The 144,179-nt window shown below is 39.3% G+C and overlaps 1 protein-coding gene across 1 annotated transcript; it reads left to right on the forward strand.

The window, feature by feature from the left end:
• The first annotated feature begins 20,511 nt into the window (after positions 1-20,511).
• Positions 20,512-117,924, forward strand: RAB2A (RAB2A, member RAS oncogene family). Its single transcript, XM_034966125.3, has 8 exons — positions 20,512-20,919; positions 54,645-54,716; positions 67,820-67,887; positions 80,001-80,083; positions 80,516-80,608; positions 87,693-87,804; positions 114,501-114,569; positions 116,598-117,924. The coding sequence occupies exons 1-8, from the start codon at positions 20,874-20,876 to the stop codon at positions 116,691-116,693; spliced, it is 639 nt and encodes a 212-aa protein (XP_034822016.1). The 5' UTR covers positions 20,512-20,873; the 3' UTR covers positions 116,694-117,924.
• Positions 117,925-144,179: the final 26,255 nt, after the last annotated feature.

Genomic DNA, 144,179 nt, shown 5'->3' on the forward strand with positions numbered 1-144,179 from the left:
ACTGCGCCCAGCCAAGGTGATTCTGATCTTAACGGTAAATGCTCTTTATCCAAAGAAGCATTAGAAGAACTTCAATTAATTGAAGAAAAAATTCAACAGGCACAAGTGACTCGAATTGACTCTATGCAGCCATTACAGTTTTTTTAGTTTTTCCTACTAAACATTCACCTACAGGAGTTACTGTTCAATAGAATGATCTTGATCTGGTTGAGTGGCTTTTTCTACCTCACAATACTACTAAAACGCTCACTCTGTACTTAGATCAAATTGCTGTACTAGTAGGACAAGCAAGGCTGCACACAACAAAGTTAATGGGATATGATCCAAATCAAACTATAGTTCCATTAAACAAACAACAAATTCAACAAGCTGATATTAATTATCAGGAATGGCAAGTTAATTTGGCAGGTTTTATTGGCATTCTTGATAATCATTATCCTAAATCCCAAATATTCCAATTTCTTAAATTAACATCATGAATATTGCCTTCCATTACTCAAAAAATCCCTATTGAACGGGCCATTACTGTTTTTACTGATGGATCTAGTAATGGAAGGCCTCATTTGTGGGACCTCAACAACAAATTTTTCAAACTGACTTTGCTTCTGCTCAAAGGGCTGAATTTATGGCTGTGATAACAGTGTTAAAATCTTTTAAACAGCCAGTAAACATTGTTTCTGATTCAGCCTATTTAGTGCAAGCCAGACAAAATATTGAATGTGTCTTAATTCAAAATGTGACTAATGACCAACTTAATCTTTTATTTCATTCTTTATAGCAAGCAGTACAACAAAGGCATTCCCCTTTCTATATCACTCATATGAGAGCACATACTAACCTCCCTGGCCCTTTAACTAAACTTAATCAAAGGATGGATAATTATATGGGGAAGAGGATTTGCTTGGGTCTCTCCAGGTAACAATCAGGTGCCTGTATGGGTGCCCACCAAATATCTGAAGATCTATCATGAGCTACAGCAGGAAGAGAAGACTCTGGGAAGAGCCAAAACTCCTGATACGAGTGATGCCACAAACAAACATCTCAGAGACAAAGGAGAAAACCGAGAATAGTCGTCAGGCAAATTCTCCAACATGGGGACAAATCAAGAAGTTGGTGCAGATGGCAAAGGACAACTTGAAAGCACAGAACAAACTAAAAACAACTAGTAACCTGATGGTGGCCATGCTGGCAGTACTCACCATGGCGGCAAGCCTCCTTACTATAGGAGCAACTCAGAATTTCACTTATTGGGCATATGTCTCATTTCCTCCTTTAATTAGGTCTGTGAGTTGGATGGACCCTGTTATTAAGGTGTACACCAACGTCAGTACCTGGATGCCAGCACCCATAGATAACTGAGGGCCAATGCATCCTAATTAGGAAGGGACAAAAATAAATATATCCATAAAATATAAATATCCCCCAATATGCCTGGGACCTGCTGTTGGATGTTTACAGATTGACTCACAGGCCTGGTTGGCAGTAGTCCCCAAAAAAATAAATCATGGGCTGCTTTGCATATGATTTCGGGGCATAGTTTAAACTATAATCATTCCCATCCTAAAACCCTGCAGTTCCATCTGAATAAGTTCAAATATAAACAAAATAGAGTTTAAAGGTGTGGATTCTTGAACTTGGGAAGATTGTACAGCAAGTAAGGCTGAGGTGCTACAAAATAATTCCTATGGAATCATCATTAATTAGCCTCCTAATGGGATCTTTTAAAAAAAATTGCACCAGAAGGCCTTCTTGTGGAACAAATATAATAAACCGATGGAACCACTGGCAATTAAGTCATACACAATATATTCGGACAAAAGCTGAGGTACCTATCATATGGAGTCCTACTGCCATTGTCACCCCTAGTCCAAAAATAATATCTCCTGCCATAGAACAGGAACATTCTGAATTACGGAAATTAGCTATGGCTCAAAGTTCAATCAAAATTTGATAGGGTAAATATAACAACTATAAAGAGGAAGGAGGTAAAAATAAATATGCTCTTTCTTTTCTTTTCAACAGGACTTTTTGGATTCAAAGTTGTGTCCAGCCACCTTTTGTGCTAGCAATAGGAAATATTACTCTTGATATAAATACACACTTTATTTCATGCCTCAAATGTCATTTTTTACCTGCATTAATTCAACTTTTAATAAAAATCAGACTATCCTAATAATTAAAGCCAGGGAAGGAGTCTGAATCCCTATGTCTTTAAATAGACTGTAGGAGGCATCTCCATCCATTCATATAGTAACAAATTCTTAAAAAACTTTTATCCTGTTCAAAAAGATTTATAGTTGCTCTCATAGTTGCTACAATTGGCCTCATTGCTGTTACTACTACTACTGCAGTAGCTGGTGTGGCTCTACATTCATCTGTACAAACTGTTAAATTTGTCAATAAGTGACAAAAGAATTCCACAAAATCATGGAACTCTCAAACTCAAGTAAACCAAAAAATAGTTAACCAAATAATGATCTCCGTCAGACAGTGATTTGAATGGGAGATCATATCATAAGTTTAAAAAGTAAAATTCAAATGCAATGTGATTGAAATACCTCTGAGTTTTACATTACTCCTCATCTGTATAATAAAAGAGAGGATGAGTGTGAAAAAGTTAAAAGACATTTAAAAGGTCATACTGGAAATTTATCTTTGGATATTGCAAAACTGAAGGAACAAGTATTTCAAGCCTCTCAGGCACATCTGACACTAATGCCAGGAACTGAAGTATTTGAAGGAGCTGCAGACAGATTAGCAGCTATTAACCCGCTAAAATGGATCAAGACACTTGGAGGCTCTGTGATTTCAATAATGATTGTGCTTTTAATCTGTGTTGTCTTTATATAGTCTGCAGATGCGGAAGCCGCCTCTGGAGAGAAAGCCACCTCCAAGAATAAGCAAAGATAGCTGTGGTGGTTTTGCAAAAAAGAAAAGGAAGACATGTTGTTAGAAGAGCTGAGGCAGGACTGGCTTGTCTGTCATAATATAAAAGAGTCTTGGAAGATGTCCGGGGTCCAGGGTCTAATACCCCTCGTGGCCTTTGGAACACCAAGCTCTGTGATAAAGGGTGGAAGGCTGCCCTGTTGCACCACAAATCTAAGCCCAGGGCATAAAACCCCTCGTGGCTTGGATGGAATCCAGGGCTCAGGGCATAAAACCCCCCATGGCCTCTGGAATGTGCACAGACTTGTTGGTTGCTCTCCCAGGCTCGTAAACATGTTCTCTATTATCTCAAGCAGCAGAGCATATTCTGTGTGCATCAAAGAAAATGCTAAACTGTCACAGCTATGCTTGATGCACTGCTACCTTTCTACCCCAAAGCCTTCACGCCCTCACCTGTTTACCCCCACATCCACACATCCTCACCACCTGCTTCTTTGTTTGATCATCAATAAATAGTTTGGGCTCCCAGAGCTCAGGGCCTTTGCAGCCTCCATACCACCGTTGGCCCCCTGGACCCACCTTATGTACTCTTAATCTGTCTTTTCTCATTCCTTTGATTCCGCTGGACTTCGTAGCCCTGACGTCCTGGTATTGGGCCATACAATTAACTTTCACCATACAATTAACTTTCACCATTGGGACATTACAAACATAGTGTAAGCAGAAGTTTGATGAACTTGCACATAGGATTAGGCCTCTTTGAGTGCACTTTCTTAAAATCCAGTTGCCAGTCTGTGAGGAAGCCAAGCAGCCACATAAAGATGTCCATGTAAGAGTTAACCAAGGAGCCTGGCCAAAAGCCCCCCACTGAGCTCCCAGTAGGTGGCCAGCACGATATACCAGCCTTGTGACCTTGCAACTATCTCAGCACTCCAGCTGACACAACACCCCATGAAGCAGAATCACCTAATCAAATGATATGGTTTGATGCTGTGTCCCCACCCAAATCTCTCAATCTGAGATCCCCAATGTTGGGGAAGAGACCTGGTGGGGTATGACTGGATCATGGGGGCGAATTTCCCCCTTGCTGTTCTCGTGAGAGTGAGTGAGTTCTCACAAGATCTGGTTGTTTAATGGTGTGGAGCACCTCCCCCTTCACTTTGTCTATCCTGCTTCACAATGTGAAGATTGTTCCTGCTTCCCCTTCACCTCTGTCATGATTATAAGTTTCCTGAGGCCTCCCCAGCCATGCTTCCTGTACAGCTTGTGGAACTATGAGCCAATTAAACCTCTTTTCTTTATGAATTACCCAGTATCAGGTAGTTTTTCATAGCAGTGTGAGAACAGACTAATATATCAACCAAAAGAATTATGAGAAATGATATCCTATTAGTATTTAAACCACAGGATTTTGGAGTGATTTGTAAAGTAGCAATAAACAACAGAAACGCAAGACTATAAGAACAAAAACAAAAGACCTATCTAATGTGGAAAATCAAGGAGGCTTTTCCAGAGGAATCAATAATTTACATAGAATATGGAAGAAAAAAAGTATGAGTTAACTTCCAAACAGAGAACAGAGTCCATAATGGCCTGTGTTTGAAGGGAAGCAGATGCACTAAAAAACAGAATGGAGATTATTAATTTTCTTTTCTTTTCTTTTTTTTTTTTTTTTTTTTTTTGAGACAGAGTCTTGCTCTTTCATCCAGGCTGGAGTGCAGTGGTATGATCTTGACTCACTGCAACCTCCGCCTCCCAGGTTCAAGCGATTCTCCTGCCTCAGCCTCCTGAGTAGCTGGGATTACAGGCACCTACCACCACGCCCAGCTAATTTTTGTACTTTTAGTAGAGACAAGGTTTCACCATGTTGGTCAGGCTGGTCTTGAACTCCTGACCTCAAGCAATCCACCCACCTCAGCCTCCCAAAGTGCTGGGATTACAGATGTGAGCCACCACACCCAGCCTAAAAAACAGAATGGAGATCATTTTCTTATGCATTTTTGCCTAATTATAAAACAGGCCAGACATGGTAGCTTATACCTGTAAGCACTTTAGGAAGGAGGCCAAGGCGGGAGGATCATCTGAGCCCAGGAGTTTGAGACCAGCCTAGGCAACATAATGAGTCTCCGTCTATATAAGGAAAACAAATATATATATATATATATATAAACAAACATATATATATATATGGGGAGGCTATATATATGTGTGTGTGTATATATATGTGTGTGTGTGTGTGTATATATAGAGAGAGAAGCAAACATGTGCATACATTGACTTTATACAATAGTATATTTAAGAAGGAAACAAAAACCCAGACCTAAAACTGATATGTCTAGTCTTGCTTATTAATACAGACTAGCTATTATGAGCCATCTGTGACACATACACATTGTGCTGGGACCATCTGCAATGTTCCTAATCTAATGGTTTAAATGATGGCTCACACCCTCATTAGACGATATTAGCACCTCAAAACACATTTGTTGGAAATAGCAAGGTACTGATCCCTTCAGATGCTATCAAGTGGCTACACTGTAAACTAATGCACATCCTAGCAGGAACAAAGGGAACACAGACATTGAGTCCCTTCTGTGGACCAGGACATTTGACAGACTCATACATTCTTTCATTAATCTTAGCAATCTCAAGAGCAGGTATTATTTTTCATTTTTTACTTATTAAAGAAAGGTTTTTAAAGTTTCATTAGCTTGATCACATGGCTCGAAAGTAGTAGAGCAAAGTTTTAAATCCCAGGCTGTCTGCCTCCAAAATCTGCATCTATAATAGCTGTTGTTGGTTACCTTCTCTGCTCCCTTTTCCCTCTTTCTTCCAGATGTTTTTCAACACCCACATCCTCCCATGCAGCCAGTGAGCTTCAAGGGTGAGTCTCTTGCCTACAGCAGTCTTTTTTATTTTTTTTGAGACAGTCTCTCTCTGTTGCCCAGGCTGGAGTGCAGTGGCACGATCTCAGCCTCCCAGGCTCAAGCAATTCTCGTGCTTCAGCCTCCCAAATAGCTGAGACTAGAGGCGTGTGCCACCATGCCCGGCTAACTTTTGAAATTTTTTGTAGAGACGAGGTTTCACCATGTTGCCCAGGCTGGTCTCAAACTCCTGAGCTTGAGCAATCTGCCCGCCTTGGCCTCCCAAAGTGCCAGGATTACAGGCATGAGCCACGACACCTGGCCCTCCAGTAGTACTTCTTAGCAGCAGGTGCAACTGGCACTTGGGGCTGACCAGTTCTTTGCTCTGCAGGGCTCTCAGGTGCATCTTAGGATGTTTAGCATCCCTGACCTCCACTTGCCATCATTCTAACAACTCAAAATGCCCAGCATACACTTGCATGGAAGTGCTCAGCCTGAGAATGGCCAGTTCACACAGAATACCATGCCTCCTGCCAATGATGGGTTCAGGAACTTACCCAGCAATTGGTGAGCTGCCCCTTGAAGGGGATTTCCCTGCCACATGGAATGATCCATGTGCTTCCCACAACCTCGGCACTGCACAGTAATCCTATCACTTTGATATTCTTTTTCCCATTTTACAGATTAAGAAACTGAAATACAGATGGAATCAATGGCATGGCCAGGTCATATGGTCAGTAACTAATGAAGCTGGAGGCTTAATATACTGCCAAATAAAATTATGGGAGTGACCTGAAGATCCAGATTGGATCCCAGGGCCAGAACTGGATGGTAATTTGATTGAATTTGTTAAAGTATCTAAAATGACTGTCATCACAAGTGGGGTTAGTCAGCCTTAAACCCTCAAAAAAGGAAGGTCTCAGAGATAAAAAGCAGTATTCTCTATTAAAACATGATTCATGGTTTAGATCTCAAGAACTTCAACCACAAAAAAAAAACTTGTTTTAAACATGATTCATGGGAGTTTTTCATTCATCAAAATATTTGATACTTGGGCAAAGCCATTAGGCCAGGGTTATAAATGCTGCAGAGGCCAAAGAGATAAATGGCGCTGTTCAGAGGGAGATAACAGGGTGTGGTTAGGGCTGATGAAGTAAGCGAGCGAATGAGCTGATTAAAGGTATTGGGATTAATGTTTTTCTCATCCCAAAAGTGAGATGGGTGACTCATGTTCTCTTAGCTTAAGGTCATTAAATATTCCATAGACACTATTCTTTGTCCAGGATAACAAAAAGCTAGTTGCACAAATTTAAAATATCCCTGTCTCTGGGACAATGATTTCTCATTCCAATTTGACCTTCTGCTTTTAAAAATCAGACTCATAAACTAGGTTAATGTAAGTCCATTCCTGAAAGATGAATTCACTCTTGATATACGGAGAAATCAGGTTTCTAAGCCTGATTTACTATACATACCAGCCTGTGAGCCCCCTTGGGAGACACAATATATCCTTGCTTTGTGAACATAAAGCATACATCATTTCCTTGTGGACGACAAATATGTTTTTCTTATTTGTTATATGCTGATGATTTTTAAATTTGTCTGTGGAGGTCACAACTCTCATTAGTCAAAAATGTAAAAAGCTGTACCAGGCTTGCTGTAAAAATTAGATGATTTAAGGTAGTTTGTTAAACATTTTTTATTGCATTAAACTTTTAGGAAATTTTAAGAATAACTGTGAGAGATTCAATAGATACATAGGTAAAGGACACAAGCATGTTATCCACAATAGAGGAACTACAAATGTCTAGCAGATAGTTGAAAAAAACATTTGGCCCCCACAATTATGCCAGCTATGTAGTATTTCTATCTCAAGCTCAGGCCACTCCCCCAAGCTCCAGATTCAAATGTCCAATTGCTCATGTGAGATCACTTAGAAGTCTACTGGCATCTCAATTCAACATGTCCAAAACAGAATCTTTGATTCACTCTCCTTTTTCCCACATACCTGGTCTCCTACCTCAATTAATTGCATTACTTTGTTCATCAGGCAAAATAAACAGGAATCATGCTTACTTTTTTCTCCTTCCCAGTTCTTCCATACAAAGTCTGTCATTGAGCTGGACCTGGTGAGGTCCTGGACTCTTGGGTGCTGCCTGGACCCACCCAAATGCCAGAATGGGAGTGACTTGATTAAGTTCCTCAGGGAGCTAGGTTAAGCAGATAACCTTTCTCTTGTTTCACACACACACAAAAATCTTGCCCTCCTAGAAATTCACCTCTCAAAACAATACCAGCCAAGTAGAAGAGGAAAAGAAGAGCAAGTGTCTAGAGGCCCTGATTTGCCTGGACACCCACCTGGGTGATTTGGGGTGGCCAACTTGAAAGAGTTTTTTTTTTCCCCCAAGCCATTCTCTCCTGTTCTCAGCCAGCTTCCTGCAACCATGAGGTCAAAAACAAAAACAAGTATGTTTGTGCTTTTACATTTGTGATGAGCAAGGTACTCTAAAATGCAGGGTTCAGAGCAGGGGCCCCTTTCTTCTGAGTTCAAGAAAGCCACTGAGTCTTTTTTTTTTTTTAGACAAGGTCTTGCTCTGTCACCCAGGCTTAAGTGAAGTGGCAGGAACATGGCTCACTGCAGCCAGTCTCATTCTCCTGGGCCCAAGCAATCCTTTCACCGCAGCTCCCCAAGTTGCTGGGACTACAAGCACATGCCATAGTGGCCTGCTAACTTTTTTATTATTATTATTGTAGAGACAAGGTCTCACTTTGTTGCCCATGCTGATTTCAAACTCCTGGGCTCAAGCAATCCTCCCATCTCAGCTTCCCTAAGTGCTGGGATTACAGGCAAGATACACCACTGTACCTAGCTTTTATTCATTTTATTATTCATCTTTATTGCTTTCATTGCACATGCTGTTAACTTCTTATGAACTCTTTGTTCTAATAAATAAGCATATCTAGGTTTTTCATAAATAAATGAGGAGTCTATAAATTCTTACTAGTTTTAATAGAAACATTGCCACTAAAATGGTGTATTCTAGCTGTGTGAGCTTTTGGAAAATGTTTTCATTTCCTTTATGTTTGAATGTTCCTTCCAGGTCTTTGAAAATATACATTCTGAGTTGAAAAGCTTTATAATAGGTAAAACTCATTAACCCATATACTTTCCATGCTGGGCACAGCAGGTGTGGTAGGTAGAAATATAAGATGACTCCCAAGATTTTTGCACCCTGGCATACACATATGCTTTTCCAGTTGTTGAAACACTAATTTAGGTGCTGCTGTGAAGGGATTTTGTAGATGTGAATAATGTTCCAAATCAGTTGGCCTTAAGATAGAAAGATGATCCTGGATGGGCCAGATCTTATCAGTTGAGTCCTTAAAGGGAACAGCACCCTTCCTGACAAAGAGATTCAAAGCATGAAGGATTAAAAATGAGAGAGATTCTCTATTGCCAGCTCTGGAAATAGAGTAGGTCACGTGGTAAGTCGTTCAAGTGGCCTCTAGTGGCTGAGAGCAGCTCCCAGGTAAGAGCCAACAAGGAAATAATGACTACAAGGAGATGAATCTGGCCACACTATGTAAGCTTGGAAAGGAACTCTGAATGCCAGATGAGGATGCAACCAAGCCAACACCTTGAGTTTAGCCTTATGAGATCCTGAGTAGAGAATCCAGTGAGACGATGCCCAGATTTACCACAACCCTAGAGGCTAAAGACAATACCCCCTAATTATCTCACAATGCTGTATTCTTTAGTCTCTAAGGTTATTTAGTAATTTAGTAATAAAAAGCAAATCCAGTAGGACCATGCTAAATTAAGATACAACCTCTATATCATATGATGCAGTGTGAATCAGCACAGTAGAGATTGCAGTGTCTCTGGAAGCCATTTCTATACTGGACAATTCTTTGCAATAATTCAACTACACGTGTAAGTGATCAAATTAATATATCTTACAAAACTAAGTGTATCTTCAACAATACTCTTCCTTAACAAGTACCAAAAAAAAAGATCTGTGAATATTCTCTAACACCTCTCAACACAAGGGCAAGTGTCACAGATGGAAGTGAAGACTAAAGAGAGACAATAGAATTCACTGATTAAGGTTTAAATATCTTACTTTTGCAACTTTTTATTTGCAAAAATAGAAAACTGATCATGTGAACACATTTGCATTAAAAGATGTTCCTGCAAATTAGGGGCCCTGAAATTAAGCTTCATTAGGTTCATGGTAAGTCTACCTCTCTCTTTATCTATAGCACTTGGCAAAGGGCCTGGCATCTGAATGACAGGTCTCAAATGTTCTTTTTCATATGATTACATTAAATAAATCATTAAATTGTTATTTACTTAAATAACTTTAAAATTTTCTTGAGTGAATTAACACTACTTGAAGGATCCCTGTAAACTGAGTCCACTTTCAATTTCCTATCTACTGGGTCACTTATAATAAACCATGTTACACGTATACTTCCTCATCTCTGCTTGTTTCCAAGAAAGAAAAGGTAAGTAATTTAGTTTTTGTATTTCAATTAGTAATTCAATAACCTGTCTGTTTTTTGTTTTTTTTAAAGCAAAATAGCTTATCTCAGAGTTCAGATCAGACAATCTCACCACTGGTGTTTGGATTCAGTGTCTTTTGAGGTAAAGTGAAAGAAGAACCTTTCAGAAATGCATGCAGTTAATTCAAGGAGAGGAAGAAGGATCTAGTTCTAAAGAGGTTTTTGTCTATAATTGATTTTTCTAAAGGAAAAATCAACAAAAAGTATAGTGTGTCAATGCTGAATACTTTGCTCTTTCAAACGGACACTTTTGTATTATAATTTGTATCAGATACAGTATCAAGAAAATTAAAATACCCATATACTAAGAGCAAAAAACGTTCTTCAGTAAGTCTGGTAATGAAAACTTCAAGATAAGATTTCAAAATTACATAAGCCTGCAGTTCTTCTAATAAAGATTACTAAACTGTAGTATCAGAAAAGGTACTTTTGGGGAATCAAATGATAGTGAAGCTTCCCTCCTGGTTTGTACCTTAAACTTGCTTAGCTAATGGCAGTGCTTTCACCACCCCCATTTAGTGTAACTTTTGTTAAACTTAACTTAAAATGCAAAATGATGCATAATATACAATGTTATTCATAATGATAATAGCTGCTGTAGTATTTGGATATAAGAGTTTTCACAGGCAGGAAAACATTCAGTTTCTAAAAAATGATTCAAAGTTCATGAAAAAGTATAAATAAACGGTTTACTCTGTTGTTCACGTAAATCCCTAAGGACGTGAAATGGAAACAAACAGCAATTATTCTTAAAAAAAAAAAATCCTTTTTAGGATCTACTTTGTCATTGTATTCTAGCCTTAAAACAATTGCTTTGCATATAACTTTTTTTAAAACTGAAAAAATATGCTTGATCTTCCTTTTCTGACTACACAATTATTTTTTTCTTTTTTTAATCAAAAACTCACTGCTTGCTAATGACCATACAATTATTGTTGTTGTTGTTGTTGTTGTTTAGAGACAGGGTCTCACTCTGTCACCCCAGCTACAATGCAGTGACACAATCATAGCTCACTGTAGCCTCAAACCCCTGGGCTCAAGTGATCCTTCCAAGTAGCTAAGGCTGCATGCCAACATGCCTGGCTAATTTATTTTTATTTTTTTATAGATGGGGTCTTGCTATGTTGCTCAGGCTGGTCTGGGATTCCTGGCCTCCAGCAGTCCTCCTGTGTAGCTGGGATTACAGACTTGAGCCACAGCACTGGCCTAAAATAATTATTTGTCAGTTCCTTATTTAAAATATTCTTAGCAGGCCGGGCACAGTGGCTCACACCTGTAATCCCAGCACTTTGGGAGTCTGAGGCAGGCAGACCACTTGAGGTCAGGAGTTTGAGACCAGCCTGGCCAACATGGTGACAACCCACCTCTACTAAAAAGACAAAAAGATTAGCCAGGCGTAGTGGCACTTGCCTGTAATTCCAGCTACTCGGGAGGCTGAGGCAGAATCGCTTGAACCTGGGAGGCAGAGGTTGCAGTGAGCCAAGATTGCACCACTGCACTCCAGACTGAGTGACAGAGTGAGACTCCATCTCAAAAAATAAAATAAAATAAAATAAAATAAAATATTTCTAGCAGTATATAAAACCAAAACCACAACAAACTTCTTTATAGGCTAATCCATTTATAATAAAATTGTATGTAGATAGATCACATGAACGTGATTTGACTCAAAATGGATCTGACTTCAGATGATATTTATTAGATGTCTGTTTTTATTTCTTTATCTATTCAGGTTTGTGGCAGCCAGCTACCAAGGTGGCTCCCAATGACCTTTGCCTCTGGCATAAATGCCCATGTGTAGTCCCTTCCTACATTTTATCATGGCTGATCTGTGGGACTAACAGAATACACCAGAAGTGATGATATGCAACTTCTGAGGCTAGGTCATACAAAGACATTGAGGTTTTTGCCTTGTTCTATGTCAGATCACCCTCTCTGGAAGAAATCAACTGCCTTGTCATGAGGATACTCACACAGTCTTACGGAGAAGTCAAAGAACCGAGGTCTCCTGCCAACAGCTGGGTGAGTGAGCCATCTTGGATGAAAATCCTCCAGCCCCAGTCAAGCCTTCAAATGACTGCAGCCCTGGCTGAAAAATTAAATGCAACATATGAGAGACCCTAAGGCAGAATCACCCAGGTAAGCTGCTCCTAGATTTCTGATGCACAAAAATTGTGTGAGAGATCAAATGTTTATTGTTGTTTCAAGGCTGTGCAGTATTTTCTCATAATCTGAACATTTGTAGAGGTTTCTGAGAATTGATCTCCAGATTCCATACATTGGGAAATTTAAAACAGCAGTGGAAGTACAGCAATTTTTCTTGCCACAAACCTGAATTAACCTTACAGATTTTTTAATAGGAGCCCTGAGATATAATTTTACTTTTTGGAGAATATACTTACCCTTTTAATAGCTTAACTTTTCTTTTTTAGAATAAAAATGTTTGGAAAACTAGACTCCTGTTTCTCCAGATTAGAAATGAAATTTGATCCTGTGGTGGCAGTTTTTCTCTCTCTCATCATTACATATGTTAGAAATTCTGATAAGGAGACTGTTAGAAGCAGAGATAAAGATTATATAAAAGAGAGAGGAGACAGAAAAGGAGGTGAAGTGTAATCTCACAATTCCCTGCACCACTTATTTATTTCCTAAAATCTTGTCTCACACAAAAGACATCAGAGACAGAAAGTTTTCTCTATCCACATCTCCCATAGGGACAAAGATACCTTACCATTTCTTGGAAAATAAAGAAAAAATGAATTTTTCTTTACCAAAATTTAAACACCATTAGGGATAGAGGTTAAAATTAATTGAGACATCTGTAAGAGTAACAAGTACCGCTACTCTGGGTACTTGCCCATGGGGTAGCCCTGCTCCACAAGAAGCAGTAAAGCTAAAACAAACAAACAAACAAAAAATAAAAAAAGAGTAACAAGTAGTTCTCTCTTTAGCACCATGTGAAGTATATTTTCATGATCCCATTCCCATTCCAATCCCAAATTTTCCAAAGCAAGGAACACCTACTATTTAACATAAAACATAGGACATATTAAAGACAAATGAAGAGTAGGGTTTGAAACTGTTGCAAGATCTGGTCTCCATTGACAAAAAAAAAAAAAAAATTCAACAATGTAGATGATAAACTACTACTGACTTTACCTGGTTGTGTAGGAATTGTTCCCTTAAAATACTTGGATACATTTGTAGAAAATAAGCCACCTGCAACTTGGTATATATATACTCTCCTAGCAATAATGTACTTTTCAGAGTGTCTTCACATCTATCGCTAGAAATGCTATTATGTAAGTAACCAGAATTATTATCTCTTTTGAACAGATGATGAAAGTTTGAAGTGGACTTTCTCAAGGACAGCTAGTTAGTGGCAAGGAAGAGACTGTAATTCAGACTTTCTGGAATCCAAAATGGAGCCTTTCTCCTGACCATTGTCTCTGTTGAATGCACTAAGCAAATCTCTAGGACTTAGAAAAAATAATTAATTTAAGAGTATTATTCTTGTTTTTAATTCACTTTTAAGTTCTATATTAATTATTAATTCAATATATATTATATAGTGGTTTTTTTTTAAGATAGGGTCTCACTCTGTTGCCCAGGCTGGAGTGCAGCAGGAATGCAGTGGCACAATCATTGCTTACTGCAGCCTCAAACTCCTGGGCTCAAGGGATCCTCCCACCTTAGCCTCCCTAGTAGCTGGGAATGCAGGTATGAGCCACTGTGCCCAGCTTATATAGTAATTTTTTAAAATAGTTAAAAACAATTTTTAAGGCCAGGCAGAGTGGCTTACATCTGTAATCCCAGCACTTTGGGAGGCCAAGGTCGGAGGATCACTTGAGTTCAGGAGTTTGAGACTAGCCTGAGCAACATAGCAAAACCCCATCTCTACAAATAATTATTATTTTTGAGACAGAGCCTTGCCCTGTCACCGAGGCTGGAGTGCAGTGGTGCCATCTCGACTCACTGCAACCTCCATCTCCCAATTCAAGCGATTCTCCTGCCTCAGCCTCCCAAGTAGCTGGGATTACAGGCACATGCCATCACACCCAGCTAATTTTTGCATTTTTAGTAGAGATGGGGTTTCAACATGTTGGCTAGGCTGGTCTTGAACTCCTGATCTCAAGTGATCCACCCGCCTTGGCCTCCCAAAGTGCTGCTATAACAGGCGTGAGCCACTGTGCCCGGCTATACAAATAATATTTTTAAAGTTAGCCAGGTGTGGTGGTGTGTGCCTATTGTCCCACGTACTTAGGAGGCTGAGGTGGGAGGATCACTTGAGCCCAGGAGGCTGAGGTTGCAGTGAGCATGATTGCACCACTGCACTTCAGCCTGAGCAACAGAAACCTCATCCTCCCCAAAAATAAACTTTTTTTATGCAGACAAGGTCTCACTATTTTGCCCAGGCTGGTCTTGAATTCCTGGACTTAAGTGATTCTCTCACCTCAGCCTCCCAAAGTGCTGGGTTTACAGGTGTGAGACAGCATGCCTGACCAAATAGTTATATTTTTAATGCAGTATTTTATAAAATTAGCTTATTGTTATCCCAATATTCATTGTTTCTGTTCCATACACTTATATCAGTACTTTCTATTACTAATGACCAGTCCATTGGTATAAAGAATAGCCTACGTATAAAAGAAACTTTTTTCTCCCACCTACACACACTTTGACTGAGGATGTGAATTTGCTGTCACTAATTTTTGACTCTTCAAGTAGCTTTCTGAAGGATGAGCAGAACGGAATGGAAAAGAGAAAACAGTCACTTCTGGCTTCAACATGGAACCAGATTATTGAACCAGAAACAATGAATATTTGGATAATAATAAGCTAACCAGAAATAGGTCATGAGTGGAAAAGCAAAACAAGAAATATTACTAAGAATGTTATCCAACTAGACTAGAAATGGCATATCAAGTAGATGAGAAAAACAAAGTACAATAAGGAGGGTTGTTGAAGCACCTGGAATGACTAGGCTAAGACAATAGCTATAAAAGATAATGCCCTTGAAGACCCAGCTTAAAAGACTCTCCCTCTGCAAAACCTACCCTCATTTCACCCCCAAAAAATTGTACTCTCTAAAATAATAGAGCTCCTCTCCTGTAGCCTTCATCAGGCCAAAGCTATTTATGACTTAGCACAAGACAACTCTAATCTCCTTTAAGGCAGGGTCCTTGTTGGGCTCATTTAACTCCTATGGTTTTTTTGTTTGTTTGTTTTTAGAGACTGAGTCTCATTCTGTCGCCCAGGCTGGAGTGCAGTGGCACAATCTCAGCTCACTGCAACTACCCCCGAGTTCAGGTGATTCTTCTGCCTCAGCCTCCCGAGTAGCTGGGACTACAGGTGCGTGCCACCATGCCCAGCTAATTCTTGTATTTTTAGTAGAGACGGGATTTTGACATGTTGGCTAGGCTGGTCTCAAACTCCTGACCTCAGGTGATCCACCTGCCTCGACCTCCCAAGGTGCTGGGATTACAGGCATGAGCCACTGCGCCCAGCCTCCTGTGGTTTTTTGTTTTTTGTTATTGCCAGTTGTGAGAGTTGGGGCAGAGGGAGAGATATATTTCCTTTGCAGCTACAGTTCTTATTAACAGGTTGAAGGTGGAGGAGGACAAGGAGGAAAGGAAAGGAAGGGGGAAACAACCTCAATGTTTAAGAAGTGTCCTCTGTGTGCTTGACATAGTGCTAGACATTTTATATATGTCATCTCAGAGGGGAAACTAAGGCTTAGAGCATTTAGTAATCTATCAAAGATCACTCAACTGATGTTGAGTGGTAAAGTCAGGATTTGAATCTAATTATTTCTTCTTCCAAAACTGGTACTGAGTTCCGGTGTGGTGGTTCACACCTGTAATCCCAGCACTTTGGGAGGCCAAGGCAGGTGGATCACTTGAGGCCAGGAGTTTGAGATGAGCCTGGTCAACATGGCAAAACCCCATCTCTACTAAAAATACAAAAATTAGTCGGGTATGGTAGTGTGCACCTACAGTCCCAGCTACTTGGGAGGCTGAGGCACGAGAATCGCTTGAACTCAGGAGGTGGAGCTTGCAGTGAGCTGAAATCGCACCACTGCACTCTAGCCTGGGTGACAGAGAGAGACTTTTTCTAAAAAACAAACAAACAAACAAACTGGTACTGAGTTTAAGTATTTGCTGGAAAATTAGTTCTGTTATGGTACTTGGAGATGGCTGAAGGAAGGCATTTCACAATTGTTCTTAATTATTTCTGGGTCATGGAAGAATCTCTCCCATAAAAGTGTACATGTGCAAATATATACATCATTACCAGTTTTGCATACCATTTCAGAAGGAGTGGCTAAGGAACCATGGAAACCAAGGCAAAAACCTCAAGATTACAGTATTCCCAACCACCTTCTCCCATTCCACTCCACCCTATCCCTCTTCCCAAAGCCTGAGAGTAATTAAAACCAAAGAAAATATAAACATGAAAGTTTGGTTGGGAGAAGCAAATGCAAACTTCTAATATAGTATTGTACTCAAAAATGTCATGGAGAACTTGATTAGGAGACACTGAAGAATGCAGTGCTACAATCTTGAAATTTCACAGTTATGACCTTCAGACCATATATGACGTAAGGCTGAGAGACAGAGTTACCACAACACATCCTAAGAGACTGAAAATAGCCGAAAATCAAACTGAATGGAAAATTCCAGGAAGTATACTATATTTAATGGAAGAGAGGTTTATTTCTGTTATTTTGTCTGGGGAACTTTTCTTGAAAAATATGTTTGGATTTTTATGGGCTAAAGAAAATGTTTTAAATGAGGTTTATGTGATTTTTATTTATACCCTGTATTTTTTCGAAGATTTAAAAGAGATTATAGGTTTATAGAAAATATAACAAAATATTATGAATCATACATAGGAAAAAAGGTAGAGACATAAAATAGAGCCAGGAACAAACTTAATTTTAAACCATGAATTTATATAGTGATTAGGCCTTTACTTCCTCAAGTTAATTTCTTTTTAATTTTCTGTAGAGACAGGATCTCACCATGTAACCCATGCTGATCTTCTTGAACTCCAAGGCTCAAGGGATCCTCCAGACTTTGCCTCCCAAAGTGTTGGAATTACATGCGTGAGCCACCGCACTCAGCCCCTCAAGGTAATTTCCAAAAATTATGCAGCTCAAAGAGTTTTATGTATTAGGTATACATTTTTCATAATTTACACGGTATTTTCACATACATTATCTCATTTGATCCTAAATGGACTTTGTTAAGCAGTTATTATCCACATATTCCAAATAAGGAAACTGAAGCCCAGAGAAGAACTTGAAAATCCTGTCCTTCAAGGTGGGAGAATTGCTTGAGGCCAGTAGTTCAAGACCAGCCTGAGTAACACAGGGAGTCTCCATCTCTCCAAATAATAATAATAATAATAAATGATATAGGCGTGGTGGCATGTGCCTGTGATCCCAGCTACTCAGGAGGCTGAGGCAGGACAATCACCTGAGCCCAGGAAGTCAAGACAGCAGTAAGCCATGACTGGGTCACTGTACTCCAGCCTAGATGACAGAGCAAGACCTCCTCCCAATCAATCAATCAATCAGAACAATATGCATTTGACATCTATGGCCCCTGCATTTTCACGAGAGGATTACTACCTTCTTTACAGATGGCTTTAGATTTGGAGGCTGGCTAAGCATAAAATTAAAAGACGTCATGCTTGGAATAGCCCTTTTAAGAAACACTCAACTCCTTTACTTAATAGACAAGTGCACTGAACCACTCAAAAATTTTTAAATTATTTTTATTTTAATAATTATTTTATTTATTAAGACACAAGGTCTCAATCTATAGCCCAAGCTGGAGTGCAGTCGCACCATCCTAGCTCACTGCTGCCTCAAACTGCTTGGCTCAAGCTATCCTCCCTCTTCAGCCTCCCAAGTAGCTGGGACCGCAGGCACAAGCCATCGCAACCTGTGATCTGAAGCTTTAAGAAGCCAAACGATTCCTCACATTCATCCGATCATTTACAGGTAGAGCCAAGACCAGAAGCCAGGTATCCTATTTTCCTTATAACACATTGCCTCTATAGCTTTATATCCATTTCTATGATTTTTGTTACATACCCAGTTCTGACCGTTTCCTGTCACAATTTCCTTTGTCTACTAAGTAAAGTTCTAAATGCATGGTGACATAACATACAAGGCCCTACATAACCTGGCACAAGAGACCTCTCCAGGTACTCTCCTCCTCTAACAGTGTAGGAATACTCCTGACTCCTAGGATGCCAGGCATTTGTATAACATCCTAATAGAGTTGTCCTGTTGAGGCTGTGCTGGTGAAGGAAGGCCACATCCCTCTATCTTGTGAGAGTGAAGACTTGAGTTTCTCCATCACCCAGGAAGACTTGGGTGAAGGCACTCAAGTGGGAGGGACAAAATGACATCTGAAAACTGGAGGCCTTGGGCAGGGACCTCCCCTTCCTCAAACTAAAGGTGAATGAACCAAATTTTGCGATTCCAGGTAGCTTTTCATGTCAAATTTTCATGTCAAATTCTTCCGTGCCATCTCTGACCCTTTAGTAAAATCCCCTCCAAATATTCCAGAAAAACCTTGTGAGTTCATATTTGGCAAGGCCATCCAAAGCATGTTAGCAACCCAGCATGATGGTGACAGTACTAATTATATAATGAGAGGCCCCAAAGAGAAGAGTATTAGGCAACAGGAACGAGGGCCACTAAATCCCAATCGCTTTTCCCCAGCAATGATTCTCCTTCCACATGAGGTTATGGGTTATGAGGATATGAGTTAGTCAATTAGCTTCCTTATGCAACTTCAAATTCCCTGAACAGATCCAGGAATTTTGCACATTCTGTTCCTTGTCCATAAACTTTGGTTCCCCTCCCCAAACTGTTGTTCTTTCGACAAACTCTATACATAATTCATATTCCTGGCTCAGAAATCATAATCTCTAAGTAACCTTTCCTGACACTCTATTCTCCACCTCCTCTTCCATAACCTGTGGTCTTTTTGAACAGAGTGGTGACATTTTGGGCTGGATGACTGAAAAAGAAAAGTAGAAAAACAGAACATAGAACATACAGGGCCTCCAGTTGCTGTGCCTGGCAGTACATGAAACATAGTATTCAATAACTATTCTTTGAATACACACTCATTTTGTTTTTTCCTTTAACAGTATTTCCTAATAGGTAACTCATGAACACTGCAAAAAATGTCAAACTGCACAAAAAAATTCAGGGAAAAGTACATTTTCCCCCCAATCCCATTCCCTCCTTTCTCTTAATACCAGTTACCTTTCCTTTCAGATTGATTATGCATATATGGGTATGTAAATGTTTTCCCACTATTCGTTACACATAAAAATTATATACAATTCATATATTACATATGGTGCATGTTATATACACACACATAAACAGATCATCTCGGTTTTGCTTAACCTAAGTCAGGCTTTTTTTTTTTTTTTTTTTTTTTTTAGAGCAGCCCTCAGAACCAGGACAGGTTCAGAGACTTTATTTATTTTTTATTTACTATTATTATTTTGAGACGGAGTCCCGTTCTGTCGCCCAGTCTGGAGTGCCATGGTTCAATCTCGGCTCACTACAACCTCCACCTCCCGGGTTCAAGTGATTCTCCTGCCTTAGACTCCGAGTAGCTGGGATTACAGGCGAGCATCACCACGCCCGGCTAATGTATTTTTAGTAGAGACGCGGTTTCGCCATGTTGGCCAGGCTGGTCTCGAACTCCTGACCTCAGGTGAGAGCAACGTAGTACTCCACTGTGCGTGCATACCATGATTTACTTTGCAGTCCCAGATTTACGGTTTCCAATTTATAAATACTGCCATTTTCACCTTCAAGCCCCGATGCCAAACACAGAAATACCAGGCCACCCCCACCCCCTCGCCGTGTGCCTCCCACATTTTCACACACATTTTCAGGAGCCCAGGGCGCAGCCTCACACCGAACGCCGCCTCTGCCGTCCCCTCACTTGCCCCGTGCCCCCACCGCAGGGCTGAAGGCGACGGAACCGAGCCTTTGCACCCCCACCAGCCCCGCTCCCTGGCGTCTCCCGGCCGCCGGGCTCGCCCGCTCAAACGTGGCGGAACAACCGGAGCCGGGCCCCGCCCTGCTGGAAGACAGGGCGGGCCAGGCAAGGCAGGCGCGGGGCGGGGCAGGCGCGGGGCGGGGCGGGGCGGGGCTCCGGCTGGCGGGGCGCGGCCAGCGTGCAGGGCTGGGCCAGCGTGCGGGGCTCCTCCCCTTTCCTCCGGCGGCGCCGGCGGCCGCAGAACTTCCGGGTCGGCGCGGAGGCGGGGCGGAGGCGCCGCGGCGGCTGTTATTGTTCGGCTGGGCTCGGTCGGGCGCTGTCTACCTCGGCTCTGCGGGTGTCAGTTCGTCCGGCTTCCTCACAGCCGCTCACTCCCGACGGCTGACAGCAGCAGCGGCGGCGGCGGGCGGCGCCTGGCGTTTCGAGGCTGAGCGGCACCGGGGTTGGGGCGCGGAGGAGGAGCAGCAGCGGGAGGAGGAGCCGTGTGCCCTGGCACTGAGCGGCCGCGGCCATGGCGTACGCCTATCTCTTCAAGTACATCATAATCGGCGACACAGGTGAGGGCCCCGGGCGCGGCCGGGCGGGTGTCGGCGGCCTCCGGACCCGGGCTGAGGGGCAAACGGCGTCTGGCGGTGGCGGGGACGCGGACTCCACCCGGCGCCTCCCTCCTGGCCGCGCCGCTCCATTTCCGCAGTGCTGGAGCTGGTGACGTGGGCACTGCGAGCGGCCGCGGCCTGGCCAGGCCCGGTCTGCGGCCCCCGACCCGGCCAGTCTTGCAGCTGAGGGCCGCGGCAGCCGTTTGCGACGCCCGATTCAAGAAGTGTGTGACAGGAGGGGAGGCCTAGCGCAGGGCCGCCGGGGCCCGACTCACATGACTGCACCCCACCCCCAGGGCCCCTTGCGTTAAGTCTCTTCGCGGCCCCAGGAAAAAGAAGGAGGGAAACCTAGGGGAGCAGAAGGTGTTGGGGCCCGGGTCTTAGTTCCTGACCAGTCCAACCTTCCTCCACCAGCACGCATCTATCAAGGTCTGGGCAAGGCGCTTTTTGGCGTGGGACAGGCAGCCGAGAAAGAGAAAAGGAAACCTTTAAAATACGTATTTTATATATATACATATATATAAAATATGCTTTTTTAACACCTTCAACTCTCACGTCAGAATAAGTCACATCTCATTACTTGACGGCTGGAGAATCCCTTTCGGGGTTAGGAAAGCATGAACGAGTTCTGTGGACTTTTGCCACGTGTGAACTGGGGTTATTTAATAGTAATGTAAAGTCGTTCAGTGCTCTGGGTGTGTACTTAGGTATGTGTATGTTGAGGACGCTGATGTTTTAGATATGTCAAGTCCGGTGTCACAACTGCTAATTTTCAGGTGAGCTCATGTCCATGAGCTGAAAGAAATTCAGTTATTCTCACTTAAAATGACGTCCTAGTATATTTCACAGAAAAGTAAACAGACTCTTCATAGATATTTTTAATACCTGTGATTTGGCATTACTTTGAATCTAATAATAAACATAAAGATTGTTTAGATGTTGCAACTATTAATATACCAGAGTCTGATTTCAGTGGTTACTCTTGCACAACTTTGGACCCTTTGCACAACTTTGGTCATGTAAGCAGCAGTTTGTAGTTGAACTAATGATGTGGCAGGTTCTATAAGTAACTAAAGAAGCATGTTGGCCGGACGCGGTGGCTCACGCCTGTAATCCCAGCACTTTCGGAGGCCGAGGTGGGGGATCACCTGAGATCAGGAGTTCGAGACCTGCTTGGCCAACGTGGTGAAACCCCGTCTCTACTAAAAGTACAAAAGTTAGCCGGGCGTCGTGGCAGGCGCCTGTAATCCCAGCCACTTGGGAGGCTGAGGCGGGAGGATCACTTGAGCCCGGAAGGTGGAGTTTGCAAAAAAAAAAAAAAAAAGCATATTTATTGCTGCCTGAAAGAAAAAATTTCTGCTAGATACATGAGTTTTCAGCAAAGTTTTCTGATGCGTGCGTGCGTGTGTGTGTGGAAATTGGATTTGTAAACTTTAAAAGAAAAATGCTGTGGTGTATTTGGAAGAAGGAGAATTCTAAAGTCTTCTGGCAAAATTTCATTTAGGCTGTAAAAACAAGATTGGAGAGGAATGCCACATTAACTGTAATATGAGTGGGTTTGAGAAATAGAAGCTTGTGACTGTGGCATTTGGCTATCTCATTAGTGGTGAAGATTCAAATCAGACTTTGCTGGTTGCCTTTTTTCAGTTTTTTATTTGAGGCTGTACTGTGGATAAATAAAGTATTGTGCATGGAGTAGTGGGGCTACAAATCCTAACAAGTTAATGCTCTGTTCTCTTGGAATTTGCTCTTCTCCAAAAGCAGTCCCCACGCAGTTCAAAGGGAAGACACTTCTTTCTTGTCATTGCTGCTGATACGACCTAGTTCAGGAACAGAATTCTTGACGCTGTATAGTCTGCAGCAGTACTTCTCCCCACTCCAGTTCAGCCAGTGTAGTTTACTGTCAGTTTAATCATCCTGAAGCGTGAATGTCAAAAGGCTACTCCTGTTTGCTCACAATTTTTAGTTTGACCTTCAATGAACTCTATATTTTAGCCCCTATCTACATTTCTCGCCTTCTTTCCCGCTATTCCCCACCTTGCTTCTGCCATTGAGTGCCAGTGACTGATTTTGGTGTTTTTTTCCTGGGCACTGCTAGTCTCTATTCTTAGAGTGCTTTCTGGCACAATCTCTCCCTGTGGAAAATCCATCAGTCCTTCAAAGTCTTATCTGAGTTTTCCATAATGCCTTCACAGTCAACATATATTAAGCTCGTATTGTGTGAAGATTTTCACAGTATCCTGGCTGAAAGTGACTACTCCGTTTCTGAATTTATGTTTCTCACTTTGTGTCATTCTTCTGATATTGATCCCAGACTTTTCTGTTGTATAGATACTTGTATAGGCACCTCTATTATGTAGGCACCTATTATTTACTTCTTGAAGGCAGAAAAGATGTTTTGTATGGCTCTGTATTTCTTTCAGGAAGAGTGTAGTAGAAGGTAGGCCCTGTACATTTAATTAATAAGAGAGGAGCCAAACAGGCTACTATATTCCTGTTTGTATATATTAATAACTTAACAGAAGTGGTGTCGTTGTTGTTGTTGTTGTTGCCCAGTTCTGCCATCTTCTTGCTTACTAATTTGGGCAAAATCCTTTACCATATTTCTTTAATGCAGAGTGTACCCATAGTTGTAAGATACACTCAGTGTGGCCCTCCCCTAGAAAAGATGACTTTAAAATCAGTAATGTGAGATCCACTTTGATTTTTTAAAAAGTCAGGGTCAAAAACATGCATCTTAGAATGAAGGAAATCACCTGATTTTTCTGTTTCCCTGTTTCCGTAACCTATAACCTTCTCTCAGTATGTGGGATAAAATGAGGATAAATGTGAAAGTACTTTGATTTCTCAAAGGAAAGGAACAATGCACATTTTTCCTTTTCAGAATTCCCTCTTTAATAGAAGAGGTTTTAAAAACTTTTACATGATCATGATGATACTATTGAGCTGTTTTCTTACTGTAAGACTAAATGCAGTTAAAATGTAGCTTTAAATTTTTTCCTTGTTCCTGTCTTGTTTCTGAATCATTTAGTAAAATGTGTCATTTAAATCTAGATGTAAAGTGGAAAGTGGTTTTTAATAAGCAGTTATTTATTTAATAAGCAGTTAATTATCAAGCATGGAGAGAAAAAATACAAATCTATAGTAATTTTTCTTCTGAAATTCTAGCATCTGCCAACCATTTTAACCTTATCACTAACCCTCCCTGCTGCTCAACGCTCAGCAAGGTAAACAAAGGCACAGGTTTGGTTGTGTTCTTATTTCTGCTAATATCTGAAGCACTCCTTCTTGTTCTTCCCTATCAAAAAAAGTTATGTCAAAAATTTTTGTCACCTGGCCAACTCCTTTTTATCCATTCTTTTGAGAGTTTAACAAATCCTACCACTCCCTGTTGCATTTTATGCTGGTCCCCTCCTCTCTTCCCTCATTCTGTTTCCCTTCTCTTCAGTCCCAGTCCCACTTACATTTTATTTTTTATTTTTCACTCTTATGTATATACCCACCACTTCCATTTTATTTTATTTTACTTATATTATTTATCTATCTATTGAGACATGATCTCTGTTGCCCAGGCAGGAGTGCAGTGGCACTATCACGGCTCACTCACTACAGCTTCAGTCTCCTGGGCCTAAGCAATCCTCCCACCTAAGTCTTCCAAGTAGCTGGGAACACAGGCACATGCCACCATGCCTGGCTAATTTTTAAATTTTTGTAGAGATGGGCTCTCACTGTGTTGCTCAGGCTGGTCTCAAACTCCTGGGCTTAAGCCATCCTCCCACTTCAGCCTCCCAAAGTGCCAGATTACAAGCACAAGCCACAGCTCTCAGCCCCACTTGCATTTTAAATTATCTTTTTAGTTAGGAAGGTCTTTGCCTTTGTCTTAGATGCCAGGGTACACCATTGAGTGTCAGATTTATTTAATAGTTAAGTGGATGGATCCTTGAGGGGAGGCACTAGGTGATGTTTCAGCTGAAATTAGAATGATGAGTAGGCACCGCCAGAGTGGGCATGGGGGAATGTCTGGTATGTAGTTGAAAGTTTATTTCTGGCTCAGGAGAGAGTGATCTGGGATAGAGACTTGGGAGCTAATAACATAAAATGGAGTCCCTATTACCTGAGAGTTCATTTTCTGAGCTTTTGAAATTACAAGGTTATGTAGGGAAGAAAAATTCTCATGATATGAAAATAATTATTAATAAGTTATCACCTTAAAAAATTAACTACTCAAGTTTACTTCTAATTCCCATCCTCCTGATTGGCGTAGGGGCTTGCTGATCATAATATAGTTCAAATTAGTTGCAAAGTGAAATTATGTATCATGCTAAAATTGCAAGCATTTGTTTCTTTTTTTTGAGACGGAGTTTTGCTCTTGTCACCCAGGCTGGAGTGCAGTGGCGCCATCTGGGTTCACTGCAACCTCCACCTCTTAGGTTCAAGCGATTCTCCTGCCTCAGCCTCCCCAGTAGCTGGGATTACAGGCATCTGCCCCCACGCCCAGCTGATTTTTGTATTTTTAGTAGAGATGGAGTTTTGCCATGTTGGTCTGACTGGGTCTCAAACTCCTGACCTCAGGTGGTCCACTCACCTCGGCCTCCTTAAGTGCTGGGATTACAGGTGTGAGCCACCGCGGCAAGGCAGCATTTGTTTCTTTGATACAAGTGATTTGGAGCATTGGTTCACATGCAAAACCATTGACAAATGGGGATCTAACAAAGTTGTCCTCCTGGAATGAAGTAGGTGGTGATTGTTCATTGAATGAATTGACAGATGAAAGCTTGGATGTAATGGTGGGAAATACTAGTGTTCATGGGGCACATGGGGAAAGTTATCAGCATAGTAGGCTAACAAGGAATAATCAAAAGAGCAAGAGAGACCTGGGCAGTACAGTGTCATGGAATCTGCAGAGAAGGCAGATCCCAGAGGAGGGAGTGGTTACCAGTGTCATGTGCAGTAGAGGTCAGGGACTATTGGTTGAAATGGTAGGAAGACATTAGTGCTTTGCCACAGTGTTTGATTCAGATGTCAGTGAGGGGGAGAACTAAGGTGTATTTTCATTTATGTTGTTAAAAAACTGTGGATTTTTATATATGTGTAAATAGAAAAAGTCCCAAGACTACACACTTAACTGTTACTTCTGGGGAGGAGAGTAGAATTATATGCTTATATTGATTACACTGAAAGAGTTGGTGTTGGTGAAATGGGGCTTTTTATATTGTAGGGTCCTCCTACTTTCTTTTTTAAAAAAAAATTTAAACAATATTACACATAGTATTGGTGGTTTTACAAAAAGAGTTATTGGGAAGTTACAAGTAGAACCATGCATGGGTTATTTTATTGAAGAATAAATGTGAGTGTGTGTTTGTATTTTAAGATAGGAGAGACTTGAGGTTGAAAGGTTAAATACAAGAGAAGGGGAGGTAAGGAGCAAAGTTGTAGAGGATTTGGGGAAGGATTGGGGAAGGAAGGGGATTAGATTCTCAGTAGCTCTAGAGAAAAACAGAAGGAAGACCTCTTCCTGTGGGAGACTCAAATTTGAGTTTCTTTAGATTCTTGTGAATCACTGGAGTGTTTGTTTAAAAAAAAAATATTCAGCAGCCCAACCCCTAGAGATTTTGATTGACTAGATTTGAGGTGGAGCTGAATGTTGCAAAACCTGCGGCCAGAAATACTAGTCATTTTATTTTATTATATAAGCAGATTTGTTAGAATTACCTTCAAAAAACAACCTGGGAAGTTCAGAGGTAGAAAAATTCTATTAAAGCTTTTTTATTGAGATGTAGCATGCATATAAAAGAATATATAAAATACATATACACAGTTTAATAGTTTTAAAGAATAATGATAAACACCCATGCAAAGGGACTCCACATTCTTTTTCTTTTTTTTTTTTCTTGAGACAATCTCGCTGTCACCCAGGCTGGAGTGCAGTGGCGCAATCTCAGCTCACTGCAACTTCTGCCTCCTGGATTCACGCCATTCTCCTGCCTCAGCCTCCCGAATAGCTGGGACTACAGGCGCCCGCCACCACGCCCAGCTAATTTTTTGTATTTTTAGTGAAGACGGGCTTTCACTGTGTTAGCCAGGATGGTCTTGATCTCCTGACCTCGTGATCCGCCCGCCTCTGCCTCCCAAAATGCTGGGATTACAGGCATGAGCCACCACGCCCGGCCGAGGACTCCACATGCTTACATATGTCTCTTTCTCAACCAGTTTTCCACTGGCCTGAATTTTATATTAATCCTCCCCTGCTTTTCTTCATAGTTGTATCACTTATGGATTCCTAAACTGTATTATTTAGTTTTGCCCATTTTTAGATGTGCTTAGCTGTTTCATTGATCAAATGAGAGCTGAAACATATCTTTTAACATCATTTACAATTTAGATGATATACTTTTGTTAACCTTCATTTTTTTTTTTTTTTTTTTTTGAGACAAGTCTTGCTTTGTCGCCCAGGCTAGAGTGCAGTGGCGCGATCTCGGCTCACTGCAAGCTCCGTTTCCTGGGTTCACACCATTCTCCTGCCTCAGCCTCCCAAGTAGCTGGGACTACAGGCACCCATGACCATGCCCGGCTAATTTTTTGTGTTTTTAGTAGAGACGGGGTTTCACCATGTTAGCCAGGATAGTCTCGATCTCCTGACCTCATGATCCGCCTGCCTCGGCCTCCAAATTTTTGCTTTATGTATGTTATTGGTAGTCTTTCAGGATTTTTGACTAGCTCTTTTCTGTCTGTTTTCTAACCCAGTTTATTTACTACTTCCTCCCCGTAATATTTATACCGTGCCTGAGACTTTATAGTGAATCATAGAGGCTATTGTCCCTGTTGTTCTCATTCCTTTTTACCTTTCTTAAACTCCTCTGGTGACTCTCCCTACTCATCTTCTCAATTGGTGTTCTGTCCTTTCTGTCCCATGCCATTCCTGTCCAGCATGAAAGTTTCTCTTTTATCTCCCCAACTGCTTCCCTCCTTCATTTTAATTCTTCAGCTCTCCTCCTCTTGCAGTAGCCAGTCAGTTTGATGTTTTATTTGAGCAGACCCTAATTTTGCCATCTCAGCTGTTTTTCCCTCTCCTTCTGGCCCAGCTATGCTTACTTCATTTGTTATTCTCTGCTCATCTTTAGTCTATGAGGCTGTGTCCTTTGCTACAAAAGATGCAGCCATATGCAGACCTCTCTTGTCCCTCTCCTAACCTTACATTTTCTACAAGAAACTGTCCCATTTGATTTCATTAGCCTTGATTATTTGCAAGTTTTAAAATACTCTAGTTTTAGCTGTTACTTTTCACTTGTAAGTAAGAGATCCCTGGCAAAAAGGTTCTAGATTCTCTCTCCTGTAATGCACACATAGTAGCCCCCTTTTAATTTCTGCAGTGTTTCTTAACTCAAACTATTAATATTTGGTTCTCATCCATGGAAATGCTGTTTTAGTCACTCTCCGGGGAGTCCCAGACATCAGTATTTTTTAAAAGTATTGTTTGTATTGATGGTAGTACTGTAACATTCCACTGCTGGTAAGCCATGGGCCTTTTTTGCTTATTTTTCTAAAATTGATTCTTCTTTTTCTGCTGCCAAATTTTCTGCTTTGGGGGATTTTATTTAATCCCTAAGGTGTAGCCAGACTGAATTTGTATGGAATTCTCCATCACATTAGCTTTTGGCATTGTGGTCTGTATAGCAGATTCTCATGAGTAATCCTCCACACTTTTTATAGTTCCTACACCATATCAAAAGCTTATTATCTGTTAATTCTTCAACAGATACATGAGATTACTGTTTTACAGATGGAGAAACTGAGTTGTGTCATTTGGGGCAAATTATCTTAGTAGATGGTTGATCTGGTTTGGCTCTGTGTCCCACTCGAATCTCATCTCAAATTTTAATTTCTGTAGTCCCCACGTGTTAAGGGAGGGATCCCGTGGGAGGTGATTGGATCATGGGGTCAGTTTCCCCCATGCTGATCTACTGATAGTGAGTGCTCATGAGATCTGATGGTTTTATAAGTGTTTGACAGTTCCTCATTCATACTCTGTTTTTCTCCTGCCGCCACGTAATATGTGCCTGCTTCCCCTTCTGCCATGATTATAAGTTTTCTGAGGCCTCCCCAGCCATGCAGAACTGTGAGTCAATTAAGCCTCTTTATAAATTACCCAGTCTCGGGTAGTATCTTTATAGCAGTGTGAAAACGAACGAATACAGTGGTAGAACAAAGATCTAGGGGTGTCTGACTCCACGGGCCATTCTCTTGATTACAGGGTGGTCTGGCTCCATTCCCCTTTGCTCTTTCCTTCCCCATATCTTCTGAGTTTTTACTTTTCATAGCCATAATGAAGCTTTAGGTTTCTCCCAGTTCTCACTTTAAAATATTCTCATTTTCAGGTATAGCTGAGAGTCACTGTGTTTTTAGCCAAATCTAAGGGAGAAAATGAATATTGATAGCAGCATGCTGTAGCCAGCTCCTTAAAGGAAGGATGGTGCCTGGTACAGAGTTAGAGTTAGTGCTTCAGTAAATAATGAATGTGTGCTAGGTAGGTTCTGCTGGGTAGGCTGCATGCATTGACCAATTTATTCCTCCTTGTTTCAAAACAGGATTTAAGGGCACTTATATATTTTTTTTTTTAGTTTTTTTAATGTAAGTGAGAGAATAAAGATACATGTATATATGTATATATATGTCTATATGTATATATGTGTCTATATGTATATATGTGTGTGTGTACATATATATATATATGTTTTCTATTGCTAGCATAACAAATACCAGAAACTTAGCAACTGAAACAACATGAATTTATCTTACGGTTCTATAGTTCAGAAGTCTAACGTGTCACTGGGCTGAAATCCAGGTTTCAACAGGACTGGGTTCCCTTCTAGAGAGTCTTGGCTCATTCAGGTTGTTGGCAGAATATACTTCCATGAAACTGTAGGGCTGAGACCCCGTTTCCTTCCTGGCTATCATCTGAGAGCTTTTCCCGACTTCTAGAGTCCACCCACCTACCCACGTCCCTTGGCCCATGGCCCCCTTCCTCCATCTTCACAACCAACAACAGTGGGTCATGTCCTTCTTGTGTCTCATCTTTCTTGTTGGGCCATCCCAAGTCTCTCTGTTTTAGGAAAGGTTTTCTACTTTTAAGGACTCATGTGATTAGATTGGGCTTACCTGGATAATACATGCTAATCTCCCCATCTCAAGGTCTAATCTTAATCAAATCTACAAAATCCCCTTTGCCATGCTAGGGTAAAATATTCACAGGTTCTGGGGATTAGGATGTTAATATCTTTTGGAGGGCATTTTTCCGCTTACCATAAAGGCCTGCATTAGTCCATTCTCACACTGCTATAAAGAACTACCTGAGGCCAGGCATGATGGTTCACGCCTGTAATCCTAGCACTTTGGAGGCTGAGGCGGGTGCATTGCCTGCGCTGAGGAGTTCGAGACCAGCCTGGGCAACACGGTGAAACCCCATCTCTACTAAAATACAAAAAAATTAGCCAGGTGTGGCGGCATGCGCCTGTAATCCCAGCTACTTGGGAGGCTGAGACAAGAGCATCATTTGAACCCGGGAGGGAGAGGTTGCAGTGAGCTGAGATGGCACCATTGCACTCCAGCCTGGGCGACAGTGCGAGACTCCATCTCAAAAAAAAAAAAAAAAGAAGTACTTGGGACTGGGGAATTTATGAAGAAAAAGAGGTTTAATTAACTCACAATTCCACAGGCTGTAAAGGAAGCATGGCTGGGAGGCCTTAGGAAACTTATAATCATGGCAGAAGGTGAAGGGGAAGCAAGCACATCTAGCCATGTCAGACCAGGAAAGAGAGAGTGAAGGGGGAAGTGCTACACACTTTTAAGCAACCAGATCTCGTGAGAACTCACTGTCACTGAGAACAGCAAGGGGGGGAATCCACCTCTGTGACCCAATCAGCTCCCACCAGGCCCCTCCCCCAACATTGGAAATTACAATTTGATGTGAGATTTGGGTGGAGACACAGAGCCAGACAATTTCAAGGGCTAAGGAGCAAATGGTAGAAACAGTAAAATAAGATCAGAAGAGGTTTAATTGACTCACAGTTCTGGATAGCTGGAGAGGCCACAGGAAAATTACAATCATGGCAGAAGGCAAAGGGGAAGCAGGCACCTTCTTCACAAGGCGGCAGGAGAGGAACGATGGAGGAAGGGCCATGCCTTATTAAACAACCAGATTGGCCACTCCCCTAGCATGTGGGGATTACAATTCCAGATGAGATTTTCATGGGGACACAGAGCCAAACCATATCAGGACATTAATACTCAAAGTCTATGATATGAGGTGGTGTAGACTTCTTTGAAGTGGTCACTGAATTTAACACTAACCAGTGCAAAAAGACAACCCTGCTCATTTACCCTAATCATAGTATCCATTATTTTTTTTTTTGAAGTATGTTCATGTATATACTTAGTAACTGCTGACATTGAGAATCTTGAAAGAAGCTTTGCTTCTGATTCCTCTTAAAAATAATACAGTATAGCGAGTGTAAATATACAACTGCTTTTATAGGGCATTTTCTCTAGAGGCATAACTCATTGAATCTATGAGGAAGACACCATTTTATAGGTGAGGAAAGGGACACTGGTTATCACATAGTCTTTTTGTATACAGCTAGTAACTGACCAATATGGAACTTGAACCCAGGTTTTTCGGACTCCAAAGTTCATGCTCTCTTCCCCATATTACAGTTCCTGATTCCCATAAATTTCACATCAGACCTCTTCTGTTGGCTTACTGTTTGGTCTGTTAAGTTTCTGTGAGAGTACATAGCCTTCAATTCCCTTAAATAGGTAGGACCTCCATTCATGCATAATAGTGCAGAACTATCCTATATAAAAGTAGGATAAAGTACTTTCTCTGCTATTTACCAGCCATGTGACTATGGGCAACCCATTTGATCTTTCTGAGTCTTTGCGTCGTTATCTATAAAATGGGAATGAATAAATGATATCATATGTGTAACAGTGACTTGAATAACAAATGATTATATCTTTTTTATCCTGCTTCTTTGAATGTTACTAGAATTTCCCCATATGCATTTGAAAAATTCACCCAAATCTGACCAGTGCTGTATAGTGTCTAATGCTAATAATAGCAAAAACATAATTTTTTTTGCCCTCTGTGTGTTCTAATACGTTGATCGTCCCACTGTCCCCCACTTAGCTTGCTTGTTTTTGACCAGCTGCTACAAGGATAACAAGCATGTTATCCTTGATTCTAATTGTTTTTTTTCTACCCTGTGTTGGCGTTTTTATTTGTTTGCATCAAGTTGTTTTATGGCAAGTTTGTTATCAAGATTCCTTTTATTTCAGATATCTATATTTTTGGCAGCTTTGCTTAATTTAGAGTGAATGGCCATCCAAGTCCACTTATGATTTATCTTGTTTAAGAGATGAGGTCTCACTATGTTGCCTAGGCTGGTCTGTCAAACTCCTGGCCTCAAGTGATCCTCCCGCCTCAGCCCCCTGAAAGTGCTGGGATTACAGGTGTGAGTTACTGTGCTTGGCTCCTGGTAATGATTTAAAAGACTCGGTAGGATTTTGTTCTGTGAAGGAACAGAAACGCACTCCAGCTAGCTCAAGAAAAGAGATTTATGATAAGAATTTAAAGAGGGCTTATAGGAATCCAAGTAAAACAGTGTAACAGATCTTGGGCAATTGGCTACTCTGAAGTTTTTGTTTTCTTCTCATGGCTTCTCTCTTGACCCATTAAGCATGTTTCTTTTTTTTTTTCTTTGTCTTTTTCTTCTTTTTTAAAAAATCTTTTCATTATTGATTTCTGACTTTATTACACTTAGAGACTGTAGGCTATATGTACTGATTCTTCAGTGTGTGAGACTAATTTTGTAGCCAAGTACTTGATTGGTTTTTGTACATGTTCCATATGTGCTTGAAAAGTATATTCTTGTGTGTGTAGTAAGTTCAGGTTTCCGTACATGTCTGTTAGATCAGACTTGATATTAGCGTGGATTATATCTTCTATATAGTCTTTTGTCTACTTCTTTTTTGACCTTTGGGGAGAGATGTTAAAATCTCATATTGTGACAATGGATTTTTCTTGTTCTTCTGTCAGATTATTTCTCCCCTCCCCGCGTGAATTTGGGGGCTAATTTGTAAGGTATTTATGACCCATACATCTTACGGAGGAGTTACTCCGTTGTCATTAGGTTTCCCTTCATTTGTTTCTTAGTACGGTTTTTTGAATTCAGGTATTTGATATTAATTTTGCATATTTGGTTCATATTTGCTTTGTTTAGGAAGTAAACATTACACTTGACTCTGAAACATTTTTGCTCATTACTTTGGGGGTTTATCTATATTAATACATTTCATTCTATTTTATTGATATTAATTGCTTGATTATGTTCTGTTGTTTGACTATACTGCAGTTTTCTCCATTCTTTCACTTATGGACATCTTAAAGTTGTTTATTTTGTTGTAAAAGATGATACTCCATAGATTATTCTTGTGCCTGCCTCCTTGAGCTGGGTGCTAGAGTTTTAGAAATAAATCTTGCAGCGGATTTGTGGGTGGAAGCTGTATACATCTTTGGCTTTACCAGCATATCTAAATCTCTCTCCAAAGTAATCAGTTGACTCATTCTGGTTCTATGTCACCTTTTTTTTGAGACAGGGTCTTGCTCTGTCACCCAGGCTGGAGTGCAATAGCATTATCATGACTTGCAGCCTCTGCCTCCTGGGCTCAAGGGATCCTCCCAGCATAGCCTCCCAAGTAGCTGAGGTCACAGGCACATGCCACCACACCTGGCTAATTTTTTTTTCTTTTTTTTTTTTTGAGAGAGAGAGAGTCTCGCTCTGTCACCCAGGCTGGAGTGCAGTGACACAGTCTTGGCTCACTGCAACCTCTGCCTCCTGGTTTCAAGCCGTTCTGCCTCAGCCTCTCAAGTAGCTGGGATTACAGGCACACACCAACACACCTGGCTACTTTTTGTGTTTTTAGTAGAGACAGGGTTTCAACGCGTTGGCCAGGCTAGTTTCAAACTCCTGACCTCACGTGATCTGCCCACCTCAACCTCTCAAAGTGCTGGGATTACTAATGTGAGCCACCATGCCTGGCTGCTCCTGGCTGATTTTTAAATTTTCTGCAGAAATGAGTCTTGCCATGTTTCCCAGGCTGGTCTCCAACTCCTGGGCTCAGGTGATCCTCCCACCTTGGCCTTCCAAAGTGTTGGATTACAATATGAACCACCATGCCCAGCCCTTTATCACCGTTTTTTTAAAAAAAGGCCTATGTTTTAATGTAGCCCATTTCTATATTTTTAAAAATTTCAATCTAGGCGTCTGTATTTTAACAGGAGAATTTAATGTTTTTATATATATTGTAATCACTGATGGATTTGGGTTTATTTCTACTATCAAGTACCACCCTGGTTCAGTCATATAGACAAAGATCAAGGTGTAGATCACAGGCATGCCCACTTGTCATGGGCTTTTGGGTTTAGAAGGGCACATGTCTTGGCACAGGAAACAATGTGGTAGATTTTCCAAGCATGTATAGGTCACCTATTCCTTGCAGGCCAGTAGAAAGATTACTGAAGAGAAGATACCTGCCACTAACTTACTAGTGCACATGAACAATTAATTTAAATTCTGAAATTTTCTGTTTCTAAAACAGGTATAGTACCTGCCTAGTGCACCCTATAGGGTTATTCACCAAGACTCAGGGTTTTGTTTTGTTTTGTTCCCCTAGCTTTACAGCTGTCTTTAAAATTTAAGTGTCAGTCATTTGTTTCCTTCATTTATTTACAGTTGATATATCAGTGTCAGTGGTGTATTCATGCTTGTTCTGCTGCCCCAGCATTATTAAAATTGATGGATGGCCCTTTTGCATTTGTCCTTCTTTAGAAATAACTACTATGTAGTCCTCGCTGGTTATTTTAGCTTAGACACCACTCTTGAAAATTTTCCGAGAGCCTGGTATTTGTAATTAGCATATCTCGATTAATGTGGTGTCTGTACTGTTTACTTGTGACCTCAGTAAAGTTCATACCTCTTCAGTTTTAGTTTTCTCATCTGGAAAAACCAATAGCAATGCCTGGATTATCTATACCTCACAGGATTTTTGTGAGCTTAAAGTAAATAATATGTGAAGGTAAGGTGCCTTGTAAGCTGCAAAGTGCTTTATTAATAGTAATACCTTAGAGATAATGTTTCCTATCTGTTGAGCATCCTAAAATTTAGTGGGGTTGGTCTTGCCTATAGAAAAAAGCTGTTCACTGTGCTGATCATGTGTTAACCACAAAATGGCTCTCCTTGATTCTGTTGTCCTCCTTGACTCAATAAAAGAAAGTTCTTTTCCATCTCAGATGTCTTCATGGTCCACTTGAGATTGAGAAGAATATCAAGGAGGTACTGTTTGTCACTACTCTTCAGGGAAGAGATGGGAAGGCCAGTAGTCATCTTCTACCTTGATTTTTTTTTTTTTTTTAACACGGATTTTCGCTCTTGTTGCCCAGGCTATCGCGATCTTGGCTCACTGCAACCTCTGCCTCCTGGGTTCAAGTGATTCTCCTGCCACACCCTCCCGAGTAGCTGGGATTACAGGCGCGCATTGCCATGCCCAACTAATTTTTTTGTATTTTTAGTAGGGACAGGGTTTCACCATGTTGGTCAAGCTGGCCTCGAACTCCTGACCTCAGGTGATCCACTCGCCTTGGCCTCCCAAAGTGCTGGGATTACAGGCATGAGCCACCGTGCCCAGCCTACCTTGATTTCTTCTACACTCACTCTTAGTATCTTGTGGTACCACTTGAATGATTTCAGTCAATTTTGAACCCCTTTGGAAAGAGGTGGTTTTGTAGTTTGTGGTTTTGTAGACAGGGTTTTTCACCATGTTGGTCAGGCTGGTGTCAAACTTGTGACCTCAGGTAATCCACCCGCCTCGACCTCCCAAAGTGCAGGGATTACAGGCGTGAGCCACCACACCTGGCCCATCTAATTCTTTTGTAATGCTAGTTCCAATCCACTAAATTGGTTTCATGACCTAACTAGTTATGGCTTACTGTCTAAAAAACATCACACCAGAGGACCTCTCTAGTTCCAACAAAACCGACATCCCACAATTCTAAGAGGTATTTATAACTTTTCTTTTTTATTTTATTTTATTTTATTTTATTTATTTTCAGGTAGAGTCTCACTCTGTTGCCCAGTGGGAGTGCAGTGGCTCACTGCAGCCTTGACCTCCCTGGCTCAAGCAATCCTCCTGCCTCAGCCTTCTGAGTAGTTGGGACTGCAGGTGCACACAACCATGGCTGGCTAATTTTTGATTTTTTGTAGAGACAGGATCTCACTAGGTTGCCCCAACTGGTGTCAAACTCCTGGCCTCAAGCAGTCCTCCCACCTCAGCCTCCCAGTGCTGGGATTACAAGCATGAGCTACCATGCCTGGCCGTATAGCCCAGTTTTATTCTTCCTGATTTTTCTTAAACATTCTAGCCGTTTTCCACTATTAAGATAAACTAGTGAGGAAAGTTCCATGAGTTGGGAGGAAGAAAGGAATAGGGATGCCATTTTTGCCACATTCTTACTTGCTATTAGATTTAATACCTTTGTAACTTATTCCCTAATAAAATTATCGAATGCTGTATTTTCTAACTTTTTAAGATTTAAATCATATCTAGCTTTGTATTTGCAAAAATACTGCACTTGAAGACAAACTATGTCTTTCCTAAGAAAATTTAAATTCTACCTATATTCAAATACCCTCAACTTTACCAAATTAAATTTGGCTTATCTAATGAAGGATACATTATTCATGCTAGTTGTATCATTGGGAGTTCAATTAGGAAACAGAAACTACACAGGAATTTGAACAGAGAAAGTCTAATGTAAACAGTCCTTAACTGTAACGTAGAATTAGAGTAATGGGAGAATTGGCTAAGAGGTAGAGAGAACTCTGAAGACTGTGGTAACAGCAGATAGGGTAGTAGTCACTACCTCTAAGGCTATGCAGAGCATGGAAGGAAGGACAGATCTGACATTCAAACCTCATTGGAGGGGCATGGCTGAGGCCTACTGGATGTCAGAGACATTAACTAAGGGGCTGAAATGGGCTGGACAGCTGCCCTCTTTGTGCTCAGCTTCTATGGTGTGTGTGTGCCCTGAGAACTCCATGAAAAGCAACCTGAAGGAGTGCTGGGGGCAGATGGCCATAGAGGGGTGCTGAGTGCTGATGAAGCTGTCATGCCCTGTGCCCTACCAAGGTAGAAAGGTTTCAGTCTCACTTGAAGGACAGTGAAGGGTGGATTTGGAGCAAGAAGGCAGTCAATTGAAAACTGGCACATGAGAGTACTCACTACCTTTTGAAAGGAAAATAACACTTAAGTTTGGGGCAGATAATGATACAGATACAATTCTAATTTAATGCAGTCATATTTTCATTCTCTAGCGTCATTTCCCCATCTGAAAAATCCACTGTTGAATAAAATTTTGTTTTAGAAATTGATAGTTTTTTTTTCTTGAGATGTAGGCTAGAGTTGTTTGATAGAATAGTCTATTACTTTGTGATCTTTCCAGTGAGCATGAGATGCATTAATTCATTCCCTGAGCATCTGCTTTTAAGCCAGTCCACTGTGCAAGGTCGTTTTCAAAATACAGAAAGGCAAATGTTACTGCTCCTGAGGAGTAAAGCTAGATATATAAACTGATAATAAAAGTACCATGTGATAAGTGCTTAATCAAGTATGTACGTATAGAGTAATTTGGCCTTAGCAGATAAAGTGAGCTTGTCTTTAGGTACTGGGAAAGGAAAAAGAAGTGATTTTTCCTAGATGCATTATCTCTTTTATTACATATTATCTCTTTTATTTCTCACAATAGCCAATGAATAAGGTGGTATGATTACCATTACACAAATAAGCAAACAAGGCCTAGAAACCTGAAGCAACTTTTTCAATCAGCGTCATACACAGGATTCAAATCTAGCCCAGTAAATATTTGTTATCTCTTAAACTGGTCATGTACTTTGAAATGAAGAACGCATAAGTTCACCAAATATAAAACGTAGGACTAAATGCAATTGTGAAGGATTTAAAAAGTATATTTGATGCATCCTTGCCCTTATGAGGTTTATAGTCTAGCTGTGCTTGTAGAATATAATAAGGGCTCTGACTGAGGAACTGGAAGAAAGTATGGCATTTTGTAAGAGGGGGAATGCCTTTTTCCTCCTTCTTGGAAAATCATAGGGTACAATAACATTTGAACTGGTTCTGACAAGTAGAAATGGTAAAAAATCAAAATATAAAAATAGGAGTAAACAGGAAGGTAGTTGACTGCTAAGTTCCACACCTTGTACTGTCCTTGATATGAACGGTCCAGTTTAACTTTAGTATGGACCCTGTGTCAGGCTGTTATGAGAAATAAGGCTGGAAAGATAAATCCATTAAACATGGTGGACCTAGGGAGGTACATGTGACAGGTTAAGGTAGAGTTTGAACTCTATTTTGTAGACAGTGGAATGCATTGAAGTTTTTGAAAGAAAGAGTATACAACTAGAATTATAATTAACTTTAAAACCAAATACGGTATATATTCATATTTTAATATAGTAGCGTAGACATACTAGATGTTAAATGTAATCCTTCTGTCTCATCCATTCTCTTTTTGTCTTTTTCTCATCCATTCCTGGTGCAGTCATATGTAGAATAGATTAGAAGGGTATGGGTATATAGTTAGATGGTAATTAAAATGTTCCAGAGAAGAGGTTCCTAGAGGCCTTGTCTAAGGCAGTGGTAATGAAAATAAAAGGAGGTTACAGATGAGAGCTGGAATTATCAGGGTTTAGTGAAGGATAGCATAGGGAGTGAAAAGTGTTAAAAATGAAGATCATTTTCAGACACTTTTCCATTTCTGAAAAGTGTATACTTCAAATACTGCCTGCCTGCCTCCCTCCCTCCCTTCCTTCTTTTTGCGACAGTCTCTCTCCGTCGCTCAGGCTGAAGTGCAATGGCGCAATCTTGGCTCACTGCAACTTCTGCCTCACAGGTTCAAGCGATTCCCGTTCCTCAGCCTCTCAAGTAGCTGGGATTACAGGCGTGTGCCACCACGCCTGGCTAATTTTGTTACATTTTTAGTAGAGATGGGCTTTCCCCATGTTGGCCAGGCTGGCCTGGAACTTCTGACCTCAAGTGATCTGCCCACCTTGGCCTTCCAAAGTGCTGGGATTACAAGTGTGAGCCACCGTGCCCAGCCCATTTTTTTTATATAAGAGTAATGCCTACACATGGTAATGTTAAAACAATATGGAAGGGCAGAAGATTGGATATGGTGATGAGAGATGACATTATATAAGACACAATGGGGAAAAACCTTTTCCTTATGTGAAAACTCTGGGGCAGAAGTCAACTCTTCTAGTGTGGGCTGTGCATAGTAATTTCCTTCCCAAGAATACAGTATGGAAAAGAGGGGGAAAGTTCCTTTCCATTGGAGAAGCCTGACAGACTACCTTAGCCAGGTTATGAAGGTTAAAGTCAACAGTGATCAGTCACATTGATAGTATGTACCCTTGATATGATGTGATGAAAATGGTATTCTTTCTCTGTCATCTTCCTTCCAAACACTTATAATCCCAGTCTAATCATGAAAAAATTAGACAAATTTCAACACAGGGCATGTTACAAAATACCTAATCAGTACTCAAAACTGTCAAGAACATCAAAAAAGGAAAGCATGAGAAACTGTTACAACCAAGAGGAACCTTAAGAAGGCCTGACAATTAAATGTAATATGGTTTCTTAGATGTGATCCTGAGACAACAAAAGGACATTAGGTAAAAACTAAGGGAAAAAATTAGAACTTTAAGGGAGTTAAAGGTAAAGAGATTTTATAAAGAGTGCAGGATAAAGAATAATCCCAGCACTTTGGGAGGCAGTCAGATCACCTGAAGTCAGGAGTTCCAGATCAGCCTGGCCAACATGATGAAACCCCATCTCTACTAAAAATACAAAAATTAGCCAGACGTGGTGGCAGGCACCTGTAATCCCAGCTACTCAGCAGGCTGAGGCAGGAGAAGTGCTTGAACCCAGGAGGCAGAGGTTGCAGTGAGCTAAGATCACACCATTGCACTCCAGACTGGGCGACGAGCACAACTCCATTAACCATTGTGTAACCAGTTAAGGTGCTTAGTAAGTAGTTGCTGAATATATCATATGATTACAGTTCTTCATAAGTCTATTTTTAAGGTCTAGGCCTTCAGTGAGGCCTACTTCATCTAGTGGCTGAAACACAGGTCTAGATTTGGTTTCCTGGAGTCCACGTCACACCCAGGCTGAGCGAGATAATCACAGAAACTTGTCAGTGTTCTTTCTCTTCTAGCATTGACAACAGAGGCTATTGTGTTTTTCCCCTGAAACCAGACAGTTAAATAAATTATTTTTTACATTCACAGGCAGAAAATGTTCATCTTTGAAAAAATCAGATGCGGCCTGGAGCAGCACCCTCCCCTACCTCACCAAAAATAAATAAAAACCAGAAGGAAAAAATTTTTAATAAAAATCAGGAGAATACAAAGGAAGATACTTCTACCTTTGTAAAGAGAGGTGTGTCTTATGGAAAGCTTCCTAGAGGATATGACACTTGAGTTAAGTCTTAAAGATGAGTAGCTGAGTAGACAAAAGAAGTCGCTGGTTATTAGAGAAAGAACACTGAATAGGCTGGGTGCAGTGGCTCATGCCTGTAATCCCAGCACTTTGGGAGACCAAGTCAGGCAGATCACGAGGTCAGGAGATCGAGACCATTGTGGCTAACACGGTGAAACCCCATCTCTACTAAAAATACAAAAAATTAGCCAGGCGTGGTGGCATGTGCCTGTAGTCCCAGCTACTTGGGAACTGAGGCAGGAGAATCGCTTGAACCTGGGAGGCAGAGGTTGCAGTGAGTGTCGAGATCACGCCACTGTACTCCTGCCTGACGACAGAGTGAGAATCCGTCAAAAAAAAAGAAAGAACACTGAATAAATGTATGCAGAGGCCCAATGTGTAAGAGATATTGACATATAGGAACATAGGCTTTCAGCTGAGTTTATATCTCATTTACTCATTTTTGTGATTTTGGTCTCATCCCAGAAGTGTTTTAATATTGGGGGTACTTTAATATTGTAAAAGAAAGAAACAGAAATAGTAGTAGATGATTGCATCAAGGGAAAGAGGGTAGAGGGTTAGTTCTTCATATTGTCCATTTCTTTTTTTAATTGATTCTTTAGCAACTCTCAGCTTTGTTAGTGTACTTTTTTCTGCACTTTGCAGTTTCCAGGAGAAAGATCTTTTACATTCTGAAAGCCACATCCTCTTGGGAACTTTATTTTTATTACCAAACTTGATGCCTGGAATATAGTAGGCATGCATTCAATTAATATTCTTTGAATAACTATCTCTTCTCTTCCCTCCTAGCTTTCACTGGACAGCCTTCTCAAATAAATGCTCTGTATTCCCAATTTTCTTTTCCCACACCACTCAATATTTCTTGTGTTTGAGTAACTTACTGATTGCACTAGGAATTATTATAGACAGAATCAACAAGACTGGGAAACTAACAACGTAAGAGTCCTAAGAGGAATGAAAGATGACTCTTGATTAGTGTATGAGGATTTTAGGGCCACTGTGACAGCTTACGAGCTTGGTGGCTTAAAATCACAGAAAGTTGTTCTGTCACATTTCTGGAGGCCAGAAGCCTGATATTAGGTGTGTTCTCTCAGAAGGCTCCAGGGAGAATCCTGCCTTGCCTCTTCCAGCTTGTGGTGGCTCCAAGCATTCATTGGCTTCTGGCAGCAGAACTGTACTCTCTATCCCTGTCTTCATTCACTTAACTGTACTCTCTATCCCTGTCTTCATTCACTTTGCTTTCTCCCCTGTGTCTTTGTCTCCTTCTGCCTTTCTCCTAGGACACTTGTCATTGGATTTAGGCCCCACCCTAAATCCAGGATCCTTAATTACATCTGCAAAGATCCTTTTTCCAAATAAAGTCACATTCATGGTTCTAGGGTCAGGATTTGGACATATCTTTTGGGGGGCCATTATCTATTCAATTTACTACAGTAAACCGCCAGAGAGTATGTAGCTGATGAAATGGAGGTTATTCTCTTGGATGCAAGGGGATAATGTACGGCGAACCAACAGCATGAAAACAATTCCGAAATCGTTCTATTTAAAAAGAGAGTGATAGCTGGGCACAGTGGCTCATGCCTGTAATCCCAGCACTTTGGGAGGCTAAGGCAGGTGGATCACCTGAGGTCAGGAGTTCGGTTCAAGACCAGCTTGGCCAGTATGGTGAAACCCCGTCTCTACTAAAAATACGAAAATTAGCCAGTCATGTTGGCGGGTGCCTGTAATCCCAGCTACTCAGGAGGCTGAGGCAGGAGAATCACTTGAACTCAGGGGGTGGAGGTTGCAGTGAGCCGAGATTGCGCCACTGCACTCCAGCCTGGGTGACAGAGTGAGACTCCGTCTCAAAAAAAAAAAAAAAAAAAGTGATAAATTGCAGATATTTTCTTCAATTCTTTTTTTTTTTTTTCTCACTGTTGCCCAGGCTGAAGTGTAGTGGCGTGATCTCGGCTTACTGCAGCCTCCGCCTCCTGGATTCAAGCTATTTCGGCTAATTTTTATATTTTTAGTAGAGACAGGGTTTCACCATATTGGCCAGGCTGGTCTCGAACTCCTGACCTCAAGTGATCTGCCCACCTCAGCCTCCCAAAGTGCTAGGATTACAGGCGTGAGCCACCACGCCCAGCCCAATTCATTTTTTAAAATATATATTTAAGTTTTTTAACTTGGTCAGGTGAGTTTAGTTGGAGATAATGCTCTCTTAGCTGTATTCATCTTGAAGAATCCTCAGTTTAACATTTGTATTAAAACTTTAAATTTGCAAAATGCTACCACATTTTATCATTTGAGCCTCATGACATTCCTCTGAAGTAGGAATGCTATTTTTTTTTTCCCTAGTGCCTTTTTTTTTTTTTTTTTTTAAATAGAGATGGGGTCTCAGTATGTTGCCCAGGCTGGTCTTTAAACTCCTTGCCTCAAGTGATTCTCCCACCTCCACCTCCCAAAGTGCTGGAATTATAGGTGTGAGCCCCTGGCCTGTATTTTCATTTTGCAATTTTATACATGTGGAAATGGAGCTCAGTCTCCATAACTAACTTGCTTGAGGTCACACGTTATGAAATTATCCAGATGGATTTGAACACTGGTGTTAAAACTGTAAAGCCTGTTGTTTATTAATTTTCTGTTTGAAAAGGGCAGACTTTATTTTTTCATGTTTCACGGTTTTTCAGTTTGTAATGTAATTACAAAATGGCTAGTTTTTTTGTATTTTTGGTAGAGACGGGGTTTCACCATGGCCCAGGCTGGTTTTGAACTCCTGAGCTCAAGCAGTCCGCCTGCCACGGCCTCCCAAGGTACTGGGATTACAGGCGTGAGCCACCATGCCTGACTTGCGTTTTCACATATTTTAAATTAAAGCTGTTTGGCTTGTGGTTGTAAAAATAGAATCATCACTAATATTGACAAATCCTGCAATTAGTGGGAAGTTGGTTTAGGACAAGGAAAATGAACTCCAGAAGAATACCCAGCACCTACTCGTATTTCTTGTGAAGGACTCTTTGCCTTAAAATGACCAGAGGACTTAATTAGATTCTTGGGCCCCACGAAAGACGTGCTAAGTCTCTGGGATGGGGCTTCAGGAATCTGCCTTTTTTTTAATTTTTATTTTTGGAGATAAGGTTTCACACTGTCACCCAGGCTATAGTGCAGTGGGACGATAACATCTCAGCCTCCTGAACTCAGGTGATCCTCCCTCCTCATCCTCCAAGTAGCGGAGACTACTACCATGCACCACCATACCCAGCTTATTTTTTGTAGAGGTGCCATGTTGCCCAGGCTGGTCACGAACTCCTGGGCTCAAGCAGTCACTCCTCCTGCCTTGGCTTCCCGAAGCACTGGGTTATAGGTGTAAGCCATCACACCCGGCAAGGAATCTGCATTTTTAATGGGTACTACTTATAATTGTTACCTCATTGACTTGGTATTTAAATATTCAGCTCTCACAATGGTGTCCTACTGAGGGACAGTGACTCCGACCCTGAGTAAAGGAAGAAGGTAAGGTATGGTAGCAACTCTAATAGCAGCATTAATAAGTGTAGTGATTTGTATTAATTACGGAGTGGTAGTGATCTGTGTATATCCAAGATATCCACACCAGGCCTTAAAAAACAATGTTTTGCACATCATTAAACAAATTCATTATTCATTAAACAAATATTCATTATTCATTAAATTATTAAATTATTCATTTTTCATTAAATATTTCATGAATACTAGCTCAACAGATCATTCTAGGTGCTTTGGAGGATGAAAAGATGAATAGGAATACAGATCTTGCCCTGAAGGAACTTTGTTTATAAATGTTGTAAAAACAGGCATTTAAATAACTGTAGTGTAAGATAAAAGTTAGTACATAATAATTGTCATTTCAGAGATAACATATTCTGAAGTCCATTAAGGGAAAGATCACATCCAGAGAAATACTAGAAGAGGTGGAGGGTGTGCATGGCTTTCTGTTTGTTTAGGAAAACAAGTAAATAACTCTCCAAAGTCTCAGGGTAATTTGTGTTGGACTTTTTCTTTTTTCTTAAGCCTTCTCAAACCTATCAGGTTTAAGATTCTAGTTAGTGATATTTCCTACTTGCGATAGCTGAGAAAATTTGAGGTGCAAGACTTGACCAACCTTCTCTTGAGTGTGTTCGAGGATGGGAGACTTGAATGCATGTGTCAAAAGATGTCCATGGAGAAGCAGGTAATAAAGATGCAAGAAAAACGAGTTGCTAGATCTCCAAACAGGGAGAGAGGGCTGAGATCTAGTTTTGGTTGGTAAAGGAATATAGTACTTCTCTAGGATTAAAGAAAGGATAAACTACATGGACATCTAGAGGAAACTTCAAGTGAAGAAGTGATCCATGTTGGATTTTTGTCTTTGTTTGTTTAATTAAATAATAATACTGTTAAGTTTTTACATAGTGCTTCCTACATGTTTTCAGTGCTTTATATAGGTTAACTGGTTTAATTCTCACAACTCTTGTTGTGAAGTATGTATTGTTCTTATCCTCATTTTGAAAATGATTGCGTGCAAAGACCAAGTAGTTTTTCCAAAATCACCCAGGTAGTGCTTTTAACCACTACACAATGCTGACGGTTCAATCAGCATCTCTGGAGGTGTGAGGCCTGAGCATCAGTTTGGGTTGCTTTTTGTTTTTGTTTTTGGGGTCTTTTTTTTTTTTTTTTTTTTTGGTGTGGATTGAAAACTACTAATGGATAGAAAATGACTGGGGATTGGAGCTACTTCACATGGAATGGCAAAGGACGGCATCTGAAATGTGGAGTGTCTGTCTACGTGGAGAGAAAGGGGGAGGATGTGCACAGGCCTTGTTCTTGGTGAGAATGAAAGCCATTGGCAGGAGATAGTTTTTTTCCCCCCATTTCAAATTGGGTTTTTATCAGAGATCCCAGCATAAATTTTTTTAAAAGACTAGATAGTTGCTTTTTCTTTAATTTTCCATTTCTGTTGGAAAAGTAGCAACAATAACAAAAATAACTGTTTATAGGGGATTCCTTTCTAGAAGTTTTTTTTTGGTAAAGATTTAAATCCAGGCTTTCTATTCGTCCTCCTTTTGAAAAAAAAAAAAAAGTTTTGGAATTTGCCAGCCTTTACTCAAAATCCATTTTTGTTTGTTCTCATTCTGTTTAATTCTGTGATTAAATAACAAACATGGGCTATGTCTCAGTCTTTTTTTTGCTGATTCCTCTTTACATGTGGCTTATCTTCATCCTGAATGTCTTTCTTTGAAATCTGTACTCACATATTCACTTGTCTACTCAGCTTTGTCTCTTGGATGACTAATAGACATCTCAACTCAAAATAACCAAACTGGAACTGATGATCTGTCCACTCTCAATCTGCTCTACCTGCATCTCCCATCTCACTGAACTTTCTGTTTGATCAGGCAAAACATTGGATCATTCTTAAACACACTTCTCTTTCTCAAAAAATTCACGCTGTGAACACATTCTCTTGGCTCTGCCTCACAAATTCAGTCAATTTGAACTACCCCCAATGCAACCACCCTAGTCCAAGTCACCATTTCTAGCCTTATTGAGAAAGCTCCTTACTGGTTCACGGTTTTTTTTGTCTTTTTTTTTGAGGCAGGGTCTCACTCCATCATCCAGGCTGAAGTGCAGTGGTGTGATCTCGGCTCGCTGCAACCTCCACCTCCCAGGTTCAAGCGATCCTCCCACCTCAGCCCCCCATGTAACTGGGACTATGGTGTGCACCACCATGCCTGGCTAAGTTTTTTGTATTTTTTTTGTAGAGACAGGGTTTCACCATGTAGTCCAGGCTGGTCTTGAACCCCTGGGCTCAAGTAGTCCACCTACCTTGGCCTCCCAAAGTGCTAGGGAAGGCATGAGCCACCACACCTGCCTTCTTTGCTTCTACTCTCATCTGCTTCTACTTGTAAGTTCTCATTGTAGCAGCCAGTAGGCCTTTTAGAATTTAAGTAAAATTATATTACTTCTCTGCTGAAAACTCTCCAGTGAATCCCCTATTTTATCTCAATAAACTTACAGAGTTCTTTAGGTTCTGTGTGATTAGGCCCCTGTCATTCCTATATCCTAGTTCCTAGGGGCATGACTCTCCCTGCCTCCTGTGCTTTAGCCACATTGGCCTCATTGCAGTTTCTCTAAAATGTGCCACCTTAGAACTTTTCTTCTTAACTGTTTCCTTGGTGTGGAATAATACTCTTCTCTCAGTGATCCACTGGCCTATTTCCTCACCTCCTTTAAACCTTCATTTAAATCTCACCTTCTCCATGAGGGACTACCTGGTTTAATAACACATCTTCCTCCTTCCCTCCACCCCAGCATTTCAGGTCCTACATCCTTGCCCTGCTCTGCTTTTTCTTTTTACCATAGCATTTAACACCCTGCAACTGATTCTATTTCTCTCCCTCTTCTGTATACACGTACACATTTGTGCACACATGTTGGGAAAAAAACAAGTTTATAGTCTTTCATCCCATTCCACAAGTTTGTGAGCCTTTGTCTTTGCACTGGAGATACATGTGGCTAATGCTGAAAATGAATAGATCATGGTTCATGCTTTTAGGGAGCTTAAAGTGTAAACAGACATAGTAATAGTGTTTTACTATTGATGGTAGCAACAAACATTTGTTGAATTCTTTTTTGAAACTTTACTATGTGCCAGACACTGTTTTAAGACTTACAGTGGATTAACTTATTTAATGTTCTCAAGTATCCTATTAGATAGGTGTTATTAACCTACTTCTTACAGGTTAGGAAACTGAGGCACTAAAAAGATAACTACAGGTGGTCTCTGTCTTTTGATGGTTTGACTTAGCAATTTTTCAACTTTACAGTGGTGCAAAAGTGACATTCAGTAGAAACTGTACTTCAGATTTTGATCTTTTATTTTTACTATTTTTATTTTATTTTAGAGACAGGGTCTTGCTTGTCACTCAGGCTGGAATACAATGGCTCAGTCATAGCTCACTGCAACCTCAAACTCCTAGGCTCAAGCAATCCTCTGTCCTTTGCCTCTTGAGTAGCTAGGACTACAAGATGTGCTACCACGCCTTGCTTTTTTTTTTTTTTTTTTTTTTTTGAGACAGAGCCTTGCTGTGTTGCCCAGACTGGAGTGCAGTGGCACGATCTCGGCTCACTGCAGCTTCCACTTCTCGGGTTTAAGCAATTCTCATGCCTCAGCCTCTTGAGTAGCTGGGATTTTTTTTTTTTTTTTTTTTTTAAGATGGAGTTTCGCTTTTGTTGCCCAGGCTGGCACGCAGTGGCGCAATTTCGGCTCACTGCAACCTCCGCCTACCGGGTTCAAGCGATTCTCCTGCCTCAGCCTCCCTAGTAACTGGGATTACAGGTGCCTGCCACCACACCCAGCTACTTTTTGTATTTTTAGTAGAGATGGGGTTTCACCATGTTGGCCAGGCTGGTCTTGAACTCCTGACCTCGTGATCCACCCGCCTCGGCCTCTCAAAGTGCTGGGATTACAGGCATGAGCCACCACGCCCGGCCTAATTTTTAAATTTTTTTATACCTATGGAGTCTCGCTATGTTACCCAGGCTGGTCTAGAACTCCTGGCCTCAAGTGATCCTCCTGCCTCAGCCTCCTAAAGTGCTGGGATTACAGGTGTGAGCCACCATGCTCAGTGACCTATCACTTTTATAAGTTATAGGGAAAAAAATTCTCTATATTTTCTTCGTATTACTATACTTTGTGATATGATGGATTCATTGTTTTCCATTTCTAAACAGATACTCAGATGTTAAATTTATCCATGAAAAGAAAATGTTATTAAAATTTTAAAGCACTAAATAATAAATCATCAAGGCCAATTAGTAGAGTTAGAAAGAAGCTTAATGATTGTCTGGCTCAATTCTCTGATTCTCTGTACATATAGTAAAATTATGTCCAAAAAGATGAAATAATATATGGAAAGTTACAGTTGGTTAAACCCCTCCGATCTTCTAAAGGTAGTGAGGAAAATTCAGAATTAGCTGTATATGCAAATTTTCTCTCTCTTATCAGTCAACAATTTAGACAGGTTTTCTAGTAAGAAAGGTATGAGGACAGACAGAGGCTTGCTTTGTACCTGCTGTGTGCTAGGGACACACTCTTGCAAGTGATTTCTGTCCTAATAGAGCTGGGGGTCACGTTCTGTTATGGGAGAGCCTATAAAGCATGATACAATTAATAAAAATAATAGCTTTATTTGAGGGCCTTCCTGTTCTACACACTGTACTTTTTGAGAGGTGATGGTGGTTTGTGAGATTCAGTATCTGGGATAATAAGATAGGCGTTGAAAAAAGAAAAAGGGAAAAAGGTCAGCATCCAACTGGAGAAGCAGAACCAGCAGGATATATGTGTGCATGTGATTAGATAGATAGAGATGGGAGTTGAAATTGAAATTGATTGTTTATTTGGTTTATGTGATTTTGGGGGCTGGACAAGCAAGTCTGAAATCCTCAGGACAGGCTGTAACCCACAGGTATGGCTAAAGTTGCTGTCCACAGGTGGAATTATTTCTTCTCTCTAGGAAGCCCCTGTCGCACTTAAAGTCAGCTGATTATGGATTTTTATTACATGTATGATGCCTTCACAGCAACGCCTAGATTAGTGTTTGATTGCATAACTAGGGTAGGGCCTAGCCAAACTGATGCTTCAAAAAGACTGTCATTTTGTTGTTTTCATTTTTATTGAAGTATATTATGCACACAGAAAAATGCATATATCCTAAGTGTATAGCTCAAATAATTGTTATAAACTGGACACACTCAGGTAACCAGTACTGTACAGGGTCCCTTTTGTATCTATATATTTAATTTGCTTCTTATAACAGTTCATTGAGGTGTAGAGATTTCCTCCATTTTATAGATAAGGATTCTAAGGCTCAGAAAGGTCAAGTACCCTGTGTTACAGCTAATAAGTGACAGAGCTGGGATTCTAATCAGGGTTTTGAGGCATATATAAAGTATTATGGGAGCCCAAGGCTGAAATTGATTCATTCATTGGCGTATATGATTGTGGGGGCTAAACCATTAGTTTTGCTTGGGGATTGGTAGAATCTTTGGAACAGGAATGTTCTACCAAAGAGGGTATATGAAGCTTTGAGTTGTCTTAAAGCATGAATTTAAATTTGCCAGGGAGTGAAAAGTTCCTTTATAAAAGGTACCAGCAAAAAGATATGATATCATTTCAGGGGACAATGGTTTGTTGTTGCTAACTATAGAGTCTTTACACTGTATTGTCATAGTATTAATCTCTTAGAGTAATAATTTTCAGCTCAAAAAGGACCTCGTGTACTATTTTGAAGAGCTTGAATTTTTATATTTTAGTCAGTGTGACATGAGAGTGAGTTAATTGTATCTGCATTTTAGCAAACATTTTCACAGTGGTTTACAAAATAGGTTAGAAAGGCTGAAGGCAGAAAGATCTGGTTCTTAGTGAGAACCAGAACTAGAGCACTGATGATTCAGAGGAGGGTAGAGCATGGAATTTATGAAGACTTGCAGAGAGAATTGATGAGATTGGTGAACCATTAGAGCTGGATGATGAAAGAAGTGGAGTAATTAAGGATGATTCCAAGTTTCTTTTAAGTATGATCTATTGGGAAACAATTCCAGAGATTAGGAAATACTGAAGGAGAAGCTGTGTTTTGGTCTTTTCTATCATGGGTAGGGTGAATCACAGGTTGATTGGGAGGATGATGAACAAGAGAATGAAAAAGAATGAATTCGGTTCCGTAAGTTTGAGTTTTGGAGCTGAAGGTATTGAAGTGTAAATGTTTAGTAGGCAGTTGGAAATAATTGGAGTGAAGTTAAGGTGGTGGATTTGATAATCACTGACTAATTTATAGAAGTAGGTTGAGGACCAGCCTGGCAACATGGTGAAACCCCATTTCTACTAAAATACAAAAAATTAGCTGGGCTTGGTGGTATACGCTGGTAGTCCCAGCTACTCAGGAGGCTGAGGCAGGAGAATTGCTTGAACCCGGAAGGCGGAGGTTGCAGTGAGCCGAGATTGCGCCACTGCACTCCAGCCTGGGCGACAGAGCGAGACTCCGTCTCAAAAAAAAAGAAAGAAAGAAAAAAGAAATAGGTTGAGGCCATGGGACTGGATTCGTCCTCTCAAATGAAAAGTAATGAAAGGCAGAGTGGAGAGTGTTGAGGAAGACCTCCAGTATTTTCAGGGTTATATGGAAGAAGAGGAGTTGGTTGTCATAGAATTAAGACATCAAGGAGATAGTTGTAGCCTGACAAAGCCAGAAGAGATTATTTTCAAGGAGGTTGTAGGCAGATACATTATATAGATATAGTTTATGGACACAAATATATTTGTCTTCAATAAATTGTGCTGGGAAAACTGGATAGCCATGTGCAGGAATAAATTAGACCTCTGTCTCTCACCATATAGAAAAATCAGCTCAAAGTTGATGAAAGACTTTGGTCTTTCAAAACTAGACCCAAAACTGTAAAACTACTAGAAGAAAATATTGGGAAAATGCTTCAGGACATTGGTCTAGGCAAAGATATTATGGATAAGTCTTCAAAAGCACAAAAAGCAAACAAAAAGGCAACAAAAGCAAAAATAGACAAATGGGATTATATCAAACTAAAATCCTTCACAGCAAAGGAAACAATCAATAGAGTGAAAACACAACTTTTAGAATGGGATAAAATATTTGCAAACTATTTATCTTACAAGGGATTCATATACAAGGAACTCAACAATAAAAAAAATTAATCTGATTTAAAAATGAGGGAAGGATCTGAATGGACATTTCTCTAAAGAAGACACACAAATGGCCATCAAGTATATGAAAAAATGCTCAGCATCAGTAATCATCAGGGAAATGCAAGCCAGTACCGCAGTGAGATAACATCTCATCTTAGTTAGAATGGCTATTATCAAAAAGACAAAAAAGAACATGCTGGTGAGGATTCAGAGAAAAGAGAATTCTTATACACTGTTGATGGGAATTTAAATTATAGTCACTAAGAGAAACAATATCAAGATTCCTCCAAGAACTAAAAACAAAACTACCGTATGATCCAGCAGTCCCACTACTGGGTATTTATCCAAAGGAAAATAAATCATTATATCAAAGTAGTGTTAATATCTGCACTCCCATGTTTGTTGCAGCACTATTCACAGTAGCCAAGATATAGAATCAACCTAAGTGTCCAGCAGTAGATGAATAGATAATGAAAATGTGGTAAATATACACAATGGAATACTATTCAGCCATAAAAAAGGATGAAATCCTGTCATTTGTGGCAACATGGGTGAGACTGCAGGACGTTATGTAAAGTGAAATAAGTCAGGTACAGAAAAGTAAATACTGCATGTTCTCGTATCCACAATAAGTAATAGCTTAAAAAGTTGAGCTCATAAAGGCAGAAAGTAGAATTGTGGCTATTAGAGGCCGGGAAGGGTAGGGGAAAGGTGAGGATAGGGAGTGGTTGGGTAATAGGTACAAAATTGCAGCAGGAATAAGTTCTCCTGTTCTATAGTACTATAGGGTGACTATGATTAATAATTTCTTGTATATTTTCAAATAGCTACAAGAGAGGATTTTTGAATGTTACCAACATAACAAAAAATGATAAATGTTTGAGGTGAACAGATATGCTGATTACCCTGATTGATTTACACATTGTATACCTGTATATCACTCTTATAAATAAGTACAATTATATGTCAATTAAAATTAAAAAAAAATTTTAAGAACACGGAAACTAGGTGTAGTGGCACATGCCTGTAGTCCCAGCTACCTGAGAGGCTAAGGTGGTAGGATCTCTTGAGCTCAAGAGTTTGTGGCCAGCCTGGGCAACATAGTGAGACCCTACCTCTTTTTAATAAAAAAAAAAAAAAAAAAAGAGGAAGAAGAAGAATATGGAATCCTGAAAATGAGGAACCAAAGAAATAAGCATTTTCTGTATTTAACCAACACTTAGTCAGAATGAGATTAGTATTACTAGAGTGATATATATTCTCTCTTGTGAAGTGGGAAAGGGTTTTCTGGTTCTTCTATCACTTAAATGATTACCAAACTCTTAGATGATTCTTGAAGTCTCTCAAGAAAACGTGTGATTTCTAACTATATATATTTTTTCTATACCATATGAAAAAATTGGGGATGTTAAATAATTGCTCACCTATTTTGAACTTTCACACCTTTTAAAAGATCATTTTTCTTTCATGCTAGGTTTTGGACATAGAGCAAATTCCTTTGGTATGCTTGATAACTAACTCTTTTAACTTAGAAAAACTGTTCTTTTGTCTTCTGTCCTACACCTGAAAGTCTGTTCAAAAGAATTAAAAATTGGGTAAAATGAGTTTGACTTTGGGCCTTTTGTAATAGAACAAAGAAGAAAACTGTAAGATCACATGTTTTGAAATTCCAGTTTCTTTTCACTGTCATTTCTTCAGAAAGATTTTCTCCATCCCAGCCGGGCATGGTAGCTCATGCCTATAATCCCAGCATTTTGGGACGCCGAGGGGGATGGATCACCTGAGGTCAGGAGTTTGAGACCAGCCTGGCCAACATAGCTACACCCTGTCTCTACTAAAGATACAAAAATTAATCGGGCATGGTGATGTGCACCTGTAATGCCAACTACTTGGGAGGCTGAGGCAGGAGAATTGCTTGAACCTGGGAGACGGAGTTTGCAGTGAGCTGAGATCATGCCACTGCACTCCAGCCTGGGTGACAGAGCAAAACTCCATCTCAAAAAACAAACAAACAAACAAACAAAGATTTTCTTCATTCCTTTTGTCTAAATTAAGTATCATTTGTTTGTTTTTTGAGAGAGTCTCATTCTGTTACCTACCCTGGAGGTCAGTGGTGTGATCATAGCAGCCTTGAACTCCTGGGTTCAGACTATCTTCCCACCTCAGTCTCTCAAGTAACTGGAACTACAGATGCGCACAACCACACCCATCTTTTTTTTTTTTTTTTTTGTCTTTTTTTGTTTTAAAAGACTGTCTCCCTATGTTGCCCAGGCTGGTCTTGAACTCCTGGGCTCAAGGCCTACCTTGGCCTCCCAAAGTGCTCGGATTACAGGCTTGAGCCACAGCACCAAGTTTGTTACCCTTTCTCATAGCACTCTATTTTCTTTCAAATCAGTCATTATAATTATTTCAAATTATTCATATACAGTGTATTATTTCAGTATTCAGTTTGTTTAATTTCTCTACCTGAACTAGACTGTAAGCTCTGTACACAGGAACCATGTTGGTTTTCCACACTACTGTATTTTCAAGTCCTAGTGCAGTGATACTTAGCATTCAATAAAGACTTTGAGTAAGTGAGTGAATGAATGAATGAATGGTGACTGCTTTTAGTATTTTTAGAAGTGCAGGATGCTATCAATTAAGCAGCCTTTGTCTAGTGTGAGGATGAGGAAATGTTTCTTAGAGGACTTGAAAATGAGTAAGAAGGGGGTATGGTATTCAGTATCCAATTTTCCTTAGAGGGCAAGTAGGATGAATATAGAAAATTTTCCTTTGAATTTAGAAATGTGGGAGTCATTCATGACCGTAATGGGGTCAATTTTAATAGAGTGAAGGAATGCAATTCAGATTCCATTTGCTTGTGAAATGAATTAACGAGAAAACAGAGCAAGGAGCTTTTCCCAGAAAAGTAGATCTCAGACACTTATTGCTGGCTTATTTGTTTGTTCATAGGGGAGTATGATAAAGTGAACTATTACTATGCTTTAAATATTTTCACCGTAACACAAAAAACAAAAGTGCACAAAAACAGTACTGTAGTAGAGGCTACCAGAAGGACCTGGTTAGTTGTCGTCTGTGAGTTTAGCTGCCATATTTATCTTTCACATTGAAATATTAAATGTGTAAGAAAGGGTGAAAATGTACTTTAGATTGGTTTACAGCTTCCACCTAAATCATCAGTCCTCTTATTTTGCAAGAAATTAAGAGTACTGAGGAAATCATGGTAGATTATTCACAGTGCACCAGAAACCCTGGCTGCCTCTTTTCCATGTCCTTTTTGTAAAGCGTCTTAATTTATGTGAATTTTGTCTCTTATTTATTTTTTTTTAACTTTCAGGTGTTGGTAAATCATGCTTATTGCTACAGTTTACAGACAAGAGGTTTCAGCCAGTGCATGACCTTACTATTGGTAAGTTTTATAAAAGGGATGAGAAGCACTAAAAGTTTTGGATAGTTTAAATGGAAAATGCTAGAAGGTCCATTCTACTAGTGATGATGCTAAAATCAGTGAAACTGGATTTGTTGTTATGCTGTTTAATCTCTGTCACTTTTTTAAAAATATGTGTAGTAAAAATAAATATTACCTAACTTTGTAGAAGTGGTTAAAGAAGCTACTGCTGAAAGACAGTATTTAAGATTTCAATTGTAATTAGCGATGAAACAATTAAGAGACAGTATCCAAGCATGGTAAGAGCAGAAACTTTGACTCAGCTTGCTGGAAGTTAAATCAAGTCTCTGCTACTAACTTGCTGTGCAAGCCACTTCCCCATTTCATGTCTCAGTTTCTCTTTCTGTTCAATGAGAGTAGTAGTACCAATCACATGAAGTTACTGTGAGCAGTGAGTTAGTAAATGTAAACCATTCAAGTGCCTGGCAATGTGGAAAGTGCTCTAGACTTTCTCATAATTATTAACTGAGAAAAAATACCACTGGGCATTTTGTATTTTCCTCAGTTGTAAAGAGTAAATGAAATAGTTACTGGTAAGAAATAGTCAACAAATATTAGCTGTTATTATTTAAAATAGTGATTTTCCATTGTATTAATATGCAAAGGAAAAAATTAAGATGAGTGAAAAGCTAAAAACTTTAGGTAATCTTACTGTTTCGGGTTTTTATTTGTTTAAAAATTATATTCTGAAAGCTGAAGAATCTAACTGGATTATTCTTCTGTGGCTGTAGCCCATTAACAACTAGAAATTAGTCAAATATGAAGACGAGATAATTGGAAATCTAGTCATTCTTTACAACAAATTGCTTAATGAATCTTTTTAGCCACTGACTGCTCATTTTCTGCTGACATTATTAATTTACTATTTATAGCATGTTGATCCTTATGTTCTGTGTGTTTTTAAAATACCAAATCAGAGATAGAGCTCATGAATCACATTATTAATTAATAGTTTTCAACCAAGCTACAGGTATAATACTTTGTGGATATATTGAAATCTTTTGTTAGCAACTACTGTCATTAAGACTATCCGTATTCTATTTTACTTTTGATAGTTTTAAGTGTATACAATAATGATGGGTAAAACAGGTAACTCATGCTGGTCCTGATAACTTTGTTTTAACATTTTGTTTTGTTTTTTGAGAAAGAGTCTCGTTTTGTAGACTAGAGTGAGGTGCGGTGGTGCAATCACAGCTCACTGCAGCCCCCAAATCCCTGGCTCATGATCTTCCCATCTCAGCCTCCCAGGTAGCTAGGACTACAGGCGTGCACTACCATGCCTGGCTAATTTTTCGTGTTTTTGGTAGAGACAGTGTTTTGCCTTGTTGCCCAAGCTGGTTTCGCACTCCTGGGCTCAGGCGATCTGCCGTCCTTGGCCTCCCAAAGTGCTGGAGCCACTGCACTGGCCTCCCAAGGTGTGAGCCACTGCACTGGCCTGTTTAATGAGCTCTCTTCGCTGCCCTCTCTATAGGATTTGCTCTTTGCTTAATAGGTTTGAAACTAGCCAACTTTAGGCATGACTCAGTTCTAAGACAACTGGCAAAACAGTTGTATTTAGTATAGGATACTAAACAACAGTGTTCTTCCTTTTCTTAGAATCTTATGTATAAATTTCTAAGTTAGTATGGCACACCGAGTGGAGAGGATAGACCTGAGCCTGCTGTCAGAAGTTGACTTAAGCCCAGCGTGTCCAACCCACAACCTGCATGCAGCCCAGGACAGTTTTGAATGAGGCCCAACACAAATTCATATATTTTCTTGAAACACTATGAGATTTTTTTTGTTTTTTGTTTTTTGTTTTTTTTTTAGCTCATCACCTGTCAGTGTTAGTGTATTTTATGTGTGGCCCAAGACAGTTATTCTTCCAGTGTTGCCCAGAGAAGCCAAAAGATCAGACACCTCTGCCATAGGCTATACTTGTGGGGAAAGAGAAAGGAGTAGACCCAAGAATTGTTTGGAAAACTGTAACTCATATAAACTGCCAGCTGGCTTCACACTATGTTTGCTAATGGCAGGCACTGGGAAATAAGAGTCTGAAAGAAAAGAAAAACCAAGGATCTTTTTCTCCTTGGGTTGACTGTGTGTTCTCCATTCCTCTGGCTCCAGCCCCTGCCTGGCAGGCCCAAGTGGTCTGGTTCTTGAGCTCTGATAATCTTTTTCCGTCTCATCTTTCCAGCCTAGGGGTGGTAGCAGCTTCCTGCTGTTTGTAATCTCTGGGTTTATACCCCATCTCTTCTTTGGGTTTTTGGGGGCTTGCTCTTTACTGTAACCAAGTCCCTACATTAAATTCCCTATGCCCTATGTACTTAAGTGTAGTTTCTGTTTTTCTGGTTGCACTGACTGGCATACCGTTTTTTTTCTTTCTAACTTTTACAGTTGGTTGTAAATGACAAAAATTTACCTAGATGGGTTTAAACAAAAGGACAATTTATTATTTTAATATTCAGGTGTGTCTCAACGTGAGGGCAGGGAGCTAGCTGGGTCAGCCTGGAACCAGAGCTCAGAGCTCTTAAGGAGGGAACCCGGGAAATCCTGTTTCTCATTCTCCCATCCTTCCCTCATTGTCTCCCATTCTCTTCTCATGCCTGTTTCATTTTTCTCTCTCCCTGTTGACCATTGTTTTTGATTTCCCTGTCTCCATGTTGGGAAATGGCCATTGTCAATAACTCCAAAGTTCATATACCATTCAGGAGAGCAGAGATTCTCTTTAACTCAATTTGAAGTTTCCTAGGGACGAGAGTTCATTGGCTCAATTTGGTTCAGGCTCACTTATCTCTTGTTCTGTCCACTCTTTTCATGGGCCCAGAATCACTTTTGTACAACATGGTTTCCAAATTGGTAGTCGTAGGAGCAATCTGGGTGAGTAGTCATACATAGCCACTACCAGAATTCCCTCACACCTAGCTATTCTAGCTAGTCATCATGTCCTTATCTTTTGTCCCCTGTAATGATCAGTTCTCTACTCTGTTTATAAACCATTGACTCCTGAGCTCATGATTCTTCTCAGTCTGCCTCTCTTGCTTTCTCTCTTACTTTTCCCTAACACGTATAGACACTGTGTGCCGTCAAGTCTTTGCTGCTTGCTACTCCCTGAATACTTAGTACTTTTTCATACCCTCAATCTTTCTCTTCTCAGAGGATGCCATTGCTTGACATCTCTGCTTATTACAGTTCTTTTCTGAACAACTGTCCATATCCCAAACCATAGCTCCCATTTAAAGGAGGTAAGATTTGTATACCCACGCCTGTGGAGAAATATTGTTAACAGGAAAGGAACAAGTACTGTATAGGCACACAGTTTCAATATAATGCTCCACACCAGTAGGGATTCTTAGTAGCTCATGCATTAGAAATCCATTGTTCATAATCAGGATCAGTCGTCCTAAAAAGGCAAAGCAAATTTTATGGAAGATGAATGTAGGAAGTCCCATCTTTTTACCTGCTGTGTGTTAAGGGAAACTACACCCAGTACACATTCATAAAATGGATTGTTTTTTGTTGGGGTCATAGTCCAGCCATGGCTTTAGCAACAGTCTGTTATTACAGAACGAAGATGGTAGCTATCATGAACTATTTTTTTAAATTGAAATTTTATTTTAGATCCTATAAAGTGAATGTAAATGTGCTCTATACATTCACTATGCCGAGTCTCAATATTTAAGATGTTTCAGGATATTTGAGGTAATGATACTTAAAAAAATTATCTGAAGCAAACAGAATATTTAGGATCATAAAACTGTTCTGAGCATACTGATAGGTGCTTAATGTTCATTGTCGATAATGATAATTACATTGTTTTTACTGAAAACCATTTTTTAAAGTAAAAGCCGACCCAGTTGCTCTTCCTCTGGAAGAGGAAGAGTAAAGGGGTGCTTCTTGCCACTACCACTTATGTAGAGTTGCATATATACATTGAAAGGGTATTCAGTACCACCATTCATTCAGTCAAGCTAAATACAGGCCAGTAGAAGCAGTATTGTTAATGCATGTTTTTGCCTTCATTGGCCCAAGGCCTACTTAACATTTTTGACACCCATCACAGCAATTTATCTTTCAGACATAAAAAAAAATTAGCAGATTATTATCACATATTTTTAAAAAGAACATTAGAATTTTTGGTAAAATAAGTAGTAAGACAGTATCTTGACTCTGCTGCATACTTGCTTTTGCTGGATGACTAAATGAGGGTGAAAAATTTAAGGTTGGTTTATGACTAAGAAGGTATTAAATGATAGAAAAGAGAAAATAAAAGACCATAAAAGTTTTAAAAAGGCTCTATACAAATATTCTTTAACCTTTGACTATCTTTGAGTCATAGAAACAGTTTATAAATAGCTTCATGGACACAATTCAGAAGGTACAGACTAGAGCCTCGCTCCTCAAAAGATGGTTCATGTGCTGTTGTGCTGGACCAGCAGCAGCATCAGTATCACGTGGGAGCTTGTTAAAGAACCTACTGAATCATAATTTGCATTTTAACAGGATCGCCAAGTGATTCATATGGGCACTGAAGGTTAAAAAGCACTGGAGTAATGGCTTTTAAATATTGATTACCCAGCTGGAAATACACTTTATGTGCTTTGCCTTGTGCACACATCCTGGCCTCTCAGTGGCTTTACTTCTCCCCGCCGTGTGATCTTGGTTCCACCCTGCTTCAGCTACTCCCTCCCATAGTTTCTCTCAGAACTCATCATTACCAATATCTGGAACCATTTCAGAATTTAGTTTCATGCATTTGACTATTTGACTTTGTATCCCATCCTTCCTGCTCACTTTCTTTAGTCCCTAATTACTAACAATTTTTTTTACCTCATCAGAATTATGCCATTGATTCTAGTATCTTTTCACTCTGATCTCTCTTGTGTTGCTACTTTCCTCCTTACCCAGATTCAACTTTAATTGCTGTGCCCTTATAATCATTCCTGCATGCACCCACAGTTTTCTTGTCCCTCTCATGCTGTATCATAGTCTTGTGGCTAAACCATAGGTTAAATCCAGCCATCTATTCCTGACATTTACAGCTAGACATGTCTGGAGAAAAGCACAGAGCCATGCTAACTAGTCTCATTTTAATTTCTTGGACACTCACATCAAGTAAATCCTTAGTACTACCTGACAATTGTACTTTTATTTCCATTATATTCACCCTTTAGTTTCCTGTAGAACGATATCATACTTTCTTGCTCTTTAAGCAGATATCTTTGCTATCTTTACTCTCAGCTGATAACCTTGGTTTTGGTTTCACTCAGAAAATAGAGGCAAGTAGAAGAGGATTTTCACAGGTTTCCACCACTGCATTGACCCACCTACCTGCATTGTGCCGTATAAACTAAGCCTTTCCCTTGGTGCTGTGGGTAAACTTAAGTTCTTAGCCAGGGCCTACTGAAGGACACTGCTTTAGTAGTTCTTTTTGCTTTCAGGCATCATTACTTTTTCCTTTTTTGATGGTTATTTTTCATGTCTCTATTTTCTTTTCCAGCTTTTAATCCTTTTCTCTCATATTAGCAAAATTCCACAGAATGAATTGTTCATATTTTCTGTCTACAGTTTCCACCTATTTTATGAACCCATTCCACTTATACCTCCTCCCCCATGTACAGATCTAGCTACTTACTCAACATCTCCTTCTCTTAGATGTCTAATAGACATCTTAAACTGAACATGTCCCAAATAGTTTCTGATTTTTCCTTCTCAAGTCTTAAGATGAGTGTATATGTACATACCCATATTCATACCCATACCGCATTCATACCCATCCTCCCACCTAGATTTACTGTTCTCCTTAACGTTTTAAACAAGTAAATATAAGTAAATAGATTTTCCCCCACCAATAAAAAGTAAGGTCCATGACAGCAGATGGTTCTCTGTTTTGTTTATTGCTGTATCTGCACCTGGTACATACTAGGGACTTTAAAAATATTTGCTAAATATACTACCTACTTAGTGGAGGAAAACTTCATAAAGCTGTACTTGCCATTGCAGGGCTTAATGCTTGCATTCCTATATGTTATACTATTCAGTTATGTTGTTTACAAATAAGGCACAGCCCACTAATTCCCACTACATTTATTTCACTACCTACAAATGGACAGTTTGACAAATGTTAGTCTAGCGGCTAGGCCATCTATATGTTGATTTCACCTTCTTACCTATCTCTCCCACTTCCTTAAACCAGTCAGCCTATAAGAAATGATTGCTGGGCTCATGCCTATAATCCCAACACTTTGGGAGGCAGAGGCAAGAGGATCGCTTGATGCCACATGTTTGAGACCAGCCAGGGCAACAAAGCAAGATCCCATCTCTACAAAAAGTTTAAAAACTAGTCAGGCATGGTGGCACACACCTGTAGCCCCAGGTACTTGGTAGACTGAGGCGGGAGGATTGCTTGAGCTCAAGAGTTTAAGGCTGCAGTGAGCCATGATAGCACCACTGCACTCCAGCCTGGGCAACAGAGCAAGACCTGCCTCAAAAAAAAAAAAAAGAAAAAAGTAAATGATTGGTGGAAATGAAAGTATACTTTTAGGACAAAGTAATAGAATTGAAGCATCATTTCTTCCATCAGGCTCACCACAGGAAATCAGTTTTAAAATATACCTCATTTATTTGGGATTCAGTTTTCTAGTAACTTGAGTTGCCTAGAACAACATTGCCAAGAAGTTAGAATAATAGTTTAAAAGACCTCTCGAACTTCTCATTAAGCTCTCAAAAAGTCTCTGTAGCTGATTTTTTTTTTTTTTTTTTTTTTTTTTGAGACCAAGTCTCGCTCTGTCACCCAGGTTGGAGTACAGTGGTGCCATCTTGGCTCACTGCAACCTCCACATCCCAGGTTCAAGCGATTCTCCTGCCTCAGCCTCCTGAGTAGCTGAGACTACAGGCACGTGCCACCACACCCGGATAATTTTTTGTGTTTCTTTCAGTAGAGACAGGGTTTCACTATGTTAGCCAGGATGGTCTTGATCTCCTGACCTCGTGATCCACCCGCCTTGGCCTCCCAAAGTGCTGGGATTACAGGCGTGAGCCACCATGCCTGGCCCTCTGTAGCTGATTTTTAAAATGTGAAAGTATTTTCCTCTCAGAATATGATCATTGTGAAAATGTTGTAAAAATCTGGAGAAACTTAAATTCCCTATATAACTTTGGCCCTCCAGCAACCACTGAGTGGTGTATGTTTGGTGTGTGTTAGTGCCTTCTAAAGCTTTTAAATGTATTCCTAAACACACACACAAAGCTGTTCTAATTTGCACTTTCCCCACTGATGTATCAAAGTGCCCATTCCTCCTCATCCTTGCTTCTACTGCAGCTCATTCAGTTTTTAATGTTTGTAAATTAGAGTCAAAAAATTTTTTATTTTACTTTTTCGTTCTTTTTTAGTGAGGCTGAGCATTTTTCATATGTTTAAGAACTATTTATCTTCTCTTTGATTTTACTTGTTATATATCTTTGTCTTTTTTTTTTGTTTGCTACTTTGAATTATTAAGGGATAACTAGTTTTTTTGTTTTTTTGTTTTTTAATTCAAATCTACTGTGGCTTCCTAGCCTTGCTGTATGCAAAAATTACATACAATGTCCTAAATATTCTTCTGTAACTATAAATTTGCATTCTATTTGGAATGTGGTCATGTATATCATTTTCTTTTTTTAAATTTTATTTTAGATATGGGGGTACATGTGCATGTTTGTTACATGAGTATATTGTGTACTGGTGGACATTGGGCTTCTAGCATACCCGTTAACCCAAATAGTGAACGTGGTACTCAATAGGTAACTTTTCATCCCTTACCCCCTTCCCAAACTCCACTTTTTTGGAGTTCCCAGTGTCTGTTATTTCCATCTTTATGTCTGTCTGTACCCATTGTTTAGCTCCTACTTTATAAGCAAGAACACGCAGTATTTGATTTTTTGAGTTAGTTCACTGAGGATAATGGCCTTCAGCTCCATCCCTGCTGCTGCAAAAGACACGATTTCATTCTTTTTTATGGCTATGTCTTTCTTTAATCCCTATATAGCTTGTGGCCTCACACCATTAATTAAATAAGCCATTCATTCTTGTCCTAATACCTTTGTAATATGTTAGACCCCTGTATGTAAGCAAGCAAGCCTGTTTGAGGGTGCCAAAATATGTTTTGTTCATCTTTCTTTTCTTTTTTTTTTTTTTTGAGACAGAGTCTCATTCAGTTGCCAGGCTGGAGTGCAGTGGTGCAGTCTCTTCTCACTGCAACCTCCACCTCTTGGGTTCAAGTAATTCTTGTGCCTCAGCCTCCCGAGTAGCTGGAATTAGAGGCACGTACCACCATACCCAACTAATTTTTGTAATTTTAGTAGAGACAGGGTTTTACCATGTTGACCAGGATGGTCTCGATCTCCTGACCTTGTGATCCACCTGCCTTGGCCTCTCACATCTTTTTTTCTATTTCATGAGGCAATATCATACTGTGGTAGTTATTGCAACTTTGTAGTGTACTTCATACCAATTGGTGTTCTTTCTTTCCTAAGTTTTCTTGATCATTCTTGTGCATTTGTTCTTCCAGATGGAACTTTGCCAAGTTGCAAGATTTTTAGTGAGGCTTTTAAATTTGAAAATAATTTTATTCCATACATGGGCTAATTTGGAGATAATTTACGTTTTTACAGCATTGATTACCTGTTTATACACATAATATATGTTTTCACTTATTCAGACTTTCTTAAATGCTGTTCAGTAAAATTTTACGGTTTTGTTCATATAGGCCTTATGCTTTTTTAAGTTTGGAGATTGTATAGATTTTGTTGTTATTGTAAGTAAATTTTTTTCATCATTGTTAAATTATTTTGCATGTTCTAGGTAGACTTTTTAGTCCTATCTGTAAGTTACAATTTTTTCCTAAGCCAAAATCTGTTTCTCTTAATTTTATTACTCTAATTTTTGACCAAAGTCTCTAGAATAATTTCCAAATTGAAAATATTATAATATTTTTCTCAGTATAATTTGAATTATTCTAGTGTTTTACCATTAAGTATGGTGTTTGCTGTTTTGTTTTACATAGAAAATTGAGGACATTACTTTTTGTATCTAGTTTTCCTTTATTTCTAGAATTAGGAAAAATCAGGCCACCTTCCCTCAAGTCTCCATTTTGAACTTCTGCAGTGTCTAGGTTTCAGGAACAGGAATGGAGGATAGGAGTCCATATGTTACCATGCTGGTAAGGAAGACTGTTTGCTCTACACCTAGCTGTGCTCTCTGCTTAGCACCCCACCTAGTACCTCAGCAGCCTGGAAGTTCTAGCCTTGACATTACAAGGAGGCCTGAATGGGCATGCCCCAGCCTTACCTAGGTAAGGAGCCACATTCTGCCTCTGCACATATCTGTACCAGTGATTACCTGGCTCTGACAGATGGCCCTTTCTCACAGGGTCTCTCATCATTAGTCATGCGGATGGTAGTTTAGACATTCTAGTGCATAATATGGAATAATAATAATTATACCTAACATATTAAATACTATGTGCCAGGCATTGTTCTATTTTATATGTAATCATCCTTTTAATCTTAAAAAAAAATCTCATGAGATAGGTATTATGAATACCATTTTACAGATGAGAAAACTAAAACAAAGAAGGGGCTTAATAACTTGCACAGGGTCACACAACCAAGTAGATATTGATTATGAATGCTCAGTAAATGATGCAAGGATGATAACGATTGGAGACAATTAGAAAGTGTACCTATTCAGAGTATTTGATTGTGGAAGGTTGGAAGTGAATAACATATCTGAGAAAATAAGCATCACTCCCCGACAATGTCAGGTAAATGAGGTCTTGACTTTGACTCCACAGAAATTTATCTAGCAGCCAAATTGGCTGTTAATTGAAAATGGATCTGGGAAGAGGGCGTCAAAGGCATAGAGAATAACAATTTATCACATAAAAAAAAAGGAGAAGGAAACCTTTCTAAATGGGATTCTCAAGCATGTATACATCTAAGGAAAATGATTTTAAAATGTTAATATTCCAGAGAAGAAATCAAGTTTTTGGTTTCTATATTTGTTTCTGAGGCTTCCAAGAGACTAGGATTCAGTATTTTCATTTGCCACATAGAATTAAAGGGTAATTGGACCCAGTTATGGGAAGGTAAATGGGAAAGAGTTATATTTCTGAAGCTGAAATTAAAGTGTGTTTGTTTTTGCTTTGATAGGAAAACGGAAATCATAGTTTTTCAGTAATCAACACTTGTCAGTTTTTCCTTTTGAGATGTGTATTTTTTTCCCACCACCATTTTTTAATCTCATGACTAAATATAATACAATAGCCTTTTAACTGGTCTCTTTGCTTCTTGTTTCTGTTTGTTTGTTTGTTTGTTTGTTTTTAAATTATCCATCCTGACCTGGTTGATAAGTGAAGTTAAAATGTCTATTGTATTATGACATATTCCTGGTTTAGAAACATTCTTGATGTTTACTTAACAGGTTTATTTAAAATTGGATGTATTTTTAGAGGCAAAATCTTTGTTTAAAGATTTTAAGCTTCATAACTTCTGTCTGCTTACTTTATTGTTTTTATTTTTGTTTTTTGAGACAAGGTCTCACTCTGTCACCCAGGCTGGAAAGCAGTGGCACGATCATGGCTCACTGCAGCCTGGAGTTCCCAGGCTCAAGTGATCCTTCCCCACTTCAGCCTCCCAAGTAGCTGGGACCACAGGCACCTGCCACCATACCTAGCTAATTTTTTAATTTTTCATGGAGACTGGGTCTCCCTACGTTGTCCAGGCTAGTTTCAAATTCCTAGGCTCAAGCAAACCTCCCGTCTCAGCCTCTCGAAGTGTGGGATTACCGGCCACACTGAGCCTCTGGGCCCAGCTGATCTGCTTAATTTGAATAAAGAGACGAACATACTAAAACCCAATTCTAGCTAAGGTAAGCAAAGAGAATATTCTAGAATGTCTGTAGTTATGTATGGAACCTACAGTAAGTTGGAAACTTGGTCTTGGAATTGGGCAGGAACAAAGCATCTTGGAGCCCAGGAAGCAGAAACTGTTAAGAGCTATCCTGCAGCAGGAGCAGTTGTGTTAGCTTCTCATCTGCTCGGATGGAATGGTCACAGGTCAGTTTCCGTATCTTTAGCCCTCTGCTCAAGATATCAATTCCAGAGGGGGAGCGTCTGCTTGCTGTTGCTAGCCTTGCCTTCCTTACCTGCTCACCCTTGGTATCAGCAGCATTGATGGGTCTGTTTCTAGTTTGTAGTTGTTTTTTGTTCGATTTGACGTTATGAGCAATATAGATAGTTTTGGATTGTGCTTAAAAGCCAACCCATCCCTGACAATGGAAGGAAAAATAAAATTTTTCTCTCTCTTTCTCATTTGTAGGTAGAAACAATAAATTCATGAAAAAGCCTCTACTCTGTCTGATACCTCGCTGACATGTAGAATTTTGTGCTTCAGTATACTCCTTTTCAGTACTGAGTATTTCAAAGAACATCTGTATCTTACTTAGCAGCTGGTTTCTTCCCTCAACTAATTTCATTTTTCATGTCATTAATGGATTTTGTGTATGTCCCCACCCTGTGGCACAGAACAGATATGAATATATATATTCATATAGATACATTATGAATCTATATGCATATGTAGATGCATATATATGTAAACACAGTAATGGTTTTATGTGGCATAATTTTTCAATTTTTCATTTTTCAGTCTGATACATCATGACTCCTGGATCTCTTTTCTCTAGTTTTCCTGTATTTCTGAGCCTGAGAAACATAAACATCATCTTAGTTTCTTGGTATTCATTAGGCCTGTGGGATGGAAGAAGTATTATAATGTAGAGTAAAAGCTCATCAGGTTTTATGTCATGGGACAAATTACCTTTGTTTCTCACCCTTCTAATCACAGTTGGGGAGTTATGGGAGATGCTGAACTGGAATTCTGATATTGGGCAGTGTGCTCTTCTCTGGGAAACTAGAAGTTATTTTTCTGACAGGATGACATTTGGTTTCTGGGGACCATGTGTGTCTTCCCTTCACCCTGACTCTGATCTAAATACTGATTGAACATACTCTAGGCAGTAATGACTTGATATAAGAGATATACTACTTTCAGAGTTGTCTTCACAACTGTTTGCCCTTCTAAAATTATCCCCTATTTTTCTACTCCTATTTTGATGATTGAATGAGTACTTTCCAAAGATGATAAATACAAGTTAAAAGCCAAAGTAGTAAACTTGTAAGTGTGAAGTCTGTGTTCCCTTTGTCCTGTAATCCTATTTCTTATAATTTGCCTAAAATTATAGTAAGTTGAAAAATGTATGCAGAAAGTTCATTTCAGCATTCACTATTTAGTGATAATAGGAGAACAACCTAAATCTGTAGCAATAAAGTACCAAATTAGTAAATTATCTGTACACAAAAGAATATTATGCAGACATCAAAAATAATGCCATAGTTTTATGTTTATTGATTTGCCAGGATGTTTGTGATACAGAATAATGTCTGTGATGTATTATTAAATAAAAAGCAAATTGCAGAGCAGCATTTATATGTTCCCATTTGTGCAGGATTGTATACTTATTTCTGCATGTGTATTCATGGAGCACTGTCTGGGAAGTATGTTAAAACATTGATTATAGCTAGTGGCAGATGTGGAGATTTCTTTCCTTGCTAATTATTCATGCTTGGAACCAATACTACGATATTGAAATATATCTATCCCTTTTAGTGATTTTTATACCATATTAATGTAATTTTTAAGATATTTTAATATTTAACATTTGTGATTAATAATTACGGCTCTTGGATCTCTTTTTTAATTTTTATGTTACTGAGCCTGCAAAACATGAAGACCACAGTTGGTTTCTAATATTGACTCTGCCACATTTCAGTATCTTAGTATTTTAATTATGTCCTTAGCTTATGTCTTATTAGCACCTCTTCCTTAGCTTATATATTTTCTAAGTATAGGAACTGCATTTGTTAAAGTTGATCTGTATATTACCTAGCATAGCATGTCTTGGAAGTAAACATTCTGTTTTTAATCCTTGAAAGTGAGATCTATTCCCACTAATTTTGTAACAAATCATTTCCTACTCTATTTAGGTGTAGAGTTCGGTGCTCGAATGATAACTATTGATGGGAAACAGATAAAACTTCAGATATGGGATACGGTAAGTATAGGAAAAGTGCACTGTATGATCTCAGTAAAGTTACTTTATGAAAGTACATCGTACATTTGTTTTAATGTTATTATATGCCTGTTATGGTTTGTTAGACACTGACTTCCTGCAGCCATGAGATGAAATGTGGTGCTGGAGTAGACTGGTTTTTCTTATGCACTGTTTTCAATAGATGGGCCCTGGGTGTTGGTGTTAGTGAGCATATCTGAGTGAATGCTCACGTTATGTGGTCTAAATTGAAATGCTCTAGAAACTGTATTTTTAAGAAAAATAATCAGCATGTGTCAAGTACACATAGGAAGTAAAATAAGAATATCAATATTATACAATAACTTATTCTTCAGGCTTATTATTTTAAATGTTTTAGTCCTAACAACTTGAAGTCACGTTGCTCTTAATCCAGTATCCTAATTCTGTCATACCCTTGTTCATTGAGTACCTATTACATGTCATACAATATTGTTTTTAATGGTGATTCCTCATCTGAACCACAATATACAGAAAATGATTAGAGTGACTGTTTTCTCTATTCTCCCATCTTAGATGCATAAAAGTGAAGTTACTGTATTATATACATTGGGTGCCTTAAGGTAGCAATTTTCAAACCATTTTGTTTCAGAACTGCTTTATACATTTAAAAATTAATGAAGACCCCCAAAGAGCTTTAGCTTACATGGCTTAAAGGTATTAATATTTACCATATTAGAAATTAAAAATGAGAAACTTACCAAATATTCAATCATTAATTCATTTTAAATTAATAAATTACTTGTTAGGGTAGATAATATAATTGTAATGGACACTGTATTTTTCCAAAACAAACAACTACATTTTTCTAGTGAGACTAGTGATATCTGTCTGCTTAATAGAAGACACTGGATTCTCATATCTGCTTCTGCACTGAGCCTTACGTATGTTGTTTAATTGAAGTATATTAAGAAAATCCAGCCTCACACAAATAGTCAGTTGGGAAATGGAGGACCACATGGACCCTTAAAGTCTGAGGAATTCCCAGGATTCTGGGATCACACTTTGAGAACCACTGCTTTAGGGCATTAGGAGATAATTCTTCACAGAACCCCAGTTGAGAAAACCTGAAAGGTCTCCTGTTGTGTCAAAGAACATATTCTCTAAACCAGCAAATGAGATAGAAAAGATGGGATTTAATCATCATATACCCGTGGCCCATTTTTCTCCAGTCACTCAGTCTTAGTTTCTCACTTGTCATGTGTAGTAGCCATTGAAAGAAGGAACCTTAGAGAACATCCAGTCTCACAGACTGGATTCCCTAGACCAAGCAAGTTGCTGAAGGCTGCTGTGGGACCTGGGTTTCCTGATACTTCCTATGTGTCACAGTTTTTCCTTAAATGATAACCCTACATCTCTGTCTTGCCTTGTCCTTGAATTGTCCACTCGACTCTGGGTTCTTGTGTTTTTTTGCCTCTTCTTCCTCAGTGAAGAGTCATACTTTTACTATTTCTCAAGGATTTCCCACGTGAGCCTAAAGCATCTCAAAACTTTTGATTTGCATTCTCTCAGGCAGCATCTCAAAACTGCACGGAAAAGAGGAAAATAAAATACACAGAGTCCCTTTTTTCCTAGAGATTTAAAATTAATAATCTCCAACCAAAAAGAAACATTTTCTACTTCTGTATTAAAAGAGTTTCTCTCTTCTTGTTTTGGAGACAGGGTCTCACTCTGTCACCCAGGCTGTAGTGCAGTGGCACAATCATAGCTCGCTGCAGCCTCGAGCTCCTGGGCTCAAGCAGTCCTCCCACTTCAGTCTCCTGAATAGCTAGGACTACAGGCGTGCACCACCATACCCGGCTGAGTTACTGTCTCTTATTCAGAACTGATTTACATAAACTAAGTTACTCTTTTTAGTTTATAACCTTGTGTAACACACATCTTTGCATTGTGTAGTGTGAACCAGACTGTTATTCTTCAATAAACATATTTTTCATTCCTTATACTTTTGCATAAATACTTGCATTGCTTGAAGTGCCTTTTTTTGTTTTCTTTTCCATTTAAGGCAACTAAGATGTCAGCTCTTTGGTGAAGCCTTTTTGACCCCCATCGGAATAACTTATTCTTCCTGTAATATTTTGTGCATATGTCTCCTGTAGTTCTGATCCCATTGTCATAGCTTTTTGTTCACATTATCTACCCTTCTCAGAATAAGCATTATGAGAGAAGGATCCACCTATATCTTATGCAGCTTTGTATCCTGCATTCTTAGCTTGGTGACTGATAATACAGTGTTTGGTAAATTTTACTGAATGAATGAATAGAGAATCTCATTCTGTCTAAGCAACTTGTAGGGTCACTGGATGTGTTCAGGAGATATCTACTAAAGTACATCGTTTTGAAAAGGAAAGGTTAATGTAGTAATGATAATTATGTGATATTTTAGGCATAAACCACTTCATTGTCTGTAGGTTATTTCAGTTTATTCACTTGTTCTTCTATTCTTAAAGTAGTCCCTTAAATAATCTTTGTTTTTTGAAACTTGAGTAAGCCATTCATTTCCTAGTTGTCTGTTTTGTAGATTAACTCGTCCTACATCATTTTGATAGAAGCCTGGTTTTTTGTGGGTTTTCTTGTTTTTGTTTTTGCTTGAGTTGATTTCTTTGCACAACAATAAACTTGCAAAAGAAATCTAAAATAATTTCTTATGCTGGACAGTATGAGAAAGGAAGAGAAGAAAAACCCTTGTTTGTGTTCCTCTAGGAGGGTAGAGGGCTCGTTTTCTTTCCTCTATTTCTGAGAGAGATGGTGGTCCCTTTAAAGACATCATAACATCCCAGAAAGAATTCGACCACTTCCAGCTTCTACATGGAGAGCTCCCAGACCCAATGGCCTGTTCCAGATTTAAAGGACTGTTTAAAATAGTTTAACTTACTTCTTTTGGAGATTGTTTCTTGAGTCTTTGTCTTACAGGTTTTCCTCTTTTGTTTTTGTTTTTTTGGGGTTTTTTTTTTTTTTTTTTTTTGGTTTTGAGACAGCGTCTCACTCTGTCGCCCAGGCTTGAGTGTAGTGGCATGATCACAGCTCACTGCAGCCTCAAACACCTGGCCTCAAGCAATCCTCCCACGTCAGCCTCTTGAGTAGCTGGGACTACACATGCATGCCACCACGTGCAGCTAATTTTCAAAATTTTTTGTAGAGATGGAGTCTTGTTATGTTTCCCAGGCTGGTCAGGCTTTTCTCTTATTTTCATTGACTTTCTTCTTACTTTCATACCCAACTTCCAAAACTTTTTAATAAATGTAACCTAATACACATTAAGATTGGTCTCACACTTAGTTTATATCTGAGTGAAACGGGATTTTCCATAGCATTAATGTTTTACAGTGTGTCTGTACATTTGGATAGCCGGTTGCATTTTTGGTAGCAAGGGTTATGTCTATTCATGACCCAAGATGTTTACAAAACCATCCTAGAGTCCTTCAAGGGAAAATTAGCCAAATGTTATTATTTGTTTTATCAGCCTTATAGAAATGAAGAGTTTTCTTAGTATCTTAGGATATTTGTCTTTTTTTTTTTTTTTTTTTTTTTTTGAGACAGTGTTTCACTCTTGTTGCCCAGGCTGTAGTGCAATGGTGCAATCTCAGCTCACCGCAACCTCCGCCTCCCGGGTTCAAGCGATTCTCTTGCCTCAGCCTCCCAAGTAGCTGGAATTACAGGCATGCACCACCACGCCCGGCTAATTTTGTATTTTTAGTAGAGACGGGGTTTCTCCATGTTGGTCAGGCTGGTCCCGAACTCCCGACCTCAGGTGATCCACGCCTCAGCCTCCCAAAGTGCTGGGATTACAGGTGTGAGCCACTGCACCTGGCCTACAGGATGTTTGTCATTTTTATCTTCAAAAAATTTAAGGAGTTTTCCTTGCAAGATTTTCACATCCACCACCTTTGCTTTCTTTTGCCAATAGTGAGAATAGCTGCTAACAGATACTCCTTGGAGGCATGAAGGCCATCAATCAGTTTCACAGCTGGAAACAGTGATAAGAGTCTATCAGTGCCTCCCTTTAAGCACTGACAGTTGGCCCTTTACTGAGTTACTTTTCTTTCATTTATTAAAAGCCAAAGCCAAACTGTAAATATTCTTCTTCTGCCAGGGGAAGTCAAAGAAGAAACATACGTTGCCCCCGGTTTCTGTTCATTGGCAGAAAAAAGGCAGAGGTGTGTTCTCACTGTTAGACCCTGGCCAGCCATTACTGCCTTGTTCTGCTCTTGTTCTTTTTCTCTTACTTTTTCTCTTGCCTTCTATTCCTCTTTCAGTTGCCTTCCAGCATATCCAAATACATTTGATTTCCCAGCCCCTCCAAAAAAAATTGTAATATGGATGTTTTAGTTAAGTTCATTTATCCACTCAGCTTCCCTAGAAATATTCCTATTTTACATGTCTTATATCAAGTAAGTCAGTGAAACTTTTGACCAAATTGTGTGAAAACTAACATGCTAAAAGTTTCTTCTCAGCAAATCACAGGCATTTTTTTTCTCCTTTGAAAAGCATGTTACTTTATACTCTTGACGTATTATTTCTAAAAATTGAATATTATTTTGTTTCAATGCATCAGTAAGGATGGATGACCAGATGCAGTGAGCCAGGGAGAGGACCTGGAACCCTGAGGGCTGAAAACAATACTGCCTCCCCACTTCTGCCTTTCCTCTCTGCTCCCATTACTGTCACTTCCTCCCTCTCCCCCACCATCCCTTAAGCTGGGAGTTGAGGGGCTTAGAGCTCCAACTGTTCTTCCTCCTTAGGCAGCAATTCATCAACATTTTTTTGAACAACTACAGGGACAGGAAACTGTCTTAGACATTTCATTGTACTTTAGTGATTACCTCCCACCTGTGGTCTCCAGTTTTTCTTACGTGGCAGCACTAAAAGAATCTGACATCGGTGATCATATCCTATTTTATCTTTTTTTTTTTTCTTGTTTTTTGAGGCAGGATCTTGCCCTGTTGCCCAGGCTGGAGTGCAGTGGTGTGATCACAGCTCACCACAGCCTCCACCTCCCAGGCTCAAGTGATCCTCTCACCTCAGCTTCCCCAGTACCTGGGACTACAGGCACCCGCCACCACTCCCAGCTAATTTTTTTTTTAATTTTGTAGAGACGGGATTTTGCCATGTTCCCAAGGCTGGTCAGAAACTCCTGGACTCAAGCAATCTGCCCACCTTGGCCTCCCAAAGTGCTGGGATTACAGCGTGAGCCACTGCGCCCAGCTAAGCCTTTTTTCCAAAGTAAATATCCTCAAATTTTTTAAAGCATTCAACTTGTGCTGTTTTTTCTAGGTATTTCCATCCATTGTTACTTTTCTCAGGATCCCACAACTAACTAGTGCAGGTTGACTTTTTCACCACCCTTGCTGTGTACACTAAGACAGCCTAAAAATCACTTTGATTCTTACTGATCTTACTGTCACCTGGAATAGAAGTTTTGTACATGCATGTGGATTTCAAAATATTTCCTCTCAACGATAGCAGTTCCTTGATAGAGGTCTAAATTTTTTTTTTTTTTTTTTTTTTTTTTTTGAGACGGGGTCTCGCTCTGTCGCCCAGGCTGGAGTGCAGTGGTGCAATCTCGGCTCACTGCAAGCTTCGCCTGCCGGGTTCACGCCACTTTCTCCTGCCTCAACCTCCTGAGTAGCTGGGACTACAGGTGCCCGCCACCACGCCCGGCTAATTTTTTTTTTTTTTTTTTTTTTGTATTTTTAGTGGAGACGAGGTTTCACCAAGTTAGCCAGGATGATCTTGATCTCCTGACCTCGTGATCCACCCGCCTCAGCTTCCCAAAGTGCTGGGATTATAGGTGTGAGCCACCACACCTGGCCAAGGTCTAAATTTTTAAGTTGAGTCTTTTAAGTAAAGTACCTGAGATTTAATGCTTGGGCAAGGGACAGTTTATTTGGCTGTTTAGAAATCCTTCTTTCCTTCTTTTGGTTCTCATCTGTCTTCTACATAGCTGGAGCTGTTTGATAAATAACTAGCAATGCAAGTAAGAGAAGTACTACTGTAATACTGATTCTCACAAATCTTAATTTTCTCCCTTTATTGGCTCTTTGGGATCAATCCTGGTAACATATTTGAGTGCCTACTATAAATATACTCTAGTACTCTGAGTTAAGCTATTCCTCAAGGATAACTGAAGAGGAAAAAAGATAAGCATTTGAGTAGTATGTTCATTGTATCTAATCAATAGTATTAAAACCAAATGACCACATGAAAGTGCTTTTGGATTTGTGAGGAGAAAAGGATAACTATGGGCTGTGGTAGACAAGCTTTCCCAGCTTTGTGAAAGAATTAGGGGCTTGAGCTGGTCCTCAAAGGAAATGGAAATTGGATAGGTGGAGAGAGAAGAAAATAGTGTTTCAGGCAAGGAGTTAAGCAGAGGCACAAAAGCAGGAATTTTCAGACTATAGACAAGATATCAGTAGAAAAAAATGGACTTGTATGAACAAGATTTTGAATAAGAAAAAATCCTTGTGAGACAAGTAGAGGTCTGATTCTCAAGAGCTTAGGACTTTAATTCAGGATATTTAGAGATTTTTGAACTACAGCTTAATATGTATAAAGTTATCTTTTATGGGAGTAGAAGAGGAAGAAGAGGTGAAGATTACTACTAGTTGCCAGCCTGGTTACTACAAATATTGCTATTCACCAAAAGACTCAGATGCATGGGAAAGCCAGTTTAAGGGATTCTTTATCTGGCAGTTACAAATAAGTTTTAAAATTATGGTGCAAAGGATCAATTTTGATTTAGCAATCCTCACATGAAAGATGAAGTTGTAAGACTTCTTTTGCACAAATGTTCCATGACTCTGATTTAATATTAAGCATCACTAAAAATGAGCATGTTTTTATCTCTTAGGCAGACTTGTTCTGCTCTACTTTTTTGCATCTCTGAGTATTTTGTGAATTTTTGTTGTTGTTGTTTTGTTTTGTTTTTGAGACAGAGTCCAGCTCTGTCACCCAGGCTAGAGTGCAGTGGCGCAATCTCAGCTCACTGCAGCCTCCGCCTCCTGGGTTCAAGTGATTCTCCTGCCTCAGCCTCCAGAATAGCTGGGATTACAGGCACGTGCCACCACGCCTGGCTAATTTTTGTATTTTTTGTAGAGACGGGGTTTCACCATGTTGGCCAGGCTGGTCTGGAACTCCTGACCTCAGGTGATCCATCCGCCTTGGCTTCCCAAAGTGCTGGGATTACAGGTGTGAGCCACCACACCCAGCTAATCCTGTGGATTTTTAAATTAATCCAACAGTTATATTGTGAGCCAAGAGAACTTACTGTCTACTCTGGCCACTCCACCGCAAGTTTGTTTTGTGGTGCTGTTCACTTAGGCAGTCATTCCTGTTTGACTAAATGTGTTTTTCTTTACACTCTAAGCTAATATTAGGAATCTCTTACTATTAAATACAAAGAATTTTGTATCCTGTTTGGTTTCAAGCTTCCAAAATCCCTTTTAACCAACAGTTTATAGTGAAGAGGATCAAACACAACATTTATAATTCCTAAGTTAACTTTTTTTTTTTTGAGATGGAGTCTCGCTCTGTCACCCAGGCTGGAGTGCGGTGGCGCAGTCTTGGCTCACTGCAAGCTCCTCCTCCCGGGTTCACACCATTCTCCTGCCTCAGCCTCCCGAGTAGCTGGGACTACAGGTGCCCGCCACCAAGCCCGGCTAATTTTTTGCATTTTTAGTAGAGACGGGGTTTCACTGTGTTAGCCAGGATGGTCTCGATCTCTTGACTTCGTAATATGCCTGCCTTGGCCTCCCAAAGTGCTGGGATTACAGGCGTGAGCCACCGCGCCTGGCCCTAGGTTAACATTTTTGTTTCACTGAAAACAATATAGGTCAATCCGAGTTTGGATAGGTATATATTAAAGCACCTTTTTTTTTTTTTTTTGAGACAGTCTCACTCTGTTGCCCAGGCTGGAGTGCAATGGCACGATCTCGGCTCACTGTAACCTCCGCCTCCTGGCTTCAAGTGATTCTCCTGCCCCAGCCTCCCAAGTAGCTGAGATTACAGGTGTGCGCCACCACACCCAGCTGATTTTTGTATTTTTTAGTAGAGACGTGGTTTCACCAGTTCGTCAGGCTGGTCTCGAATGCCTGACCTCGTGATCTGCCTGTCTCGGCCTCCCAAAGTGCTGAGATTACAGGCGTGAGCCACTGCGACCAGCCTAAAGTGCTTTTTAAAAATCAAATTACTTTGCTTTAATATGTCAAGGTAGTTAACCTTTGGGCTAACTTTATGCAGTTAGTTGTTATATAACAGTTTATTTATAGTTAGAGAAGCCATAATAAAAAAAAAAAACTTCACTGGGCAAGATTTATTTCAAGGCTACCAATACCGTTATCAAAGAGAATAGGCCAGAGTTGTGATAGTTTTCAGATTAGTAAGGTCTCAAGAATTTGTAAACTATTCTTAACACTCATCTTTATTTATTATAAAGTAATCATAGATCTTAAGATGCATAGCTACAGTCATAGTCTTCAGTGGGAATTGTGTTTTTTTATTTGCTCGAGCTTTTGTTTAATTTTGTAGTGGGCAGAAGTCTAGATTCAAATGTATTGTGTAAGTTATTTCCATATTGGAACGTGTTTTGTTCTTTGCAGAACAGTTCAGAAGGAATGAGAATGGTTATAAAAGTTTGCTTTTCTCCTTTTCCTAAATTTATTTTGTCTTTTACTCTTTACTGTCTCTTATCTAGGCTCTAAACTGGAAGTTGTAGATCTTATAGTAGTACTTTTCTAGCAATGTGTTCATTTTAATTCATCCCACAGAATGTCCCTGGAGAGATTGGTTTAAAGGACTTTTACCTTTGCTTGATGATCAGCCATGGGCAATATCAGAGCTATAAACCTGATTTTTATTTTGAACTAATAAAATATGTATCTTTTTTGTATTACAGTAGTTCTTCCTTATCCATGAGGAATAGATGCTAACAACCTCAGTAGATGCCTGAAATTGCAGATAGTGCTGAACTCTATATATACTAGTTTTTCGATCCCATAACAGAGACGGCTGCAGTTTAAGCATCCCTAATTTGAAAATCCCAAACTTTTTGAGCTTCCACATGACACTCAGAGGAGATGCTTTTTGGTGCATTTTGGATTTTAGTTTTCAGATTAGGGATGCTCAACTGATAAGTATAATGCAAATATTCTAAACTCAGAAACACTTCTGGTTCAAAGCATTTCAGAGAAGAAGTGCTCAACCTGTACTAAGTGACTACCAGGCAGGTAGTGTAGTGTATACAGTGAAGATAGGCTGGACAAAGGGATGATTCACATCCCCAGCAGGACGGAGCAGCAGGATAGTGGGAGACTTTTATCACACTACTCAGAATCGTGTACAATGTAAAACTTAGGAATTATTGTTTCTGGACTTTTCCATTTAATATTTTCAGACTGCAGTTGACCACCAATAACTGAAACCTTAGAAAGCAAAACCTCAAATAAGGAGGAACTACTGTACCTAACACAGAATCCTTTCTTGGTACATAGGATTTACAGTGAAATTAATCCCTAAAGATCTAGTCCTTTGTTTTTCTGTGCTAAGCAGTTAAAGAAGATATTTCCTGCCATTGTGCCTTCAGAACAGTGAATTTGGCTGGGAACAGTGGCCCACACCTGTAACCCCCCAGCACTTTTACGAGACCGAGGCAGGTTGATTGCTTAAAGCTCAGTAGTTTGAGACCACCCTGGGCAACATGGTGAAACCTGGTCTCTATAAAAAAATAAAAAATAATAAATTTTAAAAAACAATCACTTTAAAATAAAAACAAGGTATCTTCTAGTTTTTTGTTTTTTGTTGTTGTTGTTGTTTTTCTTTTCTTTTTTTTTTTTTTAAAGACACAGGGCCTCATCTGTTGCCCAGGCTGGAGCGCAGTGGTGTGATTGTAGCTCACTGTAGCCTTGAACTCCTGGGCTCAAGTGATCCTCCTGCTTCAGCCTCCCAGGTAGCTAGGACTGCACGGATAAGCCACATCACCCAGCTAATTTTTAAAATTTTTCTGTAGAGATGGGGTCTCGCCATGTTAGCCAGGCTGGTTTTGAACTCCTGGCCTCAAGCAATACTCCTGCCTCAGCCTCCCAAAGTGGCATGAGCCATTATACCCGGCTGTCTTCAGTTTAACCTAAGCTATGTAAAATGATTTGGCTATTTTTATAGCCCTTTTGTGTGATGGCTTTCTCACTGTCTAATTTAGCATGACATTATTCTAACTGCCAAAATTGCCTACCCAAGAGAGGGTCTAATTGTTAGTTTCCACATAGGAGAAGTTATTTTCATTGAATCTTAGCACGTTAGGATTTACAGATGTCCACTCAGCTATGTGGGATGGAGTACTGATTATTTTATGCATATAACTAAGACATTAGGATTTCTTCTTTCACTTTTTTGTTGTTTTTTTGTTTTTGTTTTTGGAGACAAGGTGTTGCTCTGTTAGCAAGACTGAAGTACAGTGGTGCAATTACATCTCCCAGCAGCCTCCTCACCTGGGCTCAGATGATCCTCCTACCTCAGCCTCCCAAGTAGCTGGGGGCGTGCCACCACACTTGGCTAATTTTTGTATTTTTGGTAGAGACGGGGTTTTGCCATGTTGCCCAGGCTGGTCTTAACCCATTTATGCAGGGGGTTGCAAATTTTTTGTGTGAAAAATCAGACCTTGGCAGTGACCTTGAGCAGTAGGATATAAATAACTCCCACAAGCTTAGCATTCCAATAATGGAACACTAGGCATAAATGGGTTAAAAACTCCCAGGCTCAAGCGATCCACCAGTCATGGCCTCCCAAAGTGCTGGGATTGCATGCGTGAGCCACCATGCCCAGCCTATTTTTCCACTTTTTCACTCAACAGGCTTTCTCTGAATGCCTGCTATGTGCTGGACCCAGTGCCTAGCACACACTTAGTCACATGCAGGGGGTGGGGGATGGGGGAGGGAGGGAGTATAGAGGAAGGGTCAACAAGAGCAAGGTATTGTAGAGTGTTGAGTGTTAAACAGGGTAGAATATGAGCTGTCCATGTGCATTCTGAGGGTGGGAAGGGCTAAATATTTACATTGCAAGATCAGAACTCAGAACGTGTAAACATCAATATTTTTCAAGTTAGGGGATTTTGAATATAAAAATCGTTAAAATTGGCTTTACGTTTACTTCATTAAAATGCTTATGTTTTTGCAAAAGTAGGAAAAGAAGGGATTAAAAATGAAAAATAACTTCTTATAAGAGCTGTCTCGGTTTTAAACTCAGACAGAACAGTCACATTCCTCCCCAGCAATTCTTAAAAAAACAGAAATTAGTACCATGAGTAAAAGAGAAATTACCTAGCTTTGCATAATCTCTTGTGTCTGTTTCACAGGTGGATATAAAGATGACTTTTACATCCTGTTGCCTTTTGACAAGCATTATATATCAAATACAGAGAAAATTGATTAAGTGTGGAGAAAAAAACTTATATAAATTAAATTCAGAACCATTTTGCTTTTCATAATAAAATGATTGCTCAAAGAATTCCATTTGATGACTGTTGAAAGCTCACTGCAGTTTATGATATAACTGATAAAATCTGCATCCTTGGCCTTCCAACAACCTTTACACCAGCAGATGGTGGGCGTAAAGATGTCATTCATCATTTATTTACAATGGGCTTTATTTATTCTAGTGTCAACAGCTGCCCCAGGGAGTGGGTTATTGAATTCAAATGTGAGGCTCTGGGTTATTTGCTTCCTTTCAAATTTGTCTTCAGAGCTTAGTTGCTAGGAGTCCATTCTGTCCTTTAATAATGATTCGTGTATTGTGAAGCCATTCAGTAAATTGGGTTGTCAGGGATTGCCAAAAAGGGTTTAGAGGTCTTGCGGGGTGGGGAGGTTGCAGGAGCGACTACATGTGCACTACATGTGCGTCTCGTTGACTTGAGCAATCTTGAGCAATAGCGGTATTTTGTAACTTTTTCCTAAGACTGGTGAAGTTAAGTTTTCTTGTCTCTCTTTATGCACTCCTTCCCTACCTCCTCTTATTCTGTATATGAATAATATGAAAATGTAGAGGACATTGTATTAAAGGAAACTCTCCAACCTTTTTTTTCGTTACAGGCAGGGCAAGAATCCTTTCGTTCCATCACAAGGTCGTATTACAGAGGTGCAGCAGGAGCTTTACTAGTTTACGATATTACACGGTGAGAACTTGAAAACTTTGCAATTCAGTAGTTGATACAGAGAATTTTTCTAAATAGATGTGGTTAACAGTAATGAAAGAATAGCTTAGCCTTTCTGCCCTGGCTACTCACCTTTAAAACTGCATCTTGAGTCCAATTTAAATTTACTACAGAAACCTGCAACTGAATTGTTTTTCTTATTTGAATTAGCACCTTCAAATTGAAATTGGCCATATTATTTATTCATTGGAATTTTCTAAAGTGTGATTACATTTAATTTATAAACTGAAATACAATCAGTGAACTCTAAACCCAGATATGGTGCTTAAAACTACTTCTCGTTACATAAGTGGATATGGCTAAAAGTGGTTCTCTTTAAAAATATGTATATTGTTCGTTGTATACTGAGGGAAATGCTTTGAACATAGTAATTAAATTATTATTTATGTTTAGGAGAGATACATTCAACCACTTGACAACCTGGTTAGAAGATGCCCGCCAGCATTCCAATTCCAACATGGTCATTATGCTTATTGGAAATAAAAGGTAAAAAGGCTAATTTAAAGCTTACATTGCATTAGTGATGAAGACTATACTGTTTATTTGACTACTTTCCTTAACATTTGTTCAAATGTGAGTTACCAGCCTCTTAAATTATAAAATTTCGGAAATTCTAAGGTGTTTCTTTTGATTTTTAAAATGATGTTAATAAGCTTTGTTGGAAATTATTACTGTTATTATTAGAAATAGTTTTTGTGTAAAGAAATACTTTAAAAAGTAATCTGAAGGAGTTTTATCAGATTACTGATGTAAAGTAAAGCCTACTGATTTATTTGGGGAGTTGGATTGAACATCTTTGTGCTGTCAATCTAAAATGCTATTATATGGGAAAACCTTCTTGCTTGACCAGTTTCCATAAACTTCTAAGAGTGTGGGAAAGTTTTCACTAATTTTTGTAGAAACTTACAGTGGTAAGAAAATATTAGTATTTTCAGAATGCTAGGCACCATTCTTTTTGTTTTGTTTTGTTTTGTTTTGTTTGAGACAGGGTCTCACTCTATTACCCAGGCTAGAGTGCAGTGGTGTGATCATAGCTCACTGCAGCTTGGCCTCCCGGGCTCAAGGGAATCCTCCTGCCTCAGCCTCCCAAGTGGCTGAGACTGTAGGCATGCACAACCACAGCTAGTTTATCTTTTTATTTCTTATAAAGAAAGGGTCTCACTTTGTTGCCCAGGCTGGTCTCAGGCTCCTAACCTCAAGTGATTCTCCCACCTGGGCCTCCAAAAGTACTGGGATTATAGGCATAAGCCACCACACCCGGCCCATTCATTCTTTAGGGTTATATTAATAAAATACTCTGAAGAGATGCTGTTTTTAGATAGGTAAAATCATGACTTATATGATAATGAAGACATCTCAAAACTTTTATCTCATTAATTAACAAGATAAGGAAACTGGTAAGATATTTCAACCAGTTCAAAAGGGAACTCAAAGTACCATACATTTATAATCAAATAAAGAATACTGAAATGAATTTACAAGATGGATGCAAAACTGAACAGTATTCACAGGGTATTAATTGTATTCCACAGGACACAGTCTGCATTTCCATGGACAGGAATTATTTGCGTTTATTCCCACAAGTTAACTTCTCTCTCTGCAGTCTTTGAAAATGTGTGAGATGCAGTTAAAATAGTACTATTAAGAAAATTTTTAAATGAACAGCCTAGGGCCAGGCACAGTGGCTCACACCTGTGATCCCAACACTTTGGGAGGCCCAGGTGGAGGATTGCTTGATCCCAGGAGTTCAAGATCAGCCCGGGCAACACAGGGAGACTCCATCTCTACAACAAATTTTAAAATTTAGCTAGACATGATGGTGCATTCCTGTGGTTCCAGCTACTCAGGAGGCTGAGGTGGGAGAATCACTTGAGCCCAGTTGAGGCTGCAGTGAACTGTGTTCATGCCACTGTACTCCAGGCTGAGCAACAAAGCAAGACCTTGTCTCAAAAAAAAAAAAAAAAAAACAAAGAAAATAGCCTAATTTTTTTGCCTTAAGAAACTAGAATAAGAGCAAATCAAAGTTAAGGAAAGCCTCCTGCCCGTTAAAAAAAAAAAAGAGAGAGAGAAAACCAATGAAACCAAAAGCTAATTCTTCAGAAGATAAAATAAAATAGATACTGATCAGGAAAAAGACAAACATTAGCAATATCAGGAAAGAAAGGTTGACATCACTATAGATTAAAAAAAGAGAGAGAATATTGTAAACAGACTAAATAAATGAAGAGATATAACCATGTTCATGGATTGTAAAACTAAATATAAGATGTCTTCTCAAATTTATCTAAAAATTCATTGAAGGCCAGGTATAATGGCTCACATCTGTAATCCCAGCACTTTGGGAGGCCAAGGCAGGAGGATCACATGAGGCAAGGAGTTCAAGACCAGCCTGAGAATGTAGCAAGACCCTATCTCTACAAAAAATAAAATAATAATTTAAAAAAACTAGCTAGGCATGCTGGCACACGCCTTTAGCTCTACTTACTCAGGAAGCAGAGGTGAGAGGATCACTTGAATCCAGGAGCTCAAGGTTGCAGTGAGCTATGATTGTGCCACCTGCACTCCAGCCTGGGCAAAAGAGCGAGACTCTGTCTCCAAGGGAAAAAAAAAAAAAAAAAAAAAGATTTATTGTAACCCTAATCAAACTATCAAACATTGGCAGACTTTTTTGGGAGGGTAGATATTGACAAGCTGACTTTAAAGTTTATATAAAAATGCAAAGGCCACGGAATAGCCAAATCAACTTTGACAAAGAGGCACAATATTGGAGAGAATTTACTATTCTACAAATTTTAAGATTTATTATACTATAATCAATTTACTATTGTTTGGCATAAGCAGACATAGATCAGTAGAGCCGAATAAGAAGTTCCAGAAGTAGATTCATATATATATGATATATTAATTTTTTGACAGAGATGCTAATTTAGTTGAAGAAGGGGTAATCTTTTTCATCAAATGGTGCTGAAACAGTTAATAGTCATATGTAAAAATATGAACCTCAACTGTTACATTATACCATTTACAAAAATTAACTGGAAGTGGATCATAGACCTAAGTGTGAGAGCTAAAACTACTTAAAATTTCTAAAAGAAAACAAATTGTAGTGACCCTGTTTTGGCAAACATTTCTTAAATGGGACAGAGAAAAGCATGAACTTATAGTTCAGAAAAAAAATCAATAAATTGTTCTTTAACTGAATTTAAAACTTTTGTTCTTCAAAAGACGGTTACACTATTATACAACATCGTGACATGGTTAATGATGATATAGTGCATTCTGGAAAAATGCTGAAAGAGTGGATGTTAAGTGTTCTCACCACAAAAAACGGTAACTGTGAGATAATGCAAATTAGCTAGATTAACCATTCCACAGTGTATATATACTTTAAAACAATATGTTGTACATGATAAATATATGCAATTTTACCTATCAATTTAAATAAATAAATTTGAAGAAAAACGGTTACAAAAATGAAAAGGCAAGCTACAGACTAGCAGAAAATATTTGTGAAAAATATATCTGACAAAGGATTTATATCTAGAATATATGAAGAATGCTTATAATTCATTAATAAGAAGACATCCACTTTTTAAAAATGATCTAAAGATTTGAACCAGCAATTACTACAGAAGATATACTACTGATGGGAACGTAAAATGATACAATCACTTTGGAAAACAATTTGGTAGTTTCTTTAGAAATTAAAAGGCCGAGGCAGGAGGATTGCTTCAGCCTAGGAGTTTGAGACCAGCCTGGGCAATGTAGGGAGACTTCTTCTATACAAAAATAAGAAATTCTTTTAAAAAGTAGCTGAACATGGTGGTACATACTTGTAGTCCCAGCTACTCCAGAGGCTGAGGTGGTAGGATCACTTAAGCCTGAGAGGTCAAGGCTGCAGTGAGCCATGATCATGCCACTGTATTCCAGCCTAGGCCACAGAGCGAGACCCTGTCTCAAAAAAAAGAAATAAAGCACACATCTATATTTCCTAGCCACTTTACTCCCAGATGTTTACCCAACATAAATATGTCTTCCTATGTCCACAGAATTATGTACAAATATTCATACTAGCTTTATTTCTAATAGCCCCAAACTGGAAACAACCCAAATATCAACAGATGAATCAAAAAATAGTGATACAGCATTACAACAGACTACAACTCAGCTATAAAGAGGAATGAACTGTTGATACATGCAGCAAAATGGATGATTCTCAAAATAATTACAGAGTGAAAAAACTCAGACCAAAAATACCATGTGATTACATTTATATAAAAATCCTAGTAAATGTGGACTAATCTGTAGTGGCAGAAAGCAGATCATCAGCTGCCTAGGGTGCAGGGGCAAGAAGGGATGGGTTACAATGGAGTATGAGGAAACTTTTGGGAGACTGATGGCTTCACGGGCTTACATTATCTTAAAACTCAACAAATTTTGCATTTAAGTACAACTTCTTTTATGTCTGTTACACCTCAAAAAAGCTATAATGTAAAACATCATTATACTGTATAGATTTTAGAGTGTTGTTTTAATAGAAATTGAGATTTGCTATTAAGAGAAAATATTACCTAAGTGATATTTACATTATAAAAAGCTAAACATTGTTTACTTCTTTGTGTAGAGAAGAAACTATTATCGTATTCTCTGAAGGCCTTTCTTGGGTATTCTTTTCCACATTTAAATCATCTCACTAAACCTTTTTAAGGTTATAAAGCTATTGGAGGGAAGTTTTAGTCTTTCTATGATGGAAATAGTTATTCTGTCATTCAAGGTATGAAATAATAAGAGGAGAATACTTGGAGAATAAAGAGAATTTTTATCCTTTTATTTTACCAATTTTTTCCTTGTGGCTGAAACATGATGAGTGACAGCTTACTGGTGGCTTAAATTTGGTCACCGACCACTAGGAGCTGATAGTTCAAATGTGAGAAGAAATAAACAAAGCATAGTATGTAAACAAGAGATGTTTCTGATGATCGTAGGTGGGTGACCTTTAAAATCAGGAGTATAACGAACAAGAAAGAACAGAGAGAAATAAATGAGATGATTATTTTTAGATGAATTGAATTGTGGATAGACACCAAAACAGGGAATAAGCAATTTTTGAATTAGACGCATTAAGCAGTAGGGAGCAGCCAGTGAAGGGCAGTGACCTAGTCAGAGCAACAGATGACACAAATTTTTCTTACTATGGCATTTTATTAATAAATTGGTTATATAAGAAATAGGAAGCAGAGATTTAAAAAATGAAAGTTTTTTAATAGTGTAAGGGTTTTAATGCAAACCCTAAACAAAAAGGGGGCATAAATTAAAAGAAAGATACTTAAGTAACCTAAGCAACTTAAGTGGGATTCAGAGGGAGTGAACTAAGACAACAATATGATGTAATGCCTGGAAAACTGAGGTATTTTTAAAACTTTGCACTAAGTATATCGTCAAGTACTATGGCTTTTGAGTTTTTTGATTTGACCTATAGTAAGAAATGTATTTTACATCATGACCTAGTAAATAAATTGTGTATACACCTACACATATAACAAAATATTCGTAAATTATACCTTTATACGTAAGTTCCATGAAACAGTAGATGGAACTTATGTATATAGGTGATACACTCTGATATTTTATATTGTTTCTTTTTTTTTTCCCTTCCCAAGATAGAGTCTCACTCTGTCGCCCAGGCTGGAGTGCAGTGGCGCGATCTCTGCTCACTGCAACCTCCGCCTCCCAGGTTCAAGCAATTCTCCCGCCTCAGTCTCCTGAGTAGCTGGGATTACAGGCACCCACCATCATACCCAGATAATTTTTGTATTTTTGTAGGGACGGGGTTTCACCATGTTGGCCAGGCTGGTCTTGAACTCCTAACCTGAGGTGATCCACCCGCCTTGCCTCCCAAAGTGCCGTAATTACAGGTGTGAGCCACCGCACCCAGCCTATTGTTTCTTTTTTTAAAAAAAAGGTTCTGATTATTTCCTACTGAGTGATTTTTACAATTCATTGAGTCATGACACAGTTTGAAAAATCCTACCCAGGCTTAACGCAGTGTCTCAGTACTGTAGTCCTAGCAATTGGGAAGGCCAAAGTGGGAGGATCACTTGAGTCCTGGAGTTCAAGACCAGCGTGAGCAACATAGTGAGACTTTGTCTCTGAAAAAATTAAAAAAAAAAACTGCCCTGGAAAAGCCTTGGCACGTGTATACACAAATATATATATATATTTTATATATATATAAAATACATATATTTTATATATATATATAAAATACATATATTTTTATATATGTATTATATATATAAAATACATATATTTTTATATATATATAAAATGCTTATTGTAACATTGTTTGTAATAATGAAAAATTATAAATAACTTTGCCTTATAGAGAATTTAAGTTGTATTGCATTCATTCAGTAGACTGTAATTCACCAGTTAAAAAACAAACTAGATCTGCATGTATTATATGGATAAATTTGAAAAACATAGTGTTGACCAAAGTTAACAAGTTGTAAAACAGTAGCTACATCTGAATTTTTAAAGACATGAAAAAGAAATACTATTTATGGTTATAAACATGAGGATAAATGCAAAAACATGCATGAGAATGAAAACACCAAATTTAGGTAGTGGTTACCTTTAGGGTAAGAGGGAGGAGAGTGGGATCAGAGACACACAGGTGGTGATTCTGCTGTTGCTGATTTTATTTCTTAAAGGGAAAGAAACCTGAAATCTGGCAAATAATATGTCAAGGCTAGCTGGAAGTATGTGGACATTATATTATACATCTTTTTTCATGTATAAACATGTAATAATAAATAATATATAAAAAGTAATAAATATAATAGTAAAGTTTTTTAACTTTAAAAATAAAACACGCTTTAAAAGCAACTGCTACTTCCCTTCCCCCCGCTCACTAATACAATTCTAGTATGATAAAAATGAATACCCTGCTTTCATTGGAAATTTCTAGCTTACACTTTCTCTCTCCCTCCCTTTCTCCTTTTCTGTCTCTCTCTACTCCTTCTCCCTCCCTCCCTCCCTCCCTCTCTCTCTCTGTCTATATCAATTTTGCTTTAAGAGGAAACCGGGAATTAAACAAACTGGGATCAATGATGTAATGTATCTTTAGTACTTTGGATTTTCTAAACAATTTCCTGTAGTTTCTGAGAATTGTATTTTAATCACATTCATAGAAACTCAGTCAGTCTGGCCAATGGAGGAGAATAGTATAGTCCTGCTCTTTCAAATTATGTTGAGCAAAATGGCTTCTCTGGGAACGCACTGTACTCAAAGATATAAGGTATTAGACTAGAGGCTCCCTTAAGTTACGGCTAGTTCTAACGTTCTAAAATTCTAACACAGAATCTTTCTTCTGTTGGATTGTTCTTTGAAACTAGACAGTGTGTTCTAAATACTAACCCTCATAATACCCTGAATAATACAGTTAGTATGTTAAAAATTAATTAAAAGAATGGTCATCACAACTTTGAATTCCATGGTACACTTTCCACAAATGCTTCTGTTTGTACCATGTTGATTAGTAATGTGACCCTTTCTTTCCCATGTTTAGTGATTTAGAATCTAGAAGAGAAGTAAAAAAAGAAGAAGGTGAAGCTTTTGCACGAGAACATGGACTCATCTTCATGGAAACGTCTGCTAAGACTGCTTCCAATGTAGAAGAGGTAAATAAGAGGCCCTTTAAAATCTTCATCTTTATACTTAATAGAAATGTTTTATATATCTTCATTTTACTTATTATTTAAGTTTTTAGTCGGATGGTCTTTGAACATCATAAAGTAGGAAAGTTTCTTCCCTTTGAAATCCCTTGTAACATTCACCTTCTGTCAGACTCTTAAATCATATTGAGCCTTCTAAAGCCTGAATGTTTTCTTACATTTTTGTACGTATTTTCACTCCCTCCCTTTTTCTAAACAATTTCCTATAGTTTCTGAGAGTTATATTTTAATCACATTCATAGAAAGTCAGTCTGGCCAATGGAGTAGAATAGTGTAGTCCTATTCTTTCAAATTATGTTGAGCAAAATGGCTTCTCTGGGAACCCACTGTACTCAAAGATATAAGGTATTGGACTTCTTTGTGTTGCATGGTAGGGAAATCTTTTTTGTGTTGCATGGGAGGGAAACAAGGAACACACTAATGAAATTTGGAAATGTTTCAAGACACCAGAACGTTTGTAGCTATTTATATCCACTTCTGCTTATTTTTTTAATTTTATTTATTTTTTTAACTGTCAATATATTACCACATCACCACTTCTGCTTAAAGTATTCTATTATTGCTGTGTAACATTTTACAAAGCATGAGAATTCTGTTTCATCTATTGATGAAATTTGTATTATTTCAGTTATTTCCATTGATGAACCTGAACTATTGGAACTTTTCTGAACACAGTGTATTCTTTTATGCTGTATGTGTTTGGAGGTAGTATGTATATACATATTATAAATAGATGATTACATAGTTGATCCTTTCTAAGGTAAATGTATTACTATACTGTTATTTTATAAAAAGAGGTGATGAAGCTAAGAAAAGTAGTAGTTTATCCAAAGTAATACTTAGTTCCCGATTTCTAGATAAGAACAGCTTATAAGAGCAACTACAGAAAGTAGTTCTAAAAAACAAATGAGTTAAGAATCACTGCCGTAAGGATAACAGAGGTCAGGGTCCTGGGCAACAGCTAGCATGTGCCTTCAACGTAGTAAGCAGTCAGTAAATATTTATTAAGAATGATACTTGGAGCTCTTCTGATTAACCCTTGAACCTAGAAATTGACTACAGTAATTCTACAGCATTGGTATTTTCACCGAAGAATTCTTTCTTAGGTAAAATATTATACAGTCATGTGTTGCTTGACAAAGGAGATACATTCTGAGAAATATGTCAGCAGGTGATTTCATCGTCACGTGACCATCATAGAGTGTACTTACATAAGCCTAGATGGCATAGCCTACTACTACACCTACTACACACTTCCCTTAGTAGACCTTGGTGCCAGAGGAATGACACAGTGATGATTTCCCTTGGTTTTCTTTTTGCCACATACCCGAGACTGGGTGCTAAAGAAACAGGCAACCTAGAAAGGTCAACAGGCACAGAAAAAGAAAGTCTTCTAGCCAGAGAACCAGGAAATAGGCAGGTCAGAACAGTGTTCGCAAGCCAGAACACTCTTAGAAAGTAACCATTCTACTGTAGCCAAACATCACAGAAAAAATTGTGGCTCTGCTTCCACAATCCCCAGGCAGTAATGAAGTAGCACCCTACCACCACCATTTCCCTTGTTGGAGTGGAGTGAGAGGAAGCCAACTAAACAGTGGTTTAAATAAGACCCAGAGTCTCATAACATAGTATCTAAAATACCCATGTTTCAATAGAAAATCATTCATCATACGTAGAACCAGGAAGATCTTAAATTGAATGAAAAAAAGATAATAGGTGCCAACAGTGAAATGACAGTGGTGTTTGAATTATCTTACAAAGATTTTAATGCAGCAATCATTAAAATGCCTCAACAAACAAGGAACTTGCTTGAAACAGAAGAGTCTTAGCAAACAAACAATCTGAGCAAAAGAAATGCAAGATAAAAAAAAGAACCAAATAGGAATTTTAAAATAAAAAAAAAATACAATAATTGAAATTTAAAAACTCTTTCAAAGCTCTTTGTACACTAGAAAAAAAAACAGTGAATGGGCTCAACAGCAGAATGGAGATAAAGGAAAGAAGTAGTGAACTGGATGATAGAACAATAGTAACTACTTAGTCTAAACTGCAGAGAGAAAATTGAGGAAACAAATGAACACTACCTCAGGGACTTATAGGACTGTAACAAAAGCTGACGTTATATGATGCGTCATAAGTCCTAGAAGGAGAGGAAAAAGGATTGGCTCTGAAAAATACTCAAAGAAATAATGGCTGAAAACTTCTTAAATGTGGCAAAAAGTATATAAACCTACAGATTGAAGACAGCCCCAAAGAGGTTAAACCCAGACAAATCCACATGATGACGAACCTCTGTATGGTCAAATTTCTGAACGTGAAAGACAGAAAAAAAAATCTTGAAAGCAGCAAAAAATAGCACCCTACCTATAGGGGAAAAACAGTTCTAATGATAGCAGATTTCTCATCAGAAACCATGGAGGACAGAGAAAATAGCACAGTGATTTTTGTTTGTTTGTTTTTATTATACTTTAAGTTCTGGGTTACATGTGCACAACGAGCAGGTTTGTTACCTAGGTATATATGTGCCATGTTGGTTTGCTGCACCCACCAAGTAATCATTTACATTGGGTATTTCTCCTAATGCTATGCCTCCCCCAGCCCTCCAACCCCCAACAGGCCCCGGTGTGTGATGTTCCCCGCCCTGTGTCCAAGTGTTCTCATTGTTCAGTTCCCACCTATGAGTGAGAACATGCGGTGTTTGGTTTTCTGTCCTTGTGATAGTTTGCTGAGAATTATGGTTTCCAGCTTCATCCATGTCTCTGCAAAGGACATGAACTCAACTTTTTTTATGGCTGCACAGTATTCCATGGTGTATATGTGCCACATTTTCTTAATCCAGTCTACCATTGATGGACATTTGGGTTGGTTCCAAGTCTTTGCTATTGTGAATACTGCCACAATAAACATACGTAGCACAGTGTTTTGCAAGAGCAGAAAGAAAAGAACTATCAGCCCAGAATTCTTTACCCAGCAAAGAAGAAAAAGAATTAGCAATGAAGGTGCAATCAAGACATTCTTAGAGAAGGAAAAACCAAGAATTTATTAGTAGCAGATTTGCATAAAAGAATGGCTAAAGGAAGTTTTCTAATAGAAGTGAAATGATTGAAGAAAGAATCTTAGAACACCATAAAGGAAGAAAAAAACATAAGAAACAAAAATATGGATAAATATGATAGACTTTTTTCTTCAAGTCTTGCAAATTATGTTTGATGTTTGAAGTATAAACAAGTAACCACTGTCTGATGTGATTATCAGTGTATTCCACAATATTATAAGCCATGGGGAATAAAGGGATTTGATTAGCCCACAGGAAGGCAGGAGAAGGAAAATAGAAAACAAAGTAAAATGTCAGATGTAAGCCCTCATATATCAATAACTAAATGTTGGTGGTCAAAATACACAAATCAAAAAGGATTAGCAGAGAGAATTTTAAAAACAATGACTCAGCTATATGGTATCTATAAGAAACTCACTCCAAATACAACAGTACAGTTAGGTTGAAAATAAAATGATAGGAAAAGTTATACAAATATTAATCAAAGGAAAACAGGAGTAGCTATATTAATATCACATAAACTTAAGAGCAGAAAAAAATTATCAGAGTGGGACATTATATAATGATAAAAGAATCAGCCCTCCAGAAAGATGTGACAGTGCTAAACGTGCGTGTACCAGATATGTGAAGCAAAAACTGATAGACTGCAAGGAGAAATAGAGAAATTCACAATTACGGTTGGAGACTTCAGCATCCCTTAGGTGCTCACAGACTGTATACCAAGATAGACCGTGTCCTGGGCCATAAAATAAACCTCAATAGATTTTAAAGTATTGAAATCATACGGAATGTATTCTCCAAACAAAATGGAATTAAACTAGAAATCAGTTTAACAGAAAATAGGAAAATCTACAAATACTTGGAAACTAAACAGTACACTTCTGTGTGTCAGTGAGCAAGTCTTGAATTACAAAAAACACATTGAACTGAATGAAAATACAACATACCAATTTGTGGAAAATAGCTAAAACAGTGTTACGAGAGGGAAATGTATATCATTAAATGCACACAATAGAAAAGAAGAAGTCTCTTCCTTATACCTTATACAAAAATTAACTCAAGATGGATTAGAGATTTAAACATAAGACCTAAAACCATAAAAACCCTGGAAGAAAACCTAGACAATACCATTCAGGACATAGGCATGGGCAAAGACTTCATGACTAAAACACCAAAAGCAATGGTAACAAAAGCCAAAATTGACAAATGGGATCTAATTAAACTGAAGAACTTCTGCACACCAAAAGAAACTATCATCAGAGTGAACAGGCAACCTACAGAATGGGAGAAAAATTTTGCAATCTATCCGTCTGACAAAAGGGCTAATATCCAGAATCTACAAAGAACTTAAACAAATTTACAAGAAAAAAACAACCCCATCAAAAAGCGGGCGAAGGATATGAACAGACACTTTTCAAAAGAAGACATTTATACGGCCAACAAACATATGAAAAAAAGCTCATTATTACTGGTCATTAGAGAAATGCAAATCAAAACCACAATGAGATACCATCTCATGCCAGTTAGAATGGCAATCATTAAAAAGTGAGGAAACGGCCGGGCGCGGTGTCTCATGCCTGTAATCCCAGCACTTTGGGAGGCTGAGGTGGGCGTATCACGAGGTCAGGAGATGAGACCATCCTGGCTAACAGGGTGAAACCCCATCTGTATTAAAAATACAAAAAATTAGCCAGGCGTGGTGGCAGGAGCCTGTAGTCCCAGCTACTTGGGAGGCTGAGGCAGGAGAATGGCGTGAACCCAGGAGGCGGAGCTTGCAGTGAGCCAAGATCACACCATTGCACTCCAGCCTCGGCGACAGAGTGAGACTCTGTCTCAAAAAAAATAAAAGTGAGGAAACAACAGATGGTGGAGAGGATGTAGAGAAATAGGAACACTTTTACATTGTTGGCGGGAGGGTAATTCAGTTCAACTATGTGGAAGACAGTGTGGCAATTCCTCAAGGATCTAGAACCAGAATTACCATTTGACCCTGCAATCCCATTACTGAGTATATACCAAAAGTATTATAAATCATTCTATAAAGATACATGCACAGGTATGTTTATTGCAGCACTGTTCACAATAGCAAAGACTTGGAACCAACCCAAATGCCCATCAGTGATAGACTGGATAAAGAAAATGTGGCACATATACACCATGGAATACTATGCAGCCATAAAAAGGGATGAGTTCATGTCCTTTGCAGGGGACATGGGTGAAGCTGGAAACCATCATTCTCAGCAAACTAACACAGAAATAGAAAACCAAACACCGCATGTTCTCACTCATAAGTGGGAGTTGAATAATGAGAACACATGGACACAGGGCGGGTAACATCACACACCGGGGCCTGTTGGGGGGTGGGGGCCTAGGGGAAGGATAGCATTAGGAGAAATACCTAATGTGGATGACAGATTGATGGGTGCAGCAAACCACCATGGCACGTATATACCTATGTAACAAATCTGCACATGTGTCCCAGAACTTAAAGTATAATTTAAAAAAACAAAAGAAGTCTCAAAATAATTTTAACTCCTACTTCAAGAACCCAAAGCAAAATAAACCATAAAAAAGAAAAACCCAAAATAAATAGAAAGGAGGGAATATTAAAGATAAGAGCAGATTAATTAAGTTGAAAACAAAAATCAGTGAAACAAAGAGCTGGATTTTTTAAAAACTTCAGTAAAATTGGCAGACCTCTAGCAAAACTGACAGAAAAGGTGCAAGTTACCAATTATCAGTAACAAAACAGAAGCTATCACTACAGATTCTCCAGACATAAAAGAGGTAATTAGGGAATGCTGTGAATAGCTTTACCCACACAAATGTGACAACTTAGATGAAATAGACCAGTTTATCCAAAAACACAAATTGCTACACCCAGCCAGTATGAAAAAGTTAATTTGAGCCTGGCCAACATGGTGAAACCCTGTCTCTACTGAAAATACAAAAAGTAGCTGGGCGTGGTAGCAGGAGCCTGTAATCCCGGCTACTCGGGAGGCTAAGGCAGGAAAATCGCTTGAACCCAGGAGGCAGAGGTTGCAGTGAGCCAAGAGGCACCATTGCACTCCAGCCTGGGCAACAAGAGTGAAACTACGTCTCACAAAAAAGAAAAAAATTGAATAGCCCTATAAACTATAACGGAAATTGAATTCATAGTTTTAAAACTCCCCAAAAACGAAACCTCTAGGTCCAAATGGTTTCACTGCGGAATTCTACCAGACGTTTAAAAAAGGAATGAACACCAATTCTAGACCATCTTTTGCAGAAAATAGATGTAACACTTCCCTATTTATTTTATAAAACTGATTTTACTCTGACACTAAAACCAAAGACAATACAAAAAAAGTAAAAGTACAAACCAATAGCCTTTATAAATATATAAGCAAAACTCCTCAACAAAATACCAGAAAATAGAATTTCAACAATATACGAAATTGTGTATGTGTACGTTTGTAAAGTATATACATCATGGCCACATGGGGTTTATTCCAGGGATGCAAGGCTTGCTCTGTATTCAAAAACAAATCAGTGTACTCCACCATTTAATAGGGTAAAGAAGAGAAACCACGTGATTATAGCAGTTGATGCAGAAAAACCATTTGACAGAATTCAACACCCATACATATTTAGAAACTCTCAGAAAAATAGGAATTGAGGAGGACTTCCTCAGCTTATTAAAGAGCACGTGAACACACACCAAAAAAAAACCCACAACTAATGTTATACTTAAGGGCAAAAGGTCGAAGGCCTTGTTCCTTAGATCAGGAACAAAGCAGTAATGTCTCTTCTCAACATTAATCAACATATTGATGGAAGTTCTAGCCAGTGCAGTAAAGCAAAAAAGAAAGAAAGAAAGAAAGAAAAGGCATACAACTGAGAAAGGAAGAAATAAAAAGTGTTCTATTTGTGGATGATGTAATTGTCTCAGTAGGAAATCTCAAGGGATTTACAACAAAAAAAAAGTGAGTTCAGCAAGGTTGCGGGATACAAGGTAGACATAAAAATCAATCGTATTTCTATGTTTTAGCCATGAAAACATGAACACCAAAACTCAAAATATATCATTTTTAAGCACACAAAAAATAAATACTTAGGGGTGAATCTAAAAACAGCATGTGCAGGCCATGTATTCTGAAAACTACAAAACTACTTACAGTGGTGAAAGAAGTAAAAGAAAATCTAAATAAATGGAGAGGCATACTATGCCTACTGTTTGGAATATTCAACCTTGTAAAATGTCACTTATTCACAAATTGATATAAATGTTTAACACAATTCATATCCAACTTCCAGTACAATGTTTTGTAGATATAGACAATATTATTATAAAATATATATGGAAAGGCAGAAGAACTAAAGTAGCTGACACAACTTAGCAAAGGAGAATAAAATGGGATGAATCCACCCATTGATTTCAAGTTTTGCTTAGCTAGTCATCAGGACTGCGTGATACTGGTAAAGGGATAGACACATAGATCAATGGAACAGAATAAGTAACCTGGAAACACGCGCACAAATATGCACAACTAATTTTTAACAAAGGTGCAAAAGTAGTTAAATGGAAGAAGATAGCCTTTTCAACAAATGAAACTCTAGCAGTTAGAAATCCAAAATAAATGAACTTCATCCTAAGTCTCACACCTTAAAAAAACTAACACAAAATCCTGGAGTTAAATGTAAAATATGAACGTATTTATCTTTTAGGGGAAAAAAAAAGAAAAAGAAAAATTTCAGTATCTGAGCCTTAGCGTATGTGTCACCAAAAGGATGATTCATAAAAGGAAAAAGTGATAAATTAGCTTTCAAAAACTTTAGCCTTGTGAAAGACTGTTTAAGTAGATGAAAAGACAAATCTTCAGAGTGGGAGAAAATATTTACATACCAGGTATCCAACAAAAGACTAGTGGCTAGAAATAAAAATTCTCAAAAGTGTTGAGTAATTTTACTCGGTAGTAAAAAAAAAAACAATGCAATTACAAAATGGGCAAGAGAGATATGAGCAGATATTTCATTGAAGAGGATCTACAAATGGCAAATAAGCACTAGAAAAGATCTTTGACATCACTAGCCATTAGGGAAGTAGAAATTAAAACTTCAGTAAGCCAGGCCTGGTTGGTGTAAGCCGCTACTGGGGAGGCTGAGGCAGCAGGAGGATCACTTGTGCCCAGGAATTTGAGACTGGACTGGGCAACACAGACCCTGTCTCAAAAAAGAAAGAAAAACACCCAATGAGCTGTCGCTACATGCCTGTCAGAATGTCAGAAAGGCTAAAATGAAAAATACTGAGAACACCAAATGCTGAAGAGAATGTGGAGAAACCAGATCACTCTTACGTTGCATGTGGGAATGTAAAATAACACAGCCACTCTGGAAAAATGGCAGTTTCTTTAAACACTAAACATGCAGCTACCATACATCCTAGCAGTTGCACCCCTGGACATTTATCCCAGATAAATGAAGACTTAGGTTGACTCAAAAACCTATACACAGATGTTCATAGTAGTTTTATTCAGAATGGCCAAAAACTGGAAACAGGCTAGAGACATTGGGTTGAAGGACACTTTAGTGGCTGCATGGTTACAGTGTGGTCCATCTATACCGTGGAATACTACTCAACAATAAGAAGGGGGAAACTACAGATACTATACAGCAATCTGGATAAATCTGGAGAGAGCTATGCTTAGTGAATCGAGCCATTCTCAAAAGGTTGATCCTGTATTATCCCATCTGTGTAACTTTCTTGAAATGATAAAAATTTTTGTAACAATGTACTAATACTGTAGTTTTGTATGAAGTCACCACTGGGGGGAAACTACATAAATGTTACACGGGATTCTTCTGTATTATTTCTTACACCTGCATGTGAATCTATAATTATCTTAAAACAAAAAGTTTAATCAAAAAATAACTGTGTACATCCAACTTAAACTGATTGAGTCCTTTAACACCATGATGACAGTTTTAAAAATGAGAATTCATCAGGAAGAAGCCTCCTAACCACAATAAAATACTAATGTTAGAATATGGAATATGGCTATAGAAGCTTGTTGGTATTTTATGAATTCTTGAAGAATACACATTTTCAAATTACTAGATTTTTGCTAACATAGTTTTTTCACAAGAGCTCTGTATGTTGCGTTTCTGCACAGGGCAAATTTTTATACAAATAGTTCCCTCCATATATGTTTAGCATATGCCTAGCAAATAATAATTAATGTTGACATTTTTATTATGCATAGACTTTATTTTCTTTCTTTTTTTTTTTTTGAGATGGGGTGTCGCTCTCACCCAGTTGGGAGTGCATTGGCACAATCTCAACTCGCTGCAACCTTCACCTCCCAGGTTCAGGCACTTCTCCCACCTCAGCCTCCTGAGTAGATGGGACTACAGGCATGTGCCACCACGCCTGGCTAATTTTTGTACTTGTAGTAGAAACAAGGTTTCACTATGTTGCCCAGGCTAGTCTCAAACTCCTAAGCTCAAATGATCCGCCTGCTGTGGCCTCCCAAAGTGCTGGGATTACAGGCATGAGCTGCCATGCCCAGCATATTATGCATAGACTCTCTTAATTACATTTCTCAGAAGTAGCTAAAGATGAAATTGTACTAATATGGAATAAGAAAGTCCTGGTTAGAAGAAAAACCGCATTCATTCACAATGTCCACATGACAGATTTTTAAGTAAAAGGCATTTTTAGGACAATACACTTTTATTCATTAGCTTATTTTTCTACATCATGTATATCAAAGCATTTTGGTAGGCTCACAATGAAGTTGATAGAGCTGGTGTTAAGCCTTATTTTATTTTGTTTTTTTGAGACAGGGTCTCGCTCTGTCACCCAGGCTGGGGTACCGTGGTTTGAACTGTAGCCTCAACCTCTTGGGCTCAAGTGATCCTCCTGCTTCAGCCTCCCAAGTAGCTGGGATGACAGGTGTGTGCCACCATGCCCAGCTAATTTTTTTGTTTTTTGTAGAGGCAAAGTCTTGCCATGTTGCCCGGGCTGGTCTCAGACTCCTGGGTTCAAGATATCCTCCCACCTTAGCCTCCCAACGTGCTGGGATTACAGGCTCAAGCCACTGTGCCTGGGCAGCCTGCTCTTAAAAATTAACTTAATCGGTACTATCACTTAAAAAAGTAAACCTTTATAGACATCATCTAGTTTTAGAAGTTACCACCGTGTAGACATTTTGAGTCTTATATCCCATTTGTTGAGCAAATGCCAGAAATATTTTTACCTATAAATATTTCGATATAAGTAATTTTAAAAAATATAACACAATACCATTATCATATATAACTTAACAGCAATTCCTTAATATCTAATATAAAGTCTTAATGTCATCCCTTTTATTTCATTCAACAAGTAATATTGGAAAACAAGTATTTAGTTTCTTTATTTGGGATCAGGAAGACTAACGAAAGGGTTTCTTCCTCCTTAGAGAAGTAGGAAGGAGGAGAACTAAACCAGCACTTATTTGGTATCTGCCTTTTGATAGGCATTCACCATCAGTTCCTATGGCAGGAGAGCCAAGACCAAACTATGCTGCTGACAAATTACAATATACTGTCTCAGAGATTTAAGCAAGAATTATCCTGCAGAATTAGATCCAAGGAGGTAAATGTTAGGCATGCATGGCCCATTGATTCTTGATCAGGTTGACCCTTGGACTTAGAAAGAAACAGCAATTACAGTAATTATGGAGAAGTTTGTTCTAAGTGCTATGCCTTATGTTTTTGCTTTTCAAGGGCTCAGATTTGCCTAACTATGCCATCCTTTTGTTCCTTAGAAGAATAAGCAGAGCTCTATGGGAGAGGCGGTTTAGCACAGTGGGTAGAAACTGACCGTGGGCTCAGACAGGATCTATCCTCAGCTTGCTCTCTGGAGGACTCTCTTCTATGAGAGCTGATCATGTGATGGGTTAAGAATAAGGCAGGTATTCTAATGACACATCCCACTTGTCTAGTGATAGTGGTGGTTGGTGTTGGGACATTTCAGAGAAGGTCATCATCCTGTTTTTTATAATCTGTTGAGAATTATTCACATCCCAGCTGATCCTTGGCACCTATGTGTAGAGAAATTTTAATGCACAGGGAACGCTCTTAAAAGATTTTTTAGACTATTATTATTTGTTAAGATTAAATATAAATGGCACATTGATGATGTTTAGAATTGGACCTGTTTCCTTTTGATGTTGTGCTGTAGTCTATTTATACATGTTCACCAAGACCCAGTTACTGTAATACAAGTGGACACCATGAAGTTTAACTGTTACAGTTCCCTGTAAGGGATTGGATAATTTACAGCATAAGATAACAACAGCTTTGTTCCAGCACTAGCTGTGTTGTTGCTGGAAATAAGTTTACTATTAGTCTATAGATTTCCTATTAATCAGCTTTATGATTTCATCCAAGAAGGATCTGTTGAGGGGGAAAAGAGGCAACGTGGTAAATGAATGCAAAGGATAGCTCCTCATAACACAGAATTATCTCGTCCAAAATGTCAGCAGTATTGAGATTGAGAAACACTGAATTAGAATAATAAAACACAGTTCAACTCGAGGAAATGAAGCTCCCACTCAGCATAATATATGAATCCCCTTTATTCACTTAGTAATAGGAGGGATGGTGCTATGATATTAATAATAAAAATGAGTGCAAATGTCATGGCTTATGCCTGTAATCCTGGTATTTTGGGAGGCTGAAGCAGGAAGATTACTTGACGCCAGGAGTTCAAGACCAGCCTAGCCAACATAGCAAGACCCTGTCTCTATTTAAAAAGACAGAAAGAGAGGGAGAGGGAGGAGAAGAAAGAAAAGAAAAGAAGAAAGAAAATAGATGATTGATTGATAGACAGACAGATAGGGTTTGGATCTGTGTCCCTGCCCAAATCTCATATTGAATTCTAATCCCCATTGTTGGAGGTGGGGCCTGGTGGGAGGTGATTAGATCACGGGAGCAGTTTCTTATGAATGGTTTAACACCATACCGCTTGGTGCAGTTCTCGTGATAGTTCTAATGAGATCTGATTGTTTAAAAGCATGTAGTACCTCCCACCTCTTTCTCTTTCTCCTGCTGTGGTCATGTGAAGTGCCTCGCTCCCCCTTTGCCTTGTGCCATGATTGGAAGTTTCCTGAGGCCTCCCCAGAGGCTGAGCAGATACCAGTATCATGCTTCCTGTACAGCCTGCAGAACCATGATACAATTAAACCTCTTTTCTTTATAAATTACCCAGTCTCAGGTATTTCTTTATAGCAGTGTGAGAAAGGACTAATACAGAAAATTGGTACTGAGGAGTGGGGCTTTGTTATAAAGATACCTCAAAATGTGGAAACAACTTTGGAACTGGGTAATGAGCAGAGGTTGGAAGAGTGTGGAGGGCTCAGAAGATGAGGAAAAATTTGGAACTTCTTAGAGACTGCTTGAACTGTGACCAAAATGCTGATAATGATGTGGACAATGAAACCCAGGCTGAGGAGGTCTCAGATGGAGATGAGAAAATTATTGGGGACTGGAGCAAAGGTCGCTTTTGTTATGCTTTAGCAAAGAAGCTGGCTGCGTTGTGCCCCTGCCCTAGGGACCTGTGGAACTTGGAACTTGAATGGTGATGATTTAAGATATCTGGCGGAAAAATTATTTAAGCGACAAAGCATTGAAGATGTGGCCTGGTTGCCTCTAATAGCCTATCTCATATGTGTGAGCAGAGAAGTGACCTGAAACTGGAACTTAGACTTAAATGGGAAGCAGAGCATAAAGGTGAAAAATTTGTAGCCTGGCCATGTGGTAGAAAAGAAAAGTCCATTTCAGGAGAGGAATTCAGACAGGCTGCAGAAATTTGCATAAGTAAAAAGGAACCAAATGCTAATAGCCATGACAATGGGGAGAAGGCCTGGAAGGCATTTCAGAGACTTCACAGGAGCCCCTCCCTCACAGGCTCAGAGGCCTAGGAAGGAAGAATGGTTTTGTAGGTCAGGGCCAGGGTCAGGGCCCCACCACCCTGCACAGCCTCAGGACACTACTCCCTGCATCCCAGCCACTTTAGTTCCAGCTGTAGCTCAAAGGGGCCCAGGTAGAGCTTGGGCCACTGTTTCAGAGGGTGCTAGCCACAAGCCTTGGTAGCTTCCATGTGGTGGTAAGCCTGTGGGTGCACAGAGTCCAGGAGTTGAGGCTTGGAAACCTCTGCCTAGATTTCAGAGAATGTATGGAAAACTTTGGATGTTCAGGCAGAAGCCTACTGCAGGGGTGGAGCCCTCACAGAGCACCTCTTCTAGGGCAGTGCAGAGGGAAAATGTAGGCTTGGTGCTCCACATAGAGTCCCCACTGGGGCACCACCTAGTGCAGCTGTGAGAAGATGACCATGTCCTCCAGACCCCAGAATGGTAGATACACCAACAGTTTGTACCCATCACTTGGAAAAGCCACAGGCACTCAGTGCCAGCCAGTGAGAGCAGTGGTGGGGTCTGAACCCTGCAAAGCCACAGTGGTGGAGCTGCCCAAGGCCTTGGGAGCACACCCATCACACCCCTGTGCCCTGGACGTGGGACATGGAGTCAAAAGATTATTTTGGAGCTTTAAGATTTGATGACTGCCCTGCTGGGTTTTGAACTTGTATGGCACCTATAGCCCCTTTCTTTTGGCCAATTTTTCGTTTTTGGAATGGGAGTATTTACCCAATGCCTGTGTCCCCATTGTATCTTGAAAGTAGCTAACTATTTATTTTACAGGCTCATAGGCAAAAGGGACTAATACATATATATATATAATGCTTCATTTCAAGCTGGGGGTGGTGGCTCACGCCTATAATCCCAGCACTTTGGGAGGCCAAGGCAGGCAGATCACCTGAGGTCAGGAGTTCGAGACCAGCTTGACCAATATGGTGAAACCTCATCTGTACTAAAAATACAAAAATTAGCCAGGCGTGGTGGCTTGCGCCTGTAGTCCCAGCTACTCAGGAGGCTGAGACAGGAGAATTACTTGAATCAGGGAGGCGGAAGTTGCAGTGAGCTCAAATTGCACCACTGCACTCCAGCCTGGGTGACAGAGTGAGAGACTCCGTCTTAGAAAACAAACAAACAAACAAACAAACAAAAATGCTTCATTTCAGTGACGCCCTGAGCTGGGAGGGAGTAAAGACTCATAGGCAAAAGGGACTAATACATGTATATAAAATGCTTCATTTCAGTGATACCCTGAGCAAGGAGGGAGTAAAGACTAGGAAGTACTGTTAGGAAGTGACACCACTTTTATTTTTGGAGCTGTCTCTGACCTGTGAATCCTACAGTGAATACTCTTAAATATTTTAGTATCTGTCCAGATGATATTGGTACCCAGATCCTTTAACTATACCTCTGATATTCCAACTGTTTTGCTCTTACCTGAATTTATTCTGCCTATCTTGAACTAGGATCTTAAATTTAAAATGGCACCCAAGACAACACTTTGAAGTTTATTTCCAAAGAGCATAAAAATAAAATGCCCTAGTCTTTCTAAACTAGGTGTTACTTAGCGGGAAGAATTTCTCAAGACAGGATCATAGAGAGAGAGAGTACTATCATATACTACATTAATAACACTAATATACAACCACATAGATATTTATTGTATATACAAGTAATACTTGGAAAATCTGGATTAAATAAAAGTCGACAAATTTTTCTAACAGTTGCCCAAGCTATACCTGGGCCCTTTTGAGCTGCAGCTAGAGCTGGAGTGGCTGAGATACACAAGCAGTGTCCTGAGGCAACACAGGTGGTGGGGCCGTGGCCTGACCTAACAAAACTCTTCTTCCCTCTTAGGGCCTCCAGGCCTGTGATGGGTTGGGCTCCTGGAAAGTCTCTGAAATGCCTAAAATTGGAATTGGCGGGGGATGCGTAACATCTCTTAACATACCATGGACTGATGTCTGTGTTATTTTGCTTACTCTCTTATTTCATGGTCACATATATGTTGTGGTGGGTACATGGAGACTGCTTTTTCTTTTTTAAGCTAAACTAAGAATGCCTCATAAGATTTTTCTTTTTTTCAGGTCAATTGTCTTTTTTTTTTTTTTTAAGATTTTTTTGGGCCGGGCACAGTGGCTCACACCTGTAATCCCAGCACTTTGGGAGGCCGAGGCGGGCGGATCACAAGGTCAGGAGATCGAGACCATCCTGGCTAACATGGTGAAACCCTGTCTCTACTAAAAATACAAAAAATTAGCCGGGCGTGGTGGCAGGCACCTGTAGTGCCAGTTACTCAGGAGGCTGAGGGAGGAGAATGGCATGAACCCGGGAGGTGGAGCTTGCAGTGAGCCGAGATCGCGCCACTGCACTCCAGCCTGGGCGACAGAGCGAGACTCCATCTCAAAAAAAAAAAAAAAAAAAAGGTTTTTGTAGAGACAGTGTCTCTCTTATGTTGCCGAGGCTCGTCTCAAACTCTTCGGCTCAAGCAGTTCTCCCACCTCGGCCTCCCGAAGTGCTGGGATTATGGCATGAGCCACCATGCCCAGCCTACCTAAGTCAGTTGTCTTTTTGACCAGAGCTTCCCAAATACTAATGTACACTTAAGAATTCTGTTAAAATGCAGATTCTGATTCAGTAGATCTGTGGTGTGGCCTGGGAGCTTGCATTTGTAACCAGTCCTCAACTAATGTAGATACTGCTGATCCAGGGGTCACACTCTGAAGAGATAGAGAGGCTGTAGAGGAGTCCAGTCTGTTCTATCACAGGACAATCAGGCAGAGTGCTGTCTCCTCCCATTTCCTCAGAGATGTTATTGCTTCAAACCATCTCATTATATTCACCCTTTCCTTCTCTATTGATTCTTGGCTCCCAGCATGTAATTAAGTTTCAACCATCTTATAAAATCCTTTCACTCCATTTCTCCTGGATGTTTTTCCTTCTGGCTTCTATTAAGAGCTGTCTCCATTTCCTTGTTCTTTTTCTCACCTGTCTTCATAGTCTGACTTCTTCCACCACGGCCAAGGTCATCCTGGTCTTCCTAAAAGCCACAACTAACAAATACTTTTCTGGGTTTTTGTTTGTTTGTTTGTTTGTTTTGGTATTTATTTTTACTTTTAGAAAAAGTTTATTATAAAAAAGTAATTGCATGAAAGAAAGCTTGCAAAATAGAGAATAAGTAAAAGAATAATAAAAACATATCATGCATAATATGTAAAGGCTAGAAGAAAATACACCAAAATGTTAACAGTAATGATGACTGTATAGGCGCCCAAAAAGCAAGAATTATACCTTTTTTTTTCTGCTTTTCTGTTCTTTGCTTAAACAGTCCTTTGGGAATATTTGATACTTTTGACTACTCTTCAGTAAACTTCTTTCTTAGCTCCATGACACCGTTTTCTTTCTTTTTCTCTTTCTCTCTCTCTTTCTCTGTGTCTCCCCGCCCCTGGTCCTGCTCCCTCTCCCTCTTCCTCTCCTTCTTCCCCTCCTTCTTCCTCTCCTTCTCCTCCTACTCTCTCTCCTTCTCCTTCTCCTTCTCCTTTCTCCTTCTCCTTCTCCTCCTCTCCCTCCCTCCCTTCCTCTTCCTTTACCCCCACCCCACCTCACTGGCCTTCCCCAGGTTTTTTTTACCAGTTCTTTGTTCCACTTTGAGATATCACCTAAGTCTGTTACTTCAGGTACCATTTTAGGCTGTATGTTCAGCTCCACCCTGACAGCTGCTGCCTAGACAGTTGTGCTGAGTGATCTTCACACCCTTCCGATTTAACACATCCAGCTGAACTGATAGCCCTTCTCTATTCTAGTCTGCAGATCCTCTATTCTATAGTGTTCTTTCTCTTACCCCTTGACATTGATTTATTCAGTAAATACGTATCACTTTTCACCTGTTATTGTTTCTACCTATTAAATATCTCTCCAAATTGTCTTCTGTCATAATTGTATCCTAATTGGACTTCCTGTCTTCATTTTTCAGTCCCTTACACTGTGACCTCTGGGATCTTTCTAAAAATGAAGGTTCAATGTCTCTCTCCAGTTTTATTAACCATGCAGTGGTTCCCCACAGCTTCAGCATCAAACTCCTTAGCTTGGCATGCAGGATGCTTTGATTGCCAACCCCTCACACCATATGCTCTCCATAGCAAACTAGGAGTCGATCAGCTTTACAGTGTTCTCTCCCCTTCTCCACAAAAAAGTATTCTCTGCACTTGAAATGCCCTTCCTTCCGACTTGATCCTCCAAGGGTATGGTTAAGTCTGATCCCTCCTCTGGAATGTGTTCCATGACACCAGCATGTCTTCCTTCTGCCACCAGCCACCACACACAACATCTGAATTGATAGACTTCTTCTTCTCCTTATTCCTGTGTTGTCCTGGGCATGAATTCACCTTAGTATGATATCATTGCACTTGTTTGTCATGTCGGCCCACCAAAAGGATTGAGTTCTTTAAAGACACAGACTCTTTTCATTTCTGCAACCCCCACATGGTAGATAACAAAAGTTTGGATGAGTAAGTATGTATTTGCTTCAACCATGTTCTTCTTCCTTCAGTCTTTCATTCTGGTTATGCTTTGGTCCCATTTGTTACATGTAGGTAGAATTCTGTCCTAAACCTTATCTTTGCCCAAGCATTTTAAAACATGAGATTTTAGAAAATCCAGGTGAGGCTGGGTATAGTAGCTCACACCTATACTCCCAGCACTTAGGGAGGCCAAGGTGGGCAGATCACTTGAGGCCAGGAGTTTGAGACCAGCCTGGCCCGCATGGCAAAACCTCATCTCTACAAAAAAATAAAAAATTAGCCAGGCATGGTGGGACACGCCTGCTGTACTCCCAGCTATGAGGTAGGAGGATCACTTGAGCCCAGGAGGGCAAGGCTTCAGTGAGCTGAGATCATGCCACTGCACTCCAGCCGGGGCAACAAAGGGAGACCCTGTGTCTCAAAAAAAAAAAAAAAAAAAAAATCCAGACAAGCAAATTGGCCTCTCATCAGGTGCTTCTTCCTTCAGTAGCTGCCTGGAATCTTTGTGGTTTGAAAAGGCCTTTTTAGGTGGAGAGATGTTCATGTCATAATGGCAGGCTAGGTAAACCCCCACCCTTCCCAGAAGCCTTATGCTTATGCTGCTGAAGTATTTATGCTACTGAAGTACTAGATACCACCAAGACTATAGCTGAAAATAACAACCAGCTAACCCTAAGACAGATTGCAGTAACCCACCAAGCCACCTGAACTGACAGGATAGATGAATTTCTATGTCCAGAGAGAGCACATGACTTACTAAGACATTAGTAACTAGGAAGACTACCAGTTTCAAGTCCCCTTGCTAATACTTGCATTCTGTCTCAGTACTTGAAAGTCTGTAGACTTTATTTGCATTGAGGGACCATCTTGTGTTGGGCTTTGTTGTAACTGGTGGAATGAGTATTTTTATGTAGCTGTAATGAGGTTGTAAACTGAAGGCTTTGTTTCCCCCTTAAACCTATTCTGAGTGTTAAGCCCATGGATGCATACCACAGGACTTCAGTGGAAATCTGACCTGGCCTTCCTCAGCAGTTTTCCAGTATCCCTAGAGGATAGCTTAGTTTAATAAATATTTACCACTCTCCTCCACATTTTGGTAGACTTGGCTGACTAGCATCAGCTTCTTCACCTCTAATTTGGCCATCATCCCCGGAACTTCATAGATGATCCAAACTCTGACTTTGAAAGTTGCATCCATTTTCTGTACTTCTAAACCAGGGTGGCTGAACATTACCCAAGAAAATTATGCTAATAAATGCATGTCATATACTTACACACTCACATTTATCTGTAGCTTATATTCCCATATAAGTGCACAATTATATAGATCGCCATCTACCAAGAGTTTCCCACTTGTACGATGTATTAGAATTCCACGTGTCTAAAAGAAATTTTTCATTCCTTCCTTGAAAACTGATTTTCTTCCTTTTTAATTTATCTCAATTCATGGTATACCCTTTTATCTCATCACTTAAACCAAAAGCGGAGTCATCCATAAACATATCACCATTTTACTCTGTCACTTAAAGTCCTGTTAGTTTCTTCACAACAAATATTAGGTTTGAGCTTTGCCATTCATTCTCGTTGCCACCGTCTGACCTTTCTTTCTTGGGTCATTGCTCTGGACTCCTCAGTCTCCCTGTGGCCAGTATCGCCCCCTTGTGATTCATTCCCTAAACTCTCCTCTGATTTTGTCCCTCCCCTGCTTCCTGCCTTTTCAGGGTTCCTCTGCCTATAGGGCCACATCTCTAACTTTATCTCACGTTCCTGGCTGTCCTCAGCTTCCAACAGAATTGAACTTAAAATCTGCTCCTCTGTCCAGAATGCCCTTCTTCCCCTCAGTTTTCCTAATATATGAGTGGGAGCTTACCTGTCTTTCAGGCCTTCACTTGCAGGGCTTTTCTCTCTCAGAAGTGGTCATGCCACCTTACTCATCTAAGCAACTGAAGGTTTTTCTTCTATGTTCACATATTGGATGCATATCTATCCTATATACCACATCCTTGAGATTTAAGGTATTCATATTTATCTGAGTGTCCTCAGTGCCTGGTACAAATCAAGCACTCAGGAAATGCTTATTAAATGGAAGAACTAAATTGCTAAGGAATTAAACATTTTTGTGTTACCTCTGACAGAAAGTAGGAACAGGAAATTCTTTTTTTAATTGAAAACATTTTAATATTTACTTTTGAATATAAATAAGCATTCTAAGAATAACTTGGAGTAAAATTTTTCTTTATGAGCTAAGTTTAAATCCACTTGAATTACAAAACGTCAATCATTGGTTCAGTATACTCAGTACTGAAGAGTAAAATGCTGCAATATTTATGATTTTTAAAACTATTAAGTTTACATAGAAAACCAATTATTAATCTGCATTGCGCAGCTGTTGCTATGTTATGCTGCAGCAACAAACCCTAAAATAAACAACTATTTTTTTTTTAAGTTCTGGGATACATGTGCTGAACATACAGGTTTGTTCCATAGGTATACATGTGCCATAGTGGTTTGCTGCACCTATCAACCTGTCATCTAGGTTTTAAGCCCCACATGCATTAGGTATTTGTCCTAATGCTCTCCCTCCCCTTTTCCCCAACCTCCCTACAGGTCCCAGTGTGTGATGTTCCCCTCCCTGTGTCCATGTGTTCTTATTGTTCAACTCCCACTTATGAGTGAGAATATGCAGTGTTTGGTTTTCTAGGAACAGGAAATTCTTAAATGCCATATTCCCCAAACCTTTCTAATCAAATAGTTCTAGTTTCTTCCCCTCTTTAGTTTCCTGCTAAAATTAAGATGTGTTTAGGCTCCCTACTTTCCTTTAATTAGCATTGATACTGGTGATACTAATTTTTGTAAAAGGTAGGAAAGAGACAAAAGATGTAAATAATACAAATTTTATATACTTCCAAAAATAATCCTAGAAATCCAATATAATTTCTAGCTAAAAGGGTTTTAAAGGATGTAGGAAGTTTGTGCTTTTTATGTTCAATTTTAACTGCAACATAAAGCAAATGAAAATTCCTTTGACTTGTATTAAAGATAGCTGATCCTAATACAGGAAAGATATATGTAGTGAGAAGACTATTAGATTTTAATCCTGCGTCTGCTGTAAGTATGTGTGGTCTTGGGCAAGTCGTTTCTCCTTTTGCAGCTCAGTCATATCTACAAAATGAGAAAATTATAGATTGTAGATTTAGCAATGGCCCTTTTCCTTCTAGTGAAACACAGAGAAACTGTATGAGAGAAGTAACACCACAACAGCTCTACTTTGGAAGTGGTGATGCTATAGAAAGAGGCGGGGAAGAGGCAGAGGTTCTCCCTCCACAGGGCTGTCCCTACTCCATCTCATTCCAAAAGGTGGCCCCTGCAGAATTGCCTTGAAATACAGTTTAAAAGCCACTATTGGATGATATATGAGTTTTTCTTCACTGACCCGAAATCAGATAGAATCACAGAATTTGAAGAAGTTTCTTAAACTCCCCAATATGAAATTCTAGTCTGCTGTGCTTTTCACAAGACTCTCCTATCTTTGCCCAATATCTAAGTCTTATTAAATATATTTTATTTTGGGGGGCTCATTGTGCACATTATATGTTGCCAATTCACTTTTTTAAGGTTTAGCTCTATTTAATCAAGATATATGAATTGACTATAGAGCATTGATCACCATTTCTCTCCTTAACTTTGTAGTGTCTACAGGGCACATACACATTTAGCACCAGTACTCCCTTCTCCTGTTGTTCCCCATGTGTCTTTGCATCCAAACGTTCATGCCAACAGCTGACACACCTATTGGGTGCTTACTACATGTCAAGCACGGTTTTCAGTGCTTTACATTAACCTTCCTAGCAATCCTATGAAGTAGGCTACATTTATCTTTCCTTTATTAGGATCATTTATCTTTAATACAAGTCAAAGGAATTTTCATTTGTTTTGTATGTTGCAGTTATAATTGAACATTAAAAAAGCACATATTTCCCACGTTATCATCCTCATTTTACAGAGAGGCTAAGCACTGGTTCCAGAGCAACACAGCTGGTAAGAAGTGGTACTGGGGTTTGATCCTGGAGAGCCTGGTTCTAGAGCCCTCAGTAATTCTGTTCATTTTAAAGGTCTAACTTCATCCCACAAATACAGATTTTCTTGAAAGCAAAATAAAGTTAACATTAATTTTCTTATTTGTTTACATACTTAGAATTTCTTTTAAGAAATAGTGAAAACCTTTGTAAATCAGTATAGTGACTGTCCCATAGTAAATACTTAGTATATATTGATTATTATTAACTTAGGCAAATGGATACCTGTAATGTTCATAGCATTGACTTTTAGCAGTTGAGAAGAAAAGCCACATTTTAGCTACCTCATATTTCTCAGTTCTAAGAGAAAACTAAAAGTCGCTTGTTTACAAGATACCCTGCTCTGTAGCATCTGTTCAAGATATTTAAACTGTCCAAAATACTGGTCTTACCTAATTTTTATCATGCCACCAGGTGGCAGCATGTTATGTAAGGAAGTAATTTAAATATTCTATTGAAGATCATTTATTTTCAATATTTTGCCTTAAAAACTGCCCAACCATAATAAAAATAAAATAGTATCTCATGTTTCCCTTTGCCTGCATTCTCTCCAGTCTATTTTAAAGACCCTGTTAGCACAATATCCGTGAGACCTGCCTTAATCCTGCCCTGCATTCTTCTATCGGTTAGTGCAGAAAGTTTTTTTCTTCCATCTTTATGGAGATTTGAGCCATTGGGCTTAGATTCTGCCAACTAAATGATTTTATTCCTACCTAAATAGTTTCTATTGTTCAGCAACAATAGTCCTCCTCATCTTTGTGTCTTCCATGGTACCTACCGAAGTTCTGAATATGTGGCAACAATTTTTTTCTTAATAGAGACAGGGGTCTTACTACATTGCCCAGGCTGGTCTCAAACTCCTGACCTCAAGCAATCTTCCTGCCTACGCCTCTTTCGGAGTGCTGGGATTACAGGTGCGAGCCTGGCCAGTGACAATAGTTTTAACAGGTGCCCTTGGGTAAATGTCAGTGATATGTAAGATCCACATTAGCGTGTGTATTTACTGAATGTTTATTTGAATTAGAACATATTTATAGTCTTTTGTGGTTACGGTTGTTTCAACTGTGCAATCGAAGTCCCTGAAATTTTGCCTTAAGTTTAGGTATTATCAGTATCATTCAGATTAACTGCTGCCAAACACTGAAAGATTAGTGTTTGAGGTGGAAAGCAAGAGAATGAATGGCTAAGGAAGAAAAGGAAGGTAAAGGACTGAATGTGGCAGTTAAAGTCTGGGGGAAAGGAAGGGCTAGTGGTAAAATGAGAGAGGCAGGCTTCTTTTACTGCAACAGAGCACCGGCCACATGGGGAAGCAGGAGGACCACCAAATTCAGTTGGCTGCAGAGAAATCTGTTTATACTTCATAATCGTGGATCTGCCTAGACATTGCTTGTTTCATGGTGCAAACAGTGAAATCATTGAAACAAATGAAATCATTTGACATCAGTTTAACAAATATTTTTTCCTATTCTAAAACCTATTAGTTTTGCCTACTGCTTGTCCCTTAATGAAGTCTTAAAAGAGCTTGCCCCCAAAGAGATGTACATAAGCAAAAAGAAACCAGCAATTTCATGTAAGCCCACCTTACCCTGTAGGTGTTTCCTTGCTAAGGGTAATTGAGTTTAACAAAGGCGGTTTAAGTACCTATGCTATTTTAGGTATTGTGCTAGAGATTCAAAACTACAATATGTTTAACATCTATAGATAAGGTATTTTTAAGGGAATAGCTTAACCATTCAAATTAAACTAATTCTGTGAAGAACGTTAGTACTGCCTTGAGATATTTACCAACCAATACTTAAAATGTATTTTTGTACATTATATATATATGGAATGCAGTGGTCTAAAGATGGATTAGAAACATCTATACCTTAAAAAGTTTATATATGGGATTGATATTTAATGAATAGAGTGAAATGATCAATTTTTTAAAGTCCCAGCCAATGTATTATATACATACATATTTCTCATCTTTTTGGAAATGTTTTGCATCTTAAGTGCAGGAGATTTTATCTGTGACACCCAAGGCTCTTACCTTAGAACTTTTATTTGACCTCTCATAAGCCTTACTGTTCTCATATTCCAATATTCTTTTTTCCTCTCATGGTCATGATGTTTTCTTTTGAGATATAATTCACATACCATAAAATTGATGCTTTTAAACTATACAAATTAATTGTTCATTATATTTAGGAACTCAGCAATTTTAAAGTCCATAGCCACATATTTTATTGTTTGTGTGTGTGTGTGCAAAGCCTAGTGTTATTGCAAATAGCCACATACTTTTAAAACAAGTATATTAATGTCTACATTTGTCCTGCTGGGTTTCAAACGCAAAGGACTCATTAAAATTAGTCATTAATCACTTAGTAATATATATTAAATATTAATGTTTGTCATGAAGTATGTAAAACAACCCGTTTGTATTGTATCCTCTATAGTATGCTCAGGGGGTAGAAAATACTTGATTTTATTGTCTGTAATGTGTAATCAGAGATTGAACGACCAAGTAATGTAGCATTATCCAAAGATTATTTGTTATATTTCAGTTGTAATGGAGTTAATTGCATGCCTTTCAGATAAAAAATACTGTACGTACATCCTTAGTTCATCTGGTACAACTGTGTTTAAAAGTGCTTAATAAAGTATTCAGTACTATTTAGGTAATAAAATTAGTAGTGACTTACTTAATTTTATGTAGCATCACTTTCTTAAGCCTGTTTTTAAAGTGATTTGTTACCAGACGGGCAAAAAGGCAATTTTTATGCAAATTGACACATTTAATAATAACTTTTGTAGTATAAAAGTGCTTGTTTGTATGAAGTTATTACTCACTTATGGGGCCTTGTAGTTCTATGTAACATTCTAGTGAAATGTGCACATGTGGATGCTCTTGGAAGCACTTCCGGCCCTGTGAATTTATGTATCTGTTGACTTCAATATTAGGTAGCTTGATTTCTAAAGCCATCACAGTAATTGACATGTTATTGGAAATAAAGTTAAGTTTTTCCTTATTTATAGGGATAACCTCAATTTTGAAGAATGTGAATCAATTCATACTTGGCTGAAAGCCAGTTCCCTCTTCAGTTTAGCTCTAGCACATACATGAAAAGCGCACTCGTGTCGTAAGTGCCTTGTGAATCTGCAGTGATTAATTCTTCTCATTATTTTGCTGCAAATTCTCATGACCCTCTGTGATGATTCGATCAGCCACTTAGAGTTTATGCATATTCATATCTCTGTGCTCCTGCCGCAGACGTTCAGATCTCCTTCACTGACTGGTGTGTGCTTGGTGCAGTAATTGAGCTGCAGTAGATTGATTACTCTGGGGAGCTGTAAGGCCTTTAAAGGTGAAAACATATCAGTCCTGTTAATTAGGAAACAAAAGCTCTGATGGCAAGTTCAGCAGTCAAATGTTTCCAGTGTAGAAAAGATGAAAGGTATGATTTGTTCCTCTCCATGAATCCTGTTTACTTTTTAAACTTTAAATTAGGTCTGTATCAGTGGTAATGGAGTATAGCTTTCTTTTATGAATTTTTATAGAATGCTAATTGAAGAGGACTTTATTGATTGGTACTGTTATCTGTGATCTGTCAAATCTGATAGTTTAGAACCTATTCAGAGTTTGTATATGCCTTCTATAGCATTCGTAATATTTATATATAATTTCTAAATATTTTACATAGAGAATGCTTGTGTATAAATTTTGGTATTTATAGGCTTCATTTGGTCTACAGTATTCCAACACTAGTTTTTTATTTTGACAATTTAATGGCAAAGAAGTTGAGCCGTCTTTTCTCTCTTTATCATAAGCATCCTTTGATTTTGCTTTCTTAAACTGTATACTAAATAATACATTATCATGGCAAAAAAGGCCCTGAGTGGAACTGTATTATCCAGAAGTAAGCTAGTTTTTACATGGAGGATTATGCAGTTTACATAATTGAAATGTGTTTTTCTTTGTGTGCTGTTCTCATATTCCAATATTCTTTTTTCCTCTCATGGTCATGATGTTTTCTTTTGAGATATAATTCACATAACATAAAATTGATGCTTTTAAACTATACAATTCGTTAGCTGGGTGTGGCAGCACACACCTGTATAGTCCCAGCTACTCAGGAGGCTGAAGTGAGAGGATCACTTGAACTGGGAGGCAGAGGTTGCAGTGAACCGAGATTGCGCCGCTGCACTCCATCCTAGGCGACAGGGTGAGCCCCTGTCTCAAAAATAAATAAATAAACAATTCAGTGGTTTTTAGTCTATTCACAAAGTTACACAACCATCACCACTATCTAATTCCAGAACATTTTAGTTACCCCAAAAAGAAACCTCATACTCATTAGCATTCTCTCCCCTTTTTCTCTTCCATCTAGCTTCTGGCAACCAGTAATCTACTTTCTGTCTCCATGGATTTGCCTATTCTAGACATTTCATACAAATGGAGTTGTAGTATTGTGGCATTTTGTGTCTGCCTTCTTTCATTTAGCACAGTGTTTTCAAGGTTCATCCACATTGTAGCATGAATCAGTACTTCATTCCTTTTTATGGCCAAATAATATTCTACTAATTGAATATCTCAAATTTTGTTTTTTATTGACTGAACATTTCTGTAGTTTGCACTTGTTGGCTGTTGTGAATAATGCTGTTTGTAATGCTAATTAGCATGTGCATACATCCTTTGTTCTTAATCTTAGGGGAAAGGCTTTCGGCCTTCATCTTCGAATATGATGTTAGATGTAGTTTTTCTTAGATGCCATTCTTTAGATCAGGTTGAGGAGTTCCCTTCTATTTCGACTCGAGTGTTTTTATCATGAAATGTTGGATTTTGTCAAATGCTTTTTCTATGTCTATTGATGATCATGTGGGCTTGTTTATTAATATAATGTATTACATCGATTGTTCTTTATTAATGTTATTAATATCTTTGTTCTTTATTAATATGTATTACATCGATTGACTTTCATATGTTGAATGTTATGATATTCTATAGAGCATATATAATGTTATTTTACTGCTTTGGTTTTATATAATATGAACCAATTTCTCTATATTTCAGGCATTTATTAATACAGCAAAAGAAATTTATGAAAAAATTCAAGAAGGAGTCTTTGACATTAATAATGAGGTATATACATATAAATATTGTTGGTCAATATTAATTTAGAGTTCACTTTTGATTACTATTTTATATTTTTTATTTTATAATTCATTATTTTATAATTTTTTTAATTCCTAAAATCAATCATGATAATCAGTTAACACCATTAGTTTACAGTCATCCAACTGAAAAATTGGTATATGTGGTATAGTAGTTAAATATTTATGTTCTAGTAGAGCAACACTTTGTCTATGGAAATGGATTAAAGTAAGTGGCCCTATCCATTCATTGCAAGCAATGCAAAATAATATAAATCCCCCAAAGAGAAAAGAAAATCCACTTTTATCCACATGACCATATGGTGTCATCTGCTTTGGGAATAATGTTCTGGTATATAAATGCATGTACTATGTACTAATGCAAGATGCTGTCTCTGTTATCTGGCAGGAAAGAGGGAAATACCAAATTTGGAAATTACTCCCAATATAACACAGCATGTTTTCAGGAGACTAAATTCATATATATATATATATATAATTGGCATTTGGCATAGGGTTTTTTGTAATGTTATTTTGATCCTGTTTTGGTCAACATGATTAGGATAAAATGTAAAGCTTTGAAGCATCTAATTCAGAGTGTTCACCAAAGATCATCACTTGACCCACATCCCCACTCTGCATTTATCTGTATTTATTTCAAAATGTTTATGTGGATGTAGCCTACTTATTTTTACATAAATATTTTTGCCATTCTGTATTAAGATTTCTGGCTTCTGAAAGAAAAGCCCTGGTTTCTCCCCAGTTGCAGTTAGAAAAGCATTGTGTTAGGAAGCCATTATGTATGTCTCTCTCATCCTATACATAAATGAGGCTCTCTATTACTTCAGTAGTCTCTGCTCAGACAAACAGCAGTTTACCTAAGGTTTCCAAAAAGTACATGATTTTTTCATTGTTTAATTTGGAGTAATATAGTTTCTAAATCCTATCTTCTAGGTTTATATGACGGTACTTCTTGAGTTAGTTTAAAGGTGACACCATTCAGAGACTAATGCCATATAAATTGAACAGTAATTGGGCCTCTATCTAAAAGGGCACATTCATTGTTTCTGTCTGGTTTCATATAGTAGCTGACTGCTTTACTGTGCCTTATGCAGCTTTGATTGTAATGTGCTGTTGGGAGCCAACAGGCCGTGCTATTTATTTGGCCTAATGCCAAGTCTGACTCCTTGACTCCTCAAGAAGTTGCTACCAGCCCAGAGGGGGCAAAACCAATGAGCCATAGGGCATGCTTTTTATTAAAGAGGAGTCAAAAGAGCGAAAAGAAACCACATCAGCTGCTGTCAATACTGAGCTAGTGCCAGAAACCCCAAGGCTACTACTGTTGCAGAACAACTGCCAAGCACTATAAATCTGAGATTTACTGTGACGTAAAGTTTCCTTAAGAGCTTAATTTCTGAAGCTACTGTATTACTTTTCTCAAAGTGTTGTATTTTTAGGTAAAATCCACTTGAGGGAGTGAGGGTTAAGACATAAGTGTGAGTTTGATGAATGAAAGAACTACTCTGTGTGTGGGTTCTTGGCAAGCTGCCATGTCTTTGGGGATCATAGAAATTATTGATGACACAGAACACTCATATGCCCTTAGCCTGTACAGCTGATTCAACATGGAACAGAAACACTGTCTAGAGAAAAGATTTTACGTTGTATTAAAGCAGCATGGGCTTTGGGTATTTTTATGCTTTAAAGATTACTTGCAATAATTATTTTAAATGATTTCTGCATTATGAGAATTTCCTGAAAAGCAGCATTATCCAACAACTGTTTACCCCGTACCTGGTATGATAAAGAATTATTTTCAGAAACATTTCCACAGTGTTTTTAAAAGGAAGGAACATCCCTTAAGAGATATTGTTTTAATTGATGCTAAAATCTACTTGCTGTATTTTTCTCAGTTGTTTGATAAAATTGTATCATAAAGAATTAAATGAGTTTTTTAAGAATCTAGTTAAACTATATTGTCTGGCCATATTTATTGTTCTGTTCTCTTTTATTTCAGGCAAATGGCATTAAAATTGGCCCTCAGCATGCTGCTACCAATGCAACACATGCAGGCAATCAGGGAGGACAGCAGGCTGGGGGCGGCTGCTGTTGAGTCTGTTTTTACTGTCTAGCTGCCCAACGGGGCCTACTCACTTATTCTTTCACCCCCTCTCCTCCTGCTCAGCTGAGACATGAAACTATTTGAAATGGCTTTATGTCACAGAAGACTTTAATCCTTCAAATTCTTGTATAACTTTGAATAAATGGTTAATGTTCACTTAAAAGACAGATTTTGGAGATTGTATTCATATCTATTTGCATTTGATTTCTAGGTCAATTGATGTGATTATTTTTGTTAAATGTTGTCTTGTGCCCTTAACTACGAACTGAATTGTATTAAACACTACAAAGTCATCTTGAGTATTTTAAATCGGTTTGTGTAGTTAGGTTTCCCAACATCTGTGGTTACCTAATGTTTAATATTATAGAACTGTCCTCAGAAACTTTGTCAATTTTCACGGCTATAAGGAAACAGAAGGACTCTTTTAATTCTGTATTTATCATTTACTTTCTGTATATATAGTTTAATAACCTGCTTGGGTGTAATTTGCCAAGCTTGAATTCTTTAATGCATTTGCATAAATTCTATACTGTTTAGAGCTTAAAGCTACAGAAGCATTGTTAGGAATTGCTTGGACACTGAATTTTAAACTTTTTGACATTGTTAACAAGCATGTTCATCTTTTCTTGTCACTAGTCCAAGAAAAATATGCTTAATGTATATTACTAAAGGCTTTGTATATGTTAACCTGTTTTAATGCCAAAAGTTTGCTTTGTCCACAATTTCCTTAAGACCTCTTCAGAAAAGGATTTGTTTGCCTTAATGAATACTGTTGGGAAAAAACACAGTATAATGAGTGAAAAGGGCAGAAGCAAGAAATTTCTACATCTTAGCGACTCCAAGAAGAATGAGTATCCACATTTAGATGGCACATTATGAGGACTTTAATCTTTCCTTAAACACAATAATGTTTTCTTTTTTCTTTTATTCACATGATTTCTAAGTATATTTTTCATGCAGGACAGTTTTTCAACCTTGATGTACAGTGACTGTGTAAAATTTTTCTTTCAGTGGCAACCTCTATAATCTTTAAAATATGGTGAGCATCTTGTCTGTTTTGAAGGGGATATGACAATAAATCTATCAGATGGAAAATCCTGTTACAAAGTAGAAAAGCTTTAGTAATTTACTCAGTGTGGTGGTTTTATCCTTTTTTTCTTTTTCTCCCTTGGTCTATAATGAAATTGTTACAGCAGTGCAAAATAAAATCCTATGTATAAAAGTGTTCTTTTTTTTTATTATGACCACCTCTTTTTTAATGTATTTTTAGTCCACTTACAGCTTTTACATGGGTTTAAGCATGTTTTTTAAAAGGGTCAGAATGTTTAACACTCAACCCTTTTTAAAAATTTTGCTAAAATGCGACAAATCTCACTATACTGAAATTATTTTTGTTGATGGTGTAAGCAGTGTAAGCAAGTGTTTTCTCCTGAACTAGCACAAAAGCACTTATGCCTGAAAGAAAGCATAAGGAAGTTCTAACTCTGAAACTAACTACTTTCATTTCGCTCATGGCCTTCACCTTTCTACAGGTCTTCCCTGAAGATTCAGCAGTACTCTCTCAAAGGTTTGATAGTACTCTTGTGGGAAATCACCAAATGCTATCATAGTTTTGTTTTAACTGTCTCCTTGGGGGCAGAGGGAAGGGTGAGAGAAAATCTGTTTTCATGGGTATTTGTAGTACAGCCTTTTTTTCTTTCAAGTGGCTGTATCAAATTCACTGGTCTTACTAATCACTGTCTTTACCAGTGAGTACAAAAAGTTAAGGCAACTAGGACAGGTACTGCTCTATACCAAGAAGAGAATGATTCTTTGGAAATTGTTATTTTTAAGCTTCTGTTAATTTTTCCAGAAGTTTAGTGTGTTTCTTTTCCATACTTTCTCCCCTAATTCTTTTATTTGAAGAAGAGAACTTAATGGCAAATAAACAACAAACCAGGACATGCATTTTAATACCCTAAGGAAAAATGGAACCCTCAAATATAACTCCTCCCACAACCACCCTAATGTGCCTCAGTCTGGGGCAGCAGGTGGACTTCTCAATAGTTCTTTTCCACATTCTCTACAAATCACATCTACCATTAAGGAATATGTTATGAATCCTTTCCGTTAATTGAGAAAGCAATGTTATTGTCTGTGATTTCCAGTCTTTGCTCATTTTATTATCCCTGTCAAATAATGTAATATTGGTACCTGCAGTTGAATTTGTAATATTGTAATTGAATTTTTAGTTGATCTTTGATCAGTTTTTATAGCATCTATGGACATAGAAAATCAGTCACTGAAAAAAATAAACACAGCTTTCAATGTCTCACTCAACATATAACATTCAAAATTGTGATCTTCGTAAAGACATTGTTACCATTCGTCTTCCAAATTTAAGGCAACTGAATGAAAAGCCAATTTTTTGAAAGAATGTGGCATATAATTAGATATACAACTGAAACAGGATATACAACTGCATACAATTTGTTTTTAATGATATTTTAAAATAGCCTGTTAGCAGGAAAATAGTCCCTATTTATCTGCTAATGGTCAAAAAGAGTTAGGATATAAATCGTACCAAAATGTTTCCAATCACTCAGAGAAACTGATTCATGTCTGGCTTTGCAACACCTTAAACCTTTATTCTGTCATAGATAGTAAAGCCCCATCTCAGTTTATTTAGTCCTGAGGTTGGCAGCATGGGGTTTGACTATATGAGCTAAAAGATACACAAAGAGATAACGCTGTTTCATAATAAACAGGAATTGACTATACAAATAGGTAAACCAGCATATCTACCTGTATTTCTCAGAGTTTAGATGTGTGCTTTATGTTTACATTAAAATAAAGCCTAACGCCACAGTAGATCATCTCATACTGCGTTCGGATGTACTAGGTATTATTATTTTTTGGTTGAAGTCATGACAGAGAACTTCATTTTATTTATTTTGTTTATTTTATTTTGGGAGACAGGGTCTCACTCTAATCCCCCAGGTTGGAGTGCAGTGGCGCCTTCTTGGCTCACTGTGACCTCCATCTCCCCAGGTTCAAGTGATTCTCATGCCTCAGCCTCCCAAGTAGCTGGGATTACAGGTCCCTGCCACCACGCCCGGCTACTTTGTATTTTTAGTAGAGACAGGGTTTTGCCATGTTGGCCAGGCTGGTCTCGGACTCCTGACCTTAGGTCATCTGCCCACCTCAGCCTCCCAAAGTGCTGGGATTACAGGTGTGAGCCACCATGCCCGGCCAAAAACTAAGTGCCAGTCTATATATTAGTATTAATTAGTTTTACAAAATTATGAGGCCAATTCTTAAACATTGAAGGACAAAGCACCAAACTCCTGATAGAAAAATGGAGGAAAATGAGCAATTTACAAAAAAAATACAAAGTGTCCCTAAAATGCATTTTTAATTCAAATATAATGTGAGTGATGGATACATTAATTTGCTTCACTCTAGTAACCTTCTATTTATGTGTATCCCATAACAGGTATACTTTTAAACACAATAGAATTTATTTTTAAAAATTCAAACAAATGCAAATTAAAGCTAAGATGCCATTTCTCACCTATGAGACTGGAAGAAATGTAAAATACAACGCCACATTGTATTGGTGAGGCACCTTTGTGTGGTGTTGGTAGAAGTGCAAACTGGAACTACCTTTCTGGAGGGGAACTTGGCAATACCTAATAAAATTACATGTACACTTGCTGTTGGCCCAGAAATCCCACTTGTAGGAATCCGCCCAAATGATAATTCTCCAATAAAGCAAAAGCTCCATATGCACAAGGTTACTTTCTGCAGCATTGGTTGTAATTAGAAATTATTGGAAATGACTTATATGTCATTTCCACTTATAGCGATTCAATAAACTATAGTGATTCACTAAACTGTGTCCATCCACACAGTGGAGTCCTACACAGCTATAAAGAAGGGTGAGGAAGAAGATCTCCAGAATACACCAGAAACTAGTTACAAACACTGGGTGGGTACAGGGTGGAAAGTAAGAAGACTGGGAATAGGATAGTTGGGACAAGAGGAGAATGTTGCTTCTTTCAGTATACATTTTTTGTATAGCTCTGACTCAACTATGGTTATGTTTCACATAACCCAAACATAAAGTCAACCATGAAGTGTGGGAACTCAGTGAAATACAAACTATTAATGAACTTATTATTACAAATGAGTAACACCACACTGAAGGGGACAGGGAAGAAAACCAACATATATAACTTTGGAAAATAGTATTATCACTGTATACTGTAAGACTGAAGACAAAATGAACGATCACAAAGGCTGTAACTAGTAAAGGGGATGGGTTAGCAATGCAAAGCTACCTTTCACATACACTAAGACTAAGCAAATAAGTAAATACATTGTGGATAATGAGAGCAAAATTTCCTCATCAAAAATGCATTGCAAATAAGTTGAGAAAGGCTAGAGTGAACCTTGTGGTGGTAGGTTGGAATTGAGGAGATTATGAACTCATGGATTTTGTATGTACAGATGCACTGTGAGTAAACATGTTTTTCATCTTTGCTGAGAGGGCCCAGTAGCAATGAGCATACCTACTGCCCATTACTGGTTTCTAAATAGCATTCTCTAATAAAGGGACCTAGGGTTCATTAGAAAAATGATTGATTTCCTGGGTTGGGGCAGGGAAATTAGAAAATGAGCCTGGAATATCCTGTGATACCAGAGGAAAGTAAGGAATTGTTCGTAAAATGATGGGGCAGAGGGGAGTCAGGCCAAAGGACACTAACAAGCATGCTAGTAATGGATCGTAAACCGGGGAGTGAGATAAATATCCATGAGTTTATATTAATATGAATGATTAAGTAGATGGGAAAGATGCAGCTCTTCCTTACATTAGCGACCAGTTAGTAAAGATAAAAGGGACAACACAGTCATTGTTAAAGGCAGGAATCAATACTAAAATTCATGGGCAAAAGCCTGAGAAAGGCTATGCGTACAGTCTGAGTATCTCCTCACGAGATATTGCAAAAGAAGAAATACAACAGTGGAGACACCTGGCAGACACCATGGCTTATCAAGTGATCAGGAAGATGTGAGGATGCCACGTACTTCCCAATAGGATGCACTGAGAAAAACACTATTCCATGGCATTGGGAAAAATGGGTCACCTCAACCCAGTCATGAGGAAACCTCTAACCCAAATTTAGCAACATTCTACAAAGTAGCCAACACTCTTCACAACTGGACATCATGAAAGTTAAAGAAAGAATGAGGAACTGTCAGAAACTAGAGGAGATAGGGAGCCATGGCAACTAAATGCAGTGTGGGATGCTGGACCCAGGAAAGGGCATTAGTGGGGAAACCGGTGAAATAGGAATAGGGTCTGCCGATTAGTTAGCTGCATTTTGATCAGTGTTAATTTCCTGGTTCTGATCATTGTTCCTATGGTTATGTATGAGGCTAATATTGGCCAGGTGCAGTGGGTCACACCTGTAATCCCAGCACTTTGGGAGGCTGAGGCTGGCAGATCACGAGGTCAAGAGATTGAGACCATCCTAGCCAACATGGTTGAAACCCTGTCTCTACTAAAAATACAAAAATTAGCTGGGTGTGGTGGCATGCGCCTGTAGTCCCAGCTATTTGGGAGGCTGAGGCAGGAGAATTGCTTGAACCCAGGAGGCAGAAGTTGCACTGAGCCAAGATTGTGCCACTACTACACTCCAGCCTGGCGACAGAGTGAGACTCCATCTAAAAAAAAAAAAAAAAAAAGCTAATATTAGGGGGAGGTGGGTGACAAGTATATGGAAACTGCTTTTAAGACTTTTCTGTAGGTCTAAGATTATTTAGAATAAGTTAAAAAATCATGAGGCCTACGAAATTCAGTGTAGCCCAATAAGATTGCAGTGGCCTTATTTTTCCTTCTACTAATGCTGATTTCTTGCCTCACACAATTGTCCCTGTCTCCAAATATTGCCGTCATAATTAGCTAAAAGAATACACTCTCAAAGCAAATATTCTTTTCAAATTATTTGTCAAAAGTACTAGAACCAAAATACCTGCCCTCCTTGAGCTGGTAAGTCAACATTTATTCTCATGGATAAGACATATGAAGTCTCTGAGGAATTGTATTAATGCCCCATTTTAAGAGTACAGTGCAGATTGAAAATATTTCTTAAAAACTGGATGGTTGTGTCTGTACTGAACATGTAAGATATTTTTCTTGTCACTATTCCCTAAATAATACAATATAACAGCTGTCTACATACCAAGTGCATTGTGTTAGGTATAAGTAATCTAGAGTTGATTTAAAGTATACAGGAGGATGTGGGTAGGTTGTATGCAAATACCAGTTTATATCAGGGACTTGATATCCATGGAGTTTGGTCTCCTCAAGCATCCTGTAACAATCCTCCAGCACATACCAAGGAACAACTGGCTATTAGTAATAAGAATCTCACAGATTTATTTTATCCAGTGTATTCATTTTCTATTGTTGCTGTTATAAATTATAAGTGTGACTTAAAACAACACAAATGTATTCTATTACAGTCCTAGAGGTCAGAATTCTCACTAAAATCAAGGTGGTGGCAGGGCTGTATTACTTTCTGGAGATTCTAGGGTATAATCCATTTTCTTGCCTTTCCCAGCTTTTGAAGGTGGTCCACACTCTGTGGCTTGCGGCTTCTTCCTCCATCTTTAAACCATAGAATGGCCACTTGAGTTCTTTTTACATCACATGACGTCACTCTGACCAGTCTCTTCACCCTCCCTCCTTCCCCACCCAGATAATCTAGGATAATCTCATCTCAATGTTGGCTGATAAGCAAGCATAATTCTTTCTACAACCTTATTTATTTATCCAGCTAACAGTCTTACTAGAGTTTCTACAACTTTACTTCTCCCTTGCCAAGTAAAATATTTACAATTTCCTGAACATGGACATCTTTGGGAGCCATTAATGCATGTTTAAAGCTTACAATAAAGCTGGGTATGGTGGCTCATGCATGTAATCCCAGCACTTTGAGAGGCCGAGGTGGGAGGATTGCTTGAGCCCAGGAGTTTGAGAACAGCCTGGGCAACACAGGGAGACCCCATCTCTACAAACAAAAAATTAGCCAGTGTGGTGGTGTGCACTTGTGGTCCCAGCTACTCAGGAGGCTGAGATGGGAGGATTGCTTGAGCCTGGGAGGTTGAGGCTGCAGTGAGCCGTGATCACAGCATTGCACTCCAGCCTTGGTGACAGAACAAGACACCATCTCAATAATTTAAAAACATGTTTATATATTTTTTAAATATATATAATTTTTTAAAAGCTCACAGTGAAAGAGTTATAATCCATGGGTTGGCAAAATGTAAAAGTCTGACATCAAATGTTTGGATGTTGGCAAGGTTGTAAAGCAAAAGAAATGCTCATATATACTACTGGAAGGAGAGCAAATGGGTGCAACCACTTTGGAAAACAGCCTGCAATCCCTTCTCTCAGAACATGCCCTAGAGAAATTCATCCACGGGTGCACCAGGATCCTTCTGCCAGAATATTCAGTTTCATATGTAATAGCCCCTGGGAACAACCTTGATGTGCATCAAGAGAAGGGTTGAACCATGGTATATTCATAGAGTGGGATAACATACAGCAATGAAGATGAGTTGAACTGCAGCCATTTAGCAACATGGATGATATTTTTAAATTAACCCTTATTTTACTTAAATGAATGAATTTTGCTGGTGAAAAAAATATACAGAAAAGAATACATATAGCATCATTTCATTAACTCTAAAGTTAAGCAAGGAAATTATTATCACAAAAGTCAGGATATTGGTTACCTCTAGCAGGATAGGAGGGGCACAGGGAGATTCTCTGGGACTAGCAATGTTCTGTTTCACGACCTGAATGAGGCTTACATAGATATTTGCTTTATATGTCTATAAACTATGCCTCTGTGTTTTATGCACTTCCCTATAAATAAGATTTTGCGTCCATTCAACAAACAAAAATGCTGCCTTATAAGTTGCCCTCAAAACTAAAAAGCATGAAGTTTGCAGTGCCCCTTGTTATGGGTTGCATTGTGTCTACCCTAAAAAGATAGGTTGAAATCCTGACTTGGCTCATGCCTGTAATCCCAGCACTTTGGGAGGCTGAGGCAGGAGGATCTCTTGAGGCCAGGAGTTTGAGACCAGCCCTAACAACATAACAAGACCCTGTCTCTATAAATGACAAAAACAACAAAAAAGAAAAGAAATGATATCTAACCACCTAGTATTTCAGAATCTGACCGTATTTGGAAATAGGAACATGGCAGATGCAATTAATGAAAATGAAGTCCTACTGGAGTAGGGTGGGCCCCCAATCCAACATAACTGTGTCCTTACGAGAAGATGGCCCTGTGAAAACAAACACACAAGGAGAACGCCATATGAGGCCAACACAGAGAATGCAGTTAATGCAGCTGCAAGCCAAGGAACGCTGAAGATTGCTGGCTGCCAGCCACACGTTAGAATGAGGCAAGGAAGGATTTCCCCAGGTTTCACAGGGAGCATGGCCCTGCAGGTATCTTGACTTCTGGCCTCCAAAATGGTGAAAGAATAAATTTCTGTTGGTTTAAGCCAAAGAGTCTCTTTGTTATGGCAGCCATAGAAAGGAATACACCCCTTATACCCTGTGAACAAAGACATTTGTTCTGCTCAGCTGTCTCTGTACCTGCAGTGAAAGGGCACGTCACAGCCAGGGGCTATGGGAGGGTAAAGCTGCTGCACTGCCTGGCATGTGTAGAACTCAACTTGGCAGAAGCGAAGTGAATATCTAGGAGTATTATTTTTACATCTTCCAACCTTGCAATAATTTAATCTGTATACCAAGAGGCTATTCAGAATATCAAATATCAGTACATAAGAGATTCCAGAAAAAATCATATGTACCACATAGGACTTTATTGCTATAATATTAGAGACACATTTTTTAATGTGACTTATGCCCAGAATTCAGTCTAAAATTGAAGCAAGTGTCAAATATACACAAGCGGTATCTTACGATGATTATGATGATGACAATGACAATGGAGAAATAACACACATTCCAGAAATGATTCCCTTCCTGTTGTAGAAATAAGCGAGTAAGAACAAATTCTAGAATGGGTGTGAGCTGACCAGGAGGTGTTGCGTTTTGTGTGTGAGATCCTGAAGTCATTTGTGATCATTTGAATATTGCTAACAAGGTAGGGAGCATCGATGACAAGAGTGAAGATGACTTGCTGGAGGGTGAGGTAATCACTCGGGAGAAGGCCGCTGCAGTCTTATATTTGACAATTAATTTTGCATTAAAATGGCCACATTACAGTCCCCAGGAGATGCTGCTGCCGCACAGAATTCACATTTACGGAACGTGGTAAATGACCAGCCAGCCCTGTGCTGCCTCTTTGCCTGTGTGTGTGTGCCGTGTTGGGAGCTGCCCAGGTGTGAGTTATCCATGCTTCATGTCATACCTTTTCCTCATGCAGGTGGTGATTTCTGTTAAAGCATTGATACTCAACATCCTCTTTGCAGTTGGTAGTATAAAAGCATTTATTAACGATTGTAATCATAGATGATTCTGTTAGAGGCTGTAGCCAAAAAATTATTTATCCCTAGGATCTATCCTATAAAAATTTATTATCTAAAATGATCATGAGTTTATTTCACAAGATCACCCAATACAAGATGAGCGAGGTATTTGTACAGGTTATATGCATTTGAAGGTTGAAGAGCAGGGATTATTATACAGTGTAGTATTGCTTGGCTAGGGCAGCCATGACAAAGTACAACAGACTGGGGGAGTTAAACAGCAGAAATGTATTGTCTCACAGCTCTGGAGGCTGCAAGTCCAAGATCAAGGTATTGGAGGATTGGTTCCCTCTAAGCCTCTCTCCTTATGGAGATGGCCATTTTGTCTCTGTCTTGTTAAATCATCTTCCCTTTGAGTGGGTCTCTATGTCCAAATATCCCCTTCTTATAAGGACACCAGTCATACCGCACTAGGGCCCACCCTGGTCACCTAATTTTAACTTGACTGCACTGTAGAGACCTCATCTCCAAATACTGTCACATTTTCTGGTACTGGGGTTTAGAAGTTTAACATATGAATTGGACTGGAGCACAATTCTGCTCATAAAAAAATGTGATTATAGATTATGAGCTTTAGAGAGTTAAAAAGGGAAGCCCTCAGCTCCTTCCTCAGCCCAGGAAGTCTTTATGATGAAGCTGGGATTTGGGGAACACTGTGTGTGACACAAACAGTCAAGGTATCAAGAGATTCTGAAGAATGCTTCCTTTATGTTCCTAATTTTCATCTGTGTCTGCTGAATCTAAAGAAAAGCTCAGCACGTGAAATAATCAATCCCCTTCCTATTGTGGGTGTCTTACCACCTGATCAACACTCATTAGGCATGTGAGCCCTTTGCCCCTTGAACCTCCATGATTTCATGAGGCTGGCATGCGCATCTCCACTGTGTCGCCTGGTCCGAGGGCCATATGTCATCCTGCGAGGCGGAATCACTGGTCTGCACGGTGACATTCTTGAAAACATGGCAAGTGCAGTAGTGTCCAGCATTCCTAATTCTTCTTGCCTTCCCACTTAGTCACTTTTCTTTCTTTCTTTCTTTCTTTCTTTCTTTCTTTCTTTCTTTCTTTCTTTCTTTCTTTCTTTCTTTCTTTCTCTTTTTCTTTCTTTTCTTTTCTTTCTTTCTTTCTCTTTCTTTCTTTCCTCTTTTTGACAGGTTCTCACTCTGTCATCCAGGCTAGAGTGCAGTGGCACAATCTCAGCTCACTGCAGCCTCAACCTCATGGGCTCAATCAGTCCTCCTGCCTCAGCCTTCTGAGTAGCTGGGACTACAGGCACACCCCATCACGTGCAACTAATTTTCGTATTTTTTGTAAGGATGGGGTTTTGCCATGTTGCCCAGGCTGGTCTCAAATCCTGTGCTCAAGCGATCTTCCCGCCTCAGCCTCCAAAGTGCCGGGATTACAGGCATGAGCTACTGCGCATAGTCCTTTATTAGTCTTGAATGCTTTTTTTTTCTTCTTTCTTTTTAAGCTGAGGTGAAAGTCACATAATGTAAAATTAGCCATTTTAAAGTGGACAATTCAGTGGCATTTAGTACATGTACAATGTGTGCAACCACCACCTCTATCTAGTTTCAAAATTTTTTCATCACCCCAAAGGGGATCCCATTCCAGAAGTGACCCAACAGTACCCCTCCACCCAGCCCCAGGCAACCACCATCTGCATTCTGTCTCTATGGAGCTACCTGTTCCGGATATTTCATATGTATAAAATCTTATGATAGGTGACATTTTGTGCCTGGCTTCTTTCATTTTGCATAATATTTTCAAGCTTCATCCACATTGTAGCTATATGAGTGCTTCATTCCTTTATAATTCAGTTGTAAAACAAGTGAATTTTATACTACAAGTTACTTATGCATTTTTTCACCAATGGGCATTTGGGCAGTTTCCACCTTTTGGCTGTTGTGACCAGCACTGCCATAGACATTGTGCATGTGTGTCCATCTGAGGATTAAATAGCACTGGTCTGATTTTTCTAAATTGAAATAAAAACATTCCTTCAGTATTTTATTTTAAAATTGATTAACATTATACAAGCACATACTTTTTTTTAGAAGCCAGATAGTATTACAAGGCTTATAATAAGAAAGCAGCCCCCCCTCATTTTGTACCCACCTCGCAATTCCCTCCCCAGAGCTCTCAGCCCTGTTTCTTACCCACTCCTTCCTTGGCGGTGGGCATCCCTTGTCTGAAGCCAATGGCCCCCGAACTCAACCTGCATCTCCCGTGTGAGGAGGGGTGGAGGCTGAATCTCTGGCTGTGTGGTGTTTGGAGGAGACACAGAGGCAGCCCCACACCTTGGCTCACCTTCCCTCATGACTGCAACTCTCTTCACCAACATTTTGCTCTGCTAAGTCAAATATTTGTTGGCATTTCATGTACACTGGTATCTCTTCTCCTATTCTCTTTGCCCTGTGTATTTGTACATTTTATTGCCTTGATGGCATTTTTTGCAGTCTTGTGAAGGAGATAAATGCATGGTTCAATCCACCTTGTTTAACTAGAAATCCAGTAAATTCCTTTTTAACAGTAACTTCGTCTTCCTTGTAACTTGTTAAAATGCAACATGTTTGCTGAAGAAAAAAAAAATGAAGAAAGGAGAACATTTAAAAACTACTCACCAAGTCTGGATTCTCCGCAAAGCCAACGCTGACATGATTTGGTCGCCAATACGTTTGCTGGGAGGTGATCCCAGGAAGCATGGCGAAAGAAAGCAGAAATGAGACGGGAGAGGAAGAGAAAAAGCTCACGAAGGTGTTGGCACTGCTATAAACGTTACTGCTATGGGTCCCTGGTGCTCCTCCTCCTGGGGACCCTCTGAGACAGTGGGAAGGACACAGCCGCAAAGGGTACCTTCTGTCACCTGTGAGGGGTACTCCTGGGACATCAGCTCCTCAGCAGTCTGGTCTGCCCTGTACACTGGCCAGAGATGCCCTTGGGCAGAAAGACCAGGAAACTCCTATCCTGTAATAAGGTAACTCGAGGTGGTGACACGAGGGTGGGCCACGGTACCAACAGCATCTGCTCAGAAGACTGAGAATCCCACCACCCACAGAAAATACTCAGCATCTTTCTGGATTTCTTTCTGGTTTCCTTCTATGATTATGTATACATGCCTTCTTTTACCAAAATGGGGTCACACTGAGGACACTGCCTTCTTCCCCACTTATGTTGCATAAAATCTTCCAACGTTGTTACATAGTTGTAATGATTAGGAGTGTTCAAATACGGGCTCTACCACTTACTAGCAAGGAGTTGCACCCTCTCGGTGGGTTCCTCAGCTATAAGATGCAAGTAATCATCGCCCTGCCTCATACAGATGTGTGGGGAGGCTGAAACACGTTGTTGCATGTCAAGTTCTTAGAAATCTGCTTGGCACATGCCAAGCACTGGACAGATGTTAGCTCACTGTCATGCCACATAATTTTGATGGCTGCACAGTATTTCATTGTGAGCGTGTTCTATAATTTATTTAATCATACCTTCCTATTGACTATTTAGATTTATAAATAATTTAGGCAAAACCATCAACACTCAGTTATTATCTTCAGAGATAAATCTTTGGACACATCAACAACTCTTTCAGTTGAGCCCAGGAGTTCCAGACTGTAGTGAGCTATGATCGTGCCACTGTACTCCAGTTTGGGTGACAGAGTGAGACCCCGTCTCTAAAAATTAAAAATGAAATAAAATACAAAGATTTCTTTAGAAAACATTCTTAGAAACGGAATTACTGGCTCATAAAATATAGACATTGTTGAAGATTTTATATCTGTGTAATTTCCCTCCAGAAATGTGCCGATTTATACTCCAATCAGACCACAAGAATGGTCTGTTTCCTGAACTCTATTACCAATAGTGGAAATTTTTATTTGAAAAATATATTTTTGGCAACTTGATGAGCTCACGTTTTGTTTTAATATCATTTATTAAGCAGTTAATCCTTTCCTCGGTACATTTAAATGCTTTAATTTCAGGCCACTTTTTAATGCATATTTGAACCTGTTTCTCAAGTTTTTATTGTGTCATAGATTCTGTATTTCTATGCTAGTGCCACCACTGGAGACCCTCATGGTTCTCTTGGGATTTTAGAAAATTGAGGTAAATGTATGGTTTAGTTCGGGGAAAATTGATATTGTTATAATAGCAAGTGTTCTCATCCAGGAACACGATATGCCTCCATGCAGCAAGGACTTTTAAAAGATATTTAGAGATAATGACATTTATTCCAGAAACATTCCTGTTTTAAGGATCTCTGTTTTCAAAATCTAAAATTTGTTTTGCTTCTACATTTTCAAAATTTAGTTCATTTTAGGAAGGAAATTCCTGCCTGTTTTTATTTTTGTTTGACCAAATCTAAGATGTTCCATAATTTCTACTAACTCTCGTTTTCATCAGTTCTTATCTAATTTTATTTTCAACTACTTGCTTTCTATACATCTCTTAGTTTATTATCTTAAAAAATAGTCTTTCTTGGCCAGGCACAGTGGCTCATGCCTGTAATCCCAGCACTTTGGGAGGCCAAGGTGGGTGGATCACGAGGTCAAGAGATCGAGATCATCCTGGCCAACATGGGGAAACCCCATCTCTACTAAAAATACAAAAATTAGCCAGGCATGGTGGCGGGCGCCTGTAGTCCCAGCTACTCGGGAGGCTGAGGCAGGAGAATTGCTTGAACCCAGGAGGCAGAGGTTGCAATGAGCTGAGTTCGCACCACTGCACTCCAGCCTGGGCAACAGAGTGAGCCTCTGTCTCAAAAAACAAACAAAAATTAGCTGGGCATGGTAGTGTGCACCTGTAATTCCAGCTACTTGGGAGGCTGAGGCAGAAGAATCGCTTGAACCCAGGAGGCGGAGGTTGCAGTGAGCCGAGATTGCACCACTGCACTCCAGCCTGAGTGACAGAGTGAGACTGTCTCTAAAAAAAGTAAAAATATATAAAAATAAAAATAGTCTTTCTCTTATTTTAGCTATATAATGCCATCCAGGAAGAAACAGCAAATATTCACTCCGTATGCATTTGAATCAATTCAATATAAATGAAAATTCTCAAATGCTAAGTGACTATAGCAAATTTGCCAGGTAAACATATCAAATCATATTAATGTGCTATTTGATGATGTAATATAATATTCTTTCATACATATCATCCAAATCATTGAGAAATAATGACTGTTAGGATCCTTGGTTGCGGCTCAATAAGCAACTTTTCCACATTGAAACCCTGCCCAGCAAGCTGGCCCTTATTGACTTACTTTAACCTTTTCTGTTCTCAAGATAAATTGTCCTTGATTGGCTCCATGGTCTGTTCTTTCTGCTCGTGGATGCTGTGAGAATGTGTTCTTTCTGCAGGCCACCTGCATACCACACTTCAGAAAGAAGGCTTTCAGCCCTTCTTTCTTCTGCCTGTGTTGGTGCTTCTGACCTTCTCAGTCCCCCTGGACCTGACTCCCTGCTCCTCTCCAGGCTGCTTGCTGGGTACCTGGGATGTGCACTGCAGCACCATGGGAAACCGCAGGAAACTAGAAAGAGCATGAACTTATCAATAAGGGAATTTTAAAGTAAAATTTCAATCGATTCTGCAACTAACCAGCATGTGATTTTGAGCAAGTTACTTAAACTTTTCATACCTCAGTTTTCTTAATCAAATGAATACCTGTTCTATGGGATGGTTATAATGATTAAATGGGCTAATACTTATAAAGCACTACAAGAATGCCTTATCCACCAAGCAACATATATGTGTTGGTTAAAAAGAAAGGAAACAAAACGGAGAGAAATCTAATGATGTTCTGGTCAGTTCTGGCTATTATAACAAAAATATATCTTAAACAACAAACATTTATTTCTCACAGTTCTGCAAGCCGAGAAGTCCAAAATCAAGGTATTGGCATATCTGGCGTCTGGAGACAGCTTCGTTTTCACTGTACCTTCAGATGGCCAAGAACTCAAGCTGTAGCTTCTTTGTTTTCTTAAAAGGACGTTAATCCCATCATGGGAGCTCCATCCTCATGACTCCATCCAAACCTAATTTCTCAAAGACCCCATCCCCTAATACCATCTCGCTTCAGTGTAGGGTTTCAACATATGAATTTGGGGGTGGGGCACAAACATTTAGTCCATGCCACATGGAATACTAAAAGATGGTTTAAAAATCAGGGTTCTCCAAAGCCAGGGGTGGTGGCTCACACCTGTAATCCCAGTACTTTGGGATGCTGAGGTGGCAGATCATCTGAGGTCAGGAATTCGAGGCCAGCCTGGCCAACATGGTGAAACTCTGTCTCTACTAAAAACAAAAATTAGCCAGGTGTGGTGGTGGGCGCCTGTAATCCCAGCTACTCAGGAGGCTGAGGCAAGAGAATCGCTCGAACCCTGGGGGAGGAGGTTGCAGTGAGCCGAGATGGCACTATTGCACTCCAGCCTGGGTGACAGAGCAAGACTCCATCTCAAAAAATAAACAAATAAAATAAAATAAAATAATTTTAAAAAATCTTGGTCAGGTGCAGTGGCTCATGCCTGTAATCCCAGCACTTTGGGAGGCTGAGGTGAGCGGATCACCTCAGGTCAGGAGTTTGAGACCAGCCTGGCCAACATGGTGAAACCCAATCTTTACTAAAAATACAAAAAAAAAAAAAAAAAAAAAAAATTAGCTGGTGTGGTGGTGGGTGCCTGTAATCCCAGCTACTCGGGAAGCTGAGGCAGGAGGCTTGAACCCAGGAGGTGGAGGTTGCAGTGAGCAGAGATTGCTTCACTGCACTCCAGCCTGGGTGACACAGCTAGACTCTTGTCTCAAAAATAAATAAATAAAAATAAATCAGAGTTCTCTATATATGACATATTGTTAAGTAAAACAATTTATATATAAATCTATTAAGTTCAAAAAGCATGATGCAGGACAATAGATTTTTGTGAACACAGTTACACACATACACATGTGTGTATACATATATGTATGTATCACATATGCAGAAAAAACTTTATACGGGAATACATCCCAAATTTTGACTAGAGTAGCTGATTTCTGAAGACAGAATTTTTACATTTTAATTCTACACACTTCTGTACTGTTCAAATCTTTTTTTTTTTTTAATTTCTTATTTTTTAAGAGACAGTGTCTCCCTCTGTCACCCAGGCTAGAGTGCAGTGGCACGATCATAACTCACTGTAACCTCAACTCCTAGGCTCAGGCAATCCTCGCACCTTCGCCTCCTGAGTAGCTGGGACTATGGGCATGCACCACCACACTCACCTAATTTTTTATTTTTTATTTTTATACAGATGAGGTCTCACAGTGTTGCCCATTCTGGTCTCCAACTCCTGATGTCAAGTGATGCTTCCACCTTAGCCTCCCAGCGCGCTGGGATCACAGACATGATCCACTGCACCTGGCCCTGTTTGAAATTTTATAAGGACATTACATTAATATATTGCTTGTATTATATGAATTATTGTATATTATTTATAAAAATTATTTTAAAAGAAAAATAGGTGAAGAGCATGAACAAATTTCAGAAGAAATTCAAATGGTTTCCAAGCATATGAAAAGATGTTCAAGATCAGTAAACTATAACTTGAAATAATGAGATACCAATTTTTGCCTTTGAAGGTGGCAAAAATACCATCCAGCATGTAGAGATTTACTTATGTTGCTGGAACTTACAGAGAACCATTTAAGTCTGTGAGGGTGTGTGTGCATGTGTGTGTGTGTATATGAAATGAGCCAATGATCCCAATTCTATACTTCTGCCTCATCTTACAGAAATTTTAGCACAAATGCATAAAGATGTGTGTATAGAATGTTTACTTAAGCATGATTTGGAATAACAAAATTACTTATATTTCTATCATAGGTTAATGGACTGTGGAATATTATGCAATCATTAAAAAGACTTAATTTTTTATGCACTCAGCTGGAAAGTTCATACAGACAGTTCCCAATTTAAAATAGTTTGACCTAATGATTTTTTACTGTGCGATGGTGTCAAAAGCAACATGCATTTAGTAGAAACCATACTTCAAGTACCCAGGCAATCATTCTGTTTTTTATTTTCAATATAGAATTCAGTAAATTACATGAGATATTCAACACTTTATTATAAAATAGGCTGTGTTTGATAATTTTGCTCAACTGTAGGCTGATGTAAGTGTTCTGAGCACATTTAAGGTAGGGTAGGCTAAGCTATGATGCTTGGTAGGCTTAGGCGTATTACGTGAATTTTTAACTTATGATATTTTCAACTTATAATGACTTTTTTACTTTATTTTATTTTTTGAGGTCCTAACAATTATTGGGTGGCTTATGATGAGTTTATCAGGACACAATTCCATCATAAATTAAAAAGCATCTGTACTGTATTTAAAGAAAAACAATTTTGCAGAACAATATTTATGGTAGAAACCCATTTTTGTAAAAACAATAACACAAATGAAACTACTGGTGAACTGAGAAAAAAAAATGACAAAAAACCCCTTAACTTCGCTTTTGAAGCACAGAAAAGTGATGTCTGCAAGTTTACACATTGTATTGAGTGGTGACCAGGGCAAGAGGGGTGGGGGTAAGGAAGAAGGAGAAATTATATTTTTGTTTGTTTGTTTTTGAGACAAAGTCATTCTCTGTCGCCCGGGCTGGAGTGCAGTGGAGCAGTCTAGGCTCAGTACAACCTCCACCTCCCGGGCTCAAGTGATTCTCCCACCTCAGCCGCCTGAGTAGATGGGACTGCAGGTGCACGCCACCATGTCTGGTTAATTTTTGTAATTTTTGTAGAGATGGGGTTTTACCACATTGCCCAGGCTGGTCTCAAACTCCTAGCCTCAAAGTGACCTGCCTGCCTCAGCCTCCCAAAGTGCTGGGATTACAGGCGTGAGCCACCATGCCTGGCCAGAAGTGATAATGTTTACATTAGTCAGGTCTGCATTGCTTGTATTTGTTTCTGTGTGCTTTTATTGCATTTGCATTTTAAAAGTTCTGAAGTTTTGCTTTTTTTAGTCAACATTTTCATGAGCAAACCCACATGCAACTATATTTTCATAAATGATAGACTGTAAAAATGTAAGTGCTAGGCCAGATGCTGTGGTTTATGCCTGTAATCCCAGCAGTTTGTGAGGCTGAGGTGAATGGATCACTTGAGGTCAGGAGTTCAAGTCCAGCTTGGCCAACATGGTGAAACCCTGTCTTTACTAAAAACACAAAAGCTAGCCGGGTGTGGTGGCACGCACCTGTAATCCCATCTAGTAGGGAGGCTAAGGCAGGAGAATCGCTTGAACCCAGGAGACAGAGGTTGCAGTGAGCTGAGATCGAGCCACTGCACTCCAGCCTAGACAACAGTGACACTCTGTCTCAAAAAAAAAAAAAAAAAAAAAAAGGTGCTAGAGGCATATGGGCAATCTCTGTACTTTATGCTCAATTTTGCTATGAAACTAAAATTTCTCTCAAAAATAAAGTCTATTTTTAAAAAACCAAATGCCCCAAATGTTGTTTTGGACATTAAAGCGTTTAGCTTTGTGTGGCAAATTCCTAAACTGGCAAACTCATGTCAAAAAAGAAATTGCATGCAACATATTGTTTTAAAATAAAATGTTATGCTACATTTTTCTGCATTAAACACTTTACATAAAAGGGAAGAGTTTGTTTGAAAAATCAAGCATAAAGGTTAAACATAGTCCTATCAAATGATCCTGCAATAACGTTTCTTGGTATTTACCCATATGAGTTGAAAACTTATGTTCACACAAAAGCCTGCACATGAATGTCTATAGCAGCTTTATTCATAATTACCAAAACTTGGAAGCAATCAAAATGTCCTTCAATAGGTAAATGGATAAAAAACGGTGGTACATCCCTACTATGGAAGGTTATTCAGCAATAAAAAGAAATGAGCTATTGGTCACAAAATGAAACAAAGGGATCTTAAACACATATTGCTAGGTGAAAGACGCCAATCTGAAAAGGCTCTCCACTGTATGAGTCCAACTATATGACATTCTGGAAAAGGCAAAACTATAAAGACAGTAAAAAAAAAGCAATGATTGCTAGGGCTTTTGGGGAGATGAGAAGAGATGAATAGGTGGAACACAGAGGATTTTTAGGGCAGTGAAACTATTCTGTTTGATACTGCAGTGATGGATACATGTCATTTTGCATTTATCAAAACCCATAAAGGGGCATGGCAAGGTAGCTCACGCCTGTAATCCCAGCACTTTTGGAGGTCGAGGCAGGTGGATCGCCTGAGCAATGGTGCGATCTCCACTAACTGCAACCTCTGCCTCCCAGGTTCAAGCAATTCTCCTGCCTCAGCCTCCTGAGTAGCTGGGACTACAGGCACCCACCACTATGCCTAGCTAATTTTTGTATTTTTAGTAGAGATTGGGTGTTGCCATGTTGCCCAGGCTGGTCTTGAACTCCTGAGCTCAAGAGATCCTCCCGTCTTGGCCTCCCAAAGTGCTGGGAGTATAGGCGTGAGCTTAAAACTACTTATTTCAGTTAGTAATAATGTATCAATACACATTCACCAATTATAACAAATTATCACATGAATGCAAGATGTTAATAATAGGGGAAATGAGGGTGGGAGAGGAGGTATGTGGAAACTTTCCTATAAACCTAAAACTGCAAACAAAACAAAATAAAACAAAACAAAAGTAATCTAGGCCAGGGGCGGTGGCTCACGCCTGTAATCCTAACACTTTGGGAGGCCAAGGCGAGTGGATCACTTGAGGTCAGGAGTTCAAAACCAGCCTAGCCAACGTGGTGAAACCCCATCTCTACTAAAAATACAAAAATTAGCTGGCCGTGGTGACACACATCTGTAATCCTAGCTACTTAGGAGGCTGAGGCAAGAGAGTTGCTTGAACCCAGGAAGTGGAGGTTGCAGTGAACTGAGATGGTGCCACTGCACTCCAGCCTGGGCAACAGAGCAAGACTCCAAATCAAAAAAGAAAAAAAAGTAATCATTCAAAAATTAATCAAAAGAATACTCTATTCGTTTGTTTAAAGGCATAAAGTCTGTGGTTCACCCTACCCAACAGATCTCCAGATGGGAGAGCCATGGGCAGAGCTGTAACTCAGTGCAGTTCAACTGCCGCTTCGAATCAGAGGCAAGGCCAGATGCTCGAAAGATCAACAGAGAAGCAGGCAAAAGGCAGGCGGATTCAGCTGCTTTCTTTGCATAGATAGAAATCCCCTCATCAAAAAAATAAAAATGACTGTCCTTTCAGTGCTTTAATATTCCCTCTTCACCTTGCATTCGTACTCAAGCGAAGAGCAAACCCTATTGTCAGACTCTGGTTCCTGAGTCCAGTTCAGACCCACACACGAAGGCCTTTGACTAGTCCTACTGGCCCTGTCTGACCAGTCTTGGACAAGGCAGGTGGTCAATTTCTTTTTCTTTTTCTTTTTTTTTTAAATTGAGACGGAGTCTCGCTTGTCGCCCACGCTGGAGTGCAGTGGCGTGATCTCGGCTTACTGCGAGCTCCACCTCCCGGGTTCACGCCATTCTCCTGCCTCAGCCTCCCGAGTAGCTGGGACCACAGGCGCCCGCCATCATGCCCGGCTAATTTTTTGTATTTTTAGTAGAGACGGGGTTTCACTGTGTTAGCCAGGATGGTCTGGATCTCCTGACCTCGTGATCCGCCTGCCTCGGCCTCCTAAAGTGCTAGGATTACAGGTGTGAGCCACTGCGCCCGGCACTTTTTTTTTTTTTTTAGACAAAGTATCCCTCTTGTCCCCCAGGTTGGAGTGCAATGGCGAGATCTTGGCTCACTGCAACCTCCGCCTCCCGGGTTCAAGCGATTCTCCTGCTTCAGCCTCCCGAGTAGCTGGGATTACAGGCGCCCGCCACCACGCCTGGCTGATTTTTGTATTTTTAGTAGAGACGGGGTTTCACCATGTTGGCCAGGCTGGCCTCCAACCTGACCTCAGGTGATCCGCCTGCCTCAGCCTCCCAAAGTGCTGGGATTACAGGCGTGAGCCACCGCGCCCGGCCATGCAGGTGGTCAATTTCTCAACGTGTGCTCATTTTTGTATCTAAGTGCCTGGAATAAAGCCAGCTCACTCTTGGCCCACATAGATGTTCTCTTCCTTGGCTTCTGTTGGGGTTCCCCATTTGCTCACATGTGCCTCCACGAGGTGTCTCAGTTTCTGATCCAACTCCCACAAGAACGTCAACTCCAAGAAGGCAGGCTATCGGATTTTCACTGCTTTGTTCTCTGGTGTATTTCCTGCACCTGAAATCACACCTCATTCATAGGGGTATAAAAAAATCATTGGTAAATGAATAAGTGAATGAATAAAGAAAGGAAAAATGTATAAGCATAGTTTTCCCAACTGTTCTTTTTGTGGAAAAAACTCTTTTTCTCTAAGATTATGTTTTTCCAAGTTGTTTACATTAAAATGGCTTTTTTTTTTCCTAGTATAATAGTAGAGGTTGCCTCTGTGCAAGGGACATTTACTTTCCACCATCATCCTTTGTACCTTAGTGAAGCGAAACTATTCTGTATGAAACTGCAGTGGTCGATACATGCCATTTTGCAGGTATCAAAACCCGTAGAATGTACACAAAGAATGATACCTTATGCAAATTCCTAACTTTAGTTAGTAATAATGTATCCATAGGCATTCACCAATTATAACAAATTATCACAGTAACACAAGATATTAATAATAGGTGGGTAAGGGGGTACATGGAAACTTTTCTATAAACCTAAAGCTGCTAAAAAAAAAAAACATAGCCTGTTAATTTAAAAAATAAAAAATACTCTATTAATTTGTTTAATAGACTTTTTTTTTTTTTTCAGGCGGAGCTGCAGTCTGTCACCCAGGCTGGAGTGCAGTGGCTTAATCTCAGCTCACTGCAACCTCCGTCTCCTGGGTTCAAGTGAGTCTCCTGCCTCAGCCTTCCGAGTAGCTGGGACTACAGGTGCACGCCACCATGTCTGGCTAATTTTGTGTCTTTAGTAGAAACGGGGTTTTGCCATGTTGGCCAGGCTGGTCTTGAACTCCTAACCTCAAGTGATCCACCCACCTTGGCCTCCCAAAGTGCTGTGATAACAGGCGTGAGCCACCACACCCAGCCTGTTTGATAGATTTCTGAATACTAACCTACTTAAATATAAATTAATACAAATTAAAAATAAAATAACAATAAAACAGTCTTTTATGATGGCACTTTAAAAAATTCTCCATAATTGGCATAATAAAAATTTTAAATGTGCAATTCTATATTAATCTCCTAAATTTATGTAATTTGCTTAAAAAAGAACTATGCCAAATTCTCAAATCCCAAAGCACTGAATATAGTGCCTTGCATGTATCTGGCACTCAAATATTTGATAAGTGAATGAACCATCTCTAGTTCACAAGGCTTGGGGTTAGTGTACGGACTTCACAACGATAAAAGTGTTCATGACACTGTTGAGGGCCTTTGTCACCTGTCACTGTACTCTCACAGCAAACTCCTAATTGCCTTCCCTGGGACTGGGCTCCTCCAGCTTGGATCCATTATTCTCACACTTCCCCCAATTGTTCGTCTACGTGCACACTTGGGGTGCACTCCGGGCAGGGCGTGGGTGTGGGCTGCAGAGCGTTGGGGAGACCTCACCAGTATCCTGATGCCATGGGGTGGGTTGCAAGTGAGGCTGTCTCCCTGCATCAGAGTCACTTGGGGCTTGTTACAAACACAGACTTCAGGATGCAGAGTCCGAAGGGAGTCGCCTAAAGTCTGGTTATAAAGTTGCTCCAAGAGACATTCCCAAGCTTCTGTGTCCCTCTCTTTTCTGTGCCCTCTTCCCCTGTAGCTGCAAGCCAAAGAATGCCAATTGCAGGAAACCTGGAAGCTAGGGTGGGCCAGGAAGGTTTCTACCCAGCAGCTCAGAAGGAGCATAGCCCTGCCTGTAGCTGGATTTCCCACTCTCGTCTAGAACTGTGAGAGAATACAGTTCCATTGCTTCACGCCACCCAGTCCCTGGTACTTTCACAGCAGCCTTAAGAAACAAACACATTTTAAATGTAATGCTTGCACACTGAATGACAATCCTCCACCACTGTTTGTTTTTTTGGTTTTACCTTGGTGATGATATAATTTGAATTTGAACCACAGGATGTTTTTGGGTTTTTTTTTTTTTTTTGGTTTGTTTGTTTTTGTTGTTTTGAGATGGAGTCTCACTCTGTCACCTAGTCTGGAGTGCCGTGGCTCGATCTCGGCTCACAGTAACCTCCGCCTCCTGAGTTCAAGTGATTCTCGTGCCTCAGCCTCCCGAGTAGCTGGGATTACAGGCACGTGATTTCAGGCAAGTGCCACCATGCCCGGCTTTTTTTTTTTTTTTTTTTGAGACGGAGTCTCGCTCTGTCGTCCAGGCTGGAGTACAGTGGCATGATCTCGGCTCACTGCAAGCTCCGCCTCCTGGGTTCACGCCATTCTCCTGCCTCAGCCTCCTGAGTAGCTGTGACCACAGGTGCCCGCCACCACGCCCGGCTAATTTTTTGTATTTTTAGTAGAGACGGGGTTTCACTGTGTTAGCCGGGATGGTCTTGATCTCCTGACCTCGTGATCTGCCCGCCTCAGCCTCCCAAAGTGCTGGGATTACAGGCATGAGCCATCGCGCCCGGCCTTTTTTTTTTTTTTTTTTTTTTGTACTTTTAGTAGAGTTGAGATTTCGCCATGTTGTTCGGGCTAGTCTCGAACTTCTGGCCTCAAACCATCTGCCCGTCTCAGCCTTTCAAAGTGCTGGGATTACAGGCATGAGCCACTGCACCTGGCCAGAACCGCAGTATTGATGGAGCTCTGTGAGGTGCATACTCCTTCTCATTCTACTGCAAATCCTTCCACTTTCTGGAAACCTGCAAAATGGCGTACAGAATACATAAGGGGGTTCCCACTGTGAGAGCTATGGGGGGTTCTGGTTGGCCTCAGTTTGGGGTGTGCTCTCAGCCCGGCTTCTCCTGTGGTGGGGTGCATGTGAGTCCCCTGAAGATGTCTTTAGACTCTGGGTCAGACGATCCAGGTACAGCCATGAGGATGCTGCTGGCGTTCAAACCACACTTGTGACAAGGCTTTCTGTTCACAACCCATCCAGGTCCGGGGAAAACTGGGCTCATTTAGAAGAGTGCAAGGGACAGATTTAGGGAAAGGACGAAAGTTTCCCAAACATGGTGTGAATCCTGCTGGCTCTGGGATACATGCTCTAACAGCAACACAGAGGACCACATTTCACCAGAATTATTGCTTTTATTGCCAAGATCTTAGGTCTTTTGGACTCCAAGTTACTGATGAAGAAACAGTTAAAATGCCTTGCATGAAATCAAAGAGATTTTGTTATCAGCTCCCCAGTTACCTGCTTAGCAGTTGCCTCTTATCTCTCTCTGGGATTTTAAAGCTCTTCCTAAGTCCAGATGCCCTGAACACTTAAAGATGTTCTAATAATAATAATAATAATAATGTTAAATTAAATAATAATTGTAAAGGAAGTCCAATTATTTTCATTCAAACATCTAATTATTAAAGCAAAGAAATTTATTGTTGGGACACATTAATCACTGTATTAGGGATGATGGTGGGGTGGGATGAAATATAAGTAGGTGTTGCTTTTTCATGTTAATATTTGACAACGTGAGGAATGATTTCAGTAGATTAAGAGCAGCATTAATGATACATCAGAAGCATCAGCTCTCATTCGTCCTAGGCTACAGCATTACATGCAACCATAACCATCCACTTAACATCACTACAGAGAAGCGCTAGACATTGAGATGGCCACACTGTACCAGGAGTGCCTTCAACATGGTCCTGTGACTGCCTCTGGGCTGACATCTCCTCCCGCTGCACGAGTCATCGATAGCATTTCTTCACTGGGCTTTATTACTGTGAAGAAAACCTTTTATTTCTTTCATGTGATTTGACACTAGGAATTATTAAAAAGAACTTAAAACCAAAGCCATGACAAAAAATAAAAAACACCAATATGCTGTGAATGTATCATTTTTATTCCTGGGACTGGTTTTATTATTTTTGGAACTATTACAAGACTTCTGTTAAACATGTTGAATGTTAAGAGGAAACAGACTCTCAGCAAATGTTGAAAACCAATTACAGAAACGTCCCTGCTAGAACTAAAGAAACACAGGGAGGGACCGAGAAGAAGTTTGCCCTCCCCCTTCTCCCACTGCCCAAAACACACAGATGGTGGAATTCCCGTGAAGAAAAACACGATGATTACATTGTGGTCCTTATTCTTCTGTTCACAAGCAAAAAAACACTAAAACGATACTTCTGAGTCAAACCTATTTATAATGAGTTCAACATAGGATTATTTAAGGCAAATCTGATACAGGAAAAACTCATATAACTTACAGAATGATTCTTTACTATACACAAAAAAAGCTTCACCACTAATCAAGAAATCAAATTACATTACATTTAAAAACACTTAAATTTCAAATATTAATTTATGGAACTTTCAGGAGCACATCGCTGTAAACAGTACTGTAAAATCATGCTATCATGTACACATTGATTAAAGTACATAATTTTATCTACATGAATACTGACAAGATTGAAATTTTTTAAAATTCAATTTTGAAACCCTAGAAAGCTGATTTAGGAAAAGAATCAACAGAAGAAAGAAACTTATTTTCAGTTATTATTCAGCTATTACTTTCCCATGTTCTACCATAAGTGAGGCTTTGTGCTAAGCACCAAAAAGGTACAGATGGGTAAGACACCATCTTTGACCTCAAGGAACTTCCAGTTTTGGAAACGCAAGGCAGTAGTTAAAATTCAATATGGTAGCCAGGCATTTGCAGTCCCAGCTACTGGGGAGGCTTAAGTGGGAGGATCACTTAGCCCAAGAGTTTGAGGTTGCCGTGAGCTATGATTGTGCCACTGCACTCCTGCATCAGTGACAAAGCAAGACACCATCTCTTAAAAAATAAAAATTAAAGACATGTAAAAATAATTTAAAAATGCAATGTGGTAACTGCAATAATAGAGGCAGCCCACGTGGAAGGGGCTCTAGGAAGTCTTCGTATTCTTGGCAGAAAGAACAGCATATGCAAGGTTGAGAGTGGTGGGTGGGTTAGGGCAGCAGTCTGATGCGTCAGAAGCAAGGATGTAGAAAACAAAGACAGCAGTGTAGACTGTAGGTAAAGGAGGGGCTGGACCATGATGGGTGTCTGAATCAGGCACCATCTGAGGTGGTCATCAAAGGCATATTCCTTAGGGGTTTTTGTAAAGACTTTTAAGAAGTGTGGGCAGAGTTAAGGGAATCAACAACGGTGAGGCTCCCAGGGCCCAGCAGCAGTGGGCCTAGCCTAGCCTGAGAGGAGAAGATGGCACAGCCAGAGTCGGGCCATGCACTAGAGGCAAGGAAGAGTGGCCACTTGTTGAGCCCTAAGAAACACTAGAAAAAAGATCCGGAAAACTATGTGCTTGTTATCACATTTAAAATATTTTTAAATATTTGTACTATGTTTTAATATCTGGGTTAGAGAAATATCACATGGTAAACGCTTAATTATGGAACTCTAGAAAAAAAAAAGACACATCCATTAGCTAATAAGAGGCCAGGTGGTTCTCTTTAGTAGGGCCTGAAGAGATGTCTCCACTGCCCCTGGGGCACCTCGGATGTTAAGACACTGGGCACAGCCATGCCTGTTACCCCGATGGCAGAGTGACTCGATAGGTCGGGCTTGCCAGCTGCTGTCCCTTCCTCCATGCTGTTCCCTAGATGTCACTTCACTGTACAGGAGCTAGAGAACCAGTTGTTGGCCAAACATAAAGAGAACTAAGTGCTAAGTGGGAGGATGTGTGCATACAATCTTTTCTGCCTCTCAGCCCAAACATCAATTCCTCACACTGATCCTTAATCACAAAAGTTAAACAGACTTAGCCAACTCAATTTTCAGTGATAATGAGCATCGAAAATCACA

The sequence above is a fragment of the Pan paniscus genome, chromosome 7, assembly GCF_029289425.2.
Source record: "Pan paniscus chromosome 7, NHGRI_mPanPan1-v2.0_pri, whole genome shotgun sequence".
NCBI classification, from domain to species: domain Eukaryota; kingdom Metazoa; phylum Chordata; class Mammalia; order Primates; family Hominidae; genus Pan; species Pan paniscus.

Excerpts from the sequence above, each read along its gene's own strand:
- RAB2A (XM_034966125.3), top strand. The coding sequence starts at position 20,874 with ATGGCGTACGCCTATCTCTTCAAGTACATCATAATCGGCGACACAG. Across the intron at positions 54,717-67,819 it reads AGTGCATGACCTTACTATTG|GTGTAGAGTTCGGTGCTCGA; the intron begins GTAAGTTTTATA and ends TACTCTATTTAG. Across the intron at positions 114,570-116,597 it reads TCTTTGACATTAATAATGAG|GCAAATGGCATTAAAATTGG; the intron begins GTATATACATAT and ends CTTTTATTTCAG.